The sequence below is a fragment of the Tenrec ecaudatus genome, chromosome 18 (assembly GCF_050624435.1).
Source record: "Tenrec ecaudatus isolate mTenEca1 chromosome 18, mTenEca1.hap1, whole genome shotgun sequence".
Lineage (NCBI taxonomy): Eukaryota > Metazoa > Chordata > Mammalia > Afrosoricida > Tenrecidae > Tenrec > Tenrec ecaudatus.
In genome coordinates this window covers 11,363,689-11,503,590 of record NC_134547.1, presented here as the reverse complement: position 1 = coordinate 11,503,590, position 139,902 = coordinate 11,363,689, and the positions used below count along the sequence as shown (strand labels likewise).

At 55.4% G+C, this 139,902-nt stretch overlaps 3 protein-coding genes, 1 long non-coding RNA gene and 1 other non-coding gene across 5 annotated transcripts; 2 read left to right on the top strand and 3 right to left on the bottom strand.

Annotated features, from left to right (window-relative positions):
- Positions 1-232: 232 nt before the first annotated feature.
- Positions 233-6,852, bottom strand: LOC142432602 (uncharacterized). The gene is made up of 3 exons (XR_012780903.1): positions 6,741-6,852; positions 3,283-3,373; positions 233-1,007 (listed from the first exon to the last, which is right to left on the bottom strand). It is a non-coding gene; the product is annotated as an uncharacterized LOC142432602 (long non-coding RNA).
- A 4,687-nt stretch (positions 6,853-11,539) lies between these two features.
- Positions 11,540-21,485, bottom strand: AP2S1 (adaptor related protein complex 2 subunit sigma 1). The gene is made up of 5 exons (XM_075537238.1): positions 21,328-21,485; positions 17,033-17,182; positions 12,936-13,049; positions 12,097-12,156; positions 11,540-11,931 (listed from the first exon to the last, which is right to left on the bottom strand). Exons 1-5 carry the CDS (start codon positions 21,328-21,330, stop codon positions 11,830-11,832), a joined length of 429 nt encoding a protein of 142 aa, XP_075393353.1. The 5' UTR covers positions 21,331-21,485; the 3' UTR covers positions 11,540-11,829.
- On the top strand, positions 21,329-26,667 carry LOC142431580 (NADH dehydrogenase [ubiquinone] 1 alpha subcomplex subunit 5-like). The gene is made up of 3 exons (XM_075536605.1): positions 21,329-21,369; positions 26,279-26,374; positions 26,493-26,667. The coding sequence occupies exons 1-3, from the start codon at positions 21,329-21,331 to the stop codon at positions 26,665-26,667; spliced, it is 312 nt and encodes a 103-aa protein (XP_075392720.1).
- Positions 23,519-23,659, bottom strand: LOC142432806 (U4 spliceosomal RNA). The gene has a single exon (XR_012780915.1). It is a non-coding gene; the product is annotated as a U4 spliceosomal RNA (small nuclear RNA).
- A 19,234-nt stretch (positions 26,668-45,901) lies between the features above and the next one.
- Positions 45,902-133,167, top strand: ARHGAP35 (Rho GTPase activating protein 35). Its single transcript, XM_075537493.1, has 7 exons — positions 45,902-46,497; positions 91,236-95,106; positions 106,866-107,010; positions 127,952-128,029; positions 129,015-129,146; positions 130,287-130,392; positions 130,620-133,167. Exons 2-7 carry the CDS (start codon positions 91,426-91,428, stop codon positions 130,975-130,977), a joined length of 4,500 nt encoding a protein of 1,499 aa, XP_075393608.1. The 5' UTR covers positions 45,902-46,497; positions 91,236-91,425; the 3' UTR covers positions 130,978-133,167.
- Positions 133,168-139,902: the final 6,735 nt, after the last annotated feature.

Genomic DNA, 139,902 nt, shown 5'->3' with positions numbered 1-139,902 from the left:
ATAAAAATCAAAAGGCTAATGGCCCGGCGAATATGATTCCACCCCTCTGAGACCCGAAGAACTGGATGGTGTCCAGCTACCAAGGCCAACTGCTCAGATAAGCACGGTAGAAGGTTCTGGATTTGAGTGGGAGGAAAAGTAGAACAAGGCACAATTAGAAAAGAGGCCAAGCTTATCAGTTGGATGGAGATTGGTGACAACACCCCCCTCCCTCCCACCCTCAACCCCCAGGAATACTGGCCCTTAGGCGCTGCCCTTCAGGTCTGGAATGGAGCCCGGCCTGTGGTAAAAATAATCAATCTTTAACTAAAGGGCATCATTTACTCAAGGACAGTGTTCACAGGGTTAGGAGCAGCCAGTGGACTTGAACCACTGACCATGTGGTTAGCAGCTCAACCCTTAGCCCACAGACCACCAGGGCTCCTCTGTGAAGTCATGGAAACAGTGGTGGGGGGTTACGAACAGTCTGGAACTTGATTGATGTCACAGAAGCGTACACGTTGAACATGGTTTGAAATGCTTCCGTGCATACATTTCTCCGTGATAAGATAAAGCGATAAAGCTAAAATGAAACCACAAACACTGAGCACATCCGCTCTCAGAGGATCAATGAATTGCGTAAGCAGGTGGTTTACACCTCTACCGTGAAACAGCCCTCAGCCACGCAAAGGAGTGAAGAACGGATAACGAGGCTCCATTCAAGCACATTGTCGCCAGCGTTTCCGTTCATCCAAGCCAGGGTTTGACTCAAAGCGTGTCTGACATCACCGGGAGGCTGCAGGCAAGGGCTCTCGGTGACACGCTTGTCCGTAGGGCACCTTCATGAATAAGGTGCAATCGAGACAGTGGCTTCTGAGGGGACCTGCTGGGTAGGTGAGATTCAAGGCTGAGAGGTCAGCTCCGAGGTGGAGGATGACTGGAGGGATCCCCAAAGGGCTACCTTGGTCAGTCTTCTTAAACGACACTGGATGATCCTGGGGGTTTCTGCTGAGGAGCTTTGAAGAAAACTGAAAATTACATCCGTGAGAAAAAAGGGCCAGGGCCGTGACACTCAAGAATTATTGTTTTTTTTTTCTATCATGACAGAGGTTTCAGGGGACGAACCAAAAAGCAAAACAAAACAAACTCACTCCCACTGAGTCGATGCTCACTCACTCACTCACAGGGACCCCACAGGACAGTGGTTCTCAACCTGTGCATTGTGACCCCTTTGGGGGTCACCTGATTCATCACAGTAGCAAAATGAGAGTGATGAAGTAGCAACGGAAATAATGTTATGGTTGGGGGTGGGGTCGTACCACATGAGGAACTGTATTCAAGGGTCGGGGCCTGTGGAAGGTGGAGGACCACTGCTCTGGGACAAGGTTGAACGACCCCTGGGCATTCCCTGGACTGTAACCCCTAACTTCTTTGTTTTTAAAAAAATTAACTTTATTTTCATCTTTCTTGCTCACTGACATCTTTTTCAACAGGGATGTGCTTCAATTTTCAGACATCTCAGGCAATGTTGGTTTCATGAGTATTGGCAGAAATGAGCAACTAAATGCAAAACATTCCCGGCTTCACCGGAACTTACCGCGTGTGGGCTAGAAAGCCCTGCCTTTCTTCCAAGGAGCGGCTGGGGATTTCGAACTGCTGACCTTGCGGGTCACAGCCCGACCACGGTGCCTCCTTTTTAGGGGACAAGAGAACCCACGTCTCCAATCTCATTTAAGGAGAACTCTCCCTTCTGGACAGACCCATCTGGCAGAGGGAGACCAGGAGCGCAAGGTCCCGGCGGTGTCCGGGGCTCTGCAGAGGTTCAGGGTCATGTAAAGTACATGGGAGGGCAAAGGAAGCTTGGCAGAATGACTGATAGGTAGCCCCTGCCTCCCAGTTCCAGGGGGTCTCCAGACGCAGAAGCTGGGCCCATGATGGGGACACGCACACTATGTGGAGCAGAGGAACTCACGAGATTGGTCCAAGGCTCTCTGACCAATAGGTGCAGTAAGGCATGACCTGCGCCTATGTGACCCTGGCATGCTGGTCCCCATCAAGGACACACCCAGGCAAACCACGGAGGGATTCTGCCCTAACCTCTTGTTGTGTGGTGGGGGTAGGGTGTGATTGGCAGGGGGTGGTGGGGCTTGGAAGTTATCCACTTTCCAATGCACTCAGCCCCAGGGCCAGACGGTTAAAAAAAAAACCAAACTCGGGGAGAAACTGGAGAGGTGCCTGGCTGTAGGAGGTAACATTGATAAACCTGACTTGAACGGTTCAAACCCTGTCAGTTGATCCCCCACCCCCAACCCCTGGTTGCATGTTGGGCCCCATCTGGTTTTCAACATTTTCCGAACTTTATTGGTTTTTGTTTGTTCATATTGGGATTTGTCTCGGGTGTGTTTCATCTTGGGGGGGGGGGCGGGGGTCCACTTGAATTTTTGTTGCATGGCTTTTGGTATATAAAGCCCAGGATCAATGAACCTATAGAGACGGCCAGCAGCAATAAGGGTTTCGGGGAGGGGGGCGCATGTAAAAGGGAGCTGTTAGGGAGTCCAAGGAGGAAGAGAATGTTTTGTAACAGACAGTGTGGTAGCCACGGTACAGTACAGCTTGCTGTGATTGAATTCGGGAACGATATGAGACCTGGATCCGCTCCCAATCAAATGGTTTTAGAAAGAAAAAAAAACAAACAAACAAACTCACTGCCAACTAGTCGATGCTGACTCATCGTGTCCCTCCAGGACAGGGTAGACCTGCCCCGTGGGTTTCCAAAACGGTCACTCTGTGCAGGAGTAGAAAGCCTCATCGTTCTCCCTTGGGGAGGCTGGTGGATTTGGAACTGCTAACGCTGCAGGAAGCAGCGCAAAGCAAAACCTACTGCCACCAGGACGCACACCCCCTCCCCGCCCCCGTTCAAGACACATAAATAGGAGAGGGATAGCTCCTGAGTCCTCCCCAATTCTGGCCGGATACAGCTGCTAAAGACCCCTCCTGACTGTCTTTAGGAGCTAACTTCAAGGCCAGCAGTTCAAAACCACCCGCCTCTCCCAGGGAGAAAGACGAGGCTTTCTACTCCCCCTGAGAAATGTTACAGTGTGGGACCCCGCAGGGGCAGCTCTATCCGGACCTACAGGGTCACGGTGAGTCAGCATCGATTCCATGGCTGTGTATTCTGTCTTTACCACCGAACTCAAGGAAACGCACGGCCATCAGTCAATGCTGACTCACAGCTAGGACCAGGTAGAACTGCCCCTTGCAGTATTTCCTGCAGGGTAACTCCTTTTTAAAAAAGAAAATTACCTTTATTTTTTTCTTTCTTGTTCACTTACACACTTTTCAACAGGATGTGTGTCATTCTTGGACATTTCAGGCGATGTTGGCTTCATTCGTACTGCCGGGAAATAGGCAAATAAGTGCAAAATGCTGCTGGCTTCACCGGGCCAGTTTGTGGTATCAAAAAACATATTCTTAAATAAATAAACTAATTAATTAATTAATTAATTAAAAAAACATTTTCTTGGAAGACTGGGACTAGACTGTCCTCCTTACCAGACTGTACCTACCGTATATACTCGTGTATAAGCCGAGTTTTTCAGCACCAAAAATGTGCTGAAAAACTGGGGTTCGGCTTATACAGGGGTCAGTGGTACCCCAGCGAGGTGTAACATCTCACAGGTGATTGCCCTTCCTCCGCTGTTCATTCAAAGCCCCGCTGACACTGCAGGGCTTTGAATATTTGTTGACTCACATCTAACCAATCAGAGCCGGCCTATGACATGGACAGCTCCAATTCGCAGAAGCTCCCGTAGTGATTCACTTACGCCGGCAGCTGAACTGGTAAGGATGTATCTGTGGCTGTGCTCCGTCTCTCCCCTCTGGTCTCTGTGTTAATTCACATCCTGCATGTCCCACCCTAGGCTTATACTCGAGTCAATCCGTTTTTCTGGTTTCCCAGGTAATAATTAGGTGCCTCGGCTTATACTCGGGTCGGCTTATATTCGAATATATGGTAACTCTTTACAGGACTGTCACCTTTTACTGGCGTAAGAAGCCTCTTCTTTCGTCCTGGGAGAGGCTGGTGGTTTTGAACCCTTGACCTTGCAGTTAGCAGTCCCGCTGGGAACCACTAAGACACCTCGAAAACTTTTAAGGAAGGTCTTTTCAGAAGGCGCTCTTAACGTTGAGCGCATCTGTTGAATGGCTCAAAGCCCACCTCCCTCAGCATGTAAATGGGGCTCTTCCGTGGCCCTCGGGCCAGACTCTGTGGGTACTCCTCACCCACCGGAGTCAGCTCCCACCCCACCTCTCCTTGCTCTTTCCCCGCAGGCACGGAAGAACATTCTGTTTTTCCTCTTACAACTCTGGGATCGTGGCCCACACCCCAGGACAATTCCATCCGGTTCGGTTCTGGATCAAGATGTTTTCCCTTCACCCTGGAGCCTGCTCGCCCAGAAATGAGCCCTGAAAACCCAACTTGGCCTGAAGGAAACCAGACTCTCGAGGCCATGTGTTGTCCAGCTCTGTTTGTCTGTCTCTGGAAATGTCCAGAACAGGCCAAGCCATTGAGACAGGAAGCAGAGTCCCGGTTGCGGGGGGGTGGGGGGAAGCTGGGGAGAGGGGAGGAGGGGAGAGGTAGGGGTTGGGTTTCTTTGGAGGCGATGAAAATGTTCTGCAACCAGTGGGGGTGGTTACGCAACCTTGGAAAAAGGTTAAATGGTGAGGAGGAGGGCAATGGGTGAGAGCTCCCAGTCTGAGCAGGGAGGAAGGGGATGGAGGACAGAGAAGGCCCAAAGTCCACCCCCACCCTCTACCCCCCACCCACACCCCGCCACACACACCCCGCCACACACACCCCGCCACACACACACACACACACGAGCACTAAGCCTCCACTGAATTCCTTCTGACCACTGACCAGCAGGGATGAGCCCTGGGGACCTCGTTGGTTCCCAGTGGGCAGGGTCAACAGTTTGAATCCACGAGCCCCTCTGGGGGGGAACATCGAGGCTTTCTGTGCCTATAAATAGTTCCTCCTCTTGGGAACCCACTAGGACAGTCCCGTTAGATCTCTCCGGGGAGAGATACACCTCAGTCCTTGGCTCCCCGTGAGAAAGAAGTCGCGCTGAAGCCTGTTTGTGGTCCCAGGCGGCTTACAGAGAACAGTAGCAGTGTCAGGTTGTACAGTCAATGGGACACAAGCCAGACAGAGTCGAAGGCACAGTTGCGGAGTACGGGTTGGCCGCTCTGGACCGTGGCCCGTCTGTGCTACAGTGTGTCACAGCCGCTGGGAAAGAGAGAGAGCGGTCGACAATACTGGTCGACCCCATTGGCTGAATCAAATCCACCTGGACTAGATGGGCCAATTCAGGTGTAACGCCCACCTGGGTGTACCACCCCTTCCTGGCCAGAAGCTTGTACCTCTGAGCATGCGTAATGGGCCCCCAGCTACCTAACAGTTCTATCCTCCCTGAAGGGCTTCAAGAAATCAGCATCCACGCAAGGGCAGTGGCCGACCAGGTGTGTGAAGGGGTCTTGCCCTCAGAGGGAGTGCATCGGAACTCAGACTACCTCCTGCTGACCTCGGGTCCGTCCAGGGACGGGCAGTCTCCCCCTCAGGGGCTGGCCTGGCTGTGCCTTCCGTGGAGATCCCATAGTCAACAGCCCTGCCCACACGGACTGGGTGGAAGCTTCTTGGCCCATCCTGTTATCTCCTCTAACATAATGTGTGCCGCACCCACCCAATCATGGACCCCATTCCTGTTTCTGCCCTTTGAAACGGTGATGGATTGAATTTTCTTTGCCCCGCCTCCACCCGTGTCCTTGTTAAAGTTCTGTATCTCACCAAATCCTCAGTGGGGGCCGTGACGCTCAGATCTCCCTCACCAGGGTAGGTCCTTGTCTCTCTTTGTTTTAAGACTAAGTGTTTTTAAATTAGGCTGGAGACTTCAGGTCTCTTTTGTCCCTACAAGGACACTCCACAGGCTGTTAAATATTTCTCAATAAACACCCCCACACCCCCCAAGAGGTCTGTTGGAAGACTTCCTTCAGAAGGTCAGCATCCCACCCACTGAGTGTTCCCCTCACTGCCATGACCCCGTGGGACAGGGTAGAACTGCCCCTGTGAGTTTCCCAGACTGTCCCTCCTTTTTTTCTCTCTCTCTGTCCTTAAAAGATCATTTCATTAGGGGCTCTTACAACTCATAACAATCCGTACATCGGTTGTTTCAGGCCTATTTGTACACAGGTTTCCATCATTCTTTTCTAGACATTTACTTTCCATTGAGCCCTTGGTATCAGCTCCTCTTTTTTCGCTCCCCCACCCCCAACCGGGGGCTGTAACTCTAGATGGGAGTCGAATGCCTCATCTTCCCCAGAGCAGCCGGTGGTTTCGAACAGCTGACTTTACAATGAACAACCCAACGTGATACCCCTACTGCCACTAGGTGTGGTAGCTTTTGTGATTCCTGTGAGACTGCCCTGGAGCCGAGCATTGGGCTGAGGCCGCCTACACGCTTTAGAACCTAAGGTGGGCCCAGCTCCATCTGCAGGGCAGAGCTCAGCCCACAATGCCCATTGCCAGGACACATGCACTGAGAACCTGCTGGCCCGCCGCCGCACAGGCCAGACAGCCCCAGAGGACCCCTGCCCCATCGCCAGGTCCACTGAGCAACCTTGTCCTGGTGCCCGAGGAGGCAGATTCTGATGGGTCAGGCCCACTCTCTCTTCCTTGGGCACTAGTACTCAGGAAGTACACTCACTCTCTCTGTCTGGTCTCCGGAATTCTGCCCACGGGTGACAGGCTGCCTGGATCCCTGCAGAGTGAGGGCAGAACATGGGCTGAGAGGGGGGTACTGTCTTCCTTGCTGGGAACCGGCAGGAGCCAGCTGCCTGGGCGGTGGCCGCCTCAGGAATGTGCCCGAGGCTCTTGGCAGCCCCTGTGAGTCCAAGGTACTTGGGGCAGCCTGGCGTGGTCCCAGTGCAGCGGCTCTTCAGTGCCGTCCTGTGGAAGGACGTGGGTACTGCGGGCCCAAACCCTGTCCTGTTGGACACAACCCTTCGCTGGTTCATCTACCCAGGGAGTGGGCTACTCGCGAACAATGGCAGCCCGTGGGTCACCACCGTGTGAGGGTGAGTCGTCTGCTGTGGGCCCACCTGGTGCCGTGAATTGCATGCTTTGATGGAAGTGGCCAAACATTGGTCTAAAATTTAGACTATTTAGACTCTAAATAGTCCCACCTGCCCATCTCCTCCCCCGTTAAGGATCATCTACATCTTAATCCCTGAAATTTGTGACCGACTGGGCTGCATCTCAGGCAAAGGGGTCCTTGTCTAACCAAACCCACTGCGACTGAGTCCATTCCAATCCCAGTGGTCCTGCAGGACAGGGTGGGACGATGCTAACTAACTGTCCCTTGTGGGTTTCTGAGGCTGTCGGTCCTCAGGGGAGCAGACGGCCTCCTCCCTCCCGAGGAAGAGCTAGGGGGTTTGAACGGCTGACCTTGTGAGGAGAGGCCCAATGTGTACCCTACCACGCCATCTGGGCTCCAGATTACCAGTGACAATATGAACCTCGCTCAAGAGCGGACCGGGAAGCCCTCCTTAAGATGGCATTCCAGCCCGCGCGCTTCAACTCCAACGCCTCATTTCATTTTATTTCTCCGCTATCGTATAATCGGATGGCATTTTATTATCAGCCCCTTTGTACAGAAGATTGAAGACTTGAATCGAGGTGCTGGGGTGAGGAATCTTGCAAGGACCGTGGACTGCCAGAAGGCCAAACAGCTGGCTTGGAAGGACGCTCAGCCCGAAGCAGTCCAAGCTCGGCTTGGAAGTACAGCCAGGACGCACCTTAGAGACAAGGACGGCCAGACGTTGCCCTCTTGTACTGTGGACACAGTATGGGCCTGAAAACGAACATCGTGCTTGATAAAGTAGGTCCCCAAAAAAGAGGAAGCCCCGCAAGGAGATGGATTGATACCGTGGCTGCCCCGAGGGGCTGAGCCCTGACCAGGATTGTGAGGCTGACCCGGGAACGGGCCGTGTTTCCTTCTGCCGTGCGCAGGGTTACTATGGGTCGGATTTGACGGGGCCGTGCCAGCCAACAACTTTATCAGTCCGATCTTGGTCTTTGGGATTGGCGTGGGAATGGTGTTATCAAAAGTACATGCAGCAGCGTTTGCCGAACAAAACCAACCCACTGCCACTGGCTCCGCTCCAACCCATGGGACTCGCAGGTTCCGCAGCTGATGGGCCTGGCCTGCCTGACCTCCTGGTTGGCCACCTACCCTCCTAATCCCATAGCCCTCCCGAGGCTCCTGCCGCAACCCTGCAGGGAGTGTGTCACAAACGGTGAGACGTCCAAGCCACAGAGGGCCCTGGCTGGTTGTAAGTACAATTGTGAGTCCTTACAAGTCCAGGCTCTCTCTCGTGTCTGGTATTATCTGTCAGTCACAGAAGGGGCAAATGTGCGAGATGAGGCCACCATTGCCAAGGGGGTGGGGGGGATGCGAGCAAAGGCTTTTATAATCAAAGACTTTGATGATAGTGACTTGGGGGTGGGGGGAGCAACAGGCTAGAGCAGCGATTTTTAAACCAACTTGGTCTACTGTCTCCGCTTCCAGAAAAGACAAGACCAAACAACAAAAAACCCACCACGCATCCTGGCCATTAAAAACGTTTGTCCCATGGCCCCTATCCCGGTACCAAGTGTGTTGTTGATGTCAGAGGAGCAAACACGTCTGTGGGCTGGGCCACCCTCCGGACTGTTCTTGTGGATGGCCCATTGTTGCCGCCACGGTGTCGGTCCGTCCTGCCCAGGGCTGCCTTCTTTCCCCTGCCCCTCCACTTGACCAAGCATGATGCCTCTCTCCAGGGACAGGTCTCTCCTGATCACACGTCCAAAGCACGGGAGACAGAGTCTCCCCATTCATGTCCCCAAGGAGCACTCTGGTCGTACTACTTCTTCCGGGGCAGCTTGGTTTGTTCCTCTGGCGGTCCGCGATCCATCCGCTCAGTGTTCTTCGGCAGCACCCTGAATCTAAGGCATACATTCTTTGGTCCTTAGCCAGTCTCCCACTGTCACATGCAGGGGTGACTGAAAAAGACCATGGCTGGGGGTCGGGCGCACCTTAGTCTTCAAGGTAACATCCTTGTTTTTCAATGAGCTAAAGTGGCGCTTCTCAACCTTGGGGTCTTGACCCCTTTGGGGAGGGAGGGGTTCGAACGACCCTTTCACAGGGGTCGCCCGATTCATCACAGTCGCAAATTGACAGAGATGGAGTAGCAACGGAGCGGCATTTGGAAGGTTGAGACCCACTGCTCTAGAGGGTTTGTTTGGCAGATTTACGCCGTGTAGTGCCTCGTCTGATCTCTCGACCGTTGCTTCCATGAGCCTCAACTCTGGAGCCCAGCCAGAGGACATCCTGGACAACATCCCATCTGGTCTGCGTTTGTCAGGATGTGACCTAGGGGTCCAGTTGGGGGACACGGGGTCCATGGCGAAGGCTTCGGTCCTAGCTCTCCGTCAGCGAGTGTTGCGAGCCCTCTTCAGCAAGGTCGTGTCACCTGCAAACCCAAGGTTGCTACAAGCCTTCCGCCAGTCCTGATGCCCCGCTCCTCCTCCTATACGCCGGCTCCTCGGGTTTTTCACGGCGCACAAAAGCCGTTTGACAAGCAGTTTACATCGTGCAAAGGGGGGTCCTCACTTCATTCATGAGTCAATGTTTTCGCTTTTACTTAAGCCTCTGTTCCCCCGTGACATGCCACAGCGAGCGCCACCACCTACCTAGCATTGTGGACAGCTCCGTGCAGGATGCCCACCTGGTACTGATCTCCACCCTCCGGTGGAGGAACTCGGTCCAGCCTCAGACCCCACTGCCCCCCCCCCTGGTAGGCACTATGGCTAACCTGTTCTCCAGACGGGGAAACTGAAGCCGAGACGTGACTCCAGCCAGCTCACGACCACTGTGTAGCAGCTACGTGCTGGGGTGCACCCAGCTCTCAAGCCTGGGTGGCTGACAGACAAGGGCTGGCAGGCCTGGGAGAGGCTTTGAGCTTGCCACGGCCCGGGTCACAGGTGTGGCTGGAAGCCACTGCGGTCAGTCCTGAACAGCCACATGGCAAGGAGACACTGTCCCGCCCCAAATGCCAACAGCAGGGTGCTGAGAAGCCCACAGCGCTGCGTGCAGCTGCCCTGGATCCTGGTGGTCAGGTGATTATGGCGCGGCCTCCTGCCGGGCACTGCACGCTCAGCCCCTAACGAGCTGCGTGGCCTTGGGCAAGTCTGTTAACTGGACTCTCCTGTGACTGTTCCATCAGCTGGGCTTGTTGTGAGGCTGAAGTGAGGGGACATACATCAGGGGTTCAGGACAGCGCCTGGTGGACCTCTGCATTCACCCGGTGCTGTTCCCTGTGACCTGTAAATGCTACTCGAGGGCCCTGGTGGCTTATAAGGCCAGCCATTCAAAACCACCAGTGGCTCCTTCAGACAAAGAGGCTTTCTGCTCCCATGAGTGACAGCCCTGGAAACCCACAGGCGCAGTTCTATCCTGGCCTAGAGCAGCACGTCTATGATTCAGTATCGACCCAATAGCAGGGAGGTTTTGGGGGGGGTGCTGTGGGTTACGAGTTGGGTTGCTAAGGGCCAGGGTTGGTGGTTCAAATCCACTGGCCACTCCTGGGGAGAAAGAGGAGGCCGTTGGCTCCTGTAAAGAGTTACATTCTCAGAAACAGCTCAGTGGCAGTGAGTCTGAGCCACTACTAAAGTAGCCTTGGTGATGCGGTGGGTTAAACACCGGTCTGCTCACGGCCGGGTCGGTGGTTCGAACCCACCTGCCCTTCCTCGGGAGTGAAAGGAGGCTGCTTGCTCCCACACAGATTCACCGCCCCGGAAACCCTGCAGAGGGAGGCCCCCCAGCACTGCTGTCTGCTGCACGGCAGGAAGCTCCCTTTGGGGGTGCTGTTTAAGCGTCCAGTTCAGCTCTGGCCTTCACCGCTCTGGGTTGCCAGTGGGCTAGGAACCCAGTGCAGGGCACCCTGGGAGAGAGGGCTGGCGATCTTGGCCTGCAGAGACCTCTCACGGGGGGGCGCCGACTCCAGGGCAGCAGGTCGGGTTTTGCTTGTTGATCTCAAGTGTTCCTTTCCTCAAGGAGCCCTGGTGGTAGTGTGGTGACACCTTGGGCTGTGAGCCACGAGGTCGGCAGTTTGAAACCACCAGGCGCTCCCAGGGAGAAAGACGGGGCTTGCTATGCCCGTACCGAGTGACAGTCCTAGAAACCCACGGGGCCAGTTCTACCCTGTCCTACATAGAGGGTCGCTGGGGGTCCGCATCCGCTTGATGGCAGGGAGTCTGGTTTTTGAAAAAATTATGATTTCACTAGCAAGTGAGCAGTGTGGAACTGTCACGCCATCCCCGTCTTGGGGACTGTGGTGGAGAGCGGCAGACCTGGGGTATGTCTGTCTGGGTCCCCGTGTCGCTGGGTGAGAAGGGGTGTTTGTTGACTGACTGTATAATGGCAGAGCCCCGAGTGTCCGACAGGCAGAGGGCTCCGAGGCAGGGTGGGGGCCACAGGTTTATTGGGGGCTACACACACACACATACACACACAAACACACACACACACAGCATCGCACGATCACGGCACGGTTACGCAGTACACTCGATGTGGCCTCCGACCACACTGGGGACCCAGAGGGGAGTGGGGAGCGAGGAGCATCCTCCCTAGTGTCCCAGACCCAGCTGGGTCCCTTCCTCCTGGGCAGCTGGGGGAGGGGTGGCTGGGGTGGGCGCCAGGCCTGGCAAGGGGGAGTGAGCGAGAGTGGGTGGGGAGGCAGGGGCGCCCCCCCCCCTCACTCCAGCGACTGCAGCATCAGCAGCTGCTTCAGCACCTTGGTCTGGCTGGTCTCTCGGATCTCGCCGGCCAGGAACATCTCGTCCACAACTGTGTAAACCTGCGGGGAGGGGGGGCCGAGGGCAGATGAGGGGAGGCACCCCCGGGCAAACAGGGAGGGGAGGGGCTCTGACACTTGAGAATCAAGGCAGGGCCTTTTGTGGGGACAGTGGGGAGGCCGCGGGCCCACCCTCTTTCCCCGCTCACTCCCACCCCCAGGGCCTACCTTGTAGAAGTTGAACACCAAGTCCAGCTCGCAGACATTGTGGAAATACTCATTTAGGACCTGGGAGAAGACCCACAGGTAGAGAGAGAGAGAGAGAGAGAGAGAGAGAGAGAGAGAGAGAGAGAGAGAGAGAGAGAGAGAGAGATGCACGGTACTTATGAACAGGGACGACGCGGTGACAGAGGCAGAGAAGCAGGAACACAGAGCAGCCAGAAGGCGGGCCCTCACGCTGCTCAGGGCGGAGCGTGCCGCCCGTGTGGTCATGGTGGAAGAGGCTCCTAGACTGCTGGGTCAACCCCACATCCCAAGGAAGGTTTGCAAAAGGAAAAACCGAGACAGCACAGGGGAAGAGATGGGAGCGGGAAAAGGCAGACAGATGGAGGGGGAACGCACGGTGGTAAAAAGACAGATAAAGAGCTGTAAGTAAGACTACATGAAACTCGTGAATAAGTATGCAAGGATCAGGCAGAGACTCTAATCTTAAGTGTGCGTGTAAGGAGACAAAAGGGACAGACAGATATCTATTCCACGTACAGACTGGAGGAATAGTGATGGGGCTGGAGCAATACAGTGGCAAAGTACCGTGCCTCTGGCCAAACTCTGAGAGACAGAAACTGTGCAGACAAACAGTGGGCGGGAGGTGGCGGGGAGACAGACACGGGGAGAAGGAGGGGTGGGGGAACAGGAGGAGCACAGTGAGTCGTGTGTGGCTGGAGCCCACGTGGACCAACAGGAGCAAAAGCAGAACAGTGGCAGGTGTGTGTGGGGGGGGGGGGGGATAGTGCGGAAAGACCATGCAGCCCAGGGAGGGCACCCCCCCGCCCCGCCCACACACACACCTCCACGAAGTTGTGGATGGCCTCCAGGTAGGCCAGGTTGTTGTCATTGACGTCCACGCAGATGCAGAAGTAGAGGCCGGCGTAGCGTCGGTAGATGATCTTGAAGTTCCGGAACTGGGGGATGGAGAGACGGTTGGCCACAGAGCAGGTGGGACGCCGAGGGGCCAGCATCGCACGCGTGGCCCCTGCCTGGCCTGAACCACTCATTGTGCTGCGACATAGGCTCCCCCCTCCCAGGGCCCCCAAGCCAGTGGGGGAGACAAGTTCATCTCTAGACAGGGAAGACCAGAGCTGGCGGGGCTGGGAGGGCTTCCTGGAGGAGGGGGTATCTGAGGTGAACCCTGGATGAGCAGCTGCTGATGGGCAGAGGGAACAGCTTGGCTGATGGCCACAGTGCGTTCAGTGTCCCCGTCACTCCCTCTCTGATGGCTCTGGGTGGGACCCCTTCGTCATCCTGAGCCCCAGCCCAAGCTGAGATCACCTGAGAAGGCAAGGCCGTCCTGGGCCCTGTCCTCACCAAACTGTACACGTTTATAAATAGGACCCAGTCACATGTGCTCCTAGCTCAGGAATAAACACCCACGCAGACTCTATCTCTGTGAGCGAGGGAGGCGATAGGAGCCGCATGAGGACTGGATAAATATAGCTGCAGAGCACAGTGAATCGGACCAAAATCTGCCAATCCCCGTTTCCCAGGCCCTGCAGGGACCCCTGGGGGCATCGCATGGGTCATGCCTGGGGCTGCCAGTCGCAAGGCCAGCAGTTTGAAACCACCAGCCGCTCCCTGGGAGGAAGAGGAGGCTTTCTACTCCTGTAAAGAGTGACAGTCTGGGAACCCCACCGGGCCAGTTCCCCCTGGTCCAACAAGGTCATGACGAGCTGGAGTGCGTTTGGTTTGGGGGGTGGCGTTCAGGGATGAAGTTGTAACTGGCGGTGCGTGTGCTTCAGGCACTGGATGGCGAACCGGAAAGTCGGTAGTTCGGGTCCACCCGGAAGTGCTTCGGGAGAAAATCCTCTCTACTTAGATACGAAAAAGAGCAAGAGCGAAGGGGAGAACGGGCCACGGAAAGTCAGCTTCCTCTGGCCGTGGGGACCAGTTGGCCGGGATGTGTCTGGTGCCACCTGGTGGCAACTGTGAGAGGCAGCGGTGTGGCTCGCCCTCAAGTGGGATATTCCACCCGTGGCACCCCTGTGACTGTGCAGAGCTGCCCCCGGGGGGTCCTGGGGGCCCTCCTTCCCTGAGCAAGTCGCCAGGTCTTGCTCCCATGGGGCTGCTGGGCGGGGTTGGACCACCAATCTTCCAGATTGGCAGCAGAGCTAAGGGGCCGGGCTAGCATTCGTTTTCAGACTTTTCTGCCTCAGTTTATTCTTTTGTTAACCCCTTCCCTCAGCGGGGCAGCCCTGGCGGCATTGTGGTTACACGCTGGGTGCTAACTACAAGGTCGGCAGTTCGAAACCACCAGCCGCTCCTCGGGAGAAAGATGAGACTGCCTGCTCCTGGGTCAGAGCGACAGTCTCAGAAACCCACAGGGCCAGTTCTACCCTGTCCTATGGGGTGGCTATGGGTTGGACTCCACTTCACGGACAGGGAGCTTGCTTCTACTTCGGGGAGGACTCCTCAGATGTTATCACAGACAAGCCTCCCCAGAATCCACAGAGGAGAAAGCATGTGTCTGAGGTGTCGAAGGGATCAGGTCTCAGGCATCAAAGACCCCAAACAAGGAATCCTATCGATGTGAATGAGGGGGAGGGTGCAGTTGAGACCCAAAGCCCATCTGCAGACAATTGGACATCCCCTTACAGAGAGGACACAAGGAGGAGATGAGCCAGTCAGGGTGCAGTATAACACTGTTGAAACATATAACTTTCCTCTAGTTCTTTAATGCTTCTGTGCCCATGCCATGACCCCAATTCTACCTTACAAATCTGGCTAGACCAGAGCATGTACACAGGTGCAGAGAAGAGCTGGAAACACAGGGAATCCAGGACAGATAAGCCCCTCAGGACCAATCATGGGAGTAACGATACCAGGAGGATAAGGGGAAGATGGGGGAAAAAAGGAGAACCAATCACAATGATCGACATATGACATCCCCCCACAGGATGGACAACAGAAAAGTGGGTGAAGGGAAGACAGTGGTTAGTGTAAGCCATGAAAAACATAATTTAGAAGGGCAGGGAGAAGCGGGGAAGGGGAAGGGAAAAAGGGGGAACCGATCGCAATGATCGACACTGAACCACACACCCCTCTTCAGGGGGAAGAACAACAGAAAACACGGGGGAAGGGAGACAGCGGTCGGTGTAAGATACGAAAATAAAAATTTATAATCCATCAAGGGGTTATGGGGGGACAGACAAATAGGACCGGCTGCCAAGGGCTCAATAGAAAGTACATGTCTAGAAAAGAATGAAGGCAGCTAGGTACAAACATGCCTGATGCAATCGATGTATGGATTGTGACAAGAGTTGTAAGAGTCCCCATTAAAATGATCTTTCAATAATTTTTTTTTAATTTATAAATTATCAAGGGATCATGAGGGAGAGGGGAGGATGAGCTGAGACCAAGGGCTCAAGTAGAAAGAAAATGTTTTGAAAGACATGATGGTAACGTGCTTGACACAATGGATGGATGGACGGATCATGAGAAGAGCTGTAAGAGCCCCCAATACAATGATTAAAAGAAGATAACGTGTGTCAGGTGTGAGCTGTGCTTAAAAGTAATTAATTCCAAGGTCCCTGGGGTGCAAACAGCCTGCGTGTGGCTGGTAACAAAGGCTGGTGGCTCAGAAGAAAGGCCTGGCGATCCACTGCTGGGAAGATGAAACCTCCGTAGCTGCCTTGTCGGTTCTGACTCATCACAAGCGTGTAGGGCAGAGTAGACCTGGCTTGGACGGAGACTGCCAAGCCCTAAGGAGGCAAGCTGCCTCCTCTTCCTCCCAAGGAGCAGTCCATGGGTTTGCACCTCCAGGTCAGCAGCCCAAGGCCTAACATGCTGCAGCACGCATCCCCCCCCGGGGGGGCACAGGAGAAAAAAAATGCAGCGAAAACCAATTAAAAAACAGAACTAAAAGGCAAACTATGACTACAGATGAAACACGGGCAGACTTTCACACACACGCACACAAACACCAACTCATTGGTGTCAAGAGCAAAACTGCGCTCCGGCGACTGATTTGCTCAGCAGATGGATCGCCGGGCCTTATTCTGAGGCAGCTGTGGGTGGACTTAAACCACCAGCCTGTGGTGAGCAACCCTGCTTGTTCACTGCTTGCGCCACCTGGGGGACACCTGGGTCCTAGGGTAGGGGGGCTTCGGAAAGTTGGTGGGGAAAGGGAGCGTTTCAGTTGATTGACTCACAGCGACCGCACAGGACAGAGGAGCGCTGCCCGCACGAGTTGCTCATGGGAGTTCCCTAGGCGGTCAATCTTTACAGGGCCAGACTCCTCCGGCGGCCAACCTTGGTGAAGCCATCCCTTCCTCTCACTGCCGCCCTGCAGGGCAGGGCAGAACTGCCCCTGTGCGGTTCTGAGGCTGTAACTTTTCTTTATGAGAGTAGAAAGCTCTGGCTTCCTCCCTCAGAGGGCTGGTGGATTCGAACTGCTGACCTCGGAGATCGCAGCCCCGCATGCAGTCACCGTATCACCAAGGCTTCTCTTCTCTTATTGATACTGTGCGAGGCTAGTGGGGGTGGGAACCTGGGGGCGGGGGGATAACTACAAATCTTCAGCCTCCCTAGGGATGGACAGGGCAGGCGACAGGTGGAAAGCGGAGCGGGGGCGATGGAGGTTGGAGGGACATGTGGGAGGCATGAGGACTTCTCAGGGAGGGTCCCCAGCAGTGGAAGCGGTGTGGGGAGTCAGGAAGGCCACAGAACGAGTGCAGGGCAATCAAGCTGTGGGCCAGGAATATCGAAGGGGCTCTGGGGGGCCAGAGGAACCTGTCAGTCTTGGAAGGAGAACAGCCAGACCAGACTGCTCCTTAGAAGCGTGGGGGTGGGGTGGGAGGTGAGCCTCGGTCTCACTCCTTTGGGCATGTTATCAGGCTGAGCCAGCCCTTACAGGGATGGGGGCGGGGAGGGGGAAGGGGGAGGCTGTCACCTCCACAAAGTTGGTGTGCTTGGCGTCCCGGACGGTGACCACGGCGTGCACCTCCTCGATCAGCTTCTGCTTCTCGTCGTCGTCAAACTGCATGTACCACTTGGCCAGGCGGGTCTTGCCTGCCCGGTTCTGGATGAGGATGAAGCGGATCTGCAGGGCGGGGCAGAGGGGGAAGGAGGAAGTGAGAGAGGCGGGCAGGCCCTGGTGGGAGGGTGAGCCCAGACTGGGTGGGGGGGGGGGAGGAAGCAGAACCCCATCAGATCACCCTGGCCTCTCGCTCCCGCCCAGTCCTAAGGAGCCCCCAAGACCCCGGCGGGATGACTCCCCCCAGCAGCCAAGGTCCTGAGGACCCCCTGCATGGCTCCTCTGCAGAGACCTTAGGCCTTAAGTTTCCTCAGTCGCAAAACCAGTTTTCCTAAACTCCACCTTGTCAACTTTAAGCTTCAAAGGGTTCCAAAGCTTTCAAGTTACTTTGAGGACTAAGCCAAGTCTGACGGGGTCCCCTGGACCCCTGGAAGCTGGGCACTGGAGGAGGAGGAGGAGGAGGAAGAGGAGGGCCAGTGGGTGGGCCGCCAGAAGAACAAATTCCATCGGCCTTGGAAGGGCAGCCAGGAGGTTCCTTAGAAGGGAGGATGCTGAGATTCCACCTCGCCTACTTTGGACCTGTGGTCAGGAAGGGCTAGTCCCTGGAGGAGGACCTCGGGCTTGATTAAAAAAAATAAATAAAGGAAAGGAAAAAAAAAAAGAGACCCCCAACAAGACGGATGGACACAGTGACAGCCACCATGGGCTCAGGCCTGGCGATGGTGGTGAGGATGGCGCAGGAGCGGGCGGTGTCTCCTGATGCTGTGCTGACAGCTGCCCACAGCGGCTGCTCACCGGGACCAGCCGCACCTTGTGAGAAAGACGGGGCTGTCGACTCCGTAAGGCAGGGGCGTGGTGGCTATGCTCCCGGCTGTGATCAGAGTGGTGTGAGGCCACCAGCCGCTCGGAGGGAGGGACACGGGGCAGTCGACTCCCAGGGAGCAGTTAGTCTTTGGGACTCAGGGGTGGAAGAGCTCCCTGTCCTGTAGGGTCACTGAGAGTCAGAATGGAGTCTGGCTTGGCTTTTTCAGGAAACCTTTATAGGAGCTGCCAGCCTCTTCTTACAGCAGGAGCACCTGGGTGGGCTTGAACCACCCACGGCATGGCTGGTGGCCCAAAGTCTCATCCACAGAGCCGCTCCTGCACTTTCTTGGTGCACCCGTGTTGCGGCCTGCACCACGCCCGCCTCCTTTTCTGGTCACTGTGTATGGGGACCACCTGAGTTCACCCCGTCCTTCCTGGGTGGGCATGTGGGCTGTGCCCCCTCTCGGAGAACTGCGGCTCTGTCCAAGTTCTGGCCCCTCCTGTGGAGCGCGCTTTCCCTGCTTGTAACGCGCCCACAGGTCTAGCTGCACGGGGCCTGGGGCCTGGGGCATGGGGTGGATTTTCCTGTTTGGGAAAACCAACATAAGTTGTGTGCTGTTTTGTTTACAAATGCTGTTGCCTTCGGGTTCATTCTGACGCATGGCCCTGCACACACAGCTTCCAAGGCTGTGGGCCCAGGGCCATTCTGTTCTCGGTCCAACCCTTATTTGACGGGGCCCCAGGCGCCTCTCAACACAATCACATGGCTCCGGATTCTGACTCATATGGACTCGACCGGGCAGAGGAGAGCCGCCCTGGTGGGTTTCCCAGGCTGTCCACCTTCACAGGAACAGAAGCCTCCCTCTCGGTGCGGCTGGGGGGGCTGGACCGGCTGGCTTTGTGGTTAGGGCCCAAGTTTTAACACAGAACAGAATCAGGACTCCTGGAAAGTATCTTCCCCAAAAAACCCTCCAAACCCATGGCCACCGCAGACAGCAGCAAGCCTGTACCGTTGGCACAGAGGCATCTGGCCAAGTAGCTAGATGCCCAGGCTTGTAGGAATCCTCGCACGGCCAGCTGCAGGCTACGTGTCCCTCCCGGGGCCAGTCCACACCTCTCTGGGCTCCCATGTCCCCTCCTGTAGACAGTGCTCGACATAACTGGGTTTTGACGTGCAATGTCAAGAACATTTTGCATCAGAGCTCAAACAAAACATCGGAACCCGGCTCGATGCACGAGATTTTTGTTCACAAAAGCAGTTCGTGTTTCAGTCATTCTGTGTTAGTTGGTGTTGTTAGCACGTGCTGTTTTAAACCGTTTGCGTCTGTGTTCCAAGCGTTTTACTGTAACTGTCTTAGTCTTTGTGTCTTTTTGTATTGTGTTGAGATAAAAACAACATGGGTCCTAAGACAGAGTTGTTTGAAAAGAATCATCATGATAGGAATGGGTTAATCATGTTGATATTGATGATGATAATTTAGTAAACCCTTTTAGAAAACAGTTAAGGAAACACCAACAGCAGACCACATTAGACAGATTTTTTTTTTTTTTTTTTGAGAAAGCCAGCCAGGTCCTAGTGACAAAAGGCAAAGAAGGGAAAACACTCCTGAAAAACAGCTACCAATTGATTTGATGGAGGGGGATTGCCCTTCCAAACACTGACTCTCTATTCACACCTCCTCTCCACACCCGTGTCCACAGATCCAGATCCTCATCAATCTCAAGGTATGGGCCAGACTGTAGTTGTTAAAAACTTTTTACAGGAAGGGGGTAAATGGTGAGCTCAAGTAGAAAGCAAATGTTTTGAGAATGAAGATGGCAACCAATGTCCAAATGTGTTTGACACAGTGCATGTATGCATGTATTGTGATAAGAGCCGTATTAGCCCCAACAAAATGATTTTTTTTTTAAAAAGAAGTCTGCCTCTGGACCGGTTCTTGCAGGACCCAGGCACACCTGGGCCCATTTTACAGAACAGGAAACAAGTTCGGAGAGAAAGCGGCACACAGCTAAAGAGCAGAGCTGGGTGTCCAGAGGCTTCCAGGGGAACGCCGTGGCGGGGTCTGCAGGGGGCCTCCACCCTTTTACTGGGGGCCACTCTCCCCCTGCGGCAGTGTTGCCACCACACACTCCTCCCCTCCTCCTTCAACCAAGAAAGCTGAATGGGCAAACAGGATATTACAATCTCTTTCCCAGAACCCCTTCTGCTGAGCCATGGAAAAGCACTTCCTGACAGGGCAGGGGTCCTGGACAGGAAGAGCAGGGGCGCAAGAGCAGCTAGAGTGGGGGTGGTGGGGGCGGAGTTGGAGACTAGGGCTTATGGGAAGGGAAGCTAGAAAGAAGGTGGGCTACAGAATTGAGGGAGGAGCGACCCCAGCCACTTACTCCCCAAATTCCCTCACAGTCCTCTTCCCCTTCCTCTTCCCAGTTAGAATTTTTCAACCTCTGGGGAGTCATCCTCAGAAGCTCCCTCCCTCCTACACCCTAGGCCTGGCCCCTCTGGGTGCCCCTCCTCCCAAAGCATTCCACTGGCCTGTGATGAGGACACCCCTTCATCTACCTCCACGTTGGGCATTTTGATCCGTCCCCTGGGTCTCATGACATTCCCTAAGCCAAAGGCCTCCTCCTCCTCCTCCCTGTTCCAAAGGCCACACACAGCCGGCCTCCTAGAACGTGCTATTCCAAAGCCTGCGCCTGTCTCAACTCTCAGCTCAAAGATCGCTCTCTTCCCTCCCAAAGCCCGATCCTGGGGGGTGGGGGGTGCTGTCCCGCTCCCCAACCCATCGTCCCCAAGAGCCTCCCCCACTCCAGCCCCATTTCCAGTAGCTTCGCCTCCAAGCCTTCTCCCTGTCCCCAGAGACCACGCGTCTGTTAAGCATCTATCTGCGCCGCGGCTTCCCACTTTTTTCTGGTCTGTCCCTTCCCTGTCTCCCTAGCTCCAAGCCCCGGCCCCCAACCGGAAGGACAGGCCCATTCATTCCCGACAGTGCCCCTGGAGGCCGTCTCCCTCTCCCCGACAGTATCCCTGACCCGGTCTCGACATTTCCTCCCCGGCGGCCAGGGCAGCTTCCAGCCTCTAGGGATCCCCACCCATCTGGAAGGGTCCTCCCCCATCTCCCCCATTTTCAAAGTCTCCCATTCGCCGTCAACCACCCCAGTCTCACCCATCCCTATGATCCCTTCGTCTTGGGACCCCCTTCGGCCACGCGTGCGCGCGCACACACGATCCAGTACCCCCCACCTTCCCGGTTCTGCAGGGTCCCACACCCAGCGAGCCCGCGCGTTCGGCCCGGACCATCGCACCGCGCGCGGCACGGTGGGGGGGGGTTGTCAGCGCTCCGCAGAGCTCAGGTGTCTGCACGCGGACCCTCCTCCGCCCGTCCCCGGCGTGGGCGCGCCCCTGTTACCATGACGACCCCGGTCCGGACCCCGGCGGCCCTGGTTCCGAGGCGACTGGGCAGCTCCGGCTCCCGCTGCTGTTAGGGCGCTGAGGGCTAGAGAGGACTTCCGGCAAGATGACCCACCGCCCCCCTCTCGCGCAAAGCCTTCTGGGAGTTGTAGTCCCTTCGAATAGGTTTGTACGTCTGGGCCGCAGCCAGCTGAACAGGGCCGACCGCGTTTCCCGGCATGCTGAGCGACTGCCTTCTTTCTACTACGCGAGTCAGTGCCACCCCCCACCTCCCTAATGCATGCTGGGAGTTTAGCGGAACCGTTCATCAGGGGACTACAATTCCCGACGTGCTTGACGGCCAGTCAAGCGGGCCTTGCCCTTGGGGAAGTGTAGTGCGGTGGCGCCACTACCACAAGCCAGGAAAGAAGGGCATTCTGGGAATAGTAGTTTTAAATAAGAAAGGTAAGTGTTGGCGTGCTTACCAGTGTTTTGGTTATGTTCAGGGCTCCCCTATGGGATACGGACCGTGGTTTACGAACAGGAATTTGGGAGTGGAACTGTATACAGATCCTGGCGGTGCACTTCTTAGCTGTCTGGCTTTGAGGCCACGGAGTTACCTCTTAAATCTTGTGGCGTAGTGGTTATGCTTTGGGTTGTGAGGCTCCAAGTTCCACGGTTAGCAACCACCAGCTGTTTGTTCCGTGGGAGGAAGACGAGACTTTCTAAGCCCATTGACAGTTACAGCCCTTTAAACTCATAGAGGCAGTTCTACCCAGCCTTTGAGGGTCACTATGCGTGGGCCTAGACTGGAATGCAGTGAGTTTGTAGTTGGTGGTGGCGTTTTGGAAAGTCATTTTAGTTGTTAAAACCAAAACCCAGTGCCCCGAGTAGATGCCAACTCTTAGTGGCCCTGTAGGACAGAATAGACAGCTCCTTAGGTTCCAGAAGCTGTTAATATCTACAGGAGCAGATATCCTCATCTCTCTCCCAAAGAGCAGGTGGTGGGTTTGAACCACTGACCTTGTGGTAATGCTTACCTGCAACTGCCCCCAAGAGAGTCCATTCCAAGTCAGAGTGACCCTATAGGATAGTGTACTACCGCCTCTGTGAGTTTCCAAGACTGTAGCTCTTGAGGGAAGTAGAAAGTCCCCCATCTTCCAAAATTATCCAATGGAAACTACATGGATCACAATAGAACTGCCCCATACATTGCTGGAGGGTTCCTCCCATCTAGGTTCGGAGGTTCCGAGGGGCTGTGGCAATGGGCTGAAAGGTGGTGGGGATTGGTGGGTTGAGGCAGGACCAGGGTTGTCATGAATCTTAATTGACTCGGTGGTGGTATCAGAGATCAAAAAGGAAGAAGTATCTGGCTGGTAAAAGTGTTTACTGAAGTGCAGGGCACTTTCTAACTGGGAACCACAAAGTCCAGAGGATGGTGAAATAAGTGGTCCAATGAGGGGACTCTTCAGGGAGGTTTTACTTCAAAAGGAAAAAAGACAAGGAATCTCGGCCAAAATTCAGGGATTGGTTGATATTTAGGTAATGGTTACCCAAAAAATGGGTGGTGGTTCTTCTGGGTGGTAAGTCGTTTTCTTAACAGTTTCACAACGGAAGTTTCTGACACTGTAATGTGTTACAGGCGTAGAAAGCTTGTCTTTCTCCCACATAGCAGCCGGTAGTTTTGAACTGTGGACCTTGCAGTTAGCAGCCGAACATGTCACCGCGATGCCACCAAGGCTGCTTCTTAACAGTTACAATGTTATATTTACATTTGATACATCTGGTCTCAAACCAAATATGAGAACCTCTTTCCTTGACTACAGGGGGGAGATGCTTAATTCTAACTTTTAAAAAATGTAATCATTTTATTTGGTGCTCGTACGACTCATCACAATCCATCCATCCATCCATTGTGTCAAGCACATTTGTACATTTGTTGCCATCATCATTCTCAAAACATTTGCTTTCTGCTTGAGCCCTTGGTATCAGCTCCTCATTGTTCCCCTCCTTCCCGCTCCCCCTCTCCTCATGAACCCTTGATCATTTACAAATGATTATTATTTTGTCATATCTTACACTGTCCGACATCTCTCTTCACCCACTTTTCTGTTATCTGCCACGCAGGGAGGAGGTTATATGTAGATCCTTGTAATTGGTTCCCCTTTCCACTCTACCCTCCTTCCATGCTTAATTCTTTTTTTTTTCAGTCTCCATAGAGACTGTCAAAAATTGCCAATGCCGACTATATTTCAAGTCGTCACGGCGGGGTGTTGGGAAAACTTTTCAATTGGCAATAATCGCACCTCGGATGAACCTCACTGGCTACAATATTGCCACTACACAAAGCTATCCATGCTTAATTCTAACTTTATTTTGAGCAAGCATCTGTCCTGAGAAGTGGTTTGGACTGGCAAGCAAAACTCTCCCCTTGTGCCCCCCCCCAAAAAAAACTCAACTCCATGCCATTGAGTTGATGCCAACTCTTTGCGACCCTGTAGGACAGGGTGGAACAGCAGCCTCTGTGAGTTTCCAAGATTATAACTCTTTTGTTGTTGTTTTTGTTTTGCTTTGTCTTTTAATAATCATTTTATTGGGGGAATCTTACAGATATGATAAGATTCTATGAATCATTTATATCAAGTGAACTTGTACAGATGCTGCCATCATCATTTTCAAAACATTTTCTTTCTACTTGAGCCCTTTGATATCAGCTCCTCTTTATGCCCGCCCTCCCCTACCTCCTACCCTGGCGAACCTTTAATGAATGATATCTTACACCATCCAATGCCAAGACTGTACCTCTTGAGGGAGGTAGAAAGCCCCATCTTTCTCCCGAGGAGCCAGCGGCTGGTGGTTCTGAACTGTTGACCTTGCAAATAGTAGCCCAATGCAAAACGACTATGGTGACAGGACTCTTAGATATGGAGGGTGGACCTGCTCTCATGGTAACAAAGTACACAGGAATTGAAAGTGTGGTCTTGACGGGAGAACCCATCCATTGCTATTGCAAATTGCAAGGGCAAGAAGAAGTCAAACATCAATCCGTTTTGTTCCTCTCTGTCAAGGTTGGGACTAGGGTGAGACAAGCCAGGCGACCAGGGTGCAGAACAGCAGGCATGTGGGAAACCGAACTGGGAAGAGTACGTATGAAGACAAACTCTCGACATTCAGACGTGAAGGAGTCAGGGAGGCCAAGGCTCCCGTGGAGGTAACCTTCACGTCCGTGGGTTGGAGATGCGTCCCATTCACATTCGCCAAAGTAGCGTTTATTCCCTTCGCTGTCCCCATAAGAATGCCAAATTTAAAGTGCTGTTGGCAAACACAGGGTCACTGACTATGCACTTGGATCAGCTGCTAGAAGGTTATGAAGCTGTCAGCCATCTAAGGCAATCTCCCTTCTGATAAGGATCATGGATTGTCCCCCTGAAGGAGAGAACCAAGACACCACCAGGTCAAGCCCACTCAGAGGACCACGGTCAGGCTGCCATCTTGATTCTAAAGCCCGCCCGTCTTGTTAAGAACGTGCCTTCCTGTCACATATGTGCCTCCCCTTCCTGTGTCATGTACACCCCTAGCCCGCCCCCTCCTGTTACATGCATGCCTATTGTACAACCCCTTCCTGTTATGTATGTGCCTACCATGGCCTGTGTGCCCAAGATTATATAAACTCATGAGATCACATTGCTCTCTCTCTCTGCGCGGACCTGGCACCTGATGTCATGACTGCGAGGAGATCCCTTGTATGCTTTATCTTGTTTCATGTCTCTTTAATTTACCCCTCAATTACACAACTGCCCCTTGGACCCATTTGGTTGTGGGGGAGGCTGGTCCCCCACAAAGGCACTGCTTCTGGGGAGAGGCTGGAACCCTCATTCCCGGCTGGTGGGACCGTCAAATGGGACCGCCACAGCATGAAAGTCATATGACACTTCCCTTTTAAAAAGTTGAAAATAGATCCCTCCTAGGCAACCGCGATCCCACCACTCAGTACCTAACAGCACCGTGACATCATAGATACCTGCACCCCCATGTTCATGGCAGCACCAGCTACAATAGCATGACAGACCGAACGATGTCCCAGAGAGGGAAAGGCCTTCTTGTTACCTACCAAGCAGAGCACCCTGCAGGGTGGATGACTGCAATTGCAGGCAGGTCTAAAGGAGACACCTTGACATTGACCTCACTGTTGACTCAAATGCTGAATTGCTTCTGTTTTTAATATCTTCTGCTTTGTGATTGATCCAGCCTTTTCTCTGTCTCATTGGAGGCTGTTGGTTTGCTTGTCTTCTGTGTCGGTTCTGTGTATGAAGCCCAGATTAGGTAAACCGACCTGGACAACAAAGGAGGTCTGGCAGCCGCAGTGTAGTGGTTATCTACCAGGCTGCTAACTGCAAGGTCAGCAGTTCAAAACCACCAGCCGCTCCATGGGAGAAAGACAGGGCTTTCTATTCCCGTCAAGGGTTACATTCAGGAGGAGGGAGGAGGGAAAGAGGAGCTGATCCCAAGGGCTCAAACAGAAAGTAAATGTTTAGAAAATAATGATGACAACCTAGGTACAAAGACTTGATACAATCGATGTATGGAAATGATCTTTAAAGAAAAGAGTTAAAATTTCAGAAACTCACAGAGACACTTCTACCTTGTCCTCTAAGGGTCCCTGTGAGTCAGTCGGCATTGACTTAGGGCTGTGCATGGATGGGATGGGAAACAGAGCCAACAAACGGGGCAGTAGATGCAATGGGATGCGGGGGGTGGGGCTCATAGATTATGGAGAAGTAAATAATAATTTATAAATTTTCAAGGGTTCATGGGGGAGGGAGGGGAAAAATGAGGATCAAATAGAAAGGAAAGGTTTTTAAAATGATGAGGGCAACAAACGTACCAATATGCTTGATACAATGGATGGATGGATGGATTGTGACAGAGCTGTATGAGCCCCCAATAAAATGATTTATTAAAAAAATAAGAAAGACGGCCACGCACCAGCTGATCGTCGGCACTGTTGTGGCGGGGCTGCTGAAGAAGACCACTGGCCTGGTGGGATTGGCGGTATGTGAGACCCCCCCAAGAGAGACTAAGAATATTATACACAAAGATCCTTGATGTTCTTGATCAAATCCCTAAAAATGCGGCCTATAGAAAGTATACAGAAGAGATTACAAATGAGGAGCTAAATATGGTTCATATGGAATCTGATGTTAAAAGATTAGAAGCCCAACTTCAGGGCGGACAAATTGAGGAAGTGATTTTGCAGGTGGAAAAGAAATTAAGTCTGGCGAGGAAAATGATCCCGTGGAAACCGTGGGAGCCTTTAGTGGAAGAGCCCCCTGTCAATCAGTGGAAATGGCCAGTATAATCCTCAATGTGTTATTTTACTGTGCTGATGGGAAACTGGTGTAATCAAATATTCTGTTGTATGAAAGAAAAAAGAAGAAGAAAATGGAGCAGTAATGACAAGAAGTACAACGAAAAATGAGGAAAACATCCTGGAATTGATGGTGGTCTGACGGCTCTCAGGAATGTGGCTGAACAAGTGGGAGCTGGGAGAGGGGTCCGTGTGCCTGTGAAATTGCAAAAAATGAAACAAACTGATTAAAACATAAAAGTTCGTACCTTGCCACTCGAAGGGAACGGATAACGGAATCGTGGGTGGTGTAAGATACAATGAAAATAATAATTATTATTATTTATAATATGAGAATAAGGGTCCCTGGGGGGGTGGGCCAGTGGGGGGCAGGGAGGAGATAAAGGAGAGCGAATCTTAAAGCGTTCCAGGTGAAAGACAATGTTTTGAAAGGGACGGTGGGAGTCATTGTGCAATGATGCGCGATCTAACTCAAGTAGGGATAGTTGTACTATCTATGAGCGCGCTCACTAAAAGGATTGAAAATAAAACAGTTGGTGTGGGGGGCTCTCACGCTGGCCCCCCACCCTGGGGCTGTGATGGATGACCTTGACACAGGCCAAGGTGGTGACTGAAAAAGAAGACGCCAGTCAACTTAGGAAAAGAGGCAACCACGTGTCCTGTCCAGCACGGACTTGAAAATGGGGCAGGGACGGACCCTGGTAGGCTGAGCGACAGAGGCCACGCCAAGGACTTCACAAGGTCAGGATTCTCCAGGTGGGGCGGGGTGGGGTGGGAGGGGAAGACGTGGCTGTCTGCTCCTGTGAAGATTTACAGTCTTGGAAACTGTGCAGCAATTCAAGTTTATTTTGTGTCTTGGTTTTTAAAATCATTTTATGAGGAGCTCATACAACTCTTATCACAATCCACACATACATCAATTGTGTAAAGCACATTGTGCATCCATTGCCCTCATCATTCTCAAAACATTTGCTCTCCACTTAAGCCCCTGGCATCAGCTCCTCATTTTTCCTCCCTCCCTCCCTGGTTTTGTTTGTTTAAGAGATGGTACAGTGGTTAAGTACTCCGCCCCAGACCACACCGCTGGCAGTTCAAACCCGCCAAGGATCCTCAGGAGAACGATGTGGCAATCCACTTGGCGTAAAGAGTTAGCCTTCAGGGGAGGCTGGGGGAAACCCGGGAGCTCACGAGGTTACGTAACAAAAGAACGAAGCCAGTGCCCTAACACTGACTGTGGTGATGATTGTACAAGTCCTCCTGAGGCGACCGAACGATGGGATCGTGTGCCGTGTGAATGATATGCAAGTAAAACTGTTGGAAGAAAACAAAAGAAAAGCAATCATAGAATGAAAAACAAAATGCACATTTGATTCTTTAAAAAATAAAAAAAATAAAAGCTGGGGGAGGGAGAGGGAAATGAGGGGCTGAGACCAAGGGCTCAAGTAGAAAGAACATGTCTTGAAAATTATGGCACAGGATGTCTTGTGATAAGAGCTGTATGAGCCCCCAATACACTGATTTTAAAAAAAATGATGGCAACTATGTACAAATGTACCTGACAGAGTGGATGGATGGATGGATTGCGATAAGAGGTGTACAAGCCCCCAAGAAAATTATTTTTTAAATAAATAAATAAAAATAAAAGCTAAAAATAGAATCGCCCCAAGGGAGAAGCCACCTAAATGCCCAGCCACGGAAAAGTGAATGGACATGCTGTGGTCCATACGCAGAGTGGAATCTGTGAAAGAAGAAGGGTGGGTCCTTCGTGTGGGAAATGCCACTTGACATGCGTGAACCTGGAGGCCCGAGGCTCAGTGGAAACCACGGGGACAAAGGGACCCAAAATGTGTGAGACCACAATTCCATCATGCCAGGGGAGGGCTTTCCCACGAGAAGAAACCTGCTTGTACGGGTACTGGGGTGTGGTAGCTACACAATCTGTTGTCAACTTGAGACTCTGAAGAGGTCAGGGGTGGAGTTTAGCCTGTCCATCAGGTCGCAGCTTGATGACCTCATGTGGAGGCACCAGGAGATAGGTAGCTTGCCGGAGGCAGGACACACACACACACCCTGTGAGACATTCCTGTTGAGAAGAAACATGGAGCTACGTTAGAGCCCTGGAGCTGGAGGAGCCACGTAGAGACCCCTGCCAGCGCTGAGATGCAACTGCCACTAGATCCACAAGACTTTCCACCCACTGGCCTGTGATCTTCCTGCCTTCAGCATCACTGCATGTGTCATGTGAGTCTGAAGAGGAATTGATAGACTGATATCAGACGTAGGGGCTAATATCAGACTTAAGGACTTGATCTGGGCTGGGCTGGGCTGTTTTCTCAATATTCAATTGCTGTTGCATATAAAGTTCTTTCTTATACACACATGAGTGTCTATGAATTTGTTTCTCTAATCCACCCAGACTAACACCTAGAGGTGGGAGGGGGCAGGAGGGTGAGTCTCTAACGAAGGCAGACACGTGTTAACCTGGGCGACAGGGAAGGCTGTGTACCATCAGAGGAAGGTGGCAAACGGTGGAGGGGGGGAGACATGAGAGTGAAAGGCAGCAAGGGGAAAGACTGCTCTGTACACAGTGCGGCCCTGATGGTATGTGAGTCTGGGTAGACTAGGAAAACAAATTCATAAACACTCAAGTGTATAAGAAAGCGCTTTATATAAAGAGTAACTATATTAAGAAAACATCCCAGTCCAGTCCAGGTCAAGTCCATAAATCTGATATTAGCTATATGTCCCATGCCAGTCTATAAATGCTTCTTCAGACTCACGCAGCACATGCAATGACGCCAAATTCAGGAAGAAAGATCACAGGCCAGTGGGTGGAAAGCCTTGTGGATCCAGTGGCGGTGGAAGCATCTCAGCACTGGTGTGAGTCTCCACGTGGCTCCTCCAGCTCCAGGGATCTGGCTGCAATCAGCATGGCTCCCTGTGGCTTGTCAAGGGGAACGTGGAGCAGAGAGTGTGTCAGGCCTCCAGGGAGGAAGACAGGAATTCCCAGAATCCTCAGGAGAAGGCCATGCCCACACAGAGGCCTCATTGGCTATGACCTGATTGACAGGCTAGACCCCACTCCTTCGCGAGTTAACAGGAGAGGATGTAACTGCCCCAGATGGTGCTGGGAAGAGGCCAGGAGGCACAGTGAGCTATGTGTTTTAACCTGCAAGGTCCAAAACCAGGACTGATGAACCTATAGAGTCAGCGAGTGGAATAAGAGTTTAGGGGGAGGGGGACACAGGTGGTGGTGGGTGAAGGGGTAATGACTTCCAGGGATTCATCTAGAAAAAGAATGTATGGAAACTGGCTGTGGTAGCAAATGTACAATTCTGCTGGATACGATTGAGCAATGGGATGATTTGATATATGTATTCATCCCAATTAATAAAAGGAAAATATATGACAAAAAGATGATCAGGAAAAATAAAAATGCTCCATGGGAGGGAAAAAAACCAGCTTAAAAACCTCTAGCAGTGATTCTCAACCTTCCTAGTGCCATGACCCTTTAATCCAGTTCCTTATGTTGTGACCCCCCCAACCATAAATTTATTTTCATTATACTTCATAACTGTCTTTTTGCTACTGTTATGAATGGGGCGACCCCTGTAAAAAGGTCGTTTGACCCACAAAAGGGTTGCGACCCACAGGTTGAGAACCGCTGCTCTAGGGGTTACCCTGTGACCATGAGTGAGGGATGGGAATAAGATGGTTAGCAGAGCATTGTAGAAACAATATCAATTCAAACAAAAAATCTGAACGAAACCAAACCACAAGACCTCCAGGTTCCTTACCCCTCGGATCCAAATATGGGTCCGAGTGACTCAAAAGGAGGGAAGGTAAAAACTGAAGCGGAGTTGGGGTCCTCAGTGACATATGAGTTCATTTCAAACAAAAAACCAGCTGGTCACGAGTTCGAGAATGAGGAAGATGTTCTAAGATTGATTGTGGTTGAAGGGAGACGCCGGACAGGGCAAGAGATGACAAAATAATAACTTATAAATTATCAAGGGCTCATGAGGGAGGGAGGAGCGGGGAGGAAGGGGGAAAAAGAGGACTTGATGCCAAGGGCTTAAGTGGAGAGCAAATGCTTTGAAAATGATGAGGGCAAAGAATGTACAGATGTGCTTTATACAATTGATGTATGTATATGTATGGATTGTGATAAGAGTTGTATGAGCCCCTAATAAAATGTTTTTAAAAAGAAAAGGATTGATTGTGGCGATAACTGCACCTCGCTCCTTAATGTGATTGAGCTACGGAATGGTATGCCAATAAGCCGGTGGTTAAAAACCGGTTACAAAAATAACAGAGCTAAAGAAAAAAACACCAAGGTGAAGGTTTCCATATCAAAGGAAGCAGACTTTGCTGGTCCCTGGGGGCTGGGGTGGGGCGAGAGCTCCAAGGAGGGAAAGAAAGCAAAAGGCCAGAGGATAGGCAAGTGTCAGCTTGGGTGAAAAAGAAGATCTTGTTTCACAAGAGGGAGAAGATAAAAGGCAGGTGGGGGGGAGGGCGAGAAACAGGGGAAGTCAAGTTTGATAAGCCACCTAAGTTGCTGAAATGTAACCCCCCCCCCCCACCTAGTTGAAGGTCTGAAATGTAAACTCCCACCTAATTCACACACAAAAAAATTTATTAAGGGGGTGGAGGAAGGAGAAGGCATCTGTGGCTGTTATACAAAGATCTGTCAATTTGAGCAAAGGGGTGGAGTCTAGCTTGTCAATCAGGTCACATCCGAATATGCCTCTGTGTGGGCATGGCCTTCTCCTGAGGATTCTGGGAACTCCTGTCTTCCTCTCTGGAGGCGGAACATGCCCTCTCTCTGCTGCACATTCCTGTTGACAAGACACGGAGCCATGCTGATGGAGCCAGAGCCCTGGAGCTGGAGGAGCCACGTGGAGACCCACACCAGTGCTGAGATGCTTCCATGGCCACTGGATCCACAAGGCTTCCCACCCACTGGCCTGTCATCTTCCTGCATTCAGCATCGTAGCATGTGCCACGTGAGTCTGAAGAGGAATATATCAGACCTGTGGTTTAATATCGGACTTAAGGACTTGATCTGGACTGGGCTGGGATGTTTTCTCCATATAGAATTGCTCTTTTATATAAAGATCTTTCTTGTACACATATGAGTCTATGAATGTGTTTCTCTAGTCCACCCAGACTCATACAGCAGCCTTCATCCAAGGACCAAGTTCCAAAGGGTTAGGTTAGAAGGAGGAATGGTAATGGGAAACTCGCAGGGAGGATGGGGAGAGGGGATGGAAGGATGGAGGGATGCACACAATGGCGTGTCCTGGAATCCCCATGCTTCTCAAGGCTACCCACAGTCTGCGATGGTCACACAGCCAAATGCCTGGGCACAGTCAGGAAAACACAAGTAAACGTCTTCCTGGTATTCTCTGCTTTCAACTAAGATCCTTCTGACACCATCAATGATCTCCCTGGTTCCGTGGCCTCTTCTCCACCTGGCCTGAACCTCTAGCAGCTCCCTCTCAATGTATGGCCGCAACCATTGTTGAGTGACCTTCAGCAACGTTATACTTGCACGTGGTATCAATGACGTTGTTCAATAATCTGAGCATTCTGTCGGATCACCTCTCCTGGGAATGGGTACAAATCATGGAATATTTCCAGTCAGTTGGCCAAGCAGCAGTCTTCCAAACCTCCTGGCACGGGCAACCATCCAGTGCTTCATCAGGCTGTGGAAACATTTCCACTGGGATTCCATCACTTCCTGGATCCTTGATTTTGCCTATTGCTTTCAGTGCGACTTGAACCTCTTCCTGCAGCACCATTGGCTCTTGCTCATAGGCTGCCACCTCCTGGAATGGTTGCTGTCGACCAGGCATGTTTGTGTGCAGTGACTGGGTAGTGGTCACCATGAACAGAGTACTCAGTCTGACCCAGGAAGGAGCCCTGGTGGTGTCGTGGATTGCTGGTTGGGCTGTTCCCCACCAGGTGAGCAGTTCGAGCCCACCAGTCACTCCGAGGGAGAGAGATGAGGCTCTCTGCTTTCATAAAGAATCACTGTCTCAGGAACCCACGGGAACAGTTCGTTTGACTCTGGCCTACAGGGTCACGGTGAATCAGAATCGACTCTACAGCAGTGAGTTTGGATTTTTTTTTTTTGGAGGGTGGTGGGGAAACAACGGACTCAGAAGGAGACCTGTTGCCACAAGGGTTAAGCACCTGGCTGTTCACCTAAAGTTCCATGGTTAGAATCCACTGGGTGTTCCTAGCAGAGGGGGTGGGGGGTGGGGAGATGTGATCACCTGTCAAGATGGCAACCTTGGAAAGTCTATGGTGAAGTTCAAGTTCAACTCTGTCCCCGGGTGGTTGTGACCCAACAGAACTCTAGGTACCACCGGAGGCAGCAGTCCTGGTACTCTAGGTACCATCCTCCCAAGTGCTGTGCTGTTGGAGTCCATTGTGGCAGCCACCGGGCCCATCCATCGTGTTCACGGCCTCCCTCTCTGGCTGCCCCTCTGCTTTCCCAAGCATGACGTCCTTCTCCAGGGCCTGGACATGTCTTTTCCCCCCACCACCTGTCTGCCAATTCTGACATCAGCCATTCCTCCCCCTGCCCTCTCCACTTCTCTGTTGGGTTGGCTCATCTTGTGGTGGTTGTTGTTGTGGGTCTCACTGTGACATGATGATGGACTGACGTATGTGGTCTTTCAGTGGCTTGGTCACGTCATCATTTGTTCTGCTTTTGCTTCCTCTTCCTACGTTTGACAATGGCACACGAGACTCACAAGCCATACATCACAGAATGGGGCATGGTTTATTTAAGGTAAGCCACCAGGGTCCGACGTGAGATCAGGATCAACAGGCTACAAATCAGGAGCAGGAGGAGGAGCAGGAAACAAAGAGGCAGTGCCTCTCTTCTTAAGTGCAGGGCATCTCTTTCTCGCAGCCTCCCTGGCCTCCTCTTGGTGTACTGTCTTCAGTGTTATACCCTTGACCAGTGTTGTCCCTCTCTCAGATGGTTCCTCGTCTCTTCTCTCTTCATTTCCCCTTGCTGTTTCTCTTTTTAACTTCTTTCTGTCCCAAAAAGTATCTGAGACTGGCTGCTTAAATATACAACTTCCTTGTCAATCTCAAGACATGACCCTCCCACTAGAGCCACAATGAGTCAATCCCCTCTCGGTAGACCACAGGCTCTTCATTTGCATGATAGGCTACAACTCACTTCATTTGCATCGCCCATTGGCCAATCCCTGCAAGGTACATACCAAGCCTAGGGCCAGGGCGGCAGCCTAGGACCCAATAAGGGTACTGAAGCCGAATCATATTGACAGTTTGCCCAGAAAACGTCCATCAATGTGGAAGAACGTTTTTCTACCCTTGGGGTAGGAAACTAAGGCAAAGATTTAAGGGTGGAAAATCTCTTCTGCACCAAAGCAGAAGGCCAGTGTAAAGGAATTCATTTCACCCTCTCTGTGAATGTGAACTTGTTTGGAAAGCGAGGCTTGAAACTGTTACCTGATAAAGTGTTATCCCTAAGAAGGGTTCATGCCCTGGAGCAGCAGAGCCAACGCACTAACTCCTTGGAGGGAAACATCTATTAAAAGATGACTCCAAGGGACATATCTGATCAGAGCACATGGGAGCAGATGAAGGGGGAGGAGGAGAGAGTGGAGCACATCCTGGCCCACCAAGTCTTGAGGACAATGTTCCCAATTAGAGCAGCCAGTCCACAGAGAGGACCACATGGCCTGCCCCACTATGAGACATGACGTCCCTCACTGACCCATGGCCCTACAGGGGACAACACTAGAGACACAGTGTGGGAATTGCACCCAATATGAACCGACCACACTGAGGCAAAACATTAAGGGGGTGCAACAGAACAACAAGGGAATGGAGCGGCGAGGTCCCCAGGGAATGCTGAAGGTGGACTTTGGGGCCAGGGTGTGGTGCCCCAACAGACTGGACTGGAAAACACTCCTAAAGGCCAACAAACAATCCTTGAACTAACTACAAGCTTCTCTTTCTTGTTGTATTTTGTTTTGTTGTCATTGGTTTGTTGTTGTTTTGTTGTATATTGTTGCTTGGTTTTGCTCTGCCTTGTTTTTGTGCATGTTATTATCTCCGCTGGTCTGTCTAAATAAGATAGGCTGGATGAACAATTGGAGGAGAAAACAACAGGACCGACAGTTCTGCGAGGACATGGGAGACGGGGAGGTGGGGAGAAAGGTAGTGGTGTTAAAAAACCCAGGGACAAGGGAACAACAAGTGATCCAAATCGGTAGTGAGGAGGGTGTGGGAGGCCTGGTAGGGCATGATCAAGGGTAATGTAACCAAGAGGAATTGCTGAAACCCTGATGGGGACTGAGCATGATAGTGGGACAAGAGGAAAGTCAAAGGAAATAGAGGAAAGAGCTAGGAGGCAAAGGGCATTTAGAGAGATCTAGATAAAGACGTACATATGCAAATATATTTATATATGAGGATGGGGAAATAGATCTATGTGCATATATTTATAGGTTTAGTATTAAGGTTACAGAAGGACATTGGGCCTCCATTCAAGTACTCCCTCAATGCAAGAATACGTTCTTCTATTAAAATGGCATTCTATGATGCTCAGCTTTCCGACACAACCACTGAAGACAAAGAGGGTGAACAATTAAATGTGGTGAAGAAAGCTGATGGTGCCCAGCTATCAAAAGATATAGTGTCTGGGGTCTTAAAGGCTTGAAGGTAAACAAGCGGCCATCTGGCTCAGAAGCAACAAGCCCACATGGAAGAAGCACACCAGCCTGTGTGATCACGAGGTGTCAAAGGGATCAGGTATCAGGCATCATCAGAACAAAAAATCATATCATTGTGTGCTCACCTCCCTGATATGACTGCTGAAGACAAATGGGTGCATAAGCAAATGTGGCAAAGAAAGCTGATGGTGCCCAGCTATCAAAAGATATAGTGTCTGGGGTCTTAAAGGCTTGAAGGTAAACAAGCAGCCATCTAGCTCAGAAGCAACAAAGCCCACATGGAAGAAGCACACCAGCCTGTGTGATCATGAGGTGTCAAAGGGATCAGGTATCAGGCATCATCAGAACAAAAAATCTTACCATAGTGAATGAAGGGGGGAGTGCAGAGTGGAGATCCACAGCCCTTTTGTAGGCCACTGGACATCCCCTTACAGAAGAGTCTTGGGGAGGAGATGAGTCAGTCAGGGTGTGATGTAGCAACGATGAAAAATACAACTTTCCTCTAGTTCCTAAATGCTTCTCCCCCCCCCTCCACTTTCATGATCCGAATCATACCTGGCAAGTGTGGCTAGACCTGAGAATGTACACTGGCACAGATGGGAACTGGAAACACAGGGAATCCAGGGCGGATGATCCCCTCAGGACCAGGGGTGTGAGTGGCAATATTGGGAGGGAATTGGAGGGTGGTTTGGAAAGGGGGGACCTATTTCAAGGATCTACATGTGACCTCCTCCCTGGGGGACAGACAACAGAAAAGTGGGTGAAGGGAGACGTCGGACAGGGCAAGATATGACAAAATAATAATTTATACATTATCAAGAGTTCATGAGGGAGGGTGAATGGGGAGGGAGGGAGAAAACTGAGGACCTGATGCCAGGGGCTTAAGTGGAGAGCAGATGTTTTGAGAATGATGAGGGCAATGAATGTACAAATGTGCTTTACACAATGGATGGATGGATGGGTTTTGAAAAGAGTTGTATGAGTCCCTAATAAAATTATTTTAAAAAAAATAAAAGGTGACTCCAACGGGGGAGACCGACAGCTGCACAGGTTGACTTGATGGTGTTTCCCTTGTGATCGGGATACTTTAGGGCTTGTGTACATTTACGCTGGAATGTAGTTTGCACGTAGGGGCAGTTACATACATGTCCAGGCACCTTCCATTTACAGAAGTCACGAGATCATTACAAGATGCAAGCATTCGCTACAACAATCAGGCACACATGGCTCAGAGTAACATTTATGATGCACAAGCATCTTTCTGGTGCACAAGGAAAATTGCACATGCAATTTTCTTAATGACCCTCCAGGCAGAGATGTCCCGATGGCCCTCCGGACCAAATCATGGAGACACTCCTGTGCCACCTTCGTGTCTTTGAGCTAATATGGAAGTTATTCACGGTCCACAGAGGGTGGAGTGGGGAGCAAGGCGAGCAGGACCTGAGTGAGTTAGGTGAAGGACAAACGGAGTGACCCCACTGCAGTGGGTCCTGACAATCCTCAGTGGAATGCTATAAACAAAGACAGGAGACAGAGTCCCAGGGGGATGGAGCAGGGTGGGGAGGTGGGGGAGAGACGGCCTCCTCCATCTTCAATCCAAGGAAAACCAAGAAGAGCCTGAGACCCCCAGAAACCACCAGGAGAGGCAAGAAAGAATCTCCCCTTATTGTGAAATGTAAATAGCAAGAGTGTGTCACACGACCAATTTTAAGCGTATCCTTCAGACATCCAGATTATTTTACTGTTACCACTATCCATTTCCAAAATTTGATTGTTTTTTTAATCACCTCAAATAGGAATTGAGTAACCTTTCAGCAATGATTCCTGGTCTCCTCTTCCCTCTTTGGTAACTGCTAATAAATTTTGGTTGCCAAGAAAGAAAAAAAGAGGGAAAAGAGAATCTTCCCCCAGGCTGTGGCCAGGAGGAATCTCATTACCAGAACTGGAGCACGTCCTCTGGACCCCAAGATCCCCTGTGCAGTGAACCCCCAGAGCAGAGGACAGCTGTACCATCAGAGAGAGCAGCAGCAGCAGAGCCAGGAGCCAGAGCACGGACAGAGTGATGGGCTCTCCGGCCCAAGGAGCATGTACAACCGAGCACTTTTGTGCAGTAGGCTGGCTAGTAGAGTGAAGTGCTGCTAGGGCCTAGAGCAGGTGTCCTCAAACTATGGCCCGCAGGCCACATGCAGCCCGCAGAGGACATTCATCCAGCCCGCCGGGTGTTTTTGCCCCATTTGTTATTTTATTTCAAAATAAAATATATGCAGTGTGCATAGGAATTTGTTCATAGTGTTGTTTTTTTTTTAACTATAGTCCAGCCCTCCAACGGGTCTGAGAGACAGCAAACTGGCCCCCTGTTTAAAAAGTTTGAGGACCCCTGGCCTAGAGTCTAGCCACTTAACTGGGGAAGTTGGACTTGCTGGCCCACCGAGTGGAGTGCTTTGGGGCTGAGACTTACTGAAGTGGGTGCCTCTGGGTACTTAATTCAGGAAGCCGAGTTTTTTGACCTGTGCACCGAGCTGAAACGGAATGCCTTGGAGTTGAGACTTATGGCAGAGTCGTATGCCTCTTGGATGTTAGCGGACTTGACAGGACTTTGTCACGTGTGCTGATACATAACTCAACCCTGAGCATTTCTCAGTGACACTCCAGCTGGTTAACTAAACCCATTCATCGTGAATGTTGTCCGTGAGTGCTGTGTAACTCTTTCAATGGCTATTAGAAACTAGGGAAGTCAAATAGAGAACGTTAAGGCCACATGGGCACTTCTCATCCGTTTCCCGTTCAATCATTCAAACACATTGTCTCATCTCATTGTCTGCAACCCTCCCAATGCATCATCACGTATCCTCCTTCTCTGTGTTTCCTGCTTTCATCCCCCTCTTCCCTGATGGTGTTCTTGGGTAAACACTGCCCCTTGCATCTCTCAAAAAATGGAAACAAAACAAGACTCACTGCCATCGCGTTGATTATGACTTATGGTGACCCTATAGAAGCCCTGGCAGTGTGGTGGTTATGTGTTGGGCTGCGATCTGAATGGTCAGCAGTTCCAAACCACCAGCATCTCCGAAGGAGAGAGACTGGCCCTCTACTCCCGTGAACAGTTACAGGCTCAGAAACCCAAAGGGGTCACTACAAGTCAGCGTGGACTCGATGGCAGTGAGTTTTATAGGACAGAGGAGAACTGTCCCTTTGGGTTTGGGAGGATGTACATTTTTTACAGGAAGTGAAAACCTCATCTTTCTGCCTTAGAGTGACCAGTGGGTTTGAGCTGCTGCTGACCTTGTGGTCCAGTGGTTGATTATTCTCCAGCATGAAGCCCTCGCTTCTGCTACTGTTTCTCGTATAGATCTGCCTGCCGTTCGGTTAGAAATGGAGCCACCGGTGTTAAGTTCAATTCCAGACCTGAATGGGGGGGGGTACAAAAGGGCCATATTCTCTGGGGTTCCACCAATCTCCGACCAATAAGCCTGGTCTCTGATTTTTCTTCTTTTTTTAATGGGGAGATTTGCTACCCATCCTGCCAATTAAATATTTGCCTTTGACTTGCCAAGCAGATCAGGTGAAGGGATGATGCACTGAGTCCAAGCCTTCCTCGCCTCCGGTTCTACGCTCTTGATTGGCTGCCCTTCCAGCCAATGGCAGAGGAGCTCGCCGCTTTCTGTCATCCTCGTTGCATCAGTCAGATGCACTTTCTAGGCTCGGCTAGTAGGTGGCGCTGTGGGCTCACAGACTCCGGCGAGCGCAGACTTGGTCCCCACCCTCCCTGGGGTCGTGTGCCTCTCAGGAATGGAGAGAGCAGATCCCCTAGCGCGCCCACATCCTTTTTGCAAATTTCTGTTGTGGATTTTTCCACCTGTGTCCTTCCTACAAGGGGGTCCAGACTCCCAGGCCCCGTCTCGGTACTTACCCGCAAGGCTCTTGTGTGTGAGCTCAGCCTCCAATCCCGGCCGTGAGAAGGGGGGCGGGGGCGGGGGTGGTGGGGCCTGGGGCGATGCTTGGGAGATCTTGATAGCGGCCTGCCCTCAAAGTCGCTCACAGCCGGCACTTCTCTGAGTGTGCTAATTGTTTACTGGATTGTTTATTTATGTTGGAGAGCAAGCTAGCGGAGTGTGCGGGGGCGCCTGCCCCCAGGGGAGCCAGCTTCCTGTAGTTTGCCTTGCTCAGCTTACACCTGCCCTTTTGGGCTCTGGGAAGAAATGCGGAGTTGGAAGGACCTTCCTCAGTGGCTCCTGTGGCTACCGGAGCCCCAGCCTTGCACGTGGACCTGGGCTAGGCAGTGAGTCAGGCCCAGCCTGGCCCTCATAGGCGAAACAGTCCAGGGTGGGGACCTGATACAATTCTGGTAGATGGGACACCTGAGCAGGCATCTAAAGGAGGGATAGGAGTTAATGGACAGAATGAGAGGGGTGGGAGTGAAGACCCCATAGCCCATCTGTAGATAATGGAACATCCCTCCACAGAGGGGTCTCAGGGAAGAGATGAGTCAATCAGGGTGCAGTTGAGCACCAATGGATCACGCAATATTCCTCTGGTTCCTTGAGGCTTCCTCACCCCCCACTATCATGACCTCAGGGCTGCTTCCCACTCATGTGCATAGGTATAGGCAAGAGATAAAGCTCACGACACACGCAACCCAGGAACAGGAATGGAAATTGTGATACTAAAAGGGTAGGAGAGAGGAGGGGAGGAAGGGGGTACCGATCACAACGAATGGTACACAACCACACACACCCTCTCCAGGGGGAAGAACACAGAAACCAGAAAGGATGGAAGACAACATGTGAGTGTGAGATATGAAAATAATAACAATCTAAATTCTATCAAAGGGCTATGGGGGGTGAGGGAAGCAGAGCTGATCTCAAGGGCTCAATAGAAAGTAAATGTCTAGAAAAGAACGATGGCAATATATGTACAAATATGTCTGGTATAATTAATGTATGGAGTGTAACAAGAGTTGTAAAAGGCCCCAATAAAATGATCTTTAATAAAAAGCGATCTTGCCTTCAAAGGACTCACACATGAAATGGCTGTATCAAATTATTTTGCCCTCCCCCATAAAAGCATATTCATGTCCTAAACTCCAGGTCCCTGTGTGTAATCTTGCTTGGAATTCGGGTCCTTGAAAATGTTATCAATTAAAAAAAGAAAATGTTATCAATTAAAGAGATATTTGGACTTAATAGAAAATGGACCTACGCTGTTGGTGAGAACCATCTACCCACAACTTTGTGTGCAGGGGTAGCTTCTGGAATCTCCACTGTGACTAAGCCAGGTATGTATTTGTCACATCCTATCAAATGGTGACTGTATTTGTTACATTGTATCAAACATGTGCTCTGTTTGTTACATTGTATAAACCAAGGGCTGTATTTACTACATTGTATCAAACCTTGATGAAGCCTTATGAAGAAGTTACAAGTGTGTAGTCTGGCCCTAGCTGCCCAGATGTAAACCATAAATATGCCACTTAGTAGCGGTGTAACCTCTCTCTCCTTTAGTGCACTAGAATAACTAGGTGGAGTGGTGAACTGCTAACCACCAGGTCAGTGATTCCAACTCACCGTTGCTCCAGGCTGGCAGATTTAAATGTCCTGGAAAGCTAAAAAGGGGGTAGCTATGAGTTGGAATCCACTTGCTGGCAGTGAGTTTTGAGTTTAAAGGCCCTACCTAGGAGCCCTGGAAACACACCGGTTAAGTACTTTCTGCTAACCCAAAGGTTGGTGGTTCAAACCTATCAGCATCCCCCTGGGAGAAAGATGTGCCAGCCTGCTTCTGTTAAGATTCACATGACAACCAAATAATAACCCACAACAAACACCTCAACCCATTTTCTTTGAGTCGATCGGACACGTAGGGACTCTAGACTTGTACTTGTCACACACTAGGAGTGTAAAGTGGGGGACCCCATGGAAGAGTTCTACTCTGTCCCACAGGGTCACGATGAGTCGAGAGTGGTTGTTTTTGGGGAAATTATTATTTTAAAACATTCTATTTAATAAAGGTGGCTGTGAGATTTAAATGAATTTACTATGTCTAAAGTAAATTAAATGAGTCTAATTAGCACTTTAGAACATTGCCTGGCACAGAATAAGTGCTCTTTTAAAAACCAAACAAAATGAAAACTTTCTCTGGTGAATGAGGTGGGGGTGGACCTATGAGATCATCATTTTTGTTTTCTATGACTTGAGCAATTTATCAACCCTCCCAATAGCTTGCCCTACTCCACTCCTCACTACCCCCTCCCTCCTTTATTTTGTTGGATGTTCTCTTCCTCTTTGCTAAGTCAACATCTGTCTGCCTTCTATCCTAGTTAAGGGCTCATTTTTTAAATGAAAGTTGGGTGCACGCCAAAGCAAGGCCACTCCAGCAGTGACTTCCAACTAAACCCTGAAGCGGAGATAGGTTTGAGGGGCTACAAGAGGGACAATGGGTTTTGCAGGTGCCCAGGACCTCGATTAAACCATGCTCTCTTCTTCCCTATCATTCCAGCTCCCAGGGACCCTGTTGGAGGGTGTGGTAGTTACACACTCTGGTGTCAATTTGAGGATTAAGAGTTAGGGGGTGGAGTGTAGCCTGTCTATCAGAATATAGCCAATGAGGCCTCTGCGTGGGTGTGGCCTCCTGAGGATTCTGGGAACTCCTGATTTTCCTCCTTAGAGGCGGGAGACACTGTCTCTCTCTGCTCAAGCCCTTGGAGACTCTCTACTGACAAGACTCACTCCCCGAGAGTCACTCTACTGACAAGACATATGGAGCTACATTGATAGACCCCACCGTGCCCTGGGAGCTGGAAGAGCCACAAGGAGACCCCTGCCAGTGCTGAGATGCTTCTACCGCCACTGGATCCACAAGACTTTGCATCCACTGACCTGTGATCTTCCTGCATTCGGCATCATTATATGTGTTTCGTGTGTCTGAAGAGCACTTTATAGATTGGTAACAGACATATGGGCTAATATGGGACATATGGACTGGGCTGAGATGTTTTCTCAATATTCAATTGCTCTTGTGTATAAACCTCTCTTATACACATACAAGTGTCTCTGAATTTGTTTCTCTAGGCTACCCAGACTAACACGGAGGGTAGGCCTGCCCTATAGCATTTCCAAGGTTGTAAATTGCTCAAGGAGCAGGCTGCTACATGGATTTTCCTCTGCAGAGCCTACGAGTCAATTTGATGCAGATGGAGCAACGGATAGGGAAGAGTAGAACTGTCCCTGTGGGTTTCCGAAATTGTAACTCTCTTTAAGATCATTTTATAACATTCCACACATCAGTTGAATCAAGCATATTTGTACATATGTGGCTATCATCATTTCCAAAACCTGAGCCCTTGGCATCAGCTCCTCTTTTTGCCCCTCCCTCCCTCTTGAATCCCTGATCAATTATATATTTTATCATTATTTCATAGCTTATGCTGTCCATTTTCTCCCTTCACCCACATTTGTCATTTGCCCCCTGAAACTGTGACTCTTTATGGGACTAGAAAGCCTCATGGCTTTTTTCCTCCCACGGAGTGGCTGGTGGCTTTGAACTGTTGACCTTGCAGTGAGTAGTCCAATACGGAGCTCACCACACCACCAAGACTCCTATCTTTGGGCTGGTAGTTGAGTTCTTCACCACTGCAATATTGGGTTCCTTAGCTCATCAACTACTGCTGCCAGTTCACACATTTCTCAAGGATGGAAAGACCTGGAACACAGCCCATGAGTTACACAACTACCAAACCTCATTGCTGTCCAGTCGACGCTGACTCACACCAACCTATACAACAGGGTAGAACTGCCCCTGGGGGTTTCTGAGATGGTCACTCTTTTTTTAAGAAAAAAAAAAATTTAGGAGTAGAAAGCCTCATCTTTCTCCCATACAAGCAGCTGGTGGGTTTGATCTGCTGACCTTATGGTAAGCAGCCCAACATGTAACCACCAGGTCATAAGGGATCCTTTGTTGAATGACAAAGACCCGGCAGTTTCTAGGAGGGGTCTATTTTTCTCCACTGGGGGCTTTCTGGCTTCCTCCCAGGTAATCTTAACATCATTTCCAAATGAGTCTGTGCCTTGGTATCTTGGAGACAACACGATCATGCACTTGATTGGTTTGTCCCGTGTTAGGACAAACCAAACCAAACCAAACAAGTTACAAGAAATGAGTGGCTCACATCTGAAATATCAGGCTTGGGAGAGGGGCAGCAGAAGAGAAGCAGGTGGGCTGACACAGTGGATGCTCAAACAGAAAGCGGGGCGAGGCTGGTGTCATTCTGTTGTCTATGGATGGGGTGGCAAGGCGTCCAGAGGAGCCCTGGTGGCCTAGTGGTTACACGCGGGGCTGTGACGTGCAAGGGCAGCCGCTGGACACCACCGCCACTCCTGAAGAGAAAGATGAGGCTTTGTATTCCCATCAAGGGTTACAGTCTTGGAAACCCACAGGGGCTGTGCCACCCTGCCCTATATGGTGACTAAGGAGTCGGAATCGGTGGCAGTGAGTTAGAAACAATGAACACCTAAAAAAAAGAATCAGAAGACTTCATGCGTCAAAAGATAGGAATTTCTAGTCCTTCTCTGAAAAAAAAATCTCGAGTTGCTCAGATTGGCTGGGCATTCGTGCAAAACCACGTGGCAGGAGGTGAAGGGCTGCCCATTGTAGACTGCAAACGAGTTTTCAAGTCCGTACTAGTCTCCTCCAGGCAGATGCACTCAGTGGCTTTCTCTGGGTTCTTGCAGTCTCAGAGCAGCTGGTGAGGTTCGCTCTGGTGGAATAAGGGGTAAGGCGCTTGGCTGGAAATGGAAAAGTGGTCCCACGTCCCTCGAGCCTCTGCGGGAGAAAGGTGTGGCGGTCGACTTGAATAAGAATTTCCCCAAACCAAACTTGGTGCCATTGAGCTGAGTCCAACTCATCGAGACCCTGTAGGACAGAGTAGACTTAACTGTCCCTGTGCATTTACGAGCCTGTAAATCATTATAGAGTAGAAAGCCTCATCTTTCTCCTGAGGAGCAGTTAGTGGTTTCCAAACTGCTGACCTTGTAAGTAGCAGCCCAACGCATGAGTGGCCTCCATGAGAGGAATTCCACTCCTAGTGGATACAGATTACAGACTTAGAAACCCTATGGGGGTAGTTCTACTCTACTCTATAGTCACTTCAGAGTTGGAATTGACTCAAGGACAATGTTTTCTAATAACTGAAGGGGAGGGTACAATGAGCCCTGATTGCATCGTTGGTTACTCAGCGGGCTGCTAACTGTAAGGTCAGGGGTTTGAACCCATCACTCACTTCCTAGGACGACGACGAGGCTTTCTGCTTGGAGGAAGTGTGGTCAGAGTGCTCCTTAGAGGCAGGGACGGCCAGACTTCTCATATCCTTTGAACATGCTGTCAGGAGAGACCAATGCCTGGAGAAGGACATCATATTTGGTAGAGGGACAGCCAAAAAGTGGAAGACCCCCAAGGAGATGGATTGACTCATGAGCTGCAACAGTGGGCTCAAGTATAGAGACAGCTAAGTGAAGATGGGGCAGGACTGCAGTGTCACCTTTTTTGTGTGCACTAGATAGCTATGGGTCCGAACGGCCCGATGGCACCTAACATGTGCAAGGACATGATTGGCAGCGTTTCAGAAACATAACCCACTTAATTGTCTCCGCATCCCTATGAAGGAAGTTTGATTATTATCCTATTGTATGGCTTTAGAGCCTGAGGAAAGACAGACAATCCCCAATAGGAAACATATCCCTTCCTCCAATGCATTCGCGCGTTGACTGGCCATCCAGTTTGCTCCATTTCCACGGTCAGCGTTTCCGGGGGGTGGGGGCTGTCCCTAAGGAATCCCTTCAGTTCAGAGGCACTCCGACTTCCTCTGTCAGCTCCCGAGGTGATTGTTGCAGTCTGGGGCACAACGTCTGATTAGCGACGGGGACAGCTGCGCAGGACCGGCGCCGGTCCCGGTCCCCTGGACTCGCGACCTGGTAATCCCAGAACCAGGAGCGAGCAGGCTCCCCGGAGCGCGTGGCCGGTTGATTTTTCTCCGCTGCCCGAGGAAAGAGCACGCGCTCGCCGGCCACGCCCCTCTTCCGGGAGAAGCGAGCACGAGGCCCGGATTGGGCAGCACGGAGCCACGCCTCCTCTGGTTCTCCAATCAACGACTTCGTCGGGTTCGCCCCTCGAGCCCCCGAGCCCCCTCAGCGCCTCACTTTACGTCGCTCCCTCTCTCCTCCTCCGTTATTCTGGGGCTGCGGCTCGGGCGGCCAACCCACCTCCTCTTGCCGCCCATTGGCTCCTCAGGTCCCGCGCGAGCGGAATCGCAGCCCCTCGCGCCCGCCCCTTAGGCCGGGCTAGGCCTCTACTCCTCCCGCCTTCTCCCCGAGCTCGCGTTGAGGTTGGGGTGGGGGGAGTCGGCCGCTTCAGCCGCGCGCATGGGCGCGCGCGCCGCCCCGCGGGCCACGCCCTCCGCCTTGCGCCAGCCGCCGGGCGCTCCTCCCGCGCACGCGCACTGGCCCAGCCCACTCCCTCAGCCGGGCCGCGGGTCTCCTCGCGCTCTCAGTCTCGCGCCGCCGCCACCGCCGCAGTAGCGGCTTCTTGGGGCGCACGCGCACCACCCCCTCTGCGCCCGTCTCCAGCCCCAGGCCGCGGCGGTGGCAGCGAGCCTCTGAGGCGCGCACGCGCTCTCGCCTGGGCCCGCTGTCCCGCGCCGGCCCTCTCCTTGAGGCGCGCACCCAGGGGCCGTTATCCCCCTGCAGCGGTCCCCGCGCCGTGCACGCGCAGCCGTGGGGACGCGCGTGCGGGAGCGGCGGCCGCAAGAAGGAGGCGCCGCCGCCGCCGCCGCCGCCATTGCGAGGGAGGGAGGGAGCGAGCGACGCCGGTCCGCCCTCCCCCTGCTCCCGCCCCTCTCCCCTTCCCCTCCCCGCCCCCCGCCCCGAGGGAGAGCCGCGGCGCGGCGGGAGGAGGCGGAGGAGGCGCAGGAGAGAGCCCGCGAGGGAGGGTCCGCCTGGCCCCCCGCTGCTGCTGCCGCCGCCGGACCAGGAGCACCAGAACATGGCGCCGGGGCCGCCGTCGCCGCGGCCGGGATCCCGGAGGCCGGGGCCGCGCTGAGGGCGCCCAGCTGGTGAGTGCGCGAGCTGGCGAGGCCGGGCGCCGCCCCGCTGCGGGGTCCAGGGGGAGGCGGGGACGGCGGGGCCCGGAGCCCGCGAACAATGGAGGAGCCGGAGGGGGAGGGGAGGGAGCGGCCCCCCAGCCCCCCGGGCCCCGCCGCCCGCGCCGCGACCCGGCCCGCGGGGCCCGCCTCCCTGCGGACCCGCCCGCCCTGGCCCTGAGGTCCCGCGGCTCCCCCTCCCCCCGGTGGGCTCTCCCCCCACCGGAGCCGCTCTGCTGTCCGCCCTGCGCCCCCCTTCCTTTCCCTCTTCCGCCCCCGAGGGAAGGCTCTTCGCCCCTCCTGCACTCTGCAGTGCTCGGGAGACCCGCCTCCTCCGTGACCCTTCATGTTGCCCCTCCACCCCCCACTTTTGAGATTCACGGACCCCTCCTGCTCCCCTTTCCGCAGCTGCTCGCACCCCTCTGCGGATCTAGCCCTGGCTCCCTTCTCTGATTTCCTCGAGGTGCCTTCGGCTCCGTCTGCATCAGTTCCCCCCACCCCCACCCCGCAGGAGCTGTCCCCTCTAGAACCAGCTCCGGGAGGTCTATCCCAGACCTAGTTGAGCCCCCCACCCAACCGCCCCTACGGCTTGTCTTTACCCTGCCCACCTCACTTCTTCCCCTGGGCTTCATTCCGCCTCGCTCTTCACCTCCGCTGCCCTGCAGTCGCGTCCCCGCGCCCTCCCAGAACCTGCGGCACCTCAGGGTGGCCGCGCTGGAACTTGGAGGCAACCCCCCCCCCCCAATCCAGCTCTGTCCCAGGTGGCGCTCCCTCCCGTATGCCCTTCAGACCTTTCCAGACCATTCTGCCTAGTCCAAGATTAGGTCCCCTTTCCTGGTTCCTTGCATTTCTCTTGTTTGTGAGTCTTCATTTCTCCTCTGACCTCTCTGTTCCTCACACAGCATCCCCTGAGCCCCAGAGCGGCCCCCACCCCCTGTCCCAACACCTGCCCCCAAAGTCCGCAGAGGTTTAGCTCCGCACCTTCTTCCCCGCACTCTCCTTGGGCGTCTTTTCCGGGGCTCCTCTGCCCCGCAGGGCTTTGCCCTGGGACCTGCCACCTGCTTTCTCTTTGGGACACATCCTGGCCGACTTTGCCCCTTTCCCTCACCATGCCTTGAGAACTTCTCTCTCTTTGTCAGCGACCCCGTCCCTTCCCAGGCTGCGTCTTGCAGACCCGTCCCCAAATCCTTTTTGCCCTGCCTCTTCTTCCTCCTTTCTCTGGTGCCCCCTCTTCCCCCAGTTCTCCATTTGCCCACGTCATGTCATTTTAACTTTTCCTGTCTGAGTGGACCTTTTTCACAATAGCCTTGGTGGGGCTGGGGGAGGGCACATCTCCATCCCCACTCCCCACTTCACTTTGCTCCCTTCTGGCCAGTACCCTCCTTAACCATCCCTGCTGCCACCACTGTCCTCCCCTCCCCCGCCCAGCCCTTGGAGCTGCTTCAGTTCTTTGATGCCAAGAGCTGTAATGGACTTGATGCCAGTGGGTTTTGCTTGTTTGTTTTTGGTCAGTGAAGCGCCCCCCCAGTTCTGTTCTTCCCTAACCCCCCATACCGGACCTTCCACTCCCTTGGTGTTCTGCCAGGTGGCTTCCTGCCCCTTCAGCCCCCCCCCCCTCCCCGAGGGCTTTATCTGGGGGAGCCTCTTAGGCTGGGTGCACAGATGGAGTCTGGGTGACCCCCCTACTTCCCCCACAGGGATGCCGGGTGGCTCTCCCTTTCCCTGGCCCATTGATGGTCCATCTTATTGGTCCAGCCCTGTGCAGCTTGTGCCCCTCGCCAGAGGGGCAAGTGCAGCTGCTGTCAAGTTTGGCTGCCCCCTCTCTTCCTTGCTGCCCTCCTCTGCCCCAGAGCTCTTTAGGGACTTGGGGGGGGGGGGCGGCTTCCCTGTTCCCTCCAGGCCAGCACCCACACGGGGAGAGAGCTGGGTACAGAGCTGGTTGGATGGTCTGTCTGAGAATTCTCTTTGACCTATGGTGGGGGAGTTATTTCTCAGGGAACAACCCCCCTCCCCCTATCTATCCCAGTCTCCCAGGGGTGTGAGCACTTGGTGTGTTTACAGCTCCAGCCTGCAGTGGCCTCTGGTGTGCAGAGTGACCTTTGCTGTGGGGAGGAGATGGACTTGTTTCTTCACCTGGGTGGGAGCCCCAGGAAGCATCCAGCTTCACATCCATCCGTTCTTGAGGGCTTGGGTCTGGAGAACTCTTGGCTGCGGTCATTTGCTGAGATAGAGTGCCAAATGTCCTTCAGCCTTCTGCCCTCGGGTATTGCAGGCAGACACTCCAGGCCACCTGAGTTGGGCGCCTCCTGACCATCAGGGTGCAATCAGAGTGGGCTACTGTGGGGTCAGGGGGGGTAGCAGAGTTGTGTAGGTGAGGGTCTGACCCTTTCCCCCAAAGGTTTAAAAGGCAGGGTTTAAAATGGATGCCAGAAACGGCTGGTGCGGTGGAATTCTTAGTCTTTTGCGCCAAGCGATCTCATTGATGTTGTGAGTGGGTTTTCGGACGCTCATTCATTCAGAGGCCAAAGTGGTCTTTACAGGAAAGATGTCCAGTCTGTAACTTGGGAGCCGAGAATCTTCTGCGTGTTTTTCGTTTATTTATTTCATCTCTTTAAGTCTGAAGTCCTTCTCCTCCTCTTCCTCTCTCCCTGGCCGAGGTTGAGTACCTGCCAGAGCAGTATCGGCTCTGAAGTCAGCCTCCCTGGGTGGACTTTCTGTCCTGACTGAGCTGTAATCAAACTCGGTTTGTTTCAGCACTGGGCAGGAATAGTTCTCTGTGGATTCACTTGAAATAAACACTGTGCCCACTGTGCGCTGCAGACCTGGACCATTGGCTCCTCCAGCGTGAGGGCAGGGGTAAGGGGGGCAGCTGGGGAGGCTGTTCAGCTCTAGATAGGGCGCTTGATAAGCAGATCCTGGTCACCTTCAGTGCCACCCTGAGTCTGTCATTTTCAGCTGACCCTTTAGGTTCCCCAGAAATTGATGCAAGTAGCGGGTGCTGGGCATTGTGTGTTTGTTTGAAATTGTTCACCTGGATGTGACAGCAAAGTAGGAATGAAACCAGTCGCACCAGGCCTCGCTCAGGCAGCATAAAAAGTTGCTGCCAGGCAGGGTTGACCTTACCAGAAGAGAGGAGATAGAAGAACAAAGAGCAGGCCGCTCTGATGGGAGAGGGGGCCCCATCCCCACTGCCGCTGCCATTCTGCCATCCGAGGTGCTAGCCTTGGCCTTCTGGAACAGTTCCTGTGCCAGTGGGGGGTGGGGCATGGATCGGGAGATGGCAGCAGACCGCCGCTTTCAACCTAGGCATGGATGTCTGAGGCCACTTGTCCTGCCCAAGGAGCCCGGGTGGCTCAGTGCTTGGCTGATGACTGTGAGGTCACTGGTTCGAACCCACCAGCTGCTCCCGGGGAGAAAGACGAGGCAGCCTGTCTCTGCAGAGATTTGTCGCCACTGCAACCCTGAGGAGGAGGTTCTGCTCTGTCCTCGAGGGCCACTGTTCATTTTGTTCTTCCTCTGCCTGGAAAAGTCTCTCTAAAGGATGTTCGTAATTGACCTGATCAGAAGTTTCTCTGAACGTTTGGGGAGGCTGTCTGTAGTGGTGGGGGCTCTCCCTGCCTCCTCCACCTACCCCCTTGGCATGATGAAGGCCAGAGCACTTGGACCAGGGTGCATCAGCCAGTGGTCCAAGCAATAGTTGTCGTCCGCACACCGGCTGGGCCTGGTGGTGTGGTTTTTGCAAAGGACATTTTGAGGGTGTCGAGGGCTGTGCTGACAAGGTGCGACCCCCACCCCACCCCCCATGACGACCTCTTGTGTGTCAGTAGACCTGGAAGAGCTGCCCATTCTGGTCCTCTCAGGTACCTTGGAAGAAAGGCCCGGTGCTTGACTTCTGATCAAGGGGCCCTAGACATCCTGTGGAGCGAGCCACCCGCGCGTAGTCTGTGATGGCTGTGAATTTTACTTCTGTCACTGGGACAGATCTACAGCAGCACATTCTCGGCAACCCTTTCCTGCACATGCGGCTCTGTGACATTGGTTACATTCTTCTTAGGCTCTTATGTAACCATCCTCACTTTCCTTTTCCGGTTTGTTCCTCCTCCATTCACAGAAACTCACTCCTGAGGTCCCTATCTCATCTCTGGAATGTCCCTTTGATCCCATCGAGATAGTCTGAGAAGGCTCACTGTTCAAGGCTGATGGTCTGTGTGCTAGTTCAGCTGAAAGCACCTTTGAGCTTTAAGAGGATGGCGGGGCATGGATTTGGTTTTAGGTTTCATGATGATGTCAGGGTAAGAGACCTGGAGGGGGCCCTGCAGCCTCTTTGGTTCCAGAAAGTCTGGGTACACGGTCTTTCTCTGGAGTGAGCAGTTTCTTCGGGAGGCACTCCGACCAAAATGTTCAGAACTGTTAGCCCGGGCACCAGCCAGCTCTTTGGTCTCCTGGCCAAGGAGGCAGGTAGTTAGTTATTCCTGGAGGCAATTAGCCACGCATTCCATTTCTTGCTTCTGTTCCTGACTGGTGAGCTGAAGGGGAGCCCAAGGGTGTGCGGGTTGCACAAGATGACGCCGCCTCCCTGACGCCTCCCAGGAGTTGGTCTGCTTGGCCCAGGGACGGGGAAGTAGGGTTGGAGATTGGCAAGTGGGGGTGGCCACAGCCACCTGGAGTTTCTGCAGGGCTTTCCTGTGGTCTGCGGTGACTGCTCACCCACTGGAGAGCTAAACAGGTCTTTGTTTACCTGGTGTGACCTGAGATTGCCCCCGCCCCTTGTCTGACATCGACAGACGTGGAGAGGAAGGGGCCTAGCAGAAAGGCCCTTGTGGTCCCATGCCCTGGGTGTCCAGTCCAGCCTCGTCACGAGTCCTGGGTGGCAGAAGGAAGGTGTGCTGGCTGGGCTCTGGTCTAGGTCTTGCCCTGGTCTCAGTTGGGATCTGAGACAGTCCCTGTCCTCCCTTCCCTGGGCATCACGTGATCCTCCTCTGTGGTTGGGGATGAGCTCCGACTCTGCTGGTGGGTTTTGTTGTCCTGCATCACCTACAGGTGAGGGCTGGAGAGAGGATGCTGGTGACAGATGCCCCCCCCCCCCCAGTCCTGTGAGAAGAATACAGCCCCAGTCCGATTGGAGGTGCTTCCAGGGGGGGGGCGCATTTGGAGGAGCTGGGGCGCCTCGGGTGTGTACTTGACATGAACAGATGAACATTGCCCCTCTCTCAGCCAAGCCCCAGATTGTATTAGTTCCCTAATGAAAACCAGGACCCCAAACCAAACCCTTGGCCAGCAAGCCCATCCGGCTGGCAGCGGCCCTTACAGGGTAGAGAGGAGGCTTTTCCCATGGGGCTGCCTGGGGCTGTGAGTCTGTGGAAGCAGCCTGCCCCATCTTGCATCAGCGGAGCTCAGACCATCAGGTGCCTTAACCAGTGCATCACCAGCCCCACCCCCCTGCCCTCCAGCATGGGCCTCTGTGAAACCAGCATGGAAATTTTCGAGCTGAGTCATTGTTGACCCGGCCTCTCATTGACACTTGAATGACTGGTATTAAGAAATGCAAACACATCATTCCTGGTGCCTTTTCCCAAAAGTTTACTTCCGCTGTGGCTCTGCATACTGCGTGCTGTCAGGCTTCAGGCACGGAGAGTTTTGTCGAATCATCTCTGACGTCTGTCAGTCTTGGGTCCCTTTGGTGTGCTCCTTGGATTGGATAGGAAGCAGCAGCACACCAGGGTGCTGGCCCTCAGGTGTCCTCTTTTCCTTTGCTTGAGGGTGGCCAGCCTTCCAGATCTTCATGGTCCACTCTGAAAACCAGTGCTTGCTTGCATTTTGCCAAGCGTGCCCTCTCTCCACACCCCTAGCTCCTGGCTCAGCCTCTTTGCTTTCTTCCCTTGTCTGAGCTCTGGTGTGGGGACTGCCCAGTGGCTGGCCACTGTGATAATATTTGCACTTGGTAATTGAATTTGAATGCTGGAGAGGCAGCTTCCTGGGGTGCCGAGAATGCAGTGTTGATAATGAAGAAACCTGTCCCCCACGCCCCCCCTGCCCTGACCCGCTGTGTCACTTGTGCTAAATCATTTCCTTCACCTCCTTGGACCTGTTTCTCCATCTGAAAAAACGAGGAGGTGATAGGTGTCAACAGGGTCGCTATGGGTCCGAACCGATGGCACTAACAGCCAGGGTCTCCTGGGCTCCCAGCCGGCCTGATCTTACACGACTCACACTTGCTTGACTTTACTCTGTGCCGTGGCTCCTGCGAACCCACTGGTCTCCTCTTTTACCTTTGCCCCGTGCCTGCTGGTGGAGGGAGGGCAGCGTCCTTTTCAGACCTGTCTGTGCACCCGTGCTAAAAGGCCATTATAACCGACATCACACTCTGGGAGGGTCGCGCCCCTGGAACCCACAGACCTTCCGTACCCTGCGGCAGGGTGTCCCTGACCTGGCTTCTAAGCTCGTGGGTGGTAGCTCTGCCTGGTTCCAAAGAGCTGGCTTATCTGATGGGGCTGCTCTGCCTCTGGGGGGTGGAAGAGTGAGCTCTAGTTCCTCTCCTTGAGGGATTTCTAGTCTGTTGCAGACAATTCCCCCAATCCCACGGCCGTCTAGTCAGCTGAGGTCTGCAGACAGCGACGGAGGTCTAGTGACCCCGTAGGCAGAGTCGAGCTGTCCCAGATTGCTGCCGAGATTCAGCTATTCAGGAGCAGTCTCTGCATGTCTGTCCTTCGGTCTCTCAGTTGGTGGGTTTGCTTAAGCTTTGGGGCCAGCAGGCCAGCGCTTCACTACAGGCACCCCCAGGACTCCTTGGCCTCCTGAGACCCACCACTGCCACCGCTGTGGAGTCGCTTCCTGCTCAGGGCAGAGCAGAACCACCCCTGGTTTCTGAGCCTGTTCATCTTTACGGGAGCAGCTCGCCTCATCCTGGTCCCTCGGGAGGGTTTGAACTGCCGGCCTGTGGTGACAGCCCAACGTGTGAACCCTGGGTGCAACAGAACTCCTGGCTCTTTGAGAGGCGGCTCCTGTGTGGATGTCTGTAGGGTTTTTGTGTTCAACGGACACACGGTAGGTTCCGTATCACCACGGCCCCTCACCAGACTCCAGTCATTGAGTCACTACTACTGACTCATCGGCCCCAGAAGTCAGAGTGGAATGGCCCCTGGGGGTTTCTGGGGACTGTAACTTTCTATGGGGAGTTGAAAGTCTCACCTTTCTCCCTAGGAGTGATTCCTGTCACTGAGGGGGGCATGTGGGGAGCTGCTGACGACCGGGGGGTGGGGGCGTCTGGCTCTGTATAGTCTCAAAAAAAACACAAACCCCATACACAGCCATAAAAACCAAACTCCCTTCCATTGAGTCGATTCTGACTCACAGCGACCCTGGAGAACAGGGTAAAACCGGTAGTTGAGAACCGCTGACCTTGAGATTGCCAGCTGTGACACCACCAGGGTTCCTGTCACTGTGGTGGGAACAGGTTTCAGCTGCAGCTGGTCTTCCTGGGGAAAGTGTTCTCCGTCAGAGCCGCACACACCCGCGGGCTGTTGCTGGTCACGGAGTGACTCCTACAGCCCGCCCTTTTCTTTGGCAACCAGACAAGCCTGGGGTCGTTGCTCCTCGCTTGAGAGCTTGTTCTTGTGAACTGGGTCCGGGTTGGAGCGCACCTTCAGTTGTCCATTCCACTGCTCTGCCGCACTTTGCTTCCTCTCTGCGCTCCCGCCACCTTCACCCCAGCTGCCATCACTTAGCCCCCTCCTCCTCTCTGTGTTTCCCTCCCAGTGCCTTGCCCTGCCTCCATCGCTGTCTGCCGACCTCCCTCTTAGGGTCTATTGCTCTCCCCTTCCCCACTCGGAGCTCTGCATCGGGGGAGAGTCTTCGTCTGAGAAACCTCTTGGCAACCGGATTCACACAGATAGAAATACACTTGGTTTCTTCAGGTGCTTGGGTTCAGCTCCTTATTGTATTTAATGACTGTTTTAAGTGCGTAAGTTAAGCTGTTATTGAGACTCTATGGAGCCCTCATGGCATAGTGGTTATGCATTGGACTGCGAACCACAAGGTCAGCAGTTCGAAACAACCAGCTGCTTCACAGGAGAAAGACGAGGCTGTCTACTCCCAGAGTTACAGCCTCAGAAACTCCCAGGGGGCGGTTCTACCCTGTCCTATAGGGTCCCTGTGAGTTGGAATTGACTGGGTGGAAATGAGTTTTTGTTTATTTGTTTTGAGACCATACAGAGCCAAGTGTGCCCCAGCTGAGCAGTCCCCGACATGCCGTCCCTTCTTCAGGCTGTGTGGCCACTCTCACCCCCTTTTCCCCAGCTTCTCCACCCTCCCTGACTCCCATACACCCACTGCCCCTGCCATCCCCAGCTCATCCTTGGTGCTACTGTCTGTCAGCTCTGCCGCCACTGTAGAGTTTTGAGGGAGCAGGTGCTCACAGCCAGCACTGTCCACCAGCAAAGCTGAGCCTGGGGTGTGATTCAGAGAGGGCTTCAGGAGAGGGATTGCTGGCTGAAGATATTTCATAGCTGTAAGACAAGGTATTGTGAGCATCCGTGTGACAAAACGGCACGCTCAGCTTCCCCTTGCTCAGGGGTGTGCAGCGTGCTCACTCTCCTCCAGTTCATCCCCACCCACGGAGCTGTGACTCCAACCCACAGCACCCCAGACCGCCTCATTTGCCCTAAAAGTAGCCTCCCAAACTCCACACCCATTCCGCCTCACAGCGACCCTAAGCGACAGTGGAACTACCACTGTTGTTTCATAGCACAGAGCCTCGTCTTTCTCCCTCAGTGTGGTTGGTAGCTTTGAATTGCTGATCTTGTAATGAGCAGTCCAGCTGGTTACTCACTCCACCACCAGGGCTCTTAAGAGTAGGTCTAGTGCCCCCTATTTTAATGACTTTTTTAGTGGCCGTCTATTAACGTGTTGAGGTGGAACTGAGGTGGCTCAGCTACTACTGCTCATTGCTTCCTGAGGGGTGGAAATCTGTTTGTTTGCTTGTTTAATTATGTGTTTGTGGAACTGTTGACTTCCCTGAGTCTGCATCTCCATGTAGAAGAAAGGTCATAACCGGGTCTTCAGCTGTAAGGGCCTACCCTAGCCAGCTGAGACAAAGGAAAAGTGATTACTGTTAATTGTCACGGGCAATTAAAAAGGGTTCTTTGCTCGTAACAAATTGATTGTGTGCGAATGAAAGTCAGCTTTGCGTTAATACACGGTTATCAGATTCCTGACGTCTGCATCCTCGGGAAGCGAGGGAGCCGGGCTTTCCCTTACAGGGACCGGTTTCCCTGGGAATAGCAGCCCTAAATGCCTGGTAATTAAAAAGTAGCCCTTGCTCTTCCTTTTCCACCCGGCGGGTTCAATCCTCAGGAAGGTAGCTGGCAGAGGCTGCCCTGGTGATGCCATCTTAATGGCCCGAAACCACTGGGTACGTTGTCAATGCTGCCTGCCTACAGGAAATTTCATCTGCGGGCGGGTTAGGTCACGGACGCCTGCAGATCAATCTGCTGATAGATGAGGACAACAGGCAAGAAGGCCTGCTGACCGCCACCCGGGCTCCTGGGCCCTGCTGCTGGCGTGCGCGGTATTAGTCAGCAGCCACAGGCTCGGACACTCAGCTGTGGTCCACTGGCTCAGTGTGGAGCCGCAAGTGAAAGGTCTGCCGTTCAAACCCACCAGGGCTCTGTGGGAGAAAGACGTGGCCGCCTGCTTCCGTGGAACCCTGTGGGACAGTTCTCCTTGGTCCCATGACACGGGGCTCTCGGAAGCCCTACAGCATGTCTTAAACAGTGAAGGGCTTGGGCGCACGTAAGGAGTGGGTTTTCCCTCGTGGACCAACTCTCTTACATTTTCAGTTACCGTGTGTGTGTGTGTGTGTGTGCGTGTGCGTGTGCGTATTGTACAGAGCTGCTTCTCTGTGTGTTGGGGGGTGAGCTCCTTCACAGCACCCTTCGTAAGTGGGTAGCAGTTGGCGCCGCAGGACAAGGGAGTTCCTGATCACGCTGTCATGTTTAACACACAACTGTGACGGAGTTGTTGTGAGATGCCGTCGAGTGGGGCCGACTCATAGTGACCCTGTGATGTACACCAGAGCAAGGCACTGCCCGGCCCGGTGCCACCCTCACGATTGGTCGTACGTTGTGACTGTTAGGGCTGTTCACACGGGGCCAGCAGCCTTCACTGAGCAGCCTCCTCCAGAGTGACCCAGCTGGTGGTCGAGTGCTGCCTTAGTCTCTGCTCACAGGTGGGGGGTGGGAGGATGGGCATGCAGAGTGGGGCAAAGTCCCTGGAAAGGGAGGGGGCAGTGTTTGGAGAGACAGCCCTCCTCGATGATGCACTCACAGGAAAAGTGGGGAGGCGTTCACACAAAGGCTGTGTGTGTGTGGGGGGGGGGGCACACTTAGGGGAAATCAGGATAGGGATCTGTGAACTGTGAACTGCTTCCAGTTACGTTAATGTCTGAATGAGGGACTGGCTGTCTCTGTTGTAGGATTTGCGGGTGATAATGAGTTTTCTACAGTGACCCTTACTAATTTTGGATCTGGGGTGGGAAAGAGGCTAAGATGTGGAGGTTGTCGCCCGTTGTTCAGTGGGTAAACATGATGGTTGTGAACCCCCTGTCTGCCTCTCTGGGCCCACTTCTCTCAGTTGGGGAGCCAGGTGTCAAATGCTGCCCACTTTCCAGAGAATCCACTCAGTGGCCGTGAGATAGCTGTCGATACGGAAAACTGAACACCATGCAACCACACCAGAAAACACGTATTCCGACAGACAGTGACCCAGTGGGACAGGGTAGAGCTGCCCTGTGAGTCCTCCCTTAGAGCAGCTCATTGGTTCGAACTGCTGGCCTCGCAGTTAGCAGCCCAACGAATAACCCACTACGCCACCAGGTGAAGGAAAAACTTAAGCAGAAAGGTCCAATTAGCACCTTTGAAGGGAAGGCAGAAATCCTTGCTCAGATTGGGGTAAAAACTGTGTGTGCACTCACACGGGCTCTAAGATAAAAATGGACAGAATACAATCCTTTTCCCTTCGCAGTGTTTGTACTGATGTGTCCCTTACCCTGTGGCACTCCCCACAGGTGCGGCTGCTTTGGATGGCCTTCCACCTCTGTCCTATGGGTCACTGTGAGTCAGAACCGCACGATGGCCTGGGGTCAGAGGGAGAGGGAGGGCGTGTATGCCGTCTGTAGAGAGAGCAGGGCGACCAGTGGAGTTAGTTCCCTGCTCTATCCAGCCCAGCTCTGGAGTGTCTTGTGTTCAGTACCCACCTCCCCTAGGGTGCATGTGTACCCTGGACTGAACTGGGGATGCTTCCCTGTAGTAACCCCGAAAGTACAGCACTCGAGAAGGCCAGTGGTCTTGTTTTTCCCTCTCCCTGATGGGATCTTCAAGAATGAAGTGTGACTAAACATTTCCACGCAAGAATGCACAGGCCAGGAAGACAGATTTCAGTGGAGGGGAGGCCCCCCGGGTGCCTCCTGTAGCTGGAACAGGCGCCGGGTGGGGTTTTTCAAGTCTCCCCACTTTCTCCGTCTTGCTGCTGGCATATACCAGTTTCCTAGCTGGTCACCTGACCTTGGTCTGCAAGGCCACCCACCTCACAAAGGTCTGCAGGTTAGGCCTGTGGGCGCTTGCTTGCTTCCTCTGCACCTCACCCCCTAGAGCTGTGCTGCACTCAGGTGTAGCTGGCTGAAGGGGGGTTTGGAGGGATTCTGAATGAGGGATAGCAGGCCCAGGGGCATCTTTGTGACCTCGATAACATCACTGGTCACTTTTAAACTTTGGGTTCTCTGGTCTGAGCCTACATGCGTAGCTGCCTGCCACAAAGGCCACCCCCCACTTTTTTTTTTTTTAAAGACTTGAATGCCAAGAGTGGATGTGGCCACTCCAGGCAGTTGGGAAACCCCGTAGTTTGTCTGAAGGATGACTGAAAAGAATTGGGCAGATTTAAGGCTTCAGGTCAGTCTGAGGGTATGAAGTTGATGTGCTCTTTCTTGCTTGCACACGCATGCACACACACACACACACACCACCCCACCCACCCCCACCCCCCAGGCACCAGTGAGAGGCTCTTAGCCAGAATTGGTTTCTGCTGACTGAGTCGTGGGGTACAGCTGCTCCCCGACCAACCCTTAGACTCTCAATGCCCCGTGCCTCCTGTATAACAAAGCAGACAGAATTGGGCCTGTCACCTTGAATGACCCTGCCCGGACACAGTAAAACTGCCACAGAGGCTTCCCAGGGGACAGACCAGAAGCGGGTCAGTCAGTTTAAGCTGCTGAGATTTGGTTTCCAACTGAGTGCTTAAGCACTGCACCACCATCTCCTTAAAGAAGGAATGGGGTGGTCTAAGTATTGTCCAGGACCCCTGGGTGCTGCAGCTAGATGATCAGTGCTCACCTGGGCAGTTGGGTTGCCCTGGGCGAGTCAACTAGGCCCAAGCACTCTGGGTTGCCTCCTGTGCCCTGGGACCAGCTTGCTGGCAATAGGCTTTTTTCGTGTACTTTGGGCATGTTAACCTGGAGGGTCCAGTCACTGGAGAAGAAGGAACTGTGTGCTTGGTAGAGGGAGAGGGTCGGTGAGGTGGGCTGACACAGTAGCTGCAGCCATGGCGTGGGGATGTTGCTGGCCGGAAGGTGTGTCGTCCACTTGTGCAGGGGTGTGCCGTGAGCTGGAGCCTTTCCCTTTCTGGCAGGGTGGTGAGGAGCTGGGGTCAGGGCTGAGGGAAGTGGAAATGCTCCCTTGGTGCAGACTGTTGTGGTTCTCCAACGGCAGGTGCTTGGGGTGGTGGATGCCCTTAGGGAGAGTTGTTTCGTCTCAGGCCACTGGGCTCGCAGGAGGAGGGGGTACTGGGCATGTCTGCAGCATTTCCCCAATGTACGTCCTCATGTCCACGTCCCCTGCCCCCACCATTATTCACGCTGTGAGTCACTATTGGTAGACGTCCAACCCACCCCAGCGCAGGACAGCCTGTGCTACCGGGCAGAGCTGCCCTGGAAGGTGTCTGAGGCTGACAGGTGTCTGAGGCTGATGACCAGCTCCCATCCCGTAGTCCCTAACAAGACACTGGAGTCACTCAGGAAAAAAACCACCCCCCTCCCCACTGCCATGCCACCCTTGGTAAGCACCTCGGTGCTCCTTTGCTGCCTGGGTAGGATAAAGCCTACCACCCTGAGTGCCTGAGCTTAGCCCACCCGTGCCCCCTTTCTCCAGCAGAGATGGCTGCTGGGTCACCAAGTGGGCCTGTGCTAATGAATGCACCCTCCCTCCCCTCCCCCCTGGGCCAGTCCCCAGAGGCAGTGATGATTTACATCCTCCTTCTCGACCTCTGACCCCAGCCATCCACACGGTCGCCAAGTCTGTTCCGAGCCATAGTGACCCGCCCTGGAGGACGGAGCAGGACTGCTACCGTGAGTTTTTTTTTTTCATGATGCTGACCTTGTGGTTAGCAGCTCCACTGGTAACTCACTCTGAACCAGCCACAGGTAGGTCTGTACCAAACCACTGCCTGCACAGCCCTCTGCTGTCCGCCCCCCGTCCAGGGCTGGCCTTTCTCTGTTCAGGCTCTCGCCAGTCACGGGTTCTGTGGGCAGGCACCAGACCCCTGGGGGCACCAGGCTCAGGGGAGGCTTCAAGTCCCTCTGCCCTGTGTAAGAAGAGGCTGTGCGGGGTTTCTGAGTCATTTGATTGCACATGAATTTGTCCCACTCAACAGTCCTCATCACCATCACCTGCCCTTGCTGTTCGGGGCAGCCTTGAGATCATTGGAAAGGCCTGGTGCCTTGTTTTGCTCTCAGGGAGGCAGAATGAAAATCGTCTGCACCTGTTCTGACTTAGCAGCCAACGCCTTGGAGCAGACTGGGCTGTGAGCTGGGGACTGTCTGCACTGTGGAGAGAGGTGCCCCTCCCGGGGTGGTGTCCTGGGAAGAGCTTTGGGCATGGAGCATGCTGTCCCCAGATGGGCCAGCCCTCCACGTGCACCATCAATCAGAACCCAGGCCTGCCAGAAGAGTCCTGGGCTGGAGTCATTGTCCGGGCATGCCCAGCCCTTCACGCAGAGTCAGGGAGTGAGCTGGTCTGGTCACTGGACATGGAAGCTGCATCTGCCTCCCCACCTCCTCCCCCTGAGGTTGGTTCACTGGGTGTGTGTGGTCCTTGGACTCCAGACCCCACCTTATATGTGGCCCGTTTCAGGAAACAGACACGTTGGGTGTGATGCCTGGCTGGCAGGTGGTGTGGGCACTCAGTTAGGGTCCACGAGGGTAGCAGTTCAAGGCCACGCAAGCAACCAGGCTGCCGAGCTGCTTCCATAGAGATGGCAGCTTCAAAAACCCTCTGGAGCTGGTCTTCTCGGGAACAATGGGGTCTCCCAAGTGACAAGGCTACAACAAAAGCAAAAAGAACAACAAGCAGGGGAATTCCAAAGCTATTTTCGGAGACCAGGGACGAAAGGCCAGCCCGGGTCCTTTGTCCACCCAGAGCTGCATGTAGCCTTTCCCTGCCCCGTGGGTTGTGCGGGAGGAATGCTGGTGGCACAGTGGCAGAAAGGAGCGACAACCTGCTTCTGTGAGGGCGGGAGTCCTCGGGGTACTTCTGGCCTAGAGCCACGCGAGCTGGAAGTAGCTCCATTGCAGGAGGTCTAGCTTAGGTTTGTGGGAGCTGACTCTTCTTGATAGGTGGCCCGCCGCCGTGTCCGACCTGTGACTTTCCCGTTCCACTTGCCACACTTCTCAAGTGCCCACGTTCCCTCAGAACTCTGCTTGGGGTGCGACGTCACTGGGAGCTGCCCTGCCTCAGTCGTCACAGCACCGGGCTCTGGGAGCTGAGGGCCCTTGAGTTTTCTTCCAGAGGTGTTGATGCACTTACAGACAGACAGCTATACACACAGGTGCCTTGGAAGACAGGCCTAGCAGTGTGCTCCCTCCCGAAAGGTCACCGCCTGGAAAGCCCCGCGGAGCCGCCCTGCTCTGCACACCTGGGTGTACACGCAGCCCTTGGTTGGTGTGCCGTTGTAATTGGAGTTCTTTGTCTTTCTCTTTTCAATGACTATTTTTGGGAGCTCTCCTTTTTAAGTACAGAGCATGCTCTCCTTTCTTACAGCATCATTTCATGCTATCCCATTGTACAAATGCACCATCGTTTATTTAGCCTGTCTTCTATTGATGGACGTTTAATTCCCCCCCCCACACACACACACACTTGTATTGTGAACTGGGTGAAGATTTGCAGAGCAAATCCATTTCCCATTCAGTGCTCCAGTCCCATTTTGTTTCCCACGGATGGACATTTCATTGTCTCCGGGGCTTTGCGTCTGCCCTCCGTGTTGCACAGTGAGCTGGGGCGGTTGTCACTGTGCCCACGTTGGGGCTCTCTGCTGGGGAAACCTGGGAAGCCCGCTAGTTTCCTCGGATGCCTGCAGGCTGGGGGTTGGCTCCTTTGGTTTTCCGGCTTGCCTGTCCTGTTGCCCAGTGAGTGTGTGAATGAAGGCGCTAGCCAGGAGACTCACCAAGCAGTCAGCGAGTCCGTGCTGACTCCTAGCGACCTTATAGGACAGGGCAGGACTGCCTGTGGGTCTCCCAGGCTGTGAACTCTGGGAGGAAAAGGACCCGCTGAGCCCGAGGGTTGGGGTGTTGGTGGCCAGCCCAGGGCTTGGGGCAGCTCCCTTATTAGCTTGACCTTGTGAGAGTGGACACATCACTGTGTTCTATCCACCCCGACTCAAACATACTGCACCCCTCTCCCTATGAGCTTAGGGTCCCCCCACCCCCACCCCCTGCCCCAGGGACTTTTGTGCTTTCCAAAGCCACTGCAAGAGCTGACTCCTAGCAGTCCTGCAGGACCTAGGAGACCTGCCCCCCAGTGTTCCAGAGGCTGCCTCTTGCTCCTGTCGTGACTGGTGGATTTGAGCCCTTGGCATTTGTCAGCTCTTAATCCACAGCACCACCAGGGCCTGCTCTGTTGTACTTTGAGGTTCTAAGAAGTGTGGTCATTATTGCCAGCACCTCACATGTGAGTTAAGTGTCCCTCCTCTACTGTTGGCGCTGGGAGGCAGTGCATGCCAGGTGGTTTCGAGAAGAGGGTTCAGGGAGAAGGAGCCAGCCTCCCCCTTCCCCCTTTTAGAGACCACCACACACCCAGCAGGTTTTGGGTGGTTCCTTCTCCCTCTCTGTCTCTCACCCTTGTATTTTTGATGGGCGGTTAGTCGCCTCTGATTTCACATAGTGACCTTGGCTATTGGGAAATGGGCCCCTGGCTGGAAGGCGTGTGGATGGGGCAGAGTGTAGTCTTTGGTTTACCCCGTGACCCCAAGCGTGCCTCACCTGTTAACCATTTCCAGAATGAGCCAGCTGTTTCTGCTACTCCCATTTCCCCTTCTTTCTTTCTGGTGCCTTCCAAATTGGACTTGATAGTAATGTTTCGTTTTGTTTTTTAATCACACTGACTCGTGGCTGTGAGTTTGGTTTGGGGTTTGGAACTCTGGCCCAGGGCCCTGTGCCTTTGATAGGGGCTGAGATGGATCCTGCCCTCCAGAGCGGCAGGATTTGAGCCCTTGCAGGACTCATCAGTGTGTGTCAGTCATAGGAGGGGTCACCAGCCCTCATTGGCGATTGGGTGATTCTGCGTACACCCACCCCTTGCTTCTCTAAATCAAAGTGTAGTCCAGGTGGTGGTTGGCCTGGGCGCTTGGGAGGTAGGTGGAGGATCAGAATGCAGGTCATAAACACAAAAGAAACCAGGCCCACTGTCACGGAGTCCCTTCTGACTCACAGAGCACGACAGGGTGTCTGAGGCTACCGATCTTTATGGGAGCAGCCAGCCTCATCTTTTACCCCCAGAGTCATTGGTGGGTTTGAACCACTGACCTTGCAGTTGGCAGCCTGACCGTGCCACCAGGACTACTGGCATGATTGACAATAGTGCCTTTCTAACTGTTGGAATAAAATGGATTTCCAACTAATGAGTCGATACAAGGAACGCGAGGGTGGCTGCTGGAACTGCATACTTGTGCGTGGTCTGTTTCGAGGACGAGCTGGGCGTTGGGTGGGAGTAGCTGGGCTCTGCGGGGAAAGCAAGCGAAGGCCCCCTGAAGACGACCTGAAGGCCCTTTGGATTTCTTTCCAGAGCATTCCCCCTTCAGTAAGCTTACTCTCTGTTCAAATCATAAAAGAAAGAAAGTGAAGTGAAAGGGCACTCACTGCTTGCTGGTGGAGCCAAGTAATAGAAACGGCCGCTCGGGGCGCTTCTCCTCCCGCAGACCGCACCCCAGGCCCAGGTCCTTTTGCTAGAAAGACCAAACTCACTGCCACCTCCAGTCCATGCCAACTCACCCTCACCCTACAAGACAGGGTAGGACTGCACCTGTGAATTTCCTCGTAAAAGGTGGCCATGACATTGTTTATTTCCTCGCATCCCCATTGCTCGCCCTACTCCACACACAGCTGCTCTGGTAGCGCCCATTCTGGGTCGAGGAACATGTTGCTCTAGAGATGGAGGCCAGGCGGAGAGCGGCACGGGAAGGAAAGCCGGGCACTGACCAGCCAGACCCACATGGAGTCGGGTTCAGCTCACAGCACCCATGTCCTCAGCTTCCACCTCCTTTCTCACTAGTGGGCTTGAATCACCGGCCTTAGAGCTCTGTGCCTAACCCTAAGCCGCCACCAGGATATATAGAAGGGGACTGAAAGGGCTCTCTGCCTTGTTTTGGCGTCAAATGCAGCATGGCATCCGGACTTGGGCCCTGGCATAGAGACAGGCCAGGTGGGGAAGTTGGGCCCTGCAGCAGCAGGTTTTGACGTAGAGATCCTGGCAATTTGAACAGGGTGGGTGGGGCGAGAAGGCTGGGTTGAGGGGACTCAGCCATATATTGGTATCTGCAGCCTTTCTGGAGAGCTCAACACAGCCCGCAGTAAGGTGTTTTTCATTTTATCGGGGCTAGCTGTTTCCCCTTCCACTCCCAAAACAAAGTAAACAGAGCACGCCACAAAGCCCACCTGGGAAATGAGGCCTGCATCCAGAAAGCCACTCTCTGGCCCTGACCGGCCAGCGCTTTGCCCTGTCGGGCCACCACTGCCTGCCATCCGCTTCCTGGTCCCTCGGCCCAGCTTTGTCAAGCCAACCCTCTCCCAGTCAGTGCTCGTCCGAGAGTGTGGTCAGCCAGGGTGGGGACTGCCAGCACGAGAAGCTGCACACCCCTGTGGGGAACAGAGGTGCCTGTGCACAGGGCAGGGAGGGCCGAGTCCCCACCACAGAGCCTGGTCCAGGACACAGAGCTCCCAAGGGCCGACTGGGAGTGGATTTGGTTTCAGTCTTGTTGTATAGCATTATCTCTTCCCACATTCGTGGAGTTCAGAGCCGGCACTCTTGTGTGTGAGACCTTGTTCTATCGGGAGCCCCGCCCGGTCCCCTGTCATCTGAAGTGCGTCATTCAGATAGGGCTCCTGATTTTGAATTGCTCACCTGCCCCTTGGGAGAGGTAGACTGTCCTTGTCCCTGTCCGGTACCTGGCTTAAAGTCCTGTGGCAGGTAGCCGGTGGGGGAGGGCGTGGGTGGGTGGAGTTGTGAGGTGTTTTGAGCACTGGCAGTCCCCGCTCTGACCCAGGGGAGTCTAAGTGGTCAGCTCTATTTGCATTGGGGTCACCTCTGTCTGGATATGGTGAGACCTGCAGATTCCAGGCAAGGACTATGGACTCGAGAATGTGCATAGAGCCTCAAGAGCTGGGGAGAGGTGCAGTGGCTAAGCGATGGGGAGAAAGAGGGCAACTTCAGAACCGCTTGGGAGCGGGTCTGCTCTGCCCTGCAGGGTCCTGTGAACCCAAAAGGACTGGACACCGTGGGTTGGGTTGGGTCCTGGTGAAGGGTTGGTTGAGGAGGGTGAAGTCTGTTTACTTTCTGCCAAGAGAACTTTCTGTAGTGTCTGCCAAATTCTCAGAGGAATCGTGACCCAAAGCAGCTGGCTTAGGGTGACGCCGAGCCCTGCAGCCTCACTGTCTTGCTCCCCTTCACTGGGGCGGGGGTGGTGGTACAGGCGCTGCTGCGTTTGGTTTTCCTGCTGCTGCTAGGCAGGGGTCCCTGGTGCAGGTGACTTCAGTGAGCCCCGAGGGAGGAGCATGTCAAGTCTTAACTTTTCAGAGGCTGCATTTGGCTCCTCCTCCGGCTGTTCTCTCATGGTTCAGTAAAAAGTCTTCTTTCACCTTAACGAGGACTATGTTCTGAGTGCTCTGTGCTGTGTGTTGTGTCTTTAGACACATTGCTGAGTAGTGACCCCCAGGTGGCACAGTGGTTCAGTGCTCAGCTGTGAACCTTGAGGTCGGTGGTTTGAGCCCAGCAGCAGCGAGACCTCGGGAGAAAGGTGTGGCGCTGTAGATGAAACCTGAGGACGGTGGCTGAGCTCTGTCACGTGAGGTCGCCATGAGTCATAACAGTGGGTTTAGTTTGGGGGTTCGTGATGAGCGGTGGTTATGTAAAGATGACGGGATAGGATGCTGCGTACCCCCACCCCCACCCCGGAGGCCTTCAGTGGTGTCCAGGGCAGGGGCACACTCCTGGGAGCTGCTTGGCTAGTGGTGGGAACACAGACCCTCGGTCTTGAAGGAGATCCAGGGCTGCTCAGGGCCAGAGCTCTGCGAGTCTCCCCAACCCTGGGTCTCTTTGGCTGTAGCAAACCTTTGTCTGTGAGGGTGTAGCAGACCAGGTGTACAGAGCTGCTGCCAATGGGAAGGAAGCTGGGACACATGTGTTCATATGCAACTGTTGGGTCCACGCCCCGGTGTCCTCCCACCCCAGGGCTAAGAATGTAAGGTTCTCGTGGTCCCCGGTCCCTTAGTCTTAATTGGACACCCAGAGGGCGTGTAACTCTGGCCTGGACCCTTGGACTGACGACTTATTTACCAGGAGAGCAGAGTCTAGGGTTGGTGTGTGGTTCTTTGGCAATACTTTTTGATCTCTCCTGGAAATCGATAGGGCAGCAAGGTTGCCTCTTGGGGGGTGGGGCAGGGCGGAGGGGCTTTGGCTGGTGTTTTCCATCAGAGTGGCCTTGACACCAGGTAGGTTAATCGATCGCTCTGCACCTGGGGTGTAGATCTCCTGGGCATTCACTGAGTGGCAGCACCACAGCCGCAGAGTCCCCTTCCCCAGGGCCACCCTTCTCTGACCCACGACTTGAACCAGCACGGTGTCCCTTTTTAGGGACCATGTCCAAAGTACATGGGACGCCATCTCGCCAGCGTCGCTTCTAAGGCCCTTGCTGGCCGTACTTCCTCCAAGATGGCCTGTTTGTTCTCTGGCCGGCCACTGTACTCTCAATCCTCTCTGCCAGCACCATAATTCAAAGGCACCGATTCTTCTCCCATCACATCACCAAGCCCGAGAAATGGAAGCTGTATTGTTCGTGGTCGGTGAGGATTATAAGTCTCGGAGTAATTGCCTCCTTTTCTGTGCTCAGAGAGGATAATTAACTCTGTCACTCAGAAGAAGGGGCATTGTTTTACTTCCATGAATGGGGAAGTCGGGTACTCCGAGGTAGGGTGAGGGAAGGAGCCTCGGTGATTAAGCACTTGGCCTCTACCGACGAGCCGGAGAAGGCCGAGGCTGGCAGCTTCCGTTCAGAGGCCAGCCTGGGAACCCCAGTGGGGTGGCTCTTTTTGGTTCTGTGCAGTCACGGAGTCACCACAGCCGCAGGAGTTAGTGTTAGAGATCATGTGTAAAGACATGTGTATATTTTTATGACCCGTTGATTCCATACTTTTTGTTGGCACCTAGGTTCCCAGTCTTGAGGTGTGCATAGTCTGTGTAATTCCCCTTTTTGGAGGAGAGAGACACCCCTTCCCCAGTTGGTCAGAGGCCGCCTTCACCACCAGCAAGGTGAGGAAGTGGTGACTGACCATTTCCGGTTGGATGTGGAGCCCCAGTTAGAAGAACTCTTGGTCTCAAAATGATTGAGGAGGCTTCAAGAGGTTTGTGGGAAAGTGGACGGAAAAGATAATGGCATTTCCTCACCAGCTCTTCAAAGCACCCATGCACGTACGGCGTTAAGTTAGTAAGAACATGATGGCCATCGGAACGGAAAGCCAAACTCCTGCCTCCTCAGATGAGCCTGCGAGGCTGACGGAAGGAGCTTTCTGCACCTTTAGGTGGTGCATTCACGATCCCAGGGTTTGAGTCAATTTGGACACTTCATTCTTTCAATGACAGGGGTCCCCTGCAAATGCGCTGGGGTGCACAGTCGTAAGTAACCCCGCCCTCAGCAAGTGAGGTGGAAACGTGCATTTGCCAGCGAGTGCTGTTGAAGGGCTTCCATCACACAGGGCTGCGCTCTCCCGCCGCTTCCAGCTCCCAGACGGCCCCACGCTGCCCTCCACACGCAGTCAGCCTCCCGGAGGGATGCAGGCTGCATGCTGGGGAGCACCACTGTCTCTGCAGACACAAAGCCAGTGAGTCTGAACAGCTCCGTTTGGTGATTGAGGTGATGTTTTCACCCACAACTCTCTGGCCTTCAGAATTTGTCGCAAAACAAAGAACAGCTGATGCAACCAGGATGCAATCCGGAGCCTGTGCAGGATTTCAGGGCAGTTGGTTCTGCACACTATCGGGAGTGTACTATCTCCTTTAGTTGGGGCTGGGGTGGGAGGTGGGGTGTATGGGGGTGTTTAACCAATGGGAACCTGGCAAAGGGGCGGGGCTGACCTCAGGATTCGGGTTCCTAGGGGTGAAGCAGTGATGCCGGATGTCTGAAGCAGCCTTAATCTATGAATAAAACTTCATGTGTTAACTGTTCTCTGCATGGCTACAGTATCTCCTTCCTTTGGAACTTCAGTAGAAATTGACTTTGGTATAGCACCATATCCTGGTGTGTTTCACCTGAAAATAAGGCCCCCTCCATCTCCAGTGCCTTTGTGCTGGGTCTTTTGGGTGAGTCACTGGTTTTGAGAGTCAGGAGCCCTGGTGGCAGGCACTGTGGGTTAGGTTTTGGACTGCCGACCCCAGGACTGGCAGTTCAAATCCCACAGCCTCTCTCCAGGAGGCTACCTGCTCCCGTAAGGATGGTACAGTCTTGGAGACTCTAGGTAGGGTCGCCATGAGTCGGATCTGCCCCCTGGCAGTGTTTTGGTTTGTTTGGCAGGGCTGTTGGTGTGGAGAGTGACCTCATGGAAGGTTGACTGTCATCAGGATGCCGCCGTTGGGCACTGTCCAGTGCATTAACCAGAGCCACCTCACAGGGTGGGCAGCACGCCCCATAGGATTTCCCATCCCCATGGGAGCAGACAGCCAGGTCTTGGCTCCCACCAAGCAGCTGGGGGTTGGGGTTCAAAACTTGAGTCAGCACCTCAGGCTGGGTTTTTGGCTTTCCTAGTGTTTTATTTGCTCACTGTTTATACAGACACCTGGCCCCTCAGGACTCATGGATATCGTTGTCGGTGGAAAAGAGCTGCTTTGGGTAGCTTATTGAAAGAATACTCTAGAATGGTGAAGTTATGTGATCCATGTGTGTGACTTTTTAGGTGACTTCTGTGTGAGTGGAAATACATTTTTGCAATGGAATTAAACCAAAATTGGGTTCAACTTCAGGGTAGAACCCAAGCAGCTTCCTCTTTCCCGCATTTTGGGGAATGAAAAGCAGTACTAAGGAGTTAGCAATTCCTCACTTCTCTGCTTGGAGGGCTGGCATAACGGAGGGAGGGAGGGAAAGGACAACTGTGTCCCGTCGTTGCCCGTGTGGGAAGTGATCTTTGGTTCACCTGCCAGGCTGGCCCAGAACCCCACCTCCTCCCAAGAAAGGTGATTTTCTGTGATGGGGTCTTAGGCAAGGGCCCCAAAGTAAAGCCCACGAGAACTGTGGAGCCAGCCTCTGCACATTGGCGGAGGGGAGGCTGCCTGCCCCATGCACCCTCAGATTCGCCGTGGCTTCCCACACAGGTGGGGGTCAGGGGGCATCTCAGGACTGAGGTGCTTTGCCGCTCTGCTGAGCAATGGCCTGCTTGCCCGTCAGCCCAGACTCAAAACCCAACTGCCTCCCTTGAGTGATCCCCACGCAGACCTTGGGTTTACACGACGGCTGCAAGGGGAAAGGCGAGCAGCCTGAAACCACCGCTGCTCCATGGGAGAAAGGGGAGGCTGTCCACTCCAGGCAAGAGTAGCCAGTCTGGGAAACCCCAGGGGCCGTTTCACCTTGCTCTGCAGGGACTCTAATGAGCCTTTCAGCCCAGGCACCCCTCTGTGTTGAAGAGCCGTAGCAGACACCCCAGGCCTGGGTGGTGGCCACAATGGAGCTCCGGGGAGACCCTGGGCAGGACGAGCGAAGGTCTCTCCCTCTGCAGCAGCTTGTTCTGGGCAGAGAGGGTGCACCATGCTGCCTCAGTGGGAAATGGACACCTAACCTGCAGGGCAAGGAGCCCTGGGTGGGGGAACCCCTGGGGGCAAGGGAGTTCCATGCTGGACATTGACCCACCCAGGGCTTCCGCAGGAGAAAGGCCGGTGCTCTGCTCCCTCTCGGATGACAGCCCCGAAAACCCTGTGGGCTGGTGCTGTCCTGTCACAGGGATCCTGCTCGGTGGACCCAACTAAGCGACGTCACCCAGGAGCAGCAAAAACAGCATACTGCCTGTCTGAATTTTCAGGGCTCGGAGGGCAGTGCCATAGACACACACCTAGGGAGAAACCCAACACCCTAGGGCTTAGTTTTGTGAGCTCCTAAATGTGTGTGCGCGCATGCATGTGCACATTTTTCGCTCGCTATGTTAGATAACATTTTCTATCTTATTTGTTCTTGATATTTTTGTTTCCTTTTCTGCGGCTCTGTCACTTGTCCTTTCGGGAAAGTAGAGGCCTGGAGATTTTGAGAGGTGCTGGGTGTGCAGGGTGTTGGGTGGGGAGGAGCTGTCATCCCACCTTGGTGAGCTGCCTGTGGGCTGGGCCATATCACTTCAGTGGGGCCGGAAGCCAGGGCCAGCCTCCCCCACCTCTCATCACTCCCTGCTGCTATTGGAGGGGCATGAGAAGCAGATGAAAAAGAGGGACATTTCCCAGCCTGCCCCTCGTCTCCAGCCAGAGGCAGAAAGGCATCTGGGAAGTGTAGTCTAGACTTCTGGCCATGATGATGCAAAACTAGGATGTGGTGACTTGGGGCTGAGGACCTGGTTATGCAGGAGGGCAAGGCTGAAGCTGACACTGCTGGCCTCTCCCATATGGGGGAGGAGGCCTGAGTGCGCCCAGTGGGAGATGGGTGGGCATGGGGCTTGCAGCTTAGGGGTACTCGAAAGGAAGGACAGGGTCCAATTTGAAGATGGGGTACTTTAAGGTTAACCTGGTGCCCCGTGATGTGGCCTGGGCGAGGCCAACCAGGAAGTGTGAAGGGTGTCCGAGACCAGCAGTCAGCTTGGAGGGGTCTGTCCCAGGCAAGCCTCTCGATCACCTGGGACAGCAGTTGTGTGAGGACAGCGTCTAGTCCCTGTGAGCCGCACTCAGGGCCAGCTGTTGCTCTGTGCAACGTCCAAGCCTTGGCAATGTCTGCACATGCAATGTTGCAGCAGGTAATTTGCTGATGTCATCATACCAGGAGGTTTTGTTAGATTAGTACATAGGTCATTCTATGTTCCAGTGGCACGAAGTAGACTTGTACAGTTGCTACCACCATCGTTTTCCAAACATTCTTTTTCTACACGGACTCTTTGACATCGTCTCCCTTTTACCTCCCACCACCACAGTACCCCCTCCCCAAGACCCCCTATTCTACTTGCTGTCCCTCTAGGTTCTTCAGGTCTGGGTTTCATAGACCGAAACACGGAAAAGCATATCAGTGGGCTTCGAGAGGGTGACCGTCATTGACGTAGCACCTCTGAGATCCACTCTACAAACACAACACACACCAAAAACAGAAAAGGGGACTCTACTTACTGACAGAGTTTTGACTGTTCCCGTCAAATTCATGCCTTTGATCTTCTAGACTCCCCTTTCCCAAGCACTCTGTTCAGCGACCACTTTTCCTCCCATGCCTCAATTTTAGATAGGGGAGTTCTCCGGAGGCTGGTATGCCTGACGTTTATATATCATGCTTCCACCCCATAGGCAAATAAAGACCAGGTTTATAGAAGACACAGGTAAGACATTTCAGGCAACATGAATGAAAACTTTAAAAGAAAACCAAGTCCACATCCCAGACTCCCAGCTTTTACCTCCCACTGCGTACCCCTGCCCAGTAGGTCCTTCTCACACCTATCCTCAGCGCTACACTGACCTCCTCCCAGACACTGACTTCACCGTTAGATGTAAAGGCATACTTTTTAATGGCCTTTCTCTGTTTCTGTTATTGGGAGTGCACACAGTAGCGCTCCCACCGCTGCAGTTTACACACACACACACACACACACACACACACAGCAGTGACACAGGTGACTCTTTCACATTGTGCAGTCCCACCCCTTCCCCTGCTCCCTTTCAAGTGGTCCGCCCCCATTCACATGATTTCCCTGCCCCTTTGAGAGTCACGGTCATGCTGGACTGCATGCCCCATGAGGGCAGGGCTCTTTGTCCCTCCCTGAGGTGTCCCTGGGGCCAAGACAGGGCCTGCCACCAGCGGTAGTTGTTTACCTGTGAGTTTTTTGGTGGATAGAGGAGACAGGGTGGAGGAATCTCTGTGGGTGGGGCTGGAGGGAAGGGTGATGGTGGATAGAGAAGAGGGGAGGGATGAGTGGCTGAGAGCTGGGGCATCCAGGACACCTGAGGTGGTGAAAGCTCACTGGGACTTGGGTCTTGCCAAGCATTTGAGGTCTTGGCCTGAGAGCCAGGGACAAGGGGTATCATCAGGGATTAGACAGATAGGTCTGCACAGCGTGAGGGAAGCAGGGGCCAAGGGGAGGTGAGTAGTGGGGTGTGTGTGTGTGTATGTGGTGGGGGTGGGGACATGTGAAACTGGCCACTGGAGAGTCCCTTCCTCAGAAGCACTGGTGTGGCCCTGCCAGTACTGGGTACCAGTTCTTACCAGCTGGGCTATAATTAACATGCACCAAGGCTCTCAGCCCCACAAAACCTCCTATCTCCTAGAAGAGCATCCTGCCTGCTGGTCCTTGCTGGCCAAAAAAGCGAGTTGTCATGGTCACCTGGCTGTGAGCAGCCTACCCCGCCCCTCCCTGCCGCAGGATTTAATGACCTGGCGCAGGAGCCAGGCCGGCCTCCTGGCCACGCTCCAGGTGCTCCAGCACTAAACCATTCCCATGCCCATTCCCCGAATTCCCCTGACTCATTCCCTGGCACCATGAATGGCCTCTTAGACGTGGCTCTGACCGCTCACTCCAGAGGCAGCTGGTGCTGGTCCTTCTGGTGGGAGGAATTGAGCCTCTGGCCCCGGGGAGATGACCGTGGCCCCCAAGGTGTGGCCTGTGAGGGAGGAATATGCTGGCTTGGGTGCCCAGGCAATGCTTCCCACAGGACACTCTGGGGACTCTGAGCCAGCACAGAGCATTCCTGGCATTCCTGTGGAGTGATACAGGTTTATGGCCTTTTTATGATGATCTTAAAATCAAATGGCCTGTAATTAGAAAGCAGCGCCTAAGAAACGTGATGAGCCTGGACAACCCTGCCTCGCTCGCTCACTGTGCCCACCTGGAAAGAGGGGTGCACTGGAGGAGGAGGGATCCTGCCTCAGCCCTGAAAGGGTGAGAGGGTGGTGCTGTGGGTCATGGGCCCCTGCCCTCTGCAGCCTGGGCAGTGGGTGGGGCCCGGGCACCCGGGGCACGGCCTTGCTTTCAGGAGCCACGGACTTTGAACTCTTGTCCTTGTCAGAGTTGAGCAATTCTGACGCAGCCCTGAGGGCCTGAGGGCTCTGAGAAGCCCTTGCAAGTCCGTTTTCCAGGGAAGGTCTCTGCTATGGCCCCATCATGGTGTGTTGTTGTTTGTTTTAAATCAAGATAGTGGAGGACTAAGTTGTGACAGGGCAGCCCTCCCTGTCCCACCCAGGTCAAGCCAAACCCAAAGTAGCCAGAAACACACGCACAGGGCGTTATTTTGTCTGTGGTGTGGTGGTGTGTGTCCTGATGCGGAGATGGGACTTGTGGACTTGCCTTGGCATTTGGTACACACGTGTCACACAGGCCCACATAGCCACCTGGTGCTCAGGAAGAAGCCGATAGCCAGAGGGGCTGGTGTCAAGTGGCTGGTAGAATGGAGCCGGTGACACTCAGTGGAAATGGCGAGTGGTCTGCAGCCTGGGCAGGTGGCCCGTCTCTCCTTCAGATGCGCTGTGGGGGTCACACTGTTGGACAGTTCCCACCAAGGTGATCAGGACTTGAGCTGCACAGTGTTCTTGAGGCAGTGTGTGTTGCTGCTGAGGCACTTGTACTGGGGGGGGGGTGCTTTCTGACCCTCCTGGGGTGAGGTGGAAACCAGCAGTGCTACTTGTCGATCAGTGTTCGGGAGACTTGTCACCCACAGGTACCTTGGACATGCTGGGGTGGGGGCAGGAGGTACAGCCCCCTGGGGAAGGGCCCAGTGAGTCTGTGTTGGTGAAGCGCTGGTGTGCATTCCTAGAAACCTGAGAAGGTCAACATAAAAATGAATGAAAATAAAAAGGAAGCCAGAGAAGGAAACGAGAGGCGCACAGCCATGAGTTGACCCCAGCTCATGGTGAGCCGAGTCCTTAGGGTTTCCCAGACTGCAGTCCGTGTTTACGCATGCAGACGGCCTCACCTTCTCTTGAAGAGCAGCTAGCAGCCCAGCGGCTCACCCACCGCGACACCAGGGCTCCTTCAGACCAAGGTGCATGTTGTTCACGCAGTGGGGAAGCCCCTGCAGCAGTGAGACAGGTGTGGATGGATGGTCCTCATCCCTCGGACTGAGAGATTGGTCTGTGGAGAGCAGGCAGGCCCTTACTCCAAGGTCAGGGCCATTCCACCAGCAGGTAGGCTACTGGTGTGGGAGAGTGGGTGGGGCCTGCCTCTAAGCCTCCAGGCGGAAGTAGTGATAAGAAATGACTCAGGGATCATCATGAAAACAAACCACTGGCCCAGCACTTTCTAAGGAATGATGACTGATAAGGAAGAGTGCCTTACTATTTTGGTCTGCTATCTAAGGGGAAATCAGAGCTGGACTTTACTAGAAAACGCCATTTATGAAATTCCTTATATGACCACAAGTGGCTTCTTATTTTTGCCACCCCCCGCCCCCAAACAGGACATGTTCATTTTAGGGCTTGAAATGTGTCTTCTGGGCTTTGCAGATGGCAGGCAGGTGCTCTGGAACCTGGTGGTCCTGCCTGAGCTGGCTGGTGTCACCCTCATTGGTCCCCATCTCTTGTCATTTCGATTCTAGGACCTTGAAGCATCTGGCCCTCTGCAGTGCTGGCTCCTGTCTGGCGCGTGGTGTGGAGGCAGCTCGGGACACGTGGGGCTGAGATGTGGGGAGAGGGCCCCTGGTGTTCTCTGGGCAAGGGAGTGGAGAGGTGTGACCCCTGGGGGTCCCGCCATCCCTGCCTCCTCTGCGAGCTTTGTGCTCCCCCAGACTGACAGACCGGCCATCATAAGCACTCCTGGCCCCGTGAGAAGCCCTTTTAGTAGTTAATCCTGAGAAGAATCTGTGGAATTTTTTTCCCCTCAAATCAGTCAGTTTTCTTCAGATTGGACTTAGTTGTCTGCCCACCCCCACGATAGTGGTTTCAGGATGGGAAGGAAATTATGACCTTGAGCAGTCAGAAGGAATCTGGCCCTCGGGCGCTTCCTGTAACCGCTGGGACGTTCCAGAGCTTGGGCCCTGACAAGGCCTTCCAGAAGTGCCTGCGGCCCACCTCGGGCCAGCGTGTCCAGACCCGGGTCCTTACTTGGCACAGCGGTGCTTCCTGTGTCCACTCTGACTCGGTCTCTGCAAGGGAAGCAGGTCCCCAGTGGGCCTGGGTGGGGTGGGAGTCTAGCCAGTCAGGGTTGGCCAGCCTTCAGAATGCTGAGGCTCTCTCCAGACTCACCCCCACATCTCTCCCTGCTCCTGGTAAGCCTCTACCCTAAGCAGTCAGGAATACTCTGCGCCCTCCCCCCCACTCCACCCCACTCCACCCCCCCACACACACATACACTCACACACCCCTGCTCTCTGGGCCAGAAGCAGGGTGAATGGAGAGACCACCCAGGGCTGGGGGGCAGGGTTCTCTGGCTGAGTTCCGCCCTCCTTCTGTCTCGGGGCAGGGGTAGGGTCCCCAGTCTGGACAGGTTTGCTGATGAAGGCAAGAAGTCAAGTGTGGGTCAGACAAGGGGGCTTTCTTTTGAATGCTTATCTCTTGGCAGAAGTGTGAGAATTTGAGTGCTACACGCCTGGTGTTCAGGGGCATGTGAGTTGTTGGAGTGGCTTGGCCACGGGATGCCAACCCCAGCTCTAAACCAGTGAGACCACAGCCGCTGCCACCCTGTAGGCCTGGGCTCTGCATCTGAAGTCCATTCACCAGGAAGCTCAGTGGTTTGAACCTCCCACCTTGGGGTAGCTGTCAAGCTGCCTGCTCAGGAACTCCCGTGCAAACTTGGACCCAGCAGGTTAGGTGGAGCTGGCTCGGTTTCCTGGGCAGTCATCTGTAGGCAAGCACCTCGCCAGGTGTTTTCTCCACAGAGCCAATGGGGGACTCAACCCCTGGCTGACCAGGGCCCCTTAGCGCCTCAATAAATACGTGTAAATCACCAAGTGTCTGGAACTGTCTTTGAAATTATTTTTTTTGAAAATTTTTTTTTAAGCAACTCTTAAGACCATTTATGAAAACCACAAACACCAAGTGGCAGACGGCCCAGGGGCTGGGGGATCTGCTGGTACAGCGAGGCTCCCAGAGCCGAGCCTCCATACACCTGCTGCAGGCAGGCTCAGTGGCCCTCGGGTCTTGGCCCAGGCAGAGAGCAATCTTTCTCCACAGTGCCCTTGGCAAACACTACACGGACAGGAAGAAGACCAGCCCCGGTGAGTGTGATGAAGCCCTGGTACTCATGCAGTGAGTGATGCCCCCTTCCCCTGTGGCACTTTTTCAGTCCTGTATGGCTTCTCTGAAGAGCAGAGCTCAGAACGTGCCTTTCTACACACTGAGGCGGTCACAGCATGTAGTGGGGGTGCATTGTGTTTTTCATGGTGGCTTTCTGGGAAGGACAACTTGTCATCTGTTTGCTAGGAGCCCTGGTGACAGCAGTGGGTTACGTACTGGGTTACCAACTGCATGCTGGGCCGTTCAAGACCACCAGCTGCCACGAGGGTGAAAACAAGCATCTGCTCCTGTGAAGGTTTACAGCCTCGGACACCTCAGAGCCGGTTCTACTCGCCCACAGGGTCTGCCGTGAGTCCGTCTCCTCTGGGGCAGGCAGAGTAGCTTCTCATTCAGAAAATTCAGTTTGTTTGTAAGAGAGCCACTCACCTAGTCACCGTTTCTAGAAGCAGAGAGGAACAGACACCCCAACTTAACCTTCCAAGTGGGATGGAGCCAGGGTGCAGCCATGTGCCGCCTCCAGGCCCCGCCCATGTTCTGTCTGGCAGCGCCCCCCTCCTGCTCCCAACTCGTACCCCTGCTTTCAGCTGCATGTGAACCAGACAAGCTTGCTGGGAGTCTGGAGGCCAGTGACCCACGAGGGCAGGCCGCCTCTCGGCAGGCAGGGCTCTTTCCGCTCTGGGAGTCAGTCTGGCCTCAGGCAGGTGCATGTGTGCAGGTCGTTTGGGTTTGGGTTTGAATTTTCATCACGGCTACTTTCATTGTCAGTATTCTTACAGATCCACTTTGCCATTGGGGGTTGACATCCGAGTGATGGCATCAGCAAAATTATGGGTGGCAGTGTTGGACGTCGTGTGTGCCAAGGATGTGCTGCGCCAGCCCCCCTAAAAGCCCAGGCCCATGCTCACTGGGGTTGGTCCCCCATTGGGCTTTGTTAGTTTGCACCCTGAAGGACTTCGTTAGCCTCTGGTCACACTGGCTCCCGGCTGACACCTGCCGGGTCTCAAAGTGGATTCTGTTTGTCTGTCCGGCTTGAGTGAACGCCGTCCTTCACTACATCAGCGTGAGGGCCAGCGGTTTACGGAATGTCTTGAAGGAGCCTGAGAGGAACTGCTGGGAACGGGGCCGAATCCCACCCAGGGTACAGGGCCAGCAGGGACTGGGCAGTCAGCTGCCCAGTTTCCCAGCTCACAAACGCCATTCCTCCAGCACCGTGCTCTGCTAGCGAGGCACACATGTGTGAGACGGCCCTCACTTTTCTCACATGGGCAGAGGGTTTTGTTTGTTTTTCTATCAAGATTAGGACAAGTACACAACAAACCCCAGAATAGATTATATGGATGCTAGGAGCTACTCCCCAAGACATCTTGGAGGTTTAGCCACCCAGGAAATTGGGGTGTGAGGCCCGACTGCTTTCCAGGGGTGGTGACTGTGTGGGAATTGTAGCTCAGCAGGGTAGAGGCCAGTCAGCTGGGATAAAGAGGCCTTCAAGCGTGAATTTGCCTCGATGTTGCTTTTCCTTTGGGAATGGGATGCTCTCACCATTTGTTATGGGGGTGTGTGCACGTGCATGTGTGTCTGTTTGCCCTGCACTTTGATCAGGGCCGCGGTTTGCCCTCTGCAGGGATCCTGCTGAAAGCCAGCCTCAGAGGAGGGGGTTTAAGGAAGAGCTGCACCTACATGGGCCTGGGGGAGGTGGCTTTCTGGAGGGGTGGGCCCTGGCCTGGCGAGATGACCTGTCACCTGGGTCTATGGGCTCCTGCTGCCGCCCTACCCCACCCCCTCCTGGAACCCAGGCATAAAGCAAAAGGGGTTAGTTGCACAAATTACTGGTGGAGTGTTGGAGATGCTCTTTATAACTGTTCTTGGAAAAATGAACCTTGGGCCAGATTATTTCCGGAACAGATAGTTGCCTTACCTGCTGCTGGAAGCCGGCTGGTTGGGTTGCCCCTCCCACCCCCATGCTTTTCACAGGGACCACGAGGGGGCTTGCAGAGGGGCAAGTGGAGAAGCAGGGTGGATGCTGTGGACAAAACATTTGATTTTCTTCCACAATAGGCCCTCTGGAAACAAAAAGGGTCTGTGGGGTTATGCGGGATGAAGCATCTTGTTGGACCCCATCGGGGCAGCTCTCCTCTGCCTGCAGGCTTGTCCTGCATCTGTGTCGACCCTCCTGGCAGCGGGCTAGGGAGGGGCAGACGGCATTTGCTCCTGTGAGGATCTGACGTACACAGGACCTTTTCCCCACTGGGGATTTTGGTCTTAGAGTGAGAGGTGAGCACCCGTAGCCTGGGCGTGCATGAGGTTTTGAGTCTCAGGACCCGAAGGTTAAATGCTTAACTTATTCAGCCATCTTTCCAGAGATCCAGAGAACTCGTTTCAGAGATGTCCTGTGCCTGAGATGCCTCCCACACATGAGTTGGCGTGGAGCCACTGTGCCCCAGGGGAAACAGGCTGGGCTCTGCTTCCTTACTGTGTCCATACTTACCCGGGATTCAGAAGTGGAAGTGTCGCGGCCATATTCAGCCTTTGGCTGATGGGTCCATCCCAAGTCACAGTGACTCTCTAGGACAGAGTAGACCGGCTACTCTATGGTTTCTGAGAGAGGGAACTTGTATGAGAGCAGATAGCCTCATCTTCCGAGGCGCAGCTGGTGGGCTTGAACTGCTGACCTTGTTGTTAGCAGCCTAATGCCCAACTCTTGGCACCACCAGGCCCCTTTCTCACTGCTGTTGAACTGATGCCGACTCATAGTAACCATCTCTTTGGGTTTCCGAGACTAAGCTTCTATGGGATCAGGTAGCCTCACCTTTCTCTTGTGGAGGGCTGGCAGGTCTGAAGTTCAGACTTTGGGTTAGCTGCTCAGTTCGTAGCCCACTACACCACCAGGGCTCCTTGAGGCTCTGTTAACTGGCAGGGTGTGAGTAGGTGGGCGTGTTTCCAGTAATGCGTGACACCGATGGGAAAGGTTATTTTCTAATTGGATCCTCCTCATAGGTGCCTGCTCCCAGCCTGGCCCCTCGGGAAACAGGGCCCCTCGCCTGCCCCAGAGCCTGCCTTGTGCTTTTCCATTGTCATACCCACCGCTCAGGCCTTTTCTCATCTTCCGAATACCTGTCCCACCTCTCCAAGCATTGCCCACCTTTCAAGTACCAATCCAAATGCTGCTGCTGGTCCAACCTCTTCCCCGGGCAGCCCTAGAACCGGTGACCTCACCTCTTTCTCTTCCTTCCTCTGGGCCCCAGGAAATGGCCTGCATCACTCATCTGTTATCTTAGTCATTTTTTAACTCTTGGTATTATATCTCCAGGAAATGATACGGCGTCCTCAGCAGCAGGGACCAGCCCTGTTCTTCATGCCGGAGCTCTGTAAATAGCGATTTGATTTGGCTGATGGACAGTTCTGCCTTCTGGCCTAAAGATTAGAGTCATGAGCAGGTTACCGTCAGAAGCACTCTGAAGGAAGACGTTGAAGACGTCGCTTGCCAACTGGCTGAGACGTGTGTCACCAAGGAGCTTTGGTGGTGCAGTGGTGAAGCGCTCACTGGAAGCCGACCACTGAAACCCCAGGGCAGTTCTACCCTGTCCTGCAGGGGTGCCAGGCATCAGAGATGCCTCGACAGCCGCGCACTTGGTATGGGGGGGGTTTGGTTGGACCTGTTGAATTTGACGCCGTCATTTTCAGAGACACTTCTCAGCTGGTGAAGGGATGACTCCGTGAAGGGTGGGCTTCGGGTTCCCAAAGGAGCCCTCATGGTGCAGTAGTTAAGCACTTGGCTGCGAGCTAAAAGGTTAGTGTTGGGTCCTGCTGGCCGCTTCCCTGGGTGAAAGATGAGACAGCCAGCTTCCGTAGAGATCGCAGCCTTGGCAGACGTATGGGCAGCCCTACGGGCAGCCCTGCTTTGTGTTACAGCCTCACCAAGGAGCTGGCTTCGAGGGTCAGGTGCCGACAGAAACAGCTCCCAGGACAGGAAGACGCCCTCCCTGTGAGTCTCCCAGTCAGCTTCCGGAAGAGGCCTGGAGCCTGACCCACGGTGCTGTGAATTGCTCGGTCTGAGCCCCTGTGGGCTCCGCTGGACTTCACAGCTGAGTGCACTAGATGAATGAGGAGGGCCTTGGACCCTACTCCCAGCTCCTCTCCCCCAGTTTCCCTGAATTCAGAAGGAAAACCAAACCCACAGAAACCTTTGGCCTCCGTGCAGGGGCGGGCAGAGGGGAGCGCACCCCTCCTGTTGGAGTCCTTATGCCCCCTCCTTACTGGCTCTCTTGGTAGATGTTCCTGGGAAAGGGGCCTTGTGGAGCAGCAAGCCAAGCATGGGCCCGCAAATCGCGAGGGTCGGTGGCTGGGGCCCCCCAACTGGAAGTGGGGGGCTGACTGCTCCGGTTTAGGTTCACAATCTCGGAGACTGTGAAGAGCAGCTCATCCTCCTGTGCCCCACTGGGTGGCTGCTGCCAGTCTGGGGTCCATCATCTTGCCCTGTTCCTACCCCCCTCTCCTGGGGGCTTGTGAACTCCAATCCAGACTCACCACTGGCAAAGTGATCCCAGCTTGCCTCCCGGGGGCCCCTGAGGCCCAGAGCAGACCTCCCCAGGGTTTCCCAGGCTGTGCATCTGGGTGGTGGCAGACAGCCTCCGCCTTGTGCACAGAGCCGCTGTTGGGTTTGAACAACCAGCCTTTTGGTTGCCCTCCAGGTGCTTAACTCATTGCACTACCATGGCACCCTAGTGCTTAGGCACAGTATCATGTACATGCTTAAGACAGATGTTTTCACCTGCTGCTGCTGCTGATTCATCACTTTAAAAACCCACTGGCACTTGAAGGTGTTGAGGAAGTTTAGAAAAGGCCTTTTGTTTTCCGGCTCTCCCTTGCTTTCCCTGACAGCAATTTTGAAAGATGAGTTATGGCCACAGGATTTTCCGTGCTCAGCCAGGGCTCTGTTGGGGGTGATTTCCTGTGTGTAGTGTTGCTTGTATGTTCGGAAGTTGTCCGGTGTCGGTTGTGGGGATGGCGGGGGACAGTCATTTTGCTTGCGGGTAATGGAGTTAGGTGTGTGTCTTACAGGGTCTTCCAGATCACTTCCCAGAAACCATTCCGGTTGGAGGAGGGGAGGGTCCCATGATAGGAGGGAGACACCTAGCTGCCTGGGACTGTACGCATCTCTGTGTCCTCGGAAGCACGTGCAGGCGGGTAGGGGTGGCGATGGGGTAGAAGAATGCTACCACTCGGTGCTCTCACTGATGTGACAGAGGGCTTAGCGCAAAAACAAGACACCCTTTCGGTGGGGGCACTGGGGTGGCTAACTGGCGTCTTGATCAGACCAGCCACAGGAACACCCCGGGAAGGCCAGCGGGAAGGCCAGCGACAGGCTCGGGGGCGCCCTCGGACCTGGTACGCGATACTGAACACTGCTGAACCACCTTCCTCCCCAAAGCTGTTGGTCGGTGAGATGTCAGCTCAGGTGTTGGTTGTTTTTTCCTTGTTCTATTACAAGCAGCTTTGGAAAACTCGAAAATAAAGGGATTACGTTTTCCACTGGATACTTCCTCCCCTCCCCTTTCATTTTGAAGGGATTAGCTCTGGTGGATGATTAGTCTGGACTTCCAGAGCTGGCTCTTCAGCCAGAGGCTCCGGCTCCCATCGGATGGGAACTCGGGATCTCCGGCTGGACCGGCAGGCGTGTATGCTGGCTTGTGCGCTCAGGCTCTCTCTCAGCCTTCAGATCATAAATCTGACTGACTTGGCAGAAAAAAAAATTTTTTTTTAAACCCATCACTTAAGAAAGCTGAACACGTTGGTGACCAAGCACTTAGGGTTGTTTCTTTTAAGTCAAGTGTTTGATACCATTTTTAGATTTAGAAGTCTTTGTTTACCGTGTAATTCAGTCCAATTGAGGAACTAGTAGAACTGCATTATCCAGACATCAAAGCCTAGGTGAGGGCATTGAAGCCAGGGGACCTATTAGGTGTCTAGCAAGGAGAAGTGACCAGGTGTTCGAACATGGACCACTCCCCCTCCCACGCCAGGTAGTAGGTCTCGCTTCCTGTGGCCTCCTTAGAGCTTCTTAGACGTGACCAGGCACCTGACCGCAGTCTCTGGGCACACCAAGGTCAGTTGGCATAACAGTTCACGAAGATGGTATTCTACGTCCCACTTGAGTAAGCAGTGACTAGGGTCTTCAGAAGCTCTGTGGTGGCCATCTAAGACTCAACTATTGGCCTCTCACGTCCAGGGGAAGGAAGAGTGACAAAAACCAAAGACACACATCAGTGAGCCACGCAGACATCTGAAGAACTAGACAGTGCCCGGCCTCTGCTGCCAACTGCCCTGAAAAGGATCACAGAGGAAGGTCCTGGGTGGAATGGAAGAAAAATGCGAGGCAGAACTCAAAAGTCGTGAAAGATCAGGCTCACTGCCTGTAGGTACTGGTGGAACACCCAAGAACTTGACCCCTAGTCACCCATCACATCTGGAACCGAACTGGGCCTCCAGGTGTATTTCAGATGAAAATAACACCCTGCGTTGGGTGGGGGTCCACAAGGGCAGCCTTGGCCCCAGGACACAGTGAGTTCAGAAGAGGAAGGGGAATGGGGGCGGGGAGAAGTGGGACAAGTCGTTCAGGGAATCGCTGATGGAGCTGAATCAAAATGTGGTTGAGTTGTTGAATGTAAAACATGATCAGCTCTGTGAACCTTTACCTCATTCACAATAAAAAACTTTTTGAAAATAGAAGAATAAGCCAACACACACACAGTATACATTACTCTGGGTGTGAATTAACAATTGCTACTCCTGTAGAAGCTGCAGACACCAAAGCCTAGGCTCAGTCGCACTAGATAGAATGCCATGCTGTTACAGCAGCTTGTAACAAACAGCACATGGTGTTGAGCAGGCAATACATTTACTAGTCCAGTGCAGAGCGGAGCTTGACGAGGCTTGAGAAAACTCATGGGACCGTGGAATGGAAAGATAATGGGATTTCCCCATGAGCCCTGTGAAGGATTTCCTTGCGTTTCTTGTAAGGCTTGATGACATAGTGGGGTGTACACTGGGCTGCAATTCACAAGGCCACCAGCTCGAAACCTCTAGCTGCTCCTTGGGAGAAATGGGAGACTCCCCACGCACTAAAGAGTCACAGTCTTAGAAACCCACAGGGGCAGGTCTAGCCTGTCTTCATGGGTCGACCCACCGGCAGGGAGTGTGGTTTATTTGGCGTGCTTCTTGAGGCTTGAGTGCAGGCCGATGTGGTGAGGTGCTATTGAGTCCATTCCGGTTCGTCGCAACCCTGTGTCCAACAGAACAGAACACTGCCCAGATCTGGACCCTCCGCACAGTTGTTAGGTTTGAACCCACGGTGGCAGCACCCTCTCGATCCCTCTCGCCCAGGGCCTTCCTCTTCCACCGCCCCTCCACCGTACTTACCACGCATGATGTCCTCCTCCACGGACTGACCTCCCCTGACAGCACGTCCACAGTACGGTGCGTGAGACACAGTCTCACCATCCTCGCCTCTGCGGAGCATTCTGGCTGTGCTTCCTGATCTGCTTGTTAGGTTAGCAGTCCCCGGTACTCTCCAGCACAATTCAAGCGAATCGATTCTTCTTTGGTCCTGTGGGTTCAGTGTCCAACTTCTAGACTGAATGAGTGTGGGGAGAGAACACACCCCTGACATGTCTTTGCTGAGGTTAAACCAAGCACTACACCCTCACTCATCGCACCCCGCCCATCCTGTCGATGCGTGTACAGGTTCCCCGTGAATGCAATGTAATGTTCTGGATTTCTGATTCTTATCAAGAGTGTCCATACTAATCTGTTGGCATCCACACAGTTGAATGCCTTTGCGCCGTCAATGAAAACACACACACAAACCATCTGTGTGGTGTCCTCTGCTTTCAGTCAGGACCCGGCTGACATCAGCAGTGATAGGATCTCCCCTGTTCCATGCCACGCCCTCTAACGAATCCAGCGGAACCTCGGGCAGCTCCCTGCCAGTGCACTGCTGCAACCGCTGTTGGGCGATCTTCAGCAGTGTTTCCTTGCCTGTGCCATCAGTGAGACTGGTCTGTAGTTTGCACAGTCTGTGGATCACCTTTCTTTGGAATGGGTGCAGATATGCGTCTCTTCCAGGCAGTTGGCACTGTAGCCGTCTTACACATTTCTTGGCATAAACCAGTAAGTACTTCCAGTGTTCATCAGTTTATTGAGACATTTCAACTGGTGGAGCCTTGGCTTTGGCTTTAGCTGATGGTGCTTTCAATGATTCTGATGCTCATAGACTCTTGCAAATGTGGCAACTCGGCTTGAATATTTTTCTTGAGCCTTTTCAGGGTCAAACATGTTGAGCATGCTCTTTGGCGTTCGAGCTCTGGGTCTCTGCACACTTTGTTAGAGTAGTTACCCGCCCTTTGACATGTTCTAGTCAGCTTTTTCACTTCTTCGCTCCTTCCAAGTTTCACTCTTCTGGCATCCACTCTGATCTTTCCTTTCTTTCCTGTCTTCTTAGTGACCTCCTTTTGCTTGCTTCATGAACGGCGTGTTCTCGATGGCTTCCTGCGGGAAGCTCATCCAGTCTTCTGTCATCAGTGTTCAAAGGGTCAGGTCTGGGCTTCAGATCCTCTCGAAAGTAGGATGGGATGGCCTCAGGGTTCTGTTGACTCCCGTGGACTCGCCTCAGTCTTCTTCAACTTCAGCCTGAACTTGAGCAATATGAGCAATTGTTTGTTGCAGTCTGTCCCTAGCCTGGTTTTAGCTGCTGTTTAAGCCTTTCCACCGCTTTCCCCACAGATGTAGCTGATTTGATTTCTGTGTATTCCATCTGGAAAAGTCCAACACCCTTTGTGTTGTTGCTAAAAGGTATTTGCGGTGAAGTTGCTGATCCATCAAAGTTCCTTCCCGATTCCGGTTTTTGCATTCCAATTGCCAACAGTTATCAATGCATCTTGGTTATATGTTTGATCATTTTCATTGGTAGAATTTATTTGGTTTCTTCTTCACTAGCTTTAGTGGGTGGTGCATGGGTTTGAATCATAGCTGTATTGACTGGATCTCCTTGTATGTGATTGGACATTGTCCTACCACAGACAGCATTGCACTTCAAGATAGACCTTGAACTGTCCGTTTTGACAAGGAAATACACCACCACTCCACTTGATTGTGCCAGTCCTCCATGTGGTTTTCTGATTCAGAATGGTAACACCAGTCCCCTTCAGCTCACCAACACCTAGATATGGATCTTTATGCCTCCCATTGCAGTTTTATGACTTCCAGTTTCCTAGATCCATACGTCGTACATTCCAAGTTCGGATCATCAGTGAAAGTTGGCAGCGGTGTCTTTTCACATTGAGTTGTGCCCCACCAGCCAAGGAAGGTCATCAGGGCTTAGCGCCCGTCTGCGTCATTCCGGTGTACTCTGCTTTGAGAAGGCAGCTCTTCCTCCGTCCTCTTTTAAGTGCCCTCCGACCTGACGGGAGCGGCCCCTCTTAGGTTTGCAGTAACTGACAATTCTCCGATGAGGGGCTAATTTCTCCGATGTGGACAGCTAATTCCTTCTTCGTAGTCTGTCCTTAGTCCGGAAGCTCTGCCGAGACCTGTTCACATTGGGTGACCCTGCTGGGGTTTGAAATATCCAGTGACACAGCTTCCAACATTGCATGAGCCACCACAGTGTGACTGGCAGACAATGATGGTGAGAGCAGGCTGCTGTGGTCTTAGGTCCCCAACCTCCCCACACCCCCACCCCTCTGCCCAGATTTCTCTGAAAAGGTGGGTTGTTTGGGCCCACTTTCCAGAGACTAATCGAGTTGACAGATAGTTACCAGAGGTGGGAGCACTTTGCCAAGTTGTATTTCCAGACAGGCCCACGAATGGCCTTGAGACACCGAGGGACAAGGGCACTGGCACTTGAACACCCAAATAAATGACACAGTGGCATCAGACCACCTTCTAGGACTTTACAGAGGCAGGCGCATCAGCCCGGGCTGATTCCTGTGGGGCTAGGCGGCAGACAGGCCTCTGCCCCCAAACCCATTTATGGTCGCTCGCTGGGTACCTCAGGGCCCTCTCGACCTCTCCCCAGGCCTGGAGAATTCATTGTAATGCCTGCTCAGGGCTCCAAGGCCACACTCCACATGGTGGGGTTTATTAGAGACGCGTCAGGTTTCTATTCAAGATTGGGAAAGCCTCAGGATACAGCTCTTCGGTTAGGACAGCTCCTCTGCTGTGCCCTCAGGCAGGCTTTTCCCTGAGCACTCCTGGCCGCTTGGCCTGGCCTCTGTCCTGCTCAGACAAGGGTTAATAAGATTCTTGAGCTATTGGCAAGTTCCCAGAGGCCCCCACGCTGCCAGCAGGTCTCGTGCGAGGGTGAGCACACCCACTGCAGCCCCCTTGCTCTGGGGCGCTGTTGCCTGGTTCTGCGACTGCCAGATTTCACTTGTGCGGTTTGCAGTTTCCAGTGTGAACAGTCCTCTGTCTGTCTTCTGGGTCCAGAAGGTTCGCCACGCAGGTGTCTTGAATCCAAAGGACCCGCTCTGCGCCTACTCTTTCTTGGTGGTAGTGAGTTGCTCCCTCCAGCCTCTGGGATTGGCCTAGGTTAAGCCCAGGGGAATGGTAAAAGCTGACTGGTCCCCTCACCTTGTTTGGATTGCTCACAGACTGTCCGGTCTCCTTGGTTGGCCATCATCAGCACCTTATTTTCATAGCCCCACCCCATTGTGGTGTGGAAGCCACCCACACTGTCACTAGAAAGGCCATATTGGATAAGTCACTAGACCCCACCCAGCCTGTGGCTTTTCCACCTTCCGAAGCTCACCCCTCTTGAGGCTCTGGGACACCGGGTCTGCTGCCGGGTTGACGCCATTCTATTTGGACGGACCAGGGTCATGTCCAAAAGCACCTTGGGTTGGCAGGGCCTGCTTGACCAGGGAGAGCCCTGGGGTCAAGTGGCTCTGCATCGGGCCTAGATCTGCGTGGGGAGCAGTTTGGAACCACCAGCTGCTCCTCTGGAGAAAGACAGGCTTTCCACTCCTGGTAAAAAGTTCCCGTCTCGAAAACCCACAGGGGCAGGTCTGCCCTTTCCTGCAGGAACTGGATGACAGTGAAATTTTGTGCGTTTCCCTGACCAGGGAGGGACCCTAAAGTGCTTTACACTTCCCCTACAGTCAAGCAGGCGGTTGCCCAGCCCCGCACCATCCTCACACCGAAGCCCTTCACTGTGCCGCTGTGCCACCCAGCTCACTGCGCCCGCGCAGGGCGCACCCACCCCCTCGGCCCTCTGCCTCACCAGACCCTGCCTTCCTCCTGCGAGTGATCCCTCCTGGTGGGATCCCTCAGGGCTTCGTTGGCTGACCTTCAGAAGTGGATCTCCAGGCCTGAGTCTGGAGGCCGTGCTGAAGCCTGTTCATTTTTTAAATGCACTGCTGCACAGTGCCCAGCATTGTGACCACGTGGCAGGTAGCCTTTGCCCGTGGCACGGCACCCTGGCAAGGTGGTAGATCTTCACAAGCACCTCGCAGTGGGTGAACACCGGGCAGGCACCCAGGGAAGGGCGGTGTGGGCTTCTATTGTGGGTGCCCCTGCTGGCATCAGTTAATGTCCGGAGCTTCAGGACCGGCCAGTGGGTGACCTGGAGGCAGCGGCACAGAGTGGTTGTGTGGTTTGCGCACACCATGCCCATCCCCGCTTATTTCCAGGAGGGTGTGGCCCTCTGGGTCTAAGGGGACTTGGGGGGAGCCTGGGAGTGTCTGGTTTTCCTCACAGGGTGGGCCCATGCTCTCCCTCCTATAGACCACCCCTTGGCGGTAACTCCTCATCCCCTGTCCTTGGAGATTTCTGGGTGGTGGTCTGCCTTCTGCTGGTGCTGCTCAGGAGAGAGGCTTGCAGGGGCTCTACGTGGTGTTGATGCCGGGTTCTCTCTGGACACATCCAGGATGCAAAAGGCAGCTGATGTTTCCCTATTTGAAGCTCTCCTCTGTAGCTGTCTTGGGAGAGCGTCCATTTGGCCATGGGTCCAGCAGTGACCGTCATGTCCCAGCCTCCGAGGCCATGCCGTGCGCCCGTGTGCATGTGTAGCACCAAGCCAGAGAGCCTGTGGGCAGCGGCCACCATGGGCAGCGGCGCGTTTTCATTGCTCAGCTAGGAAGTGGCTAAAGAGTGTAAGACATCATAATAGCCTCTCCTGACTCCAGCTGTGGAAACCACAGCTCCTTTAAGGTGCCACTTGCCAGCCACTTCCTGTGGTTCCCCACAGCCGCCTGGAAGGGCTCCAGCCTCTAGAAGTGGCTTTAGCCGGGCTCCTGCCTCCTTGCCCAGCCCTCTGCCCTTCTCCTCCCAACACACGTGCTTGCTCCCAGCCGCTCCCCGACAATGCGCCTAAATCCAAGAGGCTCCACCTCACTCCGTCTGCCATCCAGTCGATGCCCACTCACTGCAGTGCGACTACCGGATCGGACAGAACCGTGCCTGCCCCTGCCCCTGGGTGTCCAAGACTGCAACTCTTTACGGGAACAGAAAGCCTGTTGCTCTCCTGAGGCTGGATTTGGGATCCTTGAAGATGCGCTCACAGAATCCCCTGTCTGACCGTCCACCCACCATATGCTTGCTTCAGGGGCTGGGCAAATGTGGCCCCTCCCTCAGGGACAACCCTCTTGTTAGCGAGAAGAGGAAAGTCTTTTGGGGAAGTAATTGTGAATTCTTGGAAGTTCCTTAAGTAGCACAAAGGACTGACTACTCAGGCCGCCAAGCCCATTGCCCTTGAGTTGATTCTGACTCGCGGTGACCCCATAGGGCAGAAGAGACCTGGCACTTAGGTTTCTGAGGTTGGCATCTTTACAGACGTAGACCACCCCTCTCATCTGCCACCGAGCCGCGGTGCCAAGCCATGGCGCCACCAAGTCGCCTGCACACCCCACCCAGACTCCTCGCCCCTGCTGGTTGTACCTCTCTTTCTCCCTCTCCCCCTCCCCCTGCCCCTCTCCCTCTCTGTGGGCCTGTGCGGAGCTTTTTTGGCGGGCCCGGTTAGCATATATCCTGGTCCTTCCTCCCCCAGAGAGCTTAGCGTGTGTTTCCCAGGAAGGAGGTAGTGATTCTCCTGTAGTAGCAAGCCACTATTAATAGAGTGCTTTTGTCTCTGGTGGAGCGGAAGGCCTGTCCCCCCATCCCCCACACCCCACCCCCCTACATACACACACACACACACACACACACACGGTCCAGTCTCAGCTGGGCAGTCATGTGCTGCTGCCCTGCCTCTCCAGGCTCCTTTTAGCGGGAGCCTTTCCCCTGACCCTGCGCAGCCTGTTTCACAAGGGGCTTCTCAGCCCTGAGTGTGTGGTCACTCACTGCCTTGGGATGGCATCCAGGCAGTGCAGTCCTGGCCGAAGAAACGGACATGGTGCTGCTGGCTCCCGCGCCCACTGCCCCTCGGGGAGGCTAACCGTGAGCCCCTGCCAGTCTCGTGGGACTTGTTTCTTCGCTGCATCATGATTGGGTAGTGGTTTTGTTTGGCTCTCCTTGTAACCTACTGGGAGGTGAGCTACTTGGGATCTGCACAGAGACCCTGCCCCTCCCCCAGGTGCACCCCCGACTGGGTATCCTTTGCTGGTTCTTGTCTGGTCCCGCTGTGTGGACTCCTTTTTCTGTTTCTCCCCAGTGGGTGATAATTCACTCAGTCTCTCAAAACAAAATAAAAAACCAAGAAAACCCAACCCTCTTGCCGTCAGATCAAGTCGGCTGTGGCTCCGAGTGATCCCAAGGGACAGAGGAGACCTGCCCCATAGCCTTTCCAAGGTGTCCTCCTCATGGAAGCCCATCTCCAGGTCTTGTCTGTCTCCTGGGCAGCGGCTAGTGGGTTTGAACTGCCGACTTTAGGGCTGAGCGTTTCAACACTGAGCTGCCGGGGCTCCGTTATCCCTCATCAGCATGCCCCCTGGTCTTCCCGTGCCACTGCTACCAGCTTTGGTCAGGTTGTGGGGAGCCCTGGGGACAGCGCGGGTTACATGTTGGGCCGCAAATCACAAGGTTGGCTGTTCAAAACCCCCAGCTGCTTTCTCCCTAGAGGGAGAAAGGTGAGATTTTCCATAAAGATTCACAGCCTTGGAAACCCATGGGGCAAGTTTGACTTGAGTATGGTCTGTTGGGGGGTTTTGGGGCCAGTGGGAGGGGAGCGCCCATACCTTTATTTTAGTGCCTGGTACCCTGCGGACAAGGATCCCTGGTGGCCCGCAATCTGCCTGCAGCCCCAAGAGAGAAAGAACTGGGCTCTCTGCTCCCGTCCACAGTTACAGTCAGGGCACCCACAGGCCTCGCCATGCGTGAGCATGGACTCGATGGAGGTGGATTTGTGTTTTGTGTTTTTTTTTTTAATAAATAATTGGGGGCTCGTACAATTCTTATCACAATCCATACATACGTCCATTGTGTCAAGCACATATATATGTACATTTGTTGCCATCATCATTCTCAAAACATTTGCCGCCTTCTTGAGCCCTTAATATCGGCTGCTCATTTTCCCCCTCCCTCCCCACTCCCCCCACCTCATGAACCCTTCATCATTCATAAATTATCATTATGGATTTGGGTTTTGTTTGGTTGTTTTAGCCCTGTTTGTGCCCACGTCTTCCCCTCTGGGGGTGGGTCCGTGGGTGACAGCCAGCCTTATTGTCACGCTGTCACCTAGCACACGGTTGTCTGGCACATGAGGTGCCTGCTAAATCTTTGTAGACTCCGGAAAAAGGAAGGGGGTTTTGTCATCGGTCTCTCCATGGATAGTGCTGATGGGGTTCCCCTTTGTCGTCTCTCCCTCGCAGGACATGTGGATCCCCCGGCGATGAGAGGCCGCCAGCACTGACCTTGCGCTGGTGTGCAAGCACCGTGGGACCTGCCCCCTGGGCTGCTCGGGCAGGCGGCACCCCCTGATGGTGCTGGGCCGCCGTCAGGGCCCCCGGACCACTGGAATCTGATCTCGGCCGTGGTGGACTGTGGCAGGATGTGTCCACGATGATGATGGCAAGAAAGCAAGATGTCCGCATCCCCACCTACAACATCAGCGTGGTGGGCCTGTCCGGGACGGAGAAAGAGAAGGGCCAGTGCGGTGTCGGAAAGTCCTGCCTCTGCAACCGCTTCGTGCGCCCCAGCGCCGACGAGTTCCACCTGGACCACACCTCCGTGCTCAGCACCAGCGACTTCGGGGGCCGCGTGGTCAACAACGACCACTTCCTCTACTGGGGCGAGGTGGGCCGCTCCCTGGAGGACTGCGTGGAGTGCAAGGTGCACGTGGTGGAGCAGACGGAGTTCATCGACGACCAGACTTTCCAGCCACACCGCAGCACGGCACTGCAGCCCTACATCAAGCGCGCGGCTGCCACCAAGCTGGCCTCCGCCGAGAAGCTCATGTACTTTTGCACGGACCAGCTGGGGCTGGAGCAGGACTTTGAGCAGAAGCAGATGCCGGACGGGAAGCTGCTGGTGGACGGCTTCCTCCTGGGCATCGACGTCAGCCGGGGCATGAACAGGAACTTTGACGACCAGCTCAAGTTCGTCTCCAACCTGTACACCCAGCTGGCCAAGACCAAGAAGCCCATCGTGGTGGTCCTGACCAAGTGCGATGAGGGTGTCGAGCGGTACATTCGGGACGCGCACACTTTCGCCTTAAGCAAGAAGAGCCTCCAGGTCGTGGAGACCTCGGCCCGGTCCAACGTCAACGTGGACCTGGCCTTCAGCACCTTAGTGCAGCTCATCGACAAGAGCCGGGGCAAGACGAAGATCATCCCGTACTTCGAGGCCCTGAAGCAGCAGAGCCAGCAGATCGCCGCGGCCAAGGACAAGTACGAGTGGCTGGTGAGCCGCATCGTGAAGCACCACAACGAGAGCTGGCTGAGCGTCAGCCGCAAGATGCAGGCCTCGCCCGAGTACCAGGACTACGTCTACCTGGAGGGCACGCAGAAGGCCAAGAAGCTCTTCCTGCAGCACGTCCACCGCCTCAAGCAGGAGCATGTGGAGCGCCGGCGGAAGCTCTACCTGGCGGCCCTGCCGCTGGCCTTCGAGGCCCTGGTCCCCAGCCTCGACGAGATTGACCACCTCAGCTGCGCCAAAGCCAAAAAGCTCCTGGAGGCCAAGCCGGAGTTCCTTAAGTGGTTCGTGGTGCTGGAGGAGACGCCATGGGACGCCACCAGCCACATCGACAACATGGAGAACGAGCGGATCCCCTTCGACGTGGTGGACACTGTCCCTGCCGAGCAGCTGTACGAGGCCCACCTGGAGAAGCTGCGGACCGAGCGGAAGCGAGCTGAGATGCGCCGGGCCTTCAAGGAGAACCTGGAGAGCTCGCCCTTCATCACGCCCGGAAAGCCCTGGGAGGAGGCCCGCAGCTTCATCATGAACGAGGACTTCTACCAGTGGCTGGAGGAGGCCGTCTACCTGGACCTGTATGGCAAGCACCAGAAGCAGATCATCGAGCGGGCCAAGGAGGAGTTCCAGGAGCTGCTGCTGGAGTGCTCTGAGCTCTTCTACGAGCTGGAGCTGGACGCCAAGCCCAGCAAGGAGAAGATGGGCGTCATCCAGGAGGTGCTGGGGGAGGAGCAGCGCTTCAAGGCGCTGCAGAAGCTGCAGGCAGAGCGCGACGCCCTCATCCTGAAGCATGTCCACTTTGTCTACCACCCCACCAAGGAGACGTGCCCCAGCTGCCCCGCCTGCGTGGACGCCAAGATCGAGCACCTGATCGCCTCACGCTTCGTCCGGCCGGCCGACCGGAACCAGAAGAACTCCCTGTCCGACCCCAGCATCGACCGGATCAACCTGGTCATCCTGGGCAGGGACGGCCTGGCTCGCGAGCTGGCCAACGAGATCCGCGCCCTCTGCACCAACGACGACAAGTACGTGATCGATGGGAAGATGTACGAGCTGTCGCTACGGCCCATTGAGGGCAACGTCCGGCTCCCGGTCAACTCCTTCCAGACGCCAACCTTCCAGCCCCACGGCTGCCTCTGCCTGTACAACTCGAAGGAGTCCCTGTCCTATGTGGTGGAGAGCATCGAGAAGAGCCGGGAGTCCACGCTGGGCCGGCGTGACAACCACCAGGCCCACCTGCCGCTGACGCTGATCCTGGTGAACAAGAGGGGCGACACCAGCGGCGAGTCCCTGCACAGCCTGATCCAGCAGGGCCAGCAGGTCGCCAGCAAGCTGCAGTGCGTCTTCCTGGACCCGGCCTCCGCTGGCATCGGCTACGGCCGCAACATCAACGAGCGGCACATCAGCCAGGTGCTGAAGGGCCTCCTGGACTCGAAGCGCAACCTCAACCTGGTGGGCTCGACCCCGAGCATCAAGGAGCTGGCTGACGCCGACCTGCGCATCGTCATGTGCCTGATGTGCGGGGACCCCTTCAGCGCCGACGACATCCTGCTCCCCGTCCTCCAGGCCCAGACCTGCAAGTCCTCCCACTGCGGGGGGAGCAGCTCGGTCCTGCTGGAACTGCCCGTCGGCCTCCACCGGCGGCGCATCGAGCTGTCTATCCTCTCCTACCACTCCTCTTTCAGCGTCCGGAAAAGCCGCCTGGTGCACGGCTACATCGTGTTCTACTCGGCCAGGCGGAAGGCCTCCCTGGCCATGCTGCGTGCCTTTCTCTGTGAAGTGCAGGACATCGTTCCCATCCAGCTGGTGGCGCTGACGGACGGCGCCCTTGACGTCCTGGACAATGATGTGAGCCGGGAGCAGCTGACGGAGGGCGAGGAGATCGCCCAGGAGATCGACGGGCGCTTCACCAGCATCCCCGGCGGGCAGCCACAGCCCAAGCTGGAGCTCTTCCACCTCTTCTTCAAGGACGTGGTGGAGAAGAAGAACATCATCGAGGCGGCGCACATGTACGACAATGCGGCCGAGGCCTGCAGCACCACCGAGGAGGTGTTCAGCTCGCCGCGGGCCGGCTCGCCGCTCTGCAACTCCAACCTGCAGGACTCGGAGGAGGACCCCGAGCCCCCCGCCTACGGGCTGTTCCGCGAGGACACGCCGCTGCCCTCCCTGTCCAAAGACCACTCCAAGCTCTCCATGGAGCTGGAGGGCAACGACGGGCTGTCCTTCTTCATGAGCAACTTTGAGAGCAAGCTCAACCACAGAGTCCCGCCGCCCGTCAAGCCCAAGCCGCCCGTCCACTTTGACATCACCAAGGGGGACCTGTCCTACTTGGACCAGGGCCACCGCGATGGCCAGCGCAAGTCTGTGTCCTCCAGCTGGCTCCCGCCGGATGGCTTTGACCCCTCGGACTACGCTGAGCCCATGGACGCTGTGGTCAAGCCGAGGAACGAGGAGGAGAACATCTACTCCGTGCCCCATGACAGCACCCAGGGCAAGATCATCACTATCCGCAACATCAACAAGGCCCAGTCGAACGGCAGCGGCAATGGCTCCGACAGCGAGATGGACACCAGCTCCCTGGAGCGGGGCCGCAAGGTGTCCGTGGTTAGCAAGCCGGTGCTGTACAGGACGCGGTGCGCCCGCCTGGGGAGGTTTGCCAGCTACCGGACCAGCTTCAGCGTGGGTAGCGACGATGAGCTGGGACCCATCCGGAAGAAGGAGGAGGACCAGGCATCCCAGGGCTACAAAGGGGACAATGCCGTCATCCCATATGAGACAGACGAGGACCCGAGGAGGAGGAACATCCTCCGCAGCCTGAGGAGAAACACGAAGGTACGGCCGCCCTGAGCCCAGGCCCGCGGGGCACGGTCACAGGCATGGGCACCTGCTCCCGGGTACGGGGACCTGTCTGCCTGCGTCTGCTTACCGTGTCCGTGTGCCCCCTGCACCTGGGATTCTGTGCGTCTGTGTGTGTGTGCCCCGTGTGTTTGCGCTCTGAATGGGTGTGGGGCTGCGTGTGTGCACGCGTGTCTGTGTGCGCGGTCTGTCTGCGTGCACGTGAGCTGCTGGTGTGTGTGTGTGTGTGTGTGTGTGTGTGTGTGTGTGTGTGTGTGTGTGTCGCTGCTGGCAGCCCCCAAGTCATCATGATGACCTTTGTGCAAAACCAGAGCTAGTTTGTTTTAATGACCGGATGAAGCAGATGCGTGGGACTCACCTGGGCCCTGACACGTAACCAAGCCGGGTGTCCCTTAAAAGACCAGAACTAGAGGGCCTTGGTTTATGAGCTGGTGCCAGGTGGGCCAAGGCGGTGGCCTGTTAACCTACAGAAAGTCCTTCCCTTGAATTGTCACACACTGGCTCCCTCCATGAGCGCAATTTATCTGCATGAAAGCATGGCTGTGATTAGCTGGAGGATTGTTTTATTTGCATATGCAGATCTGTGACAGGACTCTGGTGCATAAATGAAAGCCTAGCTCTTGCCCAGGTGAAGCACACACCCAGGGGCTGGGTTTGTGAACTTGGAGCAGAGCCGGCACTGTTGGTCTCTCCTGAGAGGAGTCCCAGCTTGGGGTTTCGTGTGGGGGGGCAGGGAGTGAGAATGAGTAAACCTGCAGGAGTCCTGCTGGGGCTGCTTGGCTGGAAGGAGTCCCTGCCCGTGGGGCTTACCAGCCTGTGTAGAGGTGTGGTCGGCAGGGCCACCTGTGCTCCTGACTCTTGCCCTGGCTGGGGGCTTTCAGAGAGAAACAACTTTTCCCGCGCCCTTCCCGTTTCTCCCTGCTTGTTAGCGTGGGGTGGGGATTTGGGGACGGGGAAAAGGACGTCAAGGTGCGACGCCACAACTGAGCTCCTAAAACCAGCCCGGATCCCTGGTCAACACTGCTGTGCACCCCACAGCGTTCCGAGGGAGAAAGGCCTGGCAGTATGCTCCCTGGAGGGTTGCAGCCCAGGTGACCCCAGGGGCAGTTCTGGTCGTAACCACAGGGGCCGCTGTGAGTGGACCTGGACTCTGCGCTCCCATCCGATATGAACCAGGTGGCAGAGAGGCCTTCCAGGAACAAAACCACAGCTTAAGCGCTGACCGAGAAATGCCAGAGCTGTCTCTGGCTCCTCCGTTTGGCCTCCCAGCGACCCTGCAGAACTGAGTGGGCCACCACAGCTTTCCCATGCAGCCGCTGGCCGGACTGCTGACCTCAAGGTGGGCAGTTCAAACCCACCAGCTGCTCTGCAGGAGAAAGATGAGGCTGCTCCTGTAAAGATGGCTTGTCTGGGAAACCCTCTGCAATTGGGTCGCCGTGAGTTGAGATGTGCTTGGAGGCGTGGGTTTGGCTTGAGTTCTTGCCCAGAAAGGTGGGCCGTGTCAGGGTGGGTCCTGTGTCTCCCTGCCACACAGTATAGGAAGGAATCTGTGAAGCATTCTTCCTTCCCTTCCGGTCAGCTGCCTCCTTGGCTCAGCCTCCACTGGACTCCTGGACTCCTTCATCCGCCTCTCAAGTTTTCTGCTCTGTGGGGGGGAGGGCGCAACAGAGCTCTGGCAAAGCAAGTCCTTACTTAGGAAGCCAGGAAATGGCCTGACCTGCCTCTGGGTATTTTCCCAACACACCCCTGTCCTGTCCAAGGATTCCAGAATCCAAACGTTGTGAGAAGTGTAGGCTGCCCCGCCCCCTCCCCAGAGAACCTTTCCTCAGACGGCAGGTCTGAAGACTATGAGCCAGAACCCTGCCCTCCCTGAATCTACTTGTTAAAAATGGTGTTTTGAGACCACATTTCCAAACAAGCCACAAAGGACGCACACAGAGGCCCCTTGGAACCCTGCCCAGCACCTGCTAACCCTGGCCCTTCCTCTCCCCAGATGCTGGGTCAGCGAATGAGAAAGGATGACCCAGCAATCTTCAGTTACCTGGGCCACACCCCCAGGTCAGATAAGAACTGTACCTTTGACCTGAGGGTGGCAGAGTCCTCAGGAAGGAGTTTAGGTGAGCTTACCCCACCGTGCCTTCCTGAGGGTGAAACAAGCAGAGCCCAGCTCACACTAAACTCCGGTGCTTTGTAGACTCGGTGGTTGGTTCTGGAAGCAGGGGCCAGGGAGAAGTGGTGCTGGGGAGCTTCTCAGGAAAGAGGACATTTGGGCTGGGTATCAAAGGATCTGTAGTAGTGTTTTCAAGACAACTGTTAACAACTGTAGTCATTAACTTTTTATATTGTAGTCATATATATGGGTATGTTGAAATACACACATACCAACTGACTCTTGATTTACCAGGAAAGCAAACTACCTCGGCATAGGAAATACCAAGCCAGCCCCTATGTGGGGGATTTGCCTTTGAATTTTACTGGTATGACACAGAGCTCTTACTTGATTAGGGAGGGGGCGGATAACTCTGCCCCCATCATCTCTCATGTTCAGACACTGTACCAGACACTGCTGGAAGTGGCTCAGACCCTTCCTATCCTGACTATTGCACCCATGTGGGGCAGCAAGAGACCCAGAGCTACTGTAAACAGGCGGTGGGCCCCGTAGGCTGCTGGGTCCAGAGCAGAGAGAGCCAGCGCTGGTGTCGCTGCGTATGGTGACTGGCTGCTGGCAGCTCCCTCAGAGCTGGCCCCTGACCACCCCCATACCCACAGCGAGAAGAAGCACCAGGGGTCTGACCGCCATGCCCTGGATGCCTGTTTGGCTGGTTTCAGGCATGGTTGCCAGGCCTTTCTTCCTAGGCCCCTCAGTCTTCCCAGTCTGCTGACACCTGTTCAGTTACATCTCCACCAACAGAGAGTGCACAGAGGGTGGGAATTCTGCTCCCAAAGCTCCAGACACCCCAGGGGAACACAAACCCACTGATCTCGCATTGGACTGGACGCACAGTGCCCTCGCAGGGCAGGGTGTCTGAGACCGTGCATCTTCACGGATCCTGGCCCTCTCGTTGCTCTCCCAAGGTGTGACTGGTGGCCTTGAACCACCAACCTTTGGTTTTGCAGCACTGAACCCACCACACCACCAGGGCTCCTTGAGGTGGTGTAAAAATAGAAACCCATGCACACTGCCATCGCGGTGTGACTCGGGGGCGACCCTAAAGAGGGTTTCTGAAACCGCCTCCTTTTCTCCCACAGAGCAGGTCTGAACCACAGCCCTTATGGCTGGCAGCACGGTAATCAGAGACCCAGCCGCTTCTCCTTTCTCAAGGGGTTTCTGGGTACATGACTCACCCGCTCCTGACCGTCTGCTTGACAGGGGCCAGAAGAACACCTTCCCCAGAGAAATGAATGGAGATGAGGTTCCTGAACACACAGAGCACGCTGCATGCTGGGTCAGAGTTCACGGTTCGTTAAGGAAACCTTGGAGGGTAGGTGGAAAGGAAGAGATGACCGGAGGTTGGGAAAGTCAGCTGGCCATTCAAGGAAAGGAGAGACTGGCCCGGGCTAGCGGAGGAGCTGAGAGACCTACAGTGTTCTCCCCTATGTGAGTTTGCACAGTGGTCTCTTTAGCAGTTGCCCAACCTCGCCCAAAAGGGCCATGCTGGGTCCTTGGGAGGTCTTGAAAGAGCGCCCTTGCTCCGCACCTGGTTTGGCTGCTGGGGCCTCTGTGTCCTGTGAAGCTGACGCTCCATGCCCTAGCCCATGAATGGGCGCTTTGTCTGTGCGCACGGTCTCTGCTCCCTGGGCCGGCTGTGATCACAGAGATGAGCTCCAGACGGCCCTGCCCAGACCCCAGGAGCCTCTCACCACCCACCAATTGTGCCTTTGTAGGGTGTGGGACTGGGGAAACAGCACCGTGCACTGAATTTCACCAGGGACTTACAGGGAGAGGTTCCTGGCTGTTTTTCTAGTGCAGTCTCTTGTCTGTGTTGACAATTATAAATTTAAAAAACCCTAAGTCCATGTGGGACACGATAGAGACACTCTTTCCCTCGCTGCGGCAACCCTGCGACAAGACGGCCCATTGAGAAGCACGCCGAGTCGGGCCCGCATTGTGTGGCCTGTGAGGCGCTGGGCGGGCTGACTGACAGTCCGTGTGTATGTGCCGGGGGTCCCCCGCCCCCGGAGCATTGGCGGCGTTCCCTAGCACCCGTGAATCTGCTGGTTGTTCGAGCGTCGTGGGCACACAGCACTCATTTTGTGAGGTCTAGGATGGAGTTGAAGTTTCTACTGTGAGCCCAAACCAGCTGGCTCCCCAGGGAGCCACACGGGATGCCCACTGACAAGCTGGACCGCTCGGAAGGTGGGATCTGTGGGCCTTGTCTGGGAGTGCTCACCTAGAGTGTGCAAGGCTCAGGGAGGCCCGAGCTCGCCCCCACAGACATGCACACAGAGGGCACTGGCCCCAACTGGTGGCATGTGATGCGGGAAACCAATGTTCTCTTTTAAAGGATGTCTGTTTTTTTAATTGTCCCCTCCAAAGCACCTGCTCACTCGTTGTAAGAGACAGGTTGAATCCAGGGCCTGGACATTTACCCAGTGCTTTCAGTCCACCAGCGCCCAGGACCCCACAAACATACAAACCCAGAGAAGCTCCCTGTGTGGGGATGCTGGGGGCAGACAGAGAGACTGCCCAGGGAGGCTGCCTGCTTTAAAAGTGGGAAAGGCGTGCATCAGGGTTGTATCCTCTCAACCTACTTGCTGAGTCTGCGTGCTGAGCACATCAGCCAGGGGGCTGGATTCCTCCCAGAACTCGCTGAGAGCAAAGAGGACAGGAAGTCACCAACCATTGCAGATGCTTAAATCAACTGTTTCCATTAAATTGATTATCTGTTGGTTTACAAAAAGAGAGCTTGCAGATGAAGCTCAAAGAGGACAGTGCCTACAGTATGGATCTCACTGCAGCTTGAAGAAAAGGCACTCCTCCCCGGCGAATCAGTAAGGGACATCACACTAACCAGAGGTGAGATTGGTGTCCTCAAGGGTTTCGTGTGACCTGGCTCCATGATCAGTGCCCAGGGAAGCAGCCCGCAATCAGGAACTCAAAGGGCGGATTGCATGCAGCGTCGTCATCTGTCGCAGAAGACCACTTCAGACCAAGAGAGCAAGGGGTGCATCCAGCCCAGGCCGCCCCATCTCCCTTCACTCGGACGCTTGCCGGACGAACGAAGTTGAGCAGCCAGTAAGGAAGACGGGGAGAAGAGATGCGCTTGGAATGGTTGGCAAAGAATGCCAAGAGCCCCGTGGACTGGAGGGCGTACAGGCTGGAGGCTCCTAAGAGGCGAGGATGGCGAGACTGGGTCTCAGCACTTTGGCCATGTTGTCAGCAGGGACCAGTCCCTGGAGGAGGACGTCCTGTTGGTGAAGAAGAGGAAGGGCCCCCTCACCGAGCTGGCTCGGCCCAGTCGGCACAATTGCCTCAGCAGGTGGGACAGCACCGGGGGAGGCTTATCCCGCCATGCTGTGGGATCACAGGAGTCAGACTGCCTGGACCGGGCGGCACGCGGCACAGCCGCTGACCGGCCACAGTCGGGGACAGAGGTGCTGGGAGACGCCAAAACAGCAACTGGGACTTGGCTGAGGAATTGTTTTGAGCTGGCGTCACTTGTTCCTCGATTTATTTTCAGCCCAAGGAGCCACTGCGATAGTGTGCTCTGGGTGATAAAAATAGACTATCTTTAACTTTCTGCTGAGACTTACTGCACACCTGTTCTTAAAAAGACAGAGAGACCATAATAGACCACCCAGACCTATTCTCACAGGACAGACCCACTCTGATGCTACTTTGAGCCAGCTTGTCCTCAGAGCTCCGCCCCCTGCGACCCTGCCGGCTGTCCAAGAGAGCGGGCTCCCCTCCACGTAGCAGCCTCCAGACTGTGCTGAGTGCCCGCCAGGGAGGGCCCAGGTTGCCTCTCATGAGCACCCTGCCACCTCCCTTTGTTAGTGACCTGTGAGGGGTGTCCTGGGGCCCAGGGCTGACCCTCAGGCCTGTTGATTCCTCCCTCAGCACTGCAGGAGAAAGGCCTGGTTGTCTGGTTCCCGAGAGAGCACGGTCAAGCCCACCACTGGGAGCACATAACAAATGGGGGGGGGGGTTGTCTCTCTGAATGGAGCACAATATTGCTCTAAGAGGATGACGGACGTACCTTTCTTTTCCCATCAGCAAGGGAAAGGTGGCTGTTCAGATGGCTGAAACAGTGCCACACCCGAGCCATCCTTGCAGGGAAAGTGCCCCGCTATGGCTAAGGGCTGGCTGATGACTTGTAGGGCAAGGTAGAACTGCCCCCGTGAGTTTCTGAGACTGTGACTTTTTTCACGGCTGGACCTGTGGCTAGCAGCCCAACCCACTCCACCTCCAGGCTTCATCTGTCTTGTAAACCCCCACCTAGTTCACAATAAAAACTCAAGCTCCCCGCCATCCAGTCAGCTCCGACTCAGGGCGACCCTCGGCAGCTCTCTTCAATGCTAATGGGGCAGAAATACGGTTTCCGTTTTCCTAGGCTCCTCTCCAGTCAGCAGTGAGGCCAGGCTGTGCCGCTGCACCACTGGGCACGGCGTGGTGGGCAGCGGACCCTCTGGCACCCTGCTTCTGTGTGCTGTGGGGAGGGTGGGTGTCCCCGCTTAGTTGTCACTGTCGCAGATCCAGACCACATCTGTGTATAAACAAACCCCCGGATAGAAAGCCCAGCAGCCTGGGCTGCTTGTCTCCCATCCTTTATGAGACTAGACGAGTCGCCTCCATCCCCCAGCATGGAAGGCTCTGCTAGGTGATAATGGTTGTCGAAAAACTGTAAAAACATGGAGAACATCATCCCAGAACGAATCCCTCTGAGGCAGGAGGCAGCTATGCTTCCCCCTCGCCTCCTCCTGTCTGTCTCCCTCCCATAGGACTCCTGCTGGTTTCAGTAATCTATGGCTAGGGATGACATGTTTCTGGTCCCCCCACCCCTGGGCAAAATAATATGACCCATGTTGGGGTGTTTGTAGGAGCCAGTGGAGGCCCAGGGCAGCATGAACGGTTATGTGCTCAGCTGCCAACCGAGAGGTTGGTCCTGAAAACACACCCACCAGTACCTCGGAGGAAAGGCCTGGCAATCTGCTTCTGAGAGGGCATGGCCTGGGAATCCCTCCCAGTGCCCTGCTTCTCTGTACACTGGGGGCCACCGTGAATTAGAATCACCTTGACAGTGGCACCTGCCTGGGGCTCCCAGCAGAGAATATTTCAGTTGAGTTCCAGCAACCAAACTCACACTCCAGGTATGACCCGTGGAGCTCACCACCCCCGCCTTGCAGGGCAGCAGCGCCTCGCACACAACCTCGCTCCCGCATGCTTTCTACCGACCTAGCTCCAAGGCCCAAGGGGCTGTTCCAGGGGCTCTTGTCTGCACAGCCTACTGGGCACCCCAGAGATGATGGCTAGGGGTGGGGCTGCCCTCCACCTCTCCAAGGACACCCAGTGACACCTTAATGAGCGGTGCTCTGCTGACCCCGATCTGGCAGGCCGCTCAGCAGACGGCATCTCTTTCTGAAAGGGCCCCAGCAGCCCTTCCGATGCAGACTCTGCCTCCTCACTGGGTGGGCCGGCTGGGTTTGTGACGCACCAGAGAGGGATACGCTGCTGTAAGCCAGAGTGCGTCCGATCTGCACGTGACTAGCTCTGTGTGTGATAGGGCACACGTGTGCAGTGTATGTGTGCGACGCGTGTGATGCTGTGGCGGACGCCTCTTTCCGTGGGCCATCTGTAAACAGGCAAGCTGGCCATGTCCTCTCTGAGGAGCTGCGGTCCGTTGCTGCTGTGCCCTGCCCTCCAGTTAACATCCAAGGCCCGGCGAGCCCGTGAGGCGGAAGGTGCCCTGGGCTGCTGTCCTCATGGCCACAGAGGAGCGCTAGGCCTTTGTCCAGCAGAGCCGGTGGGCTTGTTAGCAGTGAGCACTCAACCCCCGTGCCACCAGCGCTCCTTTCCTGGAGTCTCGGAAGTGCCGGGACCAGCGCGAGTGGCTAATGGAACCATCGCCGAATGGCAGAATCCCTTTGGTGACAGGGCCCACAGCTCGCAGCATCTTAGCAAGCCACCCTGCCTTTAAAAAAGAGAGAAAAATTTAATTATAGCCAGGATGTGATTCACGGCCGGATGTGCAGCAGTTGGACGATCTCTTACTTAGTCCAGTTCTATGACGTTGCTGATGTGCTCAGACAGCCTCCGCAGCCACCTCCCCTGGGTCCCTTCTCCCCCATCACGGAAGCCGCCGCCTCTCCGAGCTCCCTGACCAAGCTGAGTTCATGCTGACGCTTTGAGGCCAAGAGAGAGAGCTCTTCAAAAGAGACCAGTGGGCAAGGGAGACCATCTTTACCAGCGAGGCAGAAACTTTCTTGTTTCAAAGAAGGCTTCAGGGGAAAGTTTGGATTAAAGGCTTAAAGGTGGACCGGGGGCCGGTAGTCTCAGGGATCACCCATCCTCTTTGGTTCCAGAGAACCTGGAGGCTGTGAGAATTTGAAATACTTGTCTGCCTATCTCTGCTAATGGCCTCTCCCCACCCTCCCAACACACACACACACACACACACACACACACACCACCCCCTTTGATCCAAAAGTCTGATCAAAGTGGCCAATCTTGGCGGCTGGGCACCATCTAGCTCTTCTGGTCTTGTGGCATCCCAGGTCCTCCTCCCCCTCCCGCTTCTGGCTCTCCCTCCTCAGTCGCCCCAGGTGAATGCAGCCACTTGCCTTGGATGCCAGAACCCACTCACTGCCCAGTGGGCGGGGTGGTGGGCGGAGCACTGATGGCCACTGCAGTCTGTCTTCTAGCTTCTATGGTTCCCCCTTTATATTGGTCAACACAGCCTCGTCCCCCGCCCAGCTCCGGCTACCAGATTGGTTTCTGTGCGTTTGCCCATTTCCTGAGTGAGTGTGTCCAGCAGCTGCCCCTCTGTGCCTGTCTGGCCTGCCTCACACAGTGTGCTGCCCCCAGGCCTGCGCCAGGCTGTGTAGCAAAGGAAGAGACTCCAGGGTGTGGGCGGACCCCTTTGGGCTTAGCTGTTCCTCGGTCACTGGACACTTTGCTCGTAATGGTTGCCACCCAGCCAGCCCCGACTCATGGGCAACCGGCATGTGTGCCACAGAGGACAGGCTGCCTGATGATCCCAGGCTGCCTCCAGGGTTGAGGTCGGGTATTCCTGCCTCAAAACCCGCAACAACTCACTGTTGCCCAAGTGGATGCCAACATGTAGCGAACCTATAGGACTGGATGGAGCGGCCCTGCCCTGTGGGTTTCCCAGACTGTAAACTGCTGATGGGAGTAGAAAGCCCGCCTCTCTCCCACTGCTTCAGACTACTGACTTTGCGGGGCACACACTGCCCAGCTCCTAACCACTGCACCGCCAGGGCCCCTGATTTCCTTCCCGCACTGCTCCTCTGCTTAGGGGAGAAGCCTGGCGACAGAGCCCCCGGTGGCCCCGCTCAGCAGTCCCTGGAGGCCAGAGCGCTGGTTTGAGGAGGGGGCGTCTCACAGTGGGTGGGAACAGGCCCTTGGGGGAAGCAGCGCTCACCAGCTCTGTCTGTTATAGAACACTCTGTACTGAAGCCACCCGATGGGCTGGCTGGCAATTTCCACGGCTCTACATTTGGCACGTTGTGAGAGGGGAGGTCCTGCCTGCCAGCAGCACAGGCAGCTTAGACTCAGACGCTCACTGCTGCAGAGTGGATTCCGACTCGCGGGGACCCTACAGGACGGGGAAGATCTGGGCCTGTGTGCGAGGGCCTGAGGCTGGTACCTCCCTCACATGTTCACTGGCTCCTGTTTTGCACAGGAAGTCCTCAGAAGCTCAGACCAAACCTGTTCCAGGACAGCGGAGCACCAGCAAGCCTGAGGCCAGGCGGGCCAAGGGGGGCTGGGGCGGGCCCACGGCCTTGGATTAGTGCATCCTGTAAGGGACAGGCTGTGCGCATGTCCTAATAAACCTGCCCCTGAATTGCTCTCGTCTGTTTGGAAATGAAGCCCGATTGCTGCAGAAACCAGGTTTCTATTTCCTTTGATGCTCTGTAGTTGCCCTTTGGGGGGTGGGGTGGGGTGGGGTGGGGTGTGTGTGTGTGTGTGTGTTTAAGAGAGAGAGAAAGAGAGAGATATGTCACGTCACACTGGGGTATGGGTAACAGTTTCTCAAGCGGAGTAGTTTCGCGTTCAGCAATCAGTCCACACTTGGTTGTGTGGCACTGCTTACACCCCCTCAGTGTCACATGGCTCCTCTTCCTTTGTCCCACAATCCCCATGTCCATCCAGCAATCGGTCCACACTTGGTTGTGTGGCACTGCTTATGCCCCCCTCAGTGTCACATGGCTCCTCTTCCTTCGTCCCACAATCCCCATGTCCATCCCTCCTCCCTCCCAGCCCCTCCAGCACTGAGCTGTGTGTCCTGCAAATGCTGCCCTGTTAGTCTCCCCTGGGGGGGGGTCCCCAGGGGGGTCCCCAGAGTGCTTGCCTCCCGGGTGTCCTTGTCCTGTCGTCTGAGCGAGGACACTTGGTGTCGTGCGTGGTGGGTTACGCGGTGAGCAGTTTGAAACCTACCAGCTGCTGCAAGGGAGACAGTCGAGGCTTTGTGTTCCCATAAAGCGTTCCAGGCTGGGAATCCTGGTCCTGCGGGGTCTCTGTCACCGCACTCAGGCTCAGTGCCCGGGCCACGGTTCCGGGGGTGGGGGTGCGGGTTTGCACTCAGCTCCTGGTCTCTGTTGATGAGTTGGACTCTCTGTTGTGACCCCGACCCGAGTGGTCTGTTTGGGGCTACTTCTGGTCTCAGTGTCACGGAGGCCACGGAACCCGTGGTCCCTTGCCCCTGGGCTCAGCTCGCCCTTCTCTCTAGCGGAGTTCAGGTAGACTTCTAGTGGGTTTGGGAAATTGGGTTAGAGCCGTGTCACCTCCGCCCCCATGAGCAGCAAAGGGTTAGGATGGCGTGCCAGTTCCAGAGGGGGATGGGACCAGGTGGATAGAGTGCCTCTGGGAGGGGGAAGGCACACGGGGTGGGGGTGTAAAGATACTAATGAGAGGACGGGGTCCCCTCGGTGCAGGACCACCCCCCCCCCCCAGGTAAAGAGAATGTCGGGAGGAGGTGTCAGAGAAGTGACATTTGGGCCCGCAAGATGTGGTCGCTGTGGTTCCTGCCACTGGAACTGTGGCTTGCTGGGGGAATGGAGGGGACAGGAGTCCTGTTCCTTTTGAGGGGCCGCTTGGGAGTTATGATTCAGTGTGGGAACCTCTGAAGGTTCGCCAGGTTCCTTCCAAGCTGAGAGGGAGGGGGAATCCCTGCCCCGTCTCCCCTCTGCACAGAGAGTATGCAGTGTCTTTGCTGCCGGGTGCCTATCCCTGTGAGGGCCTGGCCCTCTGGGGGCCCAGCATCCATTATCTGCTCAGGATGCTACCGCTGCTTCCTGTTTACTCCTGCGCCTCTGGGATCAAAGAGGCCGATAGCCATCTCCTCGTTGCTAAGTAAACATGGCCAGCTCCCATAAACACCTCCCGTCCAGAGGATGCAGCCTCACGCCCAAGGTGTGACCACCTGGCAGCCGGCCAGGGCTCCGAGGCTGGACGAGCATGGGCAGCTCACGCCGTGGCCAGCCGGCCGTCTCCCCGCCACCAAAGGTTCCGTGCCAGTGACTCACTTGGCTTTGTGTTCTCCTCCCCTGGACAGAAACCAAAGCCCAAACCCCGGCCGTCCATCACAAAGGCAACTTGGGAGAGCAACTACTTTGGGGTGCCACTAACGACGGTTGTGACTCCGGAGAAGCCAATCCCCATTTTCATCGAGAGGTGCATCGAGTACATTGAAGCCACAGGTAAGTGTGTCCCCACTACACCTCAGAGCAGACCCCCTCTGCCCCCGCCACCCACCGTGGCTGTGGGCTGTGTGCTGGAGCGCCGAGCTGGCCACGGGACTGGGGCCACGAGTGCAGCCTTAGCGTCTGGTGCCTTCTGAGAAGCAGCTTCGCGGGCCTCTCACTGGCAGGCGCAGGGTCCCTCGCTGAGGTGACACTTGTTGAACCTGTAGGGCGGGCCCGGCCAGGGGCTCTGCTCTTGGACCCCAGTTGAGGCTGGGGAGGTGCTTTCCCTTTGCTCCCCCATGAGCAGATCCATCCACCGCCTCATCAACTGTCTTATCAACTGTCTTATGTCCCCACCCACCCAGAAATTGCTGGAGGGCAGAGAAGGGGTTGCTGGTTTACCTGTGTGTCCTCAGACACCGGGGACCAAGTGGCTAGAAAACAAATGAGCAGCTGTGACGGATACTGACCCAGGTGTCTGAGAGGCATGCCTGGAGAGGACTTTTGACTGTGGTTTTGTTTGGTTTGGGGGAGGGGGAGCACCTGGAAGGGCCGAGTGTCTTCTGGCCGAGTGCAGTTAGACTTAAGCACCACCGGCAACTTGGCCGTCCCCGCCCAAGTGGACGCAGCAGGGTGGTGGGTTGTGGTATGCCACAGAGGGACCATGCTGGTGTTGGCAGGGCCGCACAGTGAACTAACTCTGTAGAAGGCCTGCTGCTGCTGAGTGGATTACAACCTCAGTGGCCCCTTGGGCTGCAGTCGCAATGGTCACGGCTCCAGTACTTCTCTGCAGGTCGGTTGGTGATGCAGCTACCAGTGGGTACTGTGCTCGGCTCTCCCGCTGGTGCCGGGCGCTAGTCCTGGGTGAGTGTCCCTGTCAGACATCACCTAGACCTGTTCTGTCTGTCTCATCCATGGCATAGCTGTATTTGAAGAGAACAGGCCAGTTCTTGCCTAGGATGTTCCTCCACCAGGCTTGGCTTCAGTTCCCCTCGAGATTCGATTCCGCAGCACTTTGGGGGAGCAGAGGGTGGCATGCGGTGTCCTGGTGCCACCCTGCACAGGTTGGCTTTGCTCTCTGATCACAGTGCCGTCACGGGGTCTCATCGTCTGTGGCACTGAGAGTCCATCTCAGCCGTGCTCACCTGCCTGTGTGTGTTGTGTGGGGGAGGGAGGGAGTTTTTCCTGACCACCAGCCTTCCTCCATTAGCAGCCTGGCACTCAGGCCCTGTTGTGCCTCCTCCCCCGCACCCTCTGCATGTGGCCATCAGTCGGTCCTCTCCATCAGGAAGCATACTCCCCCTTCTCCGTGGGGTGTCAGGCAGGTGAGTGTTACCCAGGTGCACTCTGGGCTCCCCCAGGGCCTGCACGCAGGCCAGAAGATGGGCTCTGAGTCATCCAGCAAGGGCCTCCCCCGATGCTTTCTGCCAATGAAAGCCCTCAGCCCACCCGCCTCGCCTGCGCCCTGTAAACACGACCTTCCCCAGTGAGCAGACTTCAGTGGTCACTTCTGTTCCATCACCTCCTGCCTCCGTCCACTTCACTTCTGCCCCCAGCCCAGTGGCACCTGCTGTGCCCTGCTTACCTGCCTGCTTCCTCCCTTCCGCCTGCCCTTCCTGTTGTGTACCACGGCCACAAGCCGGGGTTTGCGCATCCTCTGACGGAAACACGGACCATTGCTGGCTCTCTGGTGTCTGTGCCGTGGATCCACATGCCAGCCCTGACCTTGGACTTGGCCTCATTCTCCCCTCCCCTTCCCAGTAGCACGCTGAGTGAGACACATGGTAGTCCTTCTCATGGAAATGTCACCGCCCTGGGGATAGTGAGCACCCTGATGGGGTGGGGCTGGGGTGCCAGGCTGCAAACTGGGAGAGGTTGGTGGTCGGAACACCTCGGCCACTGCACAGGAGGAAGGAGAGGCCAGGGCTTCAGTGAAGAAGAGTGGTTCTGCTCTGTCCTGCAGGGGGGCTGTTTAGCCCTGCACGCCTGGCCCCCTGCATGCATTAGCTGTGACTTGCATGAATGGTCCTCAGCCCAGGGTTCCTTCCTTCACCGCTGAGCTTCTCCCTTTGTGAATGTGCACATTGGTAACGTTCCAGAAAAGATTGACACTGGGATTGGTGAGCTCGGGGTCTGGGTGTGTACTCTTTCCCTCACTCCTAAGAGCACTGATTTGGTGGTTTCCTTCACTGTAAAAATTGGAGCATGCCGCACCTTGTAGAAATGCAGCAAAAGGCCAGACTCAGAAAGAGCGTGAAGTTGGTGGTGGAGTCGCTTAGTGGGAACCACGGTCCCCATCCCGCTTTCCTTCCGACCTCAGTATCTGTGCTCTTCCAGAACAAGCCGAGCCAGATGGGGCTCAGGAAAAGGAGGAGTCTGAGTACAGCCCACCTTGGGGAGGCAAAGCCCCCCCAATTCACCAACTCACCCGCTCTCCACTCCAGGGCAGAAGAGGTTTCTGGAACTGGAAGTTGGCTGCTGGCTTGTAGCCCATAAAGAAGATTTTTCTTTCTTTTTTTCAAATGAATCTATTTATGTGTGTTCTTAATTTGGGTCAAAGTTTACAGTCAATTGCTTTTCCACTCACCCATCCCTGCACATTTTGCTCGGTGACACGGGCTGCAGTCCCACAATGTGACAGCCCTCTTTCCCCTTCCTCCCTATGTCTGCCATTTCCTGTTCCTGCGGGGCTGGGCAAAGGCTGCCCTTGGATCTGCTGTGGCCCAGGGTTCTGATAAGAGTGCTGCCTCCCTGGGCTGAGCATGGAGCCATGGCAGGGGATGGCGTGATTGCAGCCCAGGGTGAAGGGTGCCGAGGGCCGTGTATCCTAGGGCAGCCTGGTCTTTGATCATTGTTCCGGGTTCTGTATTTGTCTTCCCCACTGACCCAGCACTGCTCTGGTGAGCCCTCTCAGGGCGGCTGCCACTGGCCGGTGCTGGCACCATCAAGTTCACCCTGGGAGAACGACTGAGTTTTAAACTGACATTGTCCCTGTTACACAGAATGTGACTTGAATGGCTTTGCCCAACTCCATTAAGTGGTCACGTCACAGACTCTGTGTGTGTGTGTGTGTGTGTGTGTGTCCCCTGCTGTTGGGTCCTCAGCGAGGCATTGACAGTTCTGGGAGAGTCCCCGCCAGTGAGCACCTGTCTGATCACTCAGCCAGCTCCAAGCCGCCTCCGGCCGACTAACAGCCTCCACATGCCTGCTCCTCTGCTGGCAGGCTGCTTCTTGAGTGTGTTCCAGTTTGAGGAACTAGGACACAGGGATGAAAGAGCTGGTTTGAAGACAGGGTCTGCTTCCCCGGGCTCTGGGGAGCTGGGCAGTGTGGGTGCACGCGTGGCCCTTTGTCCCATTTGGCTTCCTCTCTGTGAGTGTTCAGACGTTACTGTGAAGTGAAATTCTCCACAACTCTTATCTTTACCACCACCTTTTTTGTTGAAAATGGTATGGCCTATTGACAGGTGGACAGGGCGTGCAGAGATGAGCCAGTATCCACCTATGTGGTGTGTTCTTTGCCATATTTGCTCTCCCACTCCCTCCCTCTAATGTTTAAGCCATTTGAAAGCACGCCTGCAGGCGCCATGACACTTGTCCTTCCCGGCCTCAGCGTACGGTCTCTCCTGGAGCATGAACGTGAGCTCTGTCAGCTCAATGCCCTCAGAGAGTGCTCCAGACTCTCAGCCACTGAAGCGAAGCCGGCTCGCGGCCACTCTGTAGGACAGGTAGAACAGCCCCGCGGGTTCCCGAGACTCACTCCTTAACGGGAGTAGCAAACCCCATCTTTCACCCACAGTGCGGCTGCTGGTTTGAACTGCAGGCCTTGCGATCGGCAGCCCAGCGATTAGCCCAAGACATGACCAGGGCCCCTTTCTCACAGACAGCCCCTGCCGGTCTGTGTGCGCAGTGTTTGCTGCAGGATTCCATCAGTATGCACTGTGTGCGTGCCGTCCTCTCTCCCGCCCTTTCAGTCTGGAACAGGCCTTCCTGCGCACCCTCCTCTTCAAATGACCTTTTTGCCATGTCTAGACAGTTGTCCATCCAGTGTCCTCTCTGCATAGCCTGCTGTCTGGATCTCGTCACCCGCTCAGCACCCTGCCAACACCGCCCGTCCAGGGCCACCTCACAGTGAGTGAGGCAAGTTACTTCCGAGCAGGGCTGAGCCCTGAGACCCACAGGGCCCAGGAGGGAGCTGGCTGGCCGGTGAGCTGTTGCTCCCTCACACGGAACTGAGTTCTCTCAGGGACTAATGCTGCCCTGGCTCTCTGCCCCCACCCTCCCTTGGTACGAAAAGCCCCACAGTCGCCCCCTGGTGTTCCAGGGCTGTCCTGCTGTGTTAACACTTCTGCAGGCAATGTCTGGAACCATCCGCAGTGGGGGGGGTCAGTGCTGGCGTGGAGGACCAACTGTAAACGAGCACCTTAAGTCATCCCAAGTCAGTTTAAGCTCTGTGTGTGTGTGTGTGTGTGTGTGTGTGTGTGTTTTCAAGAGAGAAGAGAGAGTGATACAAAGAAACAAGACGTAATAACAGAGAAGGTGACTCCCTTACAATCCTGGTCTCCATGCATGGAGCAGTTTTTGCTAATAAATTCATTTTGTCGAGTTGATTCTGACTCACAAGGACCCCGTAGGAGGGAGTGGAACTTGCCCCGCAGCATTTCTAAGGCTGTGGCTTTGTGCAGGCTGACCACGGCCAACCATTGATTGCCCCGAAACAGCTGCAGGGTGGGAACTGCCTGACTAGCAGCAGCAGCCAGGCCTGCCCTTTCTGTGCACCCAGCCTGGCAATGTCCAAAAGTGCTGTTCTGCCTTGTTTCTCCACTAAACTCAGCACCAGGTACCTTGGGCATCACTTTCCAATCCCATCTCCAGGCCAATGGTCTTTTGATTCCTGACCAGAGGCGAGGGGCTCAGGCGTTGGTGAGGGGTCAGGGTCCCTCTGGGTGTGTGAGCAGATTGCCAGCATCCCTGCCAGACTTGGGTCCCCAGGAAAGGACCTGGCCACCAGGGCTGAGCCCCCTGTGAGTAGCACGGGAGGAGCCAGCCTGGCCTGTACCCATCTTCTCTTTAGCCAATCTGGCATCTTGTATCACGGAGTCTGTAAAGCAGGAGCAGCCAGTCTGGCAGATCAGATCTGCCTTGGTGGTTCACAGCTGGCTGAGCTGATGGGATATTTGGCTTGTCTCCTCTGGGCGCCACTGACACGGAGCCACAGCTGCTCCAGAATCACCGCCAGACAAGTACCTGTCCCTGTGTCCCCAGCCGGTGACTCCCCAGAGCACGCTGAGCAGGGCCAGCAGTGTGAGATCCCGCCAGGGCCTTCCCAAGGGTAGCTTCTCAGGACCAAGTAAGAGTAAGCCATCTTCACCCTCAGCATGGGCTTACAGGCACTCCCCACTTCCAGAAAGATGTGGCATAGCTGTCTGCTCCCCAAAAGATGACAGGAACCCTCTGTCCTGCAGGGCCTCCCTCACCGGCTCCCAGCAGGCTGTGCGGCTAAGCGGTACCTTGTTCCACACCTGCAGGAGCACTGCCCTGGGTGAGCAGCAGCGCTGGGTCAGGGCTGGCTATGTGACCCTGCACACAGGAACTGTTTGCTCGGTGCTTGGTCTCCAAATACTACTGAGCTCATCCTTGTTTTCTTTCTTTTTCCACGGAGGCGCCAGGTTTTGTTCACTGAGCAGTTCCTGAGTAAAGCTGAGCCGGCCCCGCCCTCCTGGGGCTGGGGTGGGAGAGACAGGCAGGGGCGCAGCTGTGCACCACACAGTCGCCGCCGGGAGGCGACGGCGCCAGGCCTCAGGGAAGACGTGAAGCCGCAGGGACTCCTACGAGGCAGACACTCAGTCAGTCCCCTCTGAGTCTGGGCCCGAGGGAGCAGAGAGCAACACCACAGGTGCACCGGGAGCGGGAGCGAGCCCCGCAGGGGAGGAGCACACAGCTGGAGCGGCCACCTGCTGGGCATCCAATTGTGTCACCAGAACACGTGCTGGAATCCTAACCTGTGCACTGGACATGCAGTCCCACTTGGGACTGGGTGTCTTTGTTGTGTGAACAAGGCCCTGTCAGTGTTCTCGACCACATTCTACTACAAGTGCGTGCGTGCGTGCATGTGTGCGTGTTTTCAGTGCGGGTTGACCAGTAGTTGGGCTCTGGGCTGCTCTGCCTTTCTAGCGGGGTTCTGTAATCCATTGCCATAGCTGCACAAAACTCCCAGACAAGGCTCATGAAAATGGGCTCATTAGGGAAGCCAGCAGGTGACAATGCACGTAAGAAGTGCTCAGGATGCAGTTGTTCCACCAGGACAGGTCACAGGGTTTTTTGCGGGTTGCTAATGAATGCTCAAAGTAAGTCTCAGCTCCGGCTCTGGCCAGCACACCCAACTCTCCAAATTAAGTGCCCAGGCCGCCTACTCCACAGGACAGCGCTTGGCTGTACTTGCTACGTGGGCTGGGAAGGCCACTGTCTGGCTCCTGGTGCTGCTGCTTCTCTGGCCTCAAGCTGTTGCCTGGATCCAGGAGCTTGCTCCACTGCACAGGGATCTTGGGTCTAAAGGACGTGCTCCACTCCTGGCTCCTCCTCTTGCTGGGAATGAGGTCCCCACTTCCCGGCTCAGTTTACCCCCAGCAGATTGGCAATCACATGAGTCCGTTAACCTGAACCCCATCAGCATCACACGCCCCCCATCTCCCCCCACAGGCCCATGTGGGGGGAGGTCCTTTGGCGGGAACAGCGGAGGCTGGCTAGCAGAGCCCTAAGTGATGCCTGCCCTGCATGTCCAGCAGCGGTCTCTGCACACGCTGTGCCTGGAGGATGTGCTCGTGGTTTCTGCCCTGGCTGTTGTTCCCACTCGTCGGGTTTCCCTGCCCCCTTACAGGCTCAGCTGTTGTCAAAGCCCTCGTTGGCCATTTGAAAATATTCTGGATTTTGAGAGTTCATAGAGATTAGACACAGGAACAAGCAGACCCAAATGGGGGAGAGACAGGTGCTATGTAGAGCTCACTAAGGGCCTGAGGACCTCGGGGCCCCGAAGCTGAGCCAAGAACCTGCCCCAGCCCCGACAGAGGAGGCATCTTCCCTGGAGCCAATGTCTTGCCTGGGGACTGGTGGGCTCTGGTGCACCCATCGGGACCCTGGCCCCTCGGGGATGGATGTACTGCTGACTATGGTCCCGGGGCAGAGCCTGCGCCCAGTCCAGGTACCACCCTGGACAAGGCCTGCTAATGCCCCAGACTGCAGAGCCCAGCAAGGTGTTATGGGCGCTGGGGGTGCAAGTCCAACCAACAGTTGAGGGCACAGTGGCAGTGTTGGTGGGGGAGGAGCTGGGCAAGTACTCTGTGTCTTGATTGTGGAGGTAGTGTCACCGGGATGGACAAACCAGAAACCCAAACTCACTGCCAGTGGGGGGATTCCTTCAGACACTTGGGTCGGTGTGCCCAATGAGCTCACGCGAGTTCTTAAGTGCGCCTCCCTCGCGCCTCTCTGCTGTGACTGGTCGCCAGTTGGGACCGTGGTCAGGCTGATCTTGTCAAGTGGCCTCCGGGGGCAGGGACCCTCTCTGGAGGAGGGGCAGCAAGGGGGTTGCCACACGTGCTGGCTCGCATGCATTCCCTGCAGGTCACGGAAGCCGAGGAGACAGTAGCCTTGATAGACTGACTCCCGGCGGCTGTGACCTTCGTGCGTGCATCAGATTTCTATGTCACCACTAATCAAGGGCCTCTGGGAGACGGCCTTGATGGGAGGGCCTGATGATGGTGGGCCAGCTTGCCCACAGAGGAGGAGCCCGGCAGGGCGCCTGTGTGCGTGTGGGAGAGACCCCCTAAATGAGGCTTTGTGCCTGGTGGACCCGGAACCAGCATGCTGGGACTCTACCCTCAGCTCCAATGCTGGAGGAAAAACACGCCCCTTCCCTGGCCTCCTCTTCTTGAGCCAGCAGCCAGCATGCCGGTGTGAGTTGGTGAGAGAGCAGCGCTGCCAGAAGGGTGGATGGAATCGCCCGTGGCCGCACGGCTGCCCTCCGCATTCATCTACCGCTCCCATGCTATCTGGGCTCCATCGCTGGGCAGTGGCACCTGTTGTCCAAGATCTTACCCAGGCATCTTGGCCTCCAGGGGCAGAAGCCCACAGCTGTCTGCTCCCCGCTCCCACTGAGCCTCCCAGGTGGGGTCAGAGTAGGAAATATGCAGCCAGCCGCCCTCTGGGGTGATGAGTCCCCTTTCCCTGCTCCGGCTCTGCGGCTGACCCCGGTGAGTCGAGACCAGGCGCAGCACCATTGGTGTACTTAGGACCCCTGGCACCACGCAAGGAGCGAGGAGATGGAACAGAGACGGAACACAGTTAGATCCATCCATCCATGAAGCCACCGCCCTGAGCTCAGGGCAGGGACAAGACATAGCCTTGTGTGTGGGGAGGAGTCCTGGCCCTTGAGGGCTTGAAGCACTCGGTCCAGCTGCCTGTCCACACATCTCCCTCCACCTGCACCCCTTTCTTCAGGGAGTGTACTTAGGGCTGCTGCCCTCAGCATGGGAGACCCAGAGCTGGGGAGCCCAAGAACTGGGAGCCCAGGAAGCCTCTGTGGATGACTTGGCCCCTGAGCGCTGCATATCTGTCCTAACCGGTCCACTTGTCAGAAGGGCTAGCACCCCGTCCGTGTCTTTGCTCTGTGCTGTCCTGTGGCCTGCAATGTCACCTCCACTCTCATTCCAGGCCGGAACCCAAGGCCCATCGTGGGGCCAGTGTGCACAGCCAGCCACTGTGCCAGCGCAAAGGTCCCCGAGGCTGAGGTGTACTCAGGGCCTGGCCCTTCCTGCCAGGACAGAGCAACTGGGTCACAGGGAGGGAATTGAGGTCACAGCAAGTCAGGAGGCCTCAGACCAGGGCTGCAGGCGGGAGAGTGCACTTGAGAACCCTGCTCTAGAAAGATAAGCCCACACTTCTGTGCAGCCCCCAGGGGGGCTGAGTGGAGGGGTGCTCCCAGGTGGCTTGTTGGTGTGAAACAGAAGGTGGCTTGGAAGTCAGACAATCAAGTCCCGCCTTTCACACAGAGGTGGTGTGAGGCCTCCTGCCTCAGCCGGGCCTGTGCTCTTTCACCCGGCTATTGAAGGCCACCAGCCGCCCAGGCAACAGCTCAACACCCCACACAGCGCCTCTCACCACGTCAGCTGCAGCAGGGCCAAAACAAGAGCCCTTCAGGACGGGCCCAGTCCTGGGGCCCGATAATGGCCACTCCAATCAGGGCTCTTGTTTGAGATCTCACGCGTGTGTGTGCGTGACACACGCCTGTGTGTGCGCGCAGAGGGGGTGGACCACAGCAGACAGTGGACTCTTCTCTCAACAAAGTCAGCTGTGGCAGCCAGCATGTGCGGTCTTGTGGCGGAAACCGAATCCAGAAGGAAGGCTTTCCCTTCCTGGGCCAGCCCCCTCTGGAGAGGAGACATTCTCCACTGTCCACCCTGGAGGAAGTGAAAGGACCCCCATGTCGGGGTCTGGAGCCACAGCATAGTCCGGGTGTGGCGTGAATCGCAGGCTGAGTTTGTTTTCTGTGTTTTCGTTGTATTTGCTGTCGTATTGGTGGGCAAACAGGCGCCAGCGGGGCCATTTCCACACGTGGAGCGGTGGTATCCTTCAAGTGGTGTCCCTACTCTCACCCTCTGCTCCCAGGTCCCATGTGACCTCTCAAGGTGCTGTTGTGGGTGTGATGCTCTTCAGAGAGGCCCCAGAGGAGCACGTGCTCCAGGCGGATGGTCCCCGCTATAAGACGGACCGTTCTGTTTTTGTTTAATCATTTTATTAGGGGCTCATACGATTCTCATCACAATCCATACAGACATCAGTTGTACTTTCATTGCCCTCATCATTCTCAAAACATTTGCTCTCCACTTAAGCCCCTGGCATCAGCTCCTCATTTTCCCCCTCCCTCCCATATCCCCTCTCCCTCATGAGCCCTTGATAATTTGTAAATTATTTTGTCATATCCTGCCCTGTCCAGCATCTCCCTTCACCCACTTTCCTGTTGTCCGTCCCCCAGGGAGGAGGTCACATGTAGATCCTTGTAATTGGTTCCCCCTTTCCAACCCACTCTCCCTGTACCCTCCCAGTATCACCACTCTGACCACTGGCCCTTAGGGAATCATCTGTCCTGGATTCCCAGTGTTTGCAGTTCCTATCTGTACCCCTGTACATCCTCTGATCTAGCCAGATTTGTAAGGTAGAATTGGGATCATGATTGTGGGGAAGAAGAAAGCACATAGGAACTAGAGAAAAGTTGTGTTTCATTGTTGCTACACTGCACTCTGACTGGCTCATCTCCTCCCGGCAACCCTTCTGTAAGGGGATGTCCAGTGGCCTACAGATGGGCTTTGGGTCCCCATTCCGCACCCACCCACCCACCCCCCATTCACAAATATGATTTTTTTGTTCTGATGATGCCTGATCCCTTCGACACCTCGTGATTGCACAGGCTGGTGTGCTTCTTCCATGTGGGCTTTGTTGCTTCTGAGCTAGATGGCCGCTCGTTTACCTTCAAGCCTTTAAGACCCCAGATGCTATATCTTTTGATAGCCAGGCACCATCAGCTTTCTTCACCACATTTGCGTATGCAGACTGTTGCGTTTTCAAGAAGACTCCGGGCCATCGTTTGGGTTGAAGGTCTGAAGATGAGTTATGTCGTCTCTTTGGCCCCAGCATATACTTTATGAGGATTTAAGCTTCTATCCTACAGTTCCCCCCTTGTGATCCGCATTCGACTCTATAATCTTCGCTCAAACTGCCCAGTCATGATAGCCGGGCACCACCCAGTTCTTCTGATCTCCTGGCACAGGAACCACAGTTCTTTGTGGAGGCCATTCACCACACTTTCACACTTTCCATGTCCTTCTCCCCACCCCCCACCCCCGACTCTCCTGCTTCCGGCAAATAGAAACCGGTTGTTGTAACAAGCACTTCGCAAGGAGCCAGGAGGTAGAGCTGGAGGAGCACTGAGCACGTGATGAGGCCAGTTAACTGAGTGTCTTGTGAAGACAGGACCCAGAGCCTCCAAGCACCATGCGGTTCTTGGCTGTCCCTGAGCAACCTCGGCAGCTCACCTCACCTGACCCCATGGTAAATCTGGCTGCTGCGACTGAAGGGAGTCTCCTTACACAAAGGTGATGTGCTCAGCTGCTACACTGGGAATGGTTGGGGGCCAGACCCCACCCAGTAGCTCCACAAGGTGGGAGGGACACTGCATGTGGTCCTGTGAAGATGGCATCCCGGCTTGCCACATGGAATCCCGAGGCCCACATGGATTCAGCACCCCTGGCCATGAGAGCAGGTGGAATGGCCTGGCCGATGCCGACGCCGATCCAAGAACCCGTAGGTGAATGGAAGGCTGTGCTCACTGGGCAAAGAGTCCTGCCAGGAGCTATGTCCGCACTGGATGGATGGCTGCCCTCCGTGTTTTCTTGATGACAAGGTGGTGGCGAGAATTAGCATCTAGGACGCTCTCGCCTCCTTAAACACACTGCAGGCCCTGCTTTGTCTCTTCCTCCCCATGGGCAGAACCTCTGGGAAGGTAGCTCTGGCCCACACAGTGGCCTGCCACCCGCCCGCCGGGCAGCAGTGACGTAAGGCCGTCTCCTGTGGCCGGTAGGGAGGCTGAATGGCCGGTGATCTCTGGAGGGATGCACTCAGTGAGCACCAGCTAAGGGCGGAGATGTTTACAGTGAACATTGCTGTGTTCCTGCCAGACTTTCCCTCCGGAGGTGGAAAGGAGGACGTTCACATTGCCTTGGTGCTGTTGGTGCCCACTGTGTACCTGGGGCACGTGTGAATGGGGCCAGACCTGCCCAGAGCAGCCAGAGTCTCCCTTTCCTCCTCGTGTTCAGTGGGAATGAAGATTTAAAAAACCAATAGTCTCTTGGTGTGAGAGGAAGGAGCGACTGGTTTAGAACTGTCAGCTGCAGACAAGTGCTCCGGCTCCCACCCTTGTCCTCGTCTCCCCAGACATGGTCCAGCCAGAAAGTGCCTTCCGGGGCCAGTTTCCCTTCAACGCAGAGAGGTCAGCTCAGCAGGTCCTGGCCACAGGTGCTTTGGCATTCCAAAGCGATCATCGCGATAGATTTTTCTGGAAGGACGCAGGGTGATCACAGGGCTGCTTGTGAGGAAGAAGTTTGATGAAAGTGGAAGCCCACGTTAGGTGAGAATGAGGACGGCTGGTGAGAACATTTTCCCCCATCACAACGGTGCAGACACATCGGCCTTCCTTGGTTTGGGGGCTGGCACATCCATCCATCCCTCTGTCCCGTGTGCTGGCCCCAGTTCTGCTGCTGCTCCGACGGTGGATCCAGGAGGCTCACTGCACAGGGACGCTCTCCACAGCTAGCTCTGGCGGGTACTGAGACCCCCTCCTGCTTCCCAGGGGGTGCATGTTAGGCTCAGGATGGCACTGGGGGGACTCCAGTTTGCAATCATTCACGTGTGAATCCTACCAGTGTCTTCGCTGCTCCCCACCTTCTTTGGCCTCGGGAACTGGGTTGTTAAAGGAGTTACTGTGTAGTGAGTGCACAGGCCGAAAGGTAGAGGGCTCCAGGTGCTGCTCGGTTTCAGGTTCAAACACTGCCTTAGGAGGGGGCTCCACCAGTCGCTTTCAGACATGTAAATCTGGTCTTTTCCTTTTTATTGGTTTGTATTTCTTACCCATCCTGACCAGGACCTCCTACTGTGGTGGCCGGACACCATCTAGTTCTTCTGGTCTCGGGGTGCAGGAAGTGGTGGCCCATGTGGACCCCTAGGTCAACATCCTTAAGAGCTCCTGGTCTTTTGAACACATGATAGGCCTATACGCTCTGCTCATCTTGTTGAATCCCCCCAAACCCATCTCCTTTCTCCCAAAGCACTGGCCACACAACTCATGGATGGGAGCAGCAGGTTACAATTCAGGCTCAGGAACTCTGAGAGTACAGTTATCAGAACCTGCTCACCTCAGCCGTGCCTACAGCTCAGTCTCTGCAGGGCCAGGAAGCCTCATCTTTCTTCCCGAGGGGCCTCTGGTCAGCTGTTAGCTGCCCAATGCTTACATCCCCACGTTGTGAGACAACGTCCTGCAAATTCCACATAAGACGCATCAGGCCAGCTGGGATCTCAGGAAGCCTGGTCACCAGTCCCTGGACCGGTTCCCACTTCTGGAAACAATAGGTGCCGGGCTTGCCCCTTGGGGGGAAGCATTTCTGCTGAGGAGTGGAATGCCCGCTGGGTCCAACATCTGTGACAACAGCCATTCCCTTTCATCGCCTTCCCACAGCCTCGGGGACTGTGACAGCACTGGCCGTCTGGCACCACTGTGGGCTCGGGGTCACAGATGGCCCCCGTTTTGTTTTGTCAGACGTGGTGTTTCTGTTTCTCATTCTTCTGCTGGCCTTTGTGTGACTCTCAAGTGGGGGTTGGGGGGTGGGGCAGGGCGGTGCTGGCATGGCTTTGTCAAGCTGTCATTGATAAAGCAAAATGCCGCCTTCCCTTGAAATCAACTAGGGAGAAGGCACTGATGTCAACTTCCTCCCTCAGCTGCCTTTGTGTCCTGGGGGGGGGGGGATCCAGTGAAGGTGGGGGTGTCCATAGGTCCTCCCTACCATCTCTCCATTTGCACCAGATACTTCCCCAGTGGCACACAAGAAGCTGCTGGTCAGCGGGCCAGGGCCTTTGGGTGCCGTGCAGGACCTCTTTCTTTGGGTGAAGAGAAGGGACCTCCTTTGGCTTTCTTAACCGGGATGCCCCTTCAGAGAATGGCTTTTCCTCCTCGTCCAAGGCATCCTCGTGATGGTGGGCCCCTCAGGGCCAGTCTTGCTGGGGCTTCTTGGCCAGCACCGGAGTCAGCGCTTCCTCTAGTGCTGACGTGCCCGGGAGACGAGTCAGGGCACCTCAGTCCCCAGAGTGACTAATTCGCGTCCTAAAGCATCAATCCTCGGAGCCCCTGGCTGCTGCTCCCCTGGGCCCCGAGTCGAGTGCGATCATCCTGGACACTGTCCGTCTCGTCTCCGTTTGCCCCGGCGGAGTGTGCAGGCCCGAGGTGAGGCTGCTGGTTTTCTCCAAGCTGAGTGGGAGTCTCTGCCGTCCGGGAGCCAGTGCGGAAGCCCTCTGCGGGCAGGGTCGAGTCACCTGTGGGCCACAGGATGCGGTCACCGCGCCCTCCTCCATGAGGCTAGCTTCTTGGTCTCTGTTCAGCACGCAGGCCGCCCCGACACCCTCCGTTCTCGATTGTCAGCCGCTCCTCGCCTCTCGGGTTGTGCGCAAGCAGTTGCGGGTTCTGGGACTCGTCGTTTGCTAAGGTCAGAGTGGAATACCTTTTTGCACGGTCGCCGACCCAGGGGATGAACCTCTCTCTGCTCCTCTCCGCAGTCAGCATGCACAGGCATCAGCCACCAGCGCGTCCCTTCCACATCCTCTTCAGAATCCAACGGGGGTATCTGCCAGTTCCCAGGCCGGCACCACCGCAACCAATGGTGAATTCTCTCCATCGGAATTTGACTGGTACATTAACAGTGACGTTGCTCGGTAATTTCCACACTGTTGAGTCACCTTTCTTTGGAGTGGTGACAGACACAGATCTCTTTCCCATTGTTGACCCCCATATTCCTCAGCGTAAGTGAGCAGGTGGGCCGGCTTTCCCTCCTGCACCCCTTGCATTGCCACTTGGACGTCTTCCTGCAACACCGCCGGTTCTTGGTCAGAATGCTGCCTCCTGGAAGGGCACACAGTGCAGTTTATCCAGGTAGCCAGCTCAGTGGCTTCAATGGCCAAGGGCTCTTTCTTGCCCCATGTTGGCCCTGGGGGCTGGCTTAGGGACCCAGCAGGTGGAGCTGGGCCCTCTGAGGGGTGGTGCTGGTGGCACAAAGCTTCCTGCAGGAAGGAGGCCTGCTAGGGCTCCTCTCTAGCTTTGCCTCTGTTTGGTGTGTGGGAAGACAGGTACTCATTCTGGTTGGCCCCTGCCCCCTCCCCCCTCCCTGGGAAGGGAGCCTTGGACCTTTACTGGGGACAAACAGCTCACTTTTCTCACAGCTCCAGCTGCGTTCCAGCCCCGTGTGCCCATCATTGGGGCCTGGCCCCAGTGGCAAGCAGCACAGTGCCCTCTGGCTGGTTCTCCCTGGTTTCAGGCACTTGTTTCCAGGGTGCGTCTCCCGCCCCAGGGTTCCTTCCTCCTGCTGTGGGGTTTCCAGCTGGGCCAGTTCCTGGGGTCAGAGCACTGGTCTGTGACTGGTCACCCTCGTACACATGTGCACGACTGACCAGGGTGTGGCAGTGGTGGGTGACCATGACAGCCTTGCCGCAGTGAGGCAGCCAGCCTCATGGGCACTGGCGGCCCCAGGTCCTAAGAATGCTGAGACTCTTGTGTCGATGGGTGGGTCAGGGTGGCATCCACACTGGCCTTGGGCAGGGCGGGGGTGAGACACGAGACTGACAAAGACCTTCACCATCGACCCCAGGCCCGTACCTGGGAGTCAGGTCCCAGGGGCTTCCGCCCGCCTTGCTTTCACCAGCCCATGCACTTGCTGCTTCTGCACGGGACCACAGCCAGTGCTCATGACTGGGCTGGTGCTGAATACACCCCAGGCCCTTGGGCCTCAGCCCTGCTTGGGCCAGCGCAGCTCTGCAGGTCACCAAGGAGTCTTCACCCTCTGGGTGCTTCAGTCAGGCCCTTCAGTGCTCCCACCCCTCTCCCCTCCTTCCAAGTCAGGAGTCCGCCCACCCGCCCGCTGGGCAGTGCTTCTCACGCTGGACTCTGATTATCCGTCTTCTTCAATTGGCCCTAAGTTCCTGCGGGACGGCACCGGGTCTCCGTCATTGTCTGCTCCAAGCCCAGGACAGTGGGCTCTAGTGAGGGTCCTGAATGCCTGGGCGCTGTGGGGACCCGCACAGCCCTGTCCCTGAAAAGCGCCATTCAGCCGTGGGAGCGGGCTGTGGGCACAGAGGGAGGCGAGCGCCCGGCCTGTCCTCGTTGGGAGCGCATCTGCATGGGAACAAGCAGCCCTGTGTTGGGTGGGAAGGTGCGCTTCACAGGGACAGACAGACGGACAGTCAGATGGACGTGCAGGGACGGTTAAATAGGCACCTGGGCCCCACACTGCTGGGGAAGGGCCTGCCAGACTGCAGGCCTTAACCACGGCAAGGAGACAAAGTGGAAGCCCCACACAGTGCCAGTGAGCTGGTGAGGACTACAGAAACCCATGTGGCAGAGCCCGCCCGCCCCTGAACACACGCGCACACACAAGACTGCTGGCTGGCAGTGATTCTGACTCAGAGCGCTCTCCCTGTAGGGCTGAGCAGACCTGCCCTATGGGGGTCCCAGGCCTGTCTGCCTCAGCAGCACAGGAGCGGCGAGTGGGTTCAGACTGCCACACTCCTGCTGACCGCTGAGCACTAAACCATGCAGCACCCGCGCAAAAGAACCTGCACACGCCTTCCCTGAGCTGGGAGAGGCTGCACGACTGCGTAAGCAGGAAAGCGGAGCGTGCGTCCGTGCTTGCGTCCCCTTCCTTCTCGGGGAGGAGACCTGCCCCATTGCCTTGCTCCGACTCACTGGGGGTGGGGGGGTGGGACGTGCCGGGCGGCCGAGGTGGCTCTGAGGGACCGAGGCTGTCACACAGCAACCCCACAGGCAGACCCACAGAGGCCCGCCCTGGCCTAGTGTCGTTTCTGGTCCCCCAACATGGAGAGACAGGCCCTGTGCCCCATCCTCTGAGGGCCACCAAACATGCGTGCCACTGTCTGCTGTCTGTGCAAGCACTCCTGGGCTGGAGGGTCCCTGCTTCTGCCCAAGGTGGTTTTCTGCCTGCCCATCCTGCCCCCCCCCACACACACACAGTAGGGAAACTCAGCATCAGTAGCTTGCTCTTGGCACCTGCCAGACACAGAGCAGGCACTCTGGCATTGGTGGACTGAACCCGTGAGCTGCTCCCGGGACCAGTCAGCTGGAAGAGGCCCTCTGGGGCTAGTCGCCAGGTCAGCCTTCCTCTGCCTTTTCCAGCCCCAGTGCAGTCAGGTGTCCTCAGTGCAGAGCTGGGGTCCAGGCTATGGTAGACCTGCTCCCCGCAGAGCCCCCCCCCCCGAACCCCCCCCCCCCCCCCCCCCCGCCCCGAGGCCTGGTGGCTCTGGCCTCTGAAACGGGATGGGAGCAAAGGACCCCATCCTGGGCCTGGTGGCCAAGCCTGTGTTCACATGGCCTTGCTCTCCCCAGAGCACTCTGCCCCTTCTCCCCCCCCCCCCCCAATTGCTGGAGGGCAGAATTAAACTGCAAAGCAGCACTAACCCCTTTGACACTGGGGAACGGGAAACAACCTTGAGACGGACAGGGCCACCCCCAGCCTGGGCAGAATGGTCCAGGTTTGACCATGGGTTTCTCCACAGAGCCTCCAGGGCTCTATCCCCTGCTCCCCAACACTGTGCAGAAGGGGTCGCCCACCATGGTGTGACTGCTGCTCACAGGTGGTGAGGGGCAGTCGTCCCAGAACGCACGGCCCCTTGTGTGCGTGATGGCCTTTGTGGTTGCATATGCTGGGGTCCTCACAGGGTTCTTCCTGCTCCCCAAATTCTAGGCTCCCCCATCATAGTTTGTAAGACAAAGCTCTGGCCCCTTCCTGTGCCCCCTGCTGACTGGTAAGCTGAGCCAAAGGCTTGCATTCCAAACATTCCAATTCTGAGGCCAGGCTAGCCTGTAGCTTAGCCAACACTGCCTTGTCCTGGAGCACAGGGTTCACTCCGTAGGGGCTCCGGCTTTCCTAGGGAGCCAGGGCAGAGCTGCCCAGCAGCCCTCCTGCTTGCCTGCCTGTCCCTCTGAGACAGTTCCCACAGGCCCAGCTGCACCTCCTACTCTGTCCTCACTGATGCCTGTCCTTTGAGGACGTGTCCTACTGACAGGAAGTGGCAGTGCCACCCCCCTTCCCCTGGGCCCTGTGTGGGAGTGACTCCCCTCCACCTGCGGGTCTCTCTGTGTCCACAATCTCCTGCACATGTGCGCGCGCACACACGCCTCCCCTGGTCACCTTGTGGGTGTCATCCTCCTGTGTCCTGGACAGAAGCAGAAGCCTTTTGGCCCCATGGGTGCTGCTGCCCGGCTCGCCAAGGTTGCCCAAATGCTCTCCATGGGCCAGGCCCGGGCTCTCTGAGCTGGAACTTGCTCATTCTGAGTCACAGTCCAGAACGCAGGGACCATGGAGTCTGGGGGATACTTGCCCGCAGGCAGGCAGCTGGTTATTGTGGGACTCAGTTTCTCTGGTCTTTACCACTTCCCTGTTTTTCCACTCTGCCAGTAAACTGCTTGAGGTGGGAGGAGACACCCCAGTCTTAGCCACACCAGGGCCCCCCCCCACCCTGCAGAAGCCCCATGATAGGTGGCCAGGAGGGGAGAAGCTGCCCTTAACCATAGACGGCAGACCTTGTCTGCCCCTCAGACCAAAAGTCTGCGGTCTGCCCCACCCCTCCCCCTTAGCCCCCTTCTCCCAACCCTACAGCCTGTTGCCCTCTCCCTGACTCTGGTTCCTGCCAGCCTGTGGGAAGGCAACAGACAGAGGCAGGCGGCCTCACCTGTCTCCACAGAGCAGCTGGTGGGCTTCAAACCACTGGGCTTCTGGTCTGCTTTGTTTTATAACTGCTTCAGTCGTGCAGAGATAAGCTGGCCAGAGGCAGTGGGTTGGGGGGCACGCGTGGGGGAGACGGGTTGTCCTGGGTAAGACCCGGATTTGTAGGAAGTCCAGGGCTCTAAGCTGGGGCGGGGGGGTGGGTCCTGGCTGTGATGGTGACACCCACTGCCACCCAGTACTTCTGGCTCTTTGTCTCGCCTGGAGGCCCCTCCCTGTGGCAACACTCGCCTCCTCAGTTGCCTGTGCCGGGGCTCTTGACAAAGCCACGCTTGGGCACCAGGGCAGCAGTAATCTTGGCAGGAGAGCAGCCCTCCCAGCTGCTTACCTCATTGTGGGCGCAGGCTGTCCAGGGGTGGGGGGCTGCAACCCTGAACACACCTCATGGTGGGATGATGGGGTTTTTCTCAAATGTCAGGGTCCCTGGTTTGGCTCTGGGCAAGGTCCAGAAGCCCAGCTTCTCGGGCAGCCATCTAGATAGAGCCAGCCGCTTGAGCCATCTGACGCCCCGCTGTGCTGTGAGGTTGTCATCCTGTCACTCAGCCACACTAGCCCTGGGTCCCTAGCTGCCGGTGGGATTGTGCTGGAGGGCACGGGGGAGAGCGAGTGCCTTCCTGTGCCCACCACCGAGCTTCCCTGGGGCGGGGACCAGTGAGGGGTCTCAGGCCAGGCTCTCGGCCCTCTAAGGGAAGCCATTTCAGTCACAGCGCCCTGGCGGCGTAGGCATCAGAAGTGACAGAGACACAGGGACTTGGCACACAGCTGACCCTCTGAATACAAAGACCCCTCGGGACAGAGCCAGACCTCCTGCCATGGAGGCAGTGTGGACTCACAGCGACCCTGTAGGGCAGAGGAGACTGAAAACTCACCCTCCTCAGAGCAGCTGGTGGTTTCGAACTGCTGACTTGTGGTTAGCGGCCTGATACTTAACTAGGTTCTGGGAGCCTCCGTTCCCATGTCTGTGAAGTGAGTGCCCTCGAGGAGTTAGTGGGAAGACAGTGTTGACTGGTCATTCTTGGGAAGCACTGGGAGGACGGCCTGGGCGTGGGGAGGCCTCTGCAGAGGTTGTGCTTGGTGGTGGCCGACTCGCTCCTTGCTTGAATGCACACTGTTGTGCTTGGCCCTGCCTGTGTCCCCATGGCGGGGGTTGTGGCCCACAGCTGGTCATGGGCTGGGTCTTTCTGGTGACCCTGGCCCTGGGCTGGGTCTTAGCACAAGCCACACCTGCAGGCAGACCAGCTAGGGGTCCTGTGCGGAGAAGCAGTCTGAGGAGGGAGGGGGAGATGGTGGAGCCGGGTCCAAGTGCATGCCTTCTAAGTGCTACCACCGGGCTCCCCCTGCTGCCAAGCCCCATGTGCTGTGGCACTGACCTGGCCGCGCCGCGCCCCTTGGAGTTGGTAGACTAAAGTGCTGAGTGTCTGAGTCTAAATGTAGAACGTCACAAATAAGCGAGTCAGAGTTTGTCTTGGAGGAAGTCAAGATTTGCCGCTGGAAAGGAAGCAGCTGACCTGCGGCCGTGGGACCCAGAGGCAGCTGGGCCACTGCCAGGACCAGAGCCTCGGTTCCCGGGTACAGGCTCCAGCCGTGGTCAACCCCATGGAGACACTCACCTGCCCCAGATGCTCGGGGGACAGTTGGGAAAGAAGACAGCGCCCTGACCTCCCTCCCTCAGGCAGGGTGCCTGCAGGGCCCCTCCAGAAACGGGGTGCCTCTGGCTCTGCCTTCCAAGGAGAGAGGGTTCGGGAGCGCCTAAGCTACAGTGCGGGGATCCTCTGCACTGAGCAGCCTGGACCGCAGTTTGCAGGGCTTTGCTTTCTGTTCCCGGGTCACACGCCTGACCTCGTGGTTGGAGTAGTTGAAGCCACAGGCTGCCGCAGTGACCAATGGGCCTGTGTGGCCATGCCTCCCGGCCCTGTTCTCACCACCACAACTCCCGTCTTGATTGCTACTCAGCAGGGCCCGGTGCATCGTTGTTGTCCCCCCCCCCCTCAGGGGTTTGTACCCCTGACCTGACAGCTCTCCGGGTGAGGAAGACAGACCAGAGAGTGTCCCTGCCTTCACTGTGTTTTCTCATGGGCGGTTCAAGAGCACACCTCAGACTGGGGACAAAGTGACCTTAAGCTGATATACTAAGTCGTACCGATTTTTACTAAAAAAAAAGTATTTTAAATTTGTCTAAGGGAAAAAGGAAATTGGAAGGAAATGGATTGAGGCATCTAGAAAAGCCCAGGGTGGGGGGTGGGGGCGTTTTGTCACATTTCCTGGAGGGAGGCCCTGTGCACCTCCCTGTCCATCCATGCCCCCCCACCCCAGTCCAGTCCCCGCTCTGAGCCCAGCCTGTCCTCCCTCCGCAGGACTGAGCACCGAGGGCATCTACCGAGTCAGCGGGAACAAGTCCGAGATGGAGAGCCTCCAGAGACAGTTTGACCAAGGTAAGGCAGTCCCAGGCTGTGCAAGGTACCATCGGCAGAAGGCCAGCTTCCCACATGCGGTGACAACCTGTCACCTCGCTTCCCACCGTCATTCTTACCCAGCAGCCCTCCTGGCCTGCTCGGCCGCCACCCCTGCCCCACAGGCAGATGCCAACCTCTCTGCTGGCCCTGTCACCGGGGCCCCATTGTGCTGCAGCTCGGGAGGGCTCACTGATGATGGAGCCCCTGGTCCTGGGCCATGTGCCTGAAGCCTGAACTCGCCTATGGCTCCACCATCAGGAGCCAGTGGCTCCCCTCCTGAGGCCTGTAGCTTGGGCAGCCCCGCTGATGGCCGGTGCCTCAGCTCAGTGTGGCTCTTACAGCAGGGGGCGCTGTGCTTGCACAGGCCGTGTGCAGAGAGCCAGGCTCAGCTCTTGTCCCTGGTGCTGAGAGCGTGGGGGGCAGGCATCCTGGTCACCCTGGCACATGCCTCCCACCACCGACAGGCCTGCTCTTCTAGGCGGGGCAATGTCGGGCAGCTCACCAGGCCCTCCGTACTGTCCGAGTTAGGTTGAGAGCAGCCCAATGGGCCAAGGCCACGGGCAGGCCTGTCGGTCTCGGACCCCTTGGCACTGGGCTCCAGGTGGTAGGACCTCAGGACATTTTGGAAGCAGACACCATGCCCCAAGTCTGGATAACCTGCTGGCTGCATAAGACTCCCAGTGGGAGCAGGGAACTCATCACCTTCACCAACAAGGGGGGCGCCACTGCCTGGGTGTGCAGGGCTCTGTGGTGCCTCCCCCACCCCAAAAGTGGACATGGGCAAGTGGTTTCTGAAGAGTTGGGGTGCCGACAGGTAGATGCCCAAGGTTGGAGTGGGGAGAGAGAGAAGGTGGAGGCCCAGGTCTGGGCTGCGACCCTCCTCCCCAAGGGAAGGGACTGAGGAAGGCGTGGGTGTTGGAGTGCCCAGGGGATGGCTGCTTCATGAGGTCCCCCTTCCTGTCAGACCACAACCTGGACCTGGCGGAGAAGGACTTCACCGTGAACACAGTGGCCGGAGCCATGAAGAGCTTCTTCTCCGAGCTGCCTGACCCGCTGGTCCCCTACAGCATGCAGATGGACCTGGTGGAGGCCCACAGTGAGTGCCCAGGGCACACCGCCCGCTGCCCTGCTTGTCCACAAGGCCTGGTCCATCGGAACAGGACCGCCAGGCTGCTTGCCTGTGGAGCTCGTCTTCGCCGGGCGCCACCTAGTGGCGGGCAGCGCCCCTGCACCTGCATAGCCCCATTGTTTATAGGGCCTTCCGTGCAGGAGGGGAGGGGCGGGGAAGGCAGGAGCCTGCTGCTGCCCTGGGAAAGGTTGGGAGTCTTCCCTGTGTTCTGTGCCCCGACCCCACCCCGCACAACAGACAGCAGTCAGAGGGCCCTGCACCAGTCAGCAAATGAAAACGGTTCCCTGGCTGTGTCCCGTGTCCATGCAACTTGTCCCACTCTCTCCACATACCTGAGAGGCCGGGGTCAGCGTGCAGGTGCCCGGTGCGTCCCAGGATGCAGGCTGTGTGGGGTGTTCCTGCTTGTGTCCTGGGGCACAGCCCCAACCAGGACTCTGCGGAACAAAGTCCTGGTGGTGTGCATCTGCAGCGTGATTTTCTAAGGCTCCTGCCATATGCGAGGGGAGTTGGCCTCAGCTGAAGTCCCCCAGCCATCGTGGCAGGCTGGGCAGTGATCCTGGCCTGGTGTGAGACTGCGGTCAGGGGTGCAGGGGAAGGGCCACTTCAAGCCCAGTGTCTAGACAGGCCGGCACCTGTGCTGGCGGAGGAAGACGTAGCTTCAGGAGATGGTCTGGGAGCCTGGAGTCCCAGTCACCACTGCAGGATGACCCGCCCCTGACCAGCTTGAGCCCTGCGGCCGGGTAGATGGGTCAGCCAAACTGCTGGGGCCGCCTGAAGGCTCTGGTTCTGTCTGAAGTCAGCAAGGCCCAGCTGGCACTGGCCTGGCATCCGCATGCTGCCATGACCACCAGCCCTTTAGGATTCTTTTAGGCACAGACTCCCCCGCAGTTCCCACCGGCCCCACCGCAGACTCAGGCGTCAGGAAAGGGCAGGTAGGCCCCGGTCTCCCCAGGTAGCTTTCCACTCTGGGATCCTGTTTCCAGGGTCAGCCGGCCAGGCAGAGAAGAGTTCCATAGGGGCCTCGTCTTGAGGCCCCGCAGTGCACACCTGCGCAGGTGATCACCGCCGTCCACCAAGGGGCGTCAGCGTTGGCCTTTCTCCCCACAGAAATCAACGACCGGGAGCAGAAGCTGCACGCCCTCAAGGAGGTGCTGAAGAAGTTCCCGCGGGAGAACCACGAAGTCTTCAAATACGTCATCTCACACCTGAACAGGTGCGGCCCCCCAGCAGCTCCTCTTCCCTGCGGGGGAGGGATGCTTCCCAACTCTGAGCGCTCCAGGCCACCTGCCCATCCGAGTCAGTGTGGCCCGGTGGTGGGACAGGCCCTGCAGAGGCCTCCAGCCTCCAGGCCTGTGTTGTGTCCCCGGCTGGGGAAAGAGGGTGGGGTTGTGGGGTGGGGCTGGCGGTGAGTGTGCTGACCAGGCACTGGTGTCCCCACAGGGTCAGCCACAACAACAAGGTGAATCTCATGACCAGCGAGAACCTCTCCATCTGCTTCTGGCCCACGCTCATGCGGCCGGACTTCAGCACCATGGACGCGCTCACAGCTACGCGCACCTACCAGACAATCATCGAGCTCTTCATCCAGCAGTGCCCCTTCTTCTTCTACAACCGGCCCCTCGGCGAGCCCGCCAGCGCCCCGCCCAGCTCCCCCTCCGGCCTGGCCGCCACCGTGCCCTTCCTCACCTCCACGCCCGTCCCCGCCCAGCCCTCACCCCCCCAGTCGCCCCCACCCACCCCCCAGTCCCCGCTGCAGCCCCTGCTGCCTGCGCAGCTCCAGGCCGAGCACACGCTGTGAGCCGGGCGGCACTCGCTGAAGCACCTCCTTCTCTGCGGCAGACGGGCCAACCAGCCGAGGACCTGCCCTTTGCCCTGGACCCCTCTGAGGAGCCCCCGGGCCTTGCTGACCGTACAGAACCGGGCGGGCTGTTGCCCCGAAGAGGACGTGTCCCCAACTTTGTCTTCTCCCATCCCGTGTCTATGCCCCAGCCGGGCCTGGGCCTGCTTGACCACCCAGTGTGCTCCCCACCCAGGCACGGTGCTGAGGGTGTCAGCCCGGCCCCCAGGACACAGCCGTGGACAGCCGAGGGAGCACTGGAGGAGCAGCGGGAGCCCCCTCCCCCAAATCCAAAATCACAATCCGCGAGGAAAAGGACAAACACCCCCAGCTGGGGCCAGACGGACGGGCAGCGGCACCAGCTCTCCTGCCCCACAGGACCGCACGGAGCCCTCGCTGGGGGCTGCCAGAAACACTACATAGTTGTGAGACACTAGTGTGAATGAGTGAACGAGCGACCCGTGGGAACAAGTGTGAGCGCGTGTGTGCACAAATGGACCTGGGCGGGACCAGGGGGCTCCGTGTGGCAGGCTCTTTTCCCCACCAGTGACGGATGGAGGTCTCTGGGTGTTGTTCAGGGAACCCCGACCCTCCTACTCCCACAGTGGTCGTCTCTGGCCAGCCACTGTCACTGCCTGCAGGTCACTCACTGCTGTCCTCCTGTGGCCTTGCTCAGCCCTTCCTGAGAAGTGACCGTCCCCTCAGCTTCCTGGCCTCCCCCGGTGCACACAGGAGCCCCACGGCCAGCCTCACCCTAAGGAGTTCACACCCAGGTCCCCTCGCCTGAGGGAGGCGGGTCTCTTTGCACTTTAAGCAGCAGCATGTGGGGCTGTCTGGGGGCAGGGTGTTCCAGTCACTACAGCCACATAGCCCACCACCTACCCCCAGGAGCTGCCCCCATCCCCACCCACTCCCGTCTCTCCTGAAGATCAGGCTCTCTGGCTGCCCTGCAGCTGGGCATATCCCTGTGGACACCAGTCAGGGTGCTCGGGAAAACTAAGGGACCCCTCCATGTCTGCCTCACCGCCTCTAAGACCAGTTACACCCATCCAAGTACAGACATGCTTACCTCAGGTGCAAGGGCGGGCGCCAAGGTGGGGAACGTAGCCTTCCCGAGCTCTGGCACCCAGGCAGTCGGGGTGGCCCCTTGGAGCTCTCGCTCCCTTCCCGGGTCCTGCTGACCCACTGTCATCAACTCCCAGGGACTGGCCAGTGTGGGCAGGCACTAACACTGCCACCAGCTGGCACCTGGACCAGGGCCCCACATCCTCTCACCCGCATGGACACACCGGCCTTCTCCTGCCTCTGTCCAGGCCTGTGGCCACCTCACTGGGTAGACAAACTCCCTGGCTCTGACATCAGTGGGTCACATCTAGGACAGGATGCACACACACCTGGAGACCACACGGAAGGGGCTGTTCTGTGTGTTGGCCAGGCAGGGCAGAGGAGCCTCACCCACACTGAACTCCACCCCAACCCGAGAGCAAGCTGGGGTCAGAGGGCAGCAGAAATCGCATCCCCTCCCTCCTGCTGCTGTCACCAGCTGGTCTCAGCTTTGGACCAGGAGGCAGCCAGGACCCACAGGGACATCGTTACTCGAGTCTCTGCAGGGCCACCAGCCCCGCCCCGAGGAGGACACATCATCACTACATCCCCTACCAACACCCGGGTCTCTGGAGACAGAAATCTCTATGAATGGCCAGTGTCCTGTGCCGCTTGCTGGGGACAGTGCCCCTGTGGTGTTGGCAACCCCAGACCAGAGAGAGGACACCCCCTGCTGCGTGTGGGACCAGCCTCGGGCTCCTCAGTGGTCACGTGGGTGGCACATGCCACCCAGACTATGGCATATGTGTCGGGGCCCTGCCAGCCACCCACCAGGGACCAGGGGTTGGAGGTTGCCCTGCCCCTGTTGCTTGGCAGGTACAAGCCATTAGATTGTGCAAAGTTGAAAGGGAACAGGAAGACACCCCACACACACTGCAAGAGCGGGCCTGGCCACCCACCCGGGCCTGCCTCCGCCGCCCACCACCACCAGTGTCCCTCCGAGCAGTCACGACAGGGCCTAAGTTATTGTTTGCATCCAAGAAAACCGTGTTCCCCATGTACATTCAACAAAGGCAATGTCTGGGAATAAAACTTGTTTGAAAATTTCGGGATAGTGCTGCTGCCAGCTTATTTTTCTGGTACTTGTATTTTCACATGTTAAATGATCTTTATATGTTGGATTAACAAATATTTTGCGTTTCCTGAGGGTGGGGTGGGGCACGGGGAGGAAGCCAACCTGGAACCTGGTGGTGGGAGCCTCAGAGGGAGGCAGCCCCACCTGCATGGTTTCCAGGTAGGCGGGCGGCGGCCGCAGTGTAACCGTCTCTTTGTGTCTTAGGGGCTCTTACCGGGACATCCTCTAGTTGGTGTTAGGAATGTTTGCTTACGTTTTCCAGATTTCCTTTGGACGCGTGGGTTTGTCCAGGCCTCCCGACGGATCTTAGTGCATGGGCAGCCGGCCAGGGCTGCGGCATCTCGAACTGCTGAGGTGTTTTATGTTTGGTTTTGTTTTTTAAAATCATGTATTTGCTACAAAGTATTGTACTTGTCTCAATGGGAATGGTGTAAGAAAAAAAGAAAAATCAAAACAAAAAAAACCTGAAAAGGCCTTATGTTATATGTATCATAGTTAATAAATCAATCTTATTTTAAAAAAAAAAAAGGGGGGAAAAAACTACACCTGAGGCGGGAAGCTGGGGGCCCTCCCCCCAGAGTCATCAGGCCTGGTCCTTCCCCACTCCCTGCAGGCCCAGCAAGGTGGGGGTGGGGGGAGGATGCCAAGGCCAGACCCACTGCGACCCCCCTACCCCACCCCACCCCTCCGCAAGACATCTGACCCTGCATCCAGGTTGAAGCTTTGGAACCTCGAGATCACCTGCTTCCTTCCTTTGGAGAACAAGCCTGCCTCTCACCCCCACCTAGGGCCCCCTCCTAAAGGCAACTCTGCCAGCGTGCGCGCACGCACACACACCCGCAACAAATATAAACTGGACTTCAAGAAAAAACACCACCGCCACCGAGCTGATTGATTCATCGTGACCCTGGAGCACCTTTGCTGCTTTCTGAAGCTGCAGCAAGTGGGTTGCCCAAAGCCTAACCCTCGGCATTCACAGCAGTTCCCATGAGCTGGCATCCCACCTTCCATCCTGCCACTTCCAATCCATCCTGGAACCACAAACCTGAAAGGACCTGGGTTTGCACGGAACTAACTTCAGCTCGCCCCTTCCAGGGTCTGTAGCAGGCATGGCTAGTTGATCACACACTGCCTCCCACCAAGCTCAGTGCCCCTCAAGGCAGCCATGACCAATCCATCTGAACCATCTCCCCAGCGTGGCAGCCCTTCCCACAAACTGTCCAGCCAGGCACTGGGCCACCACCACAGAGGGTGGCCCCCAGCCTTTACCCCACATCCCTCTCAGACACTGGTTTCCTAATCTAAGCCAGACTACCTAGCAATCCCCACCATGTGTGCACACACACACACCCCACGCCCAGCTCTCTCTGGTTCTCCCTGCACTCACTGTTTAGGAGCTAAGGGCCAGACCCCACGTGAATTCCTTAAATACTTCAGGTCTCTGTCTCCCTCCAGCTCCCCTCAGCATCTCTGTACATGTTTAGACTTAAACACTGAACTCCAGTGGAACTGTGATTCTTGACCACCGTCCGCCCATGTTGGGAGATAAGAGGGGGCGGGTCCTGTGGCTCCCCAGCATGTCACCCCTGTATCTGCTATATCTGACAGGGTCCCTTGTGTGTGTGTTTGCGGGGTGGGGGGGGAGGCAGTCAACTTGCATACCTGGTGGTCTTAATTCTTGCCTCTGACCTGAATCTTTGTGTGCCAGACTCTCCCACGTGACTCCAGCCCAAGCACCTTCCCAAGCTCCACACCAGCATCCACCTTCCCAAGTGTCTCCCAAGGTGCCACATCCCCAGAACCAAGCTCCTGCTGCTGCTCCGGAATCCCGCCACCAGCCCCACCCGTCCCTTACCCCATTACACTCAGCCCACCACCACCAACCAAAGGGACGCACCTGGACCTCTTGCCCAGCCTCCTGGACCTCTGGGCCTTCAGCCTCGCCCCAAGGGAAGCTTCCCATGTGCACATCACCCCCTTCCTCAAATCCAGAGCTGCCCACTGCCCTTGGAGAGAAGCCAGAGTTTTCCAGGGGCTGAGCTCCCGCCCTGCTGTAGCTTGGACCCTGCCACGCAGCCTCTCTGTTCTGTCATGGGTGGAAAGGGACGCTTTACAGCCTGCACAACCGGCTTCCGCTAGACGAGTCCCACAGATCTGCATCCCAGCCTTCGCAGTATGTGGCCAGTCTGGTCATTTCAGCCTTACTTGTGTGCCCCCATCCCCAGTACCCCAGACTCTGTCCTTACTTCTCCACATCCGCCAGTCTCTGCACTCTGACTTTCGGAGCTCAGCCACACGCTCTGACTCCCACCACCACCAGCCTACTCTGTGCCGGCCCTTTGAATTTGCCGTCCCTTCTGCCCTGGCGGCCTAGTGACTAAGGCATTGGACCACTGACCACAAGGTTGGCGGTTCAAACTCACCAGCCACTCCCTTGGGAAAAAGATGGTCCCATTCAGATTCACAGCTTTGCCCACCTAATCCAGTTTTGACTTAGATCTTAGTCTACGTACACATCTCTCTCTCTCTCTCTCTCTCTCTCTCTCTCTCTCTCTCTCTCTCTCTCTCTCTCTCTCTCTCTCTCTCCTCTCAGCTTGGGCCAGACCCTGTCCTCCTGGAACTGACATTCAAGTGGACAAGCAACCAAATAAATAAATCTCTACCAAGTGGACCCAGCCTTCTCCTCATTCAAGGGGCTGTGGGTTGGTAAACTGGCTCAGGGAATTGATTGAGTGATCATGAGTCTCTATTCTGCTGTTCACCTGTATAGATCACGGAAATATTTAGTAGGTTTCCCATGTATTTCACTCCTAGGGACCCCATGACTAAGTAGCCAATGCTGTACGTTAGTCCACACGAGACAGGTTGCTTTGATTACTACGGAAACCTTGTCTGTTATAACCACACCCACCCTGTCTCTGTTGATTCAGTGCGGACACCTGCCCTCTACCATAACGGGGACCAATCAGCCCCATAGTGGGCAAATGTCGGAGTTCGCTTAGGGCAGTGGCCACTGTTAATCCTGGTGCACATAAAATAGCAATTACAGGAGTCTTCAGAGATGCTGGGGCCCACTTCACAAACTTGTTCCTTATGGTTGTGGTAAAGGGTATGTCCTCAGGACAACCCCCTTTCTTGGGTCTATGGGATTATCCTGATAGATTCATTCTAACATACCAATTTCTCTAAGCTTTGGGATGCCTTCCTCTACAGTGTACCAAGGAGGGTCAGGTACTTCAAGTTGGTCTAATCTAGGCCACCTGGCAGTCCATGCTTCATTGAACCAACCAAATAAGCAGTTAGAGCCTCAACCTCTTGCTGAGACACTGAAGGAAGACTCTGTGCTTTGGGGCCCCATAGCAAAGAACTCAGACTGGTCTAATGTTACATTCCTTGCACCGTATCCCACATCCTTAGTAACCATTCCCAGGAATAGTCCCCAGGCTTCTGCTTGTACGTATCAGAAAACTCGAGCAGATCGTCATGAGTATAGCGCACTTCCTCCTGAGACATCATCTGAACCTCGCCTTTAGGAACTTTCAGAGACTTAGTTCTAGTTACAGGTCTAGAGGGAATGATGGGTTGTGGGGGTGTTTCCTGGGTGCTCTCAGCAATAGCTTGTAAAGCATCTCTTCCAGGCAGTGCCCCAAACGCAGCCCCACCTGGCATTTCAGCTTGACCAGTTTGGCTAATCTGCTCACCTGTGAGTTGTTTAACTGAGAGTGGATTCATCCCCTCAGGTGGGAGGGGTGGATCTATTGATCAGGGTGGTGGAATCAACTCTAGGGGCTCAATATTATTCTCCTCTTCTGGGTCACCAGCCCATATGTTCCCATCCCATGTTTCAAAGCCCCATTTCTTCCCGATTAATGCCCTTACTTTAATATCAGACACTGATCTAGACCTGCAGCTCACCCGACGCTGTAACTCAGCCACTCGCATGATGAGACTCTGGGTGCGGGTTTTCGGCAATGTCAGCTCTATTCCTAGAGAAGACTCGCCTTTGTAGCACCTGCAGAAGCTTTTAGGTCTGTTATTCAGCACTTGATAGGTGCTTCTGAGATTAACCCTTTCCTTGATCACACTTTCTATTGTAAGGAGGACCAGCCAACCAGCTTCCCTATAATTCTCATCCCAACAAAAGTGCTGGAAAATATCAAATACGATCACGCAGAGCCTTTCGTCTCACCAGCACTCCATCTATTGGTGGCGATACTGTGGCAATTGGCTTTGCTACGTCACACCATGGGTTAACGCCACCCCCTCTAGGAAAACAAGTGGCAGATTTAGCTACATCTGTGGGGTAGAGATAGCATTCTCAGTGCTGTTAAACCTAATCAGGCTGGAGAGCCAATCTGAGAAGCCCGTATTTATGATCTTATTTCTCCAGAACCATTCCCAGTACCAATTGTGTTGGGCAGGGTTTTCTGGAGAAACAGAACCAGGACCCTTATGATTATATATAGTTATACAGCACAAAGGAATATAACCACTAATTAGTCCACCCAGCAGTACAAAACAATACAGTTCAACTCACAAGGGCTGCTGGGTCCAAGGACAAGGAAACAGGCAGGTCAGCCTTCCTTCGGGCAATGCAGGTAGTCAGCCTACATACAGGCAGCAAACAGCAGGGCCGTCACCCACCAACGGTCAGTAGCAGCTCAGGAGCTTAGCAGAGCAGGCCCAGATAGGATATTGAACTCAAGCAATGCAAGCCAACTGAATCCACCAGCCTCAAGCTCAATCGATGTAGGCACCATCAGCGTCGGGAAGCAGGTCTTGAAGGAGCCTCAAGCTCTAGTGCTACGAACCATGGGTTGGCTGTCCCACAGGTGGTATAGCTCATAGGTTTGGGTAGAGAACTAGCTAAAGCAGCCACACGCTGGTCCAATCACGGGAGGAAGAGGGAGAGAGGCGGAAGCCATTTATCTCTTTGCCCTCCAATCAAACGTCGACCTAATTAATCCCACATATTCCTATTGGCCAGGTTGGCACAATAACCTACCTATCACAAATGGCGAGTCCTGGTAGAATTCTTACCTCTCATGCAGAAGGCCTGGGTTCAGTTCCCCAGACTGACTCCCCTCGGGCTCTGCCGCCACCCTCTGCCAGCGAGGCTGGTGCGTGGTGGCGAGGCAGAATGGGTTCCAGCTGAGACGCAGGAAAGAAAGGAAGGCCTGGCGATGGAGCTCTAAATATCAGCCTATGAAAACCCTTCATGGGTCAGAACTGTTTGCTCCCCAGATGGCCGCGGGGAGATGGCACAGGACCAGGCATTGTGGGTGACCACGGGTCCAGGGGCCATGGTAATGGCAGACAGGGATACGGCCTTAAGGAGTGGGTTGTTGGGGTGCAGGCTTCCTGTTTAGGGTCATGGAAGTAGGTTTCCCGGAGGAGGTGTTGTTGGAGCCAAGTATCAGGGCCTTCGCCTCATGCAAAACACACTCACATATCCACACACAACCCACAAATATACACAATGCACAACCACACACAATACACACAACCCCACAAGCACACTCACTACCATCAAGTTGATTCTGACTCACAACGACCCTACAGGACGGGGAAGAACTGTCCCTGTGGGTTTCCGAGACGGTCACTCTTTGCGGGAGTAGAAAGCCTCGTCGTTCTCCCAATGAGCAGCTGGTGGTTTTGAACTGCTGGCCTTGTGGTTTGAAGCCCAGTGCATAAGCACTTCGCCACCTCAGGGCTATGTGCAAAACACAGGGAGCTCCGGAGTGCAGCGAAAAGGGAATACATGTGTGTAGTTGTTAGGTGCCATCGAGTCGCCTCTGACCCATAGCAACCCCAATGCACAACAGAACAAAACACTGTGTGGTGCTGCGCCGGCCTCACCATTGCAGCCACTGTGCCAGTCCGTGTCCATTAAGGATCTCCCTCTTTTTCCCTGCCCCTCTACTTGACCAAGCGTGGTGGCCTTCCGCAGGGACCACTACCTCCTGACCACACGTCTAAGGTTATATGTGCATGTGCTAACGCCAAACACTAATACCCCACAGCAAACAAAACGTCAACGAGAACTTTACATGGTGTAACAGGGCCGTGGGTGTCGTGGGCTTCTCGGGGGGTTGCAGTTCCAACTCACGGGTCGCTCTGGGAGAGAAAGCGGAGGTTGTCTACTTACAGAAAGCTAGGAGACTTGGTGGCCTGGCACGTTGGGCTGCAAACCGCAAGGTCAGCCGTCCAAAACCCCCAGCAAGCAGCCCCTGGGGAGAAGGATCAGGCTTTGGCTTCCCATGGAAAGGTAGTCTCGGAAACCCACAGGGCCAGTGTGAGCCTGTCTGGAAGGGTCGCTATGAAGGGGTTTTGAACAGGAATTGGCCACATGGCAGAGGTTTGGGGGCCGCGGAGAGAAGCCTCCGCAGGTCAGGATATGACTGAGGGAGCAGGTGCAGTGGCACCCCCGGGATGTCTGCCTGATGTCCTGATGTCTGCCTCCCCTTCCAGCCTGTGGGGAATGTGGGCGTTGCTCGCTGTGGCCACCGGGGGTCAGCAGAGGGCTTCTCTGCCCAGCCCGGCAGGCCTTTGGAGATGCTCCCAAAGTGTTCCCTGGTGGGAAGGATCAGACAGAAGGTTAGAGAGGGTTAGAGAAGGTTCTGGGAAGTAGAGTTGGATCCAAGCGTACCAGAAAACCAGTGAGCTATCCATCGTCCGTCACACACACATCCCACACACAAAATGTA

Bases quoted from the DNA above. Each gene is read 5' to 3' on its own strand.
- LOC142431580 (XM_075536605.1), top strand. From the start codon at position 21,329: ATGACGACCCCGGTCCGGACCCCGGCGGCCCTGGTTCCGAG. The intron at 21,370-26,278 runs GCGACTGGGCAG...TAAAAAAATAAG, and splicing joins CCGGCGGCCCTGGTTCCGAG to AAAGACGGCCACGCACCAGC. The intron at 26,375-26,492 runs CCCAAGAGAGAC...GCTAAATATGGT, and splicing joins TTGGCGGTATGTGAGACCCC to TCATATGGAATCTGATGTTA.
- AP2S1 (XM_075537238.1), bottom strand. The intron at 13,050-17,032 runs GTGACAGCCTCC...TCCATCCCCCAG, and splicing joins AGCACACCAACTTTGTGGAG to TTCCGGAACTTCAAGATCAT. The intron at 11,932-12,096 runs GTAGGCCCTGGG...CCCTCCCCGCAG, and splicing joins TGGTGTTCAACTTCTACAAG to GTTTACACAGTTGTGGACGA.
- ARHGAP35 (XM_075537493.1), top strand. From the start codon at position 91,426: ATGATGATGGCAAGAAAGCAAGATGTCCGCATCCCCACCTACAACATC. The intron at 95,107-106,865 runs GTACGGCCGCCC...TCCCCTGGACAG, and splicing joins GCCTGAGGAGAAACACGAAG to AAACCAAAGCCCAAACCCCG. The intron at 107,011-127,951 runs GTAAGTGTGTCC...CTCCCTCCGCAG, and splicing joins CGAGTACATTGAAGCCACAG to GACTGAGCACCGAGGGCATC.